Source organism: Chaetodon auriga, chromosome 10 (assembly GCF_051107435.1).
Source record: "Chaetodon auriga isolate fChaAug3 chromosome 10, fChaAug3.hap1, whole genome shotgun sequence".
Classification (NCBI taxonomy): domain Eukaryota; kingdom Metazoa; phylum Chordata; class Actinopteri; order Chaetodontiformes; family Chaetodontidae; genus Chaetodon; species Chaetodon auriga.
In genome coordinates, this window is record NC_135083.1 from 5132964 (window position 1) to 5261365 (window position 128402).

The following is a 128402-nucleotide window of genomic DNA, read 5'->3' on the forward strand; positions in this document are numbered from 1 at the left end:
CCCCCCACATTCCCACCAATTCTGCAACACAGAGTCTGACCCCCGCAAAACATGCAAGTGACCATGTGAGCGTGAGGTGACAGCGTCATCAGGATGAAGAGCAGAAAACAGCTGACACAGCGTTATTAGACAATATGCAATTTAAACACTTTGCTTTATTTCTCTCAGTTTCTTTTGTCCTCAGACTTCAATATTGTTTTGGAGATTAAGTCTGCATTCATGCTGGCAGATCTGTGAGACTGTACGGAAGCACAGCAGCCTTTTTCTAACGTCAGCAGCTAGCATGTTCACTGTGACAATGCTAACATGCATGATATTTAGCAACCTCATCTCCAAAAGAGTTGGGACGCTGTGTAAAACACTGAAATCCCATAGTTCATTGAAAATAGCATGAAGACATTTCAAATGTTGAATCTGAGAAATGCACCAAACATTTTCAATGGGTGACATGTGAGGACCGCAGACAGGCCAGTTTAGCAGTTTAGACTCTTTGACTGCAGGGCCGTGCTGTTGGAATATGCAGAATGTGGTTTCTCATTGTCTTTCTGAAATAAGCAACAACTTCCCTCAAACAGACGTTGTCTACTTGGCAGCATGTTGCTCCAACACCTGTATAAATGATTCAGCATTAATGGGCCTTCACAGATGTGTGTTCTTAAATTGTTGCACTGTTTGTCAGCTCAGTCTGTCACAGAGTGGTGAACCCCTCCCCATCTTTCCTTCAGACAGACTCAGCCTCTCTGGATCCTCTTTTTATACCCAGTCATGTTACTCACCTGTTGCCAGTTAACCTGATTAACTCTGAGATGTTCCACCAGCTGTTTTCTTTCAGTGTTTCACATCTTCTCCAGTCTTTTGTTGCCACTGACCAAACCTTTTTGTGTTGCTGGCATCAAACTCTAAATGAGGATATCATTTTCAAAAACAATGAAATTTCTCAGTTTCACTATTTGATGTGTTGTCTTTGTGCTATTTTCAGTTAAATATGTGGTTTCAATATTTTGCAAATCATATTTTGTTTCTGTTTCTGTTTTACACTGTGCCCCAATTTTTTTGAAAACAGGGTTAATTTCTTGCAAGTCTAACACAAAGTAGAGCTGAGGCAGATGGGAACGAAACTTTTTTAAGGTATCTGGTCAGGAACCAAATTATTGGACAACTGTTGACCTAGATGAGATGTCAGGGGATCAACAAAGTGATTACAAATCATCCTGAAGGTAATAGAAATGTCACGGTAATCCATCCAATAGTTGTTGAGATGTTTCTGTTAAAATCACAAATGCTTCCTGGTGATGCAAGAGGAATCACATAAGCTAATATGACACGTAGTGTGGGAGCCTTGAATGCACTAAATATCTTGGCAATCCAGTTTAAAGTTAATGAGACATTTCAGTCTGGACCAAAACAGCGGGCCAGCTGACTGACGGTGCCATCCCTGGAGCGCAGCGGTTTGGGGAGGGAGAGCACGAACTGCATTGTCATGTAATATTGCAACAATATTGTTTTAATGGCATAATATTACCACACCAGGGGGGATATCGTAATTCATGCATCAGTCCGTGAACCTTGTCACCTTTCGTCCTGTTAACGTCATCCGCTGTAACTCTTTAGCTGCCAGTTGAGTCTTTTAAAAAAGAAATCCTGAAGAAATCCTCAAGCAAGTAACGACAGAGAGCGACCAAAATTACTCACCTCTTTCACCAAATTAACGACAGCCAGTTTGTTAAGATTGTATATTTGTTTGCACAAATTAAAAGCATCCTCAAAGCTTCGAGGGTCAGGCAGGAGACGCAGTTGCCTCTTTGTCCAGATACCTCTGACATGAAGTCACATCTTTTCTCTCCACGGGTAACACAGAAAACATTCATGTGAGGTTACCCACTGGTTGTTGTTAAGAAGCTATGTAAGCATATAGATATTTAAACTTCCACCTTGAGGAAAGCCGGGCACACGGCCAGCTGCTTAGCTAATGGGATGGTTTTTATTACAGGACCGAAAGGAAGCAAGAACATGCAACATGTTAAAAACCCACAAGGAAACACGTGCATGGAGAGAAACTACATGCTACTTTGTCAGTAACTTCCAAGGTACTGTATATGGTGTGTTAGTGTTGTTGTTAGGGAAGTTGGATGTCGCGATGACGAACATGTCCCTGGGGACCAGCAGGCAGAGCGAGACACGCCATATTTCATGCAGCTGTGGACACACAGCTGTTTCTCTGGTTCTGCTGGAAGTCACTCGGCTGTGCTGCCATGCTTTGCTTTCATTCACTTTCTTTTTTTGCTTGTTCTGGCGGTGCCATCTTATACCCAGAGCTCGATGACATAATAGAAATCTTCTGGTTTTGGCTTCAGTGTGTTCTTGCACATTCAAACCTTTTTCAAACTGGACTGCTTTCAACGCTGCTGAGTCAACTGTCACAAATGGACCAAATGCAAGCATTTGTTCATACGCATATGGGGTCGCAAGACAAATACGAGGGGCCCTGAAATGATTATATGGATAAAAAAGAAGACAGAAGAATTTCTGTTGCACAAAATTCATTACTTTTCTCCAATTTTCCAGCTTTTTACTTGTGAAATACTGCATTCTTTCATCTCCCCAGGGCTAAAAATTACTCAAATGAAACAATAAGGAATAAAAATCACACACTAAGGCCATGATCTGTGGCAAGCAGATATTACCACATTTTATATTAGAGACCTAGCACCATAAGAGAGAATGGATTTTCTGCAGTGAAGCACTGAATACTGAATGTAGCCAACATCAGGGAAATGCTGAATTTTGCTATTTCACTGATGGGCCCAGAGAGAAGTTTGAGCAGCTACAGTTTAATGTTGACCTTTACTGCCCTCATTGTTTCTTTCTTCCTGCTTTCAGAAGGATATCTGGATCCTCTCTGCTGCGCACACAGAGTGAACTTTGTGTCGGAGGGTCTGGCTTTCCCTCCTCTGTTCGGCCAGCATGCGAGGAGCAGGGCAGACTAGTGAAAATACCATGAGCCAGTTTTATGAATAGTGCCATTTAAAAGGGATTGGTTTCGGTAAAGGGCTAATGATGCCATAGCGCTGGCGTCACAGAGAGAGAGAGGGAAAGGGGGAGCATTCTTTCCAGGCGCTGGAGCAGCACTTTCAGACTGGTAGACTGGAGTGAGGTGGTGTGGCAGCTTTCCATTTCACATACGTCACTCCTAATGCCCAGTTGCTCTCTGTGGCTCTGTCCAGTCACAACAGTAAAATGAAAGCCCAGATAAAGCTGGTGATTCTGCACATCTGTCAGCATGCTCTGAGATGACCGTGGGAGCCATTCTCTCCTCTGAGTATGATGTTTTCTTAATGTCTTCTTAAAATATTTCCACAGGCTCGTGATGAACTCCATCATCAGGCCTGAAACTATCAGGCCGGCTGAGCTCTTCCGGCCATTGGAGAGGTAAAAGAACACAAAGACAGAGGCCGGAAAGGTTAAACAGATGATGCATAGCTCTCAGAGCTGTGGACTGCTGCCACAATTGTTCCCGAGGTTGCAAAGGTAATTTGTTTCTGCATGTTTGTGGTGTTTGTTTATGTGTGTGGGCCCACTCTCAAACTGTTGGCCAACTGAATAATGGCACACATGCACACACAAACACACCGTGACTGGCACAGACGAGAAGGGGAATTTTAATCAGGTAACTTCAAGAGAAAAGAGAAACTTTTAAAGGGCTACACGACAGATTTTACATCGCACAAAACCGGCAAACTTGCACAACACACATAGTAAAACCTATGTGACTTACGGAGTGAGTCCAGCTCCAGAAACGCTGGATCCTACACTTCCCATGATGCAACTCAACAGCATTTTTCATTAGGCCCTCATAAAAGCCCACATCTTTAAAAGTCTATAGTCCCAGTTTGAAATGGAGCTTTCTTTTAGAAATTTGTCTTCAAGTCCAAACTTAGGAAAACATGTACAGGAGTGCCCTTTTATATAACAATATGGCCGCCATCTTAACGGAATTCTCATAATCACTGATGCGACTGTTATTTGTACCAAGGTTATCAGTATTTGGTTGGCAAAGCTAGCTGAAGGGAAGTAAATGTCAGAGCAGCGAGCCTGCATCCTGCATCCCCGAGCAGAGACCTCAGAGCTGTGTGGGCTGCACTGGCAAAAGGCCGCTCATAAGAAGCCACTTCTGGCTCAGGCCAGTGGGGAATAGAGGGGAGACATTGTGTCACTTTCCCCAGCCAGAGACTTCCTGCCATTGAGGGGAGAAGAGAGCAAATATTTTGGCTTTCACAATCAAAGTTATTGTACCCGGTGAAAAACCAGAGGTCCCCTGCAAGCTGTAAGATATGTTGAAAAGGATGTTACTTGCTGCTGCTGGTCATTCTGAGGAATCACAGCCAGGTCAGTGCAAGTGAAAGAGGCTGTCGTAAGTTCACTAAGCTTGCATCACATGTGCAACTCTAAAGGTGACTTATACTGCTGATATCTCCAGTGGTGCTATAACATCAGTAGTGTAAGATTTCAGCAACAACTGCAGTGAATGAATCCTATTTGTGACACAAATATCTGCATGTGGTGAGCTGTTCAGTTGAGGACTGCACTTGGTTTATGCTTCCATCTAGTGGTCAGAGATTGAACTGCATCCCACAGACAGTCATTGTCATGGCCCGAGAGTCTGAATGAGGACAAAGGCTTCACGATGTCTTCCATCAGAGACACATTATGTACAGATTTCACACATTCTTGGGTCAATCACATCAGTTTAAGCTAGTTATTAAATCCTTACTTTTTAATTAGAAATGATGAAATATATGGAACATAATTGCCTTGGAGCTAATTTCTCCTGCTATCAAGGAAAATATTGTAGATTCGTTGTTTCCTCTGTTATGACAAACATGGATCATCATCACAGGAGTTTTTATGAATAAATGGTAGACATCATGTTCACATCGAGCCAAATCAAGGTCATGGCAAAAGGTCATCAATGGCAGCATGACCTGTAATTTTTAATGCTGTCATCATGTGAAGCAAAGAAATCAACACACGAGACCTTCTCCTTTTTAAAATGTTTTATTGTTTTTATTTGTATAAAAAAAACCTTTTGTCCACTTTAGGCAACAGTTAGCATGAGAGCAGTTCTCACAGCTTTTAGATGAAGTCTAAACTTACCAGTCTTTTCAACAGTCACGCACCCCTTTCACACGGAGAAAACACACAATCACGTAGTGTAGTGGAGTTGATTTGATGCAGTGGTCCCAAACCAGAGTCTATTCGTAGAAAGCCGAGGACAAAAGCTCAACAATAGGCAGCTTGTAATCATCATCACTTCAAAGATGGCACTATGTCAAGGCAGGTCACGCGAACACAAAGGGCCACGATAAATCTACAGCCTCACAACGACGACATGAGACTGCTTTGTTAAAAACCGATGGATGAAAGCATCACTTAATTAGGTTTGAAACCACTGCTTTGGTGCAACTCTTAAGCAGATTTATATTAAGACATTAAAAAAAAAAAAAGGCAAAGAAAGACATCAGACGTCTCATACACAGCAGCACATCCCGTGTTACCAAAAGCAACAGCTGTAATTTCAGGCAACAGAACAAAGGACTGATTTTGTGTAAGAAGAGTCGGCACACTTACGCAGATCAGTATTAATCAGACACAGCTTAAAAAAGACATTTAAAGACCAGAAATGTTATACGATTGCATTTACATACTCGACGACAAAACACCTCATTCCAGAATCGCCTCCTTAATGATTTGCAGTGCGGTAGCTATTGCGTTCCTACAAGAGGCCCTCCAACACTTTAATTCTCACATCAGTCACCAAGAAACGGCTCCTCCAAATCATATTTCTCATGGCGGTGGGGAGAAAAGTCAGTGAATTGTAAATCTGTAACATCAGCACCTTTCAGGAATAAAATATGTATCCTCACTAATATACTCCCCCTCCCCCTCCTTTTCATAATACAGTACATACACGTGTGCATGCACACACAGATGCACACACAGCTCTCTCTCTCTCTCTCACACTCACTCTCACACACACACACACACACACACACACACACACACACACACACTGCACAGATTGAACATAAAATATACAAATTCAGGTTGTCAATCTGCTTCATAAGTTAGTAACATCACATCATTATTTTGTAGAACTACCTTCATCAGCACAGGCTGTTATTATTTTCTTTGACTCTTAAAATGCTCTTTTCTTCACATGAAATGACCCAGAATCGTCTCTTCCTGACAGAAAAACTCACTGAACCAGGAGATGTGTTCTGGGATTTCATCATCACACGACACGAGTGTCTACATGGCATGTAAGTGTCAGAGCATGAAAGAAATAACACTTTCTTTCACCCAAAAATAAAAAACAGACTGTGAGGACTTCAGAACAGCTAACCCACGAAAGACACATTACTCAGAGAAATAATAAGTAATATCAAATCGACTGCGTTTGCACGAGCAGCCCGAGGTGAGCCGCAGCTAAGGCCAGCGCTCGTCTGCCGCTCGCCGTCGGTTCACCTTCATCACAGCGGAGCCACAACACTCGCTGCCCTCAGTTCACAATGTGCATACAGGTCAAAAAAAAAAAAAAAAGCAGCAACCTCGGCTCTGTCTTGCACTTTGCAAATGCATATACAGTACACAAAAAACAAGTATTTCCAGGATTATTAGGTCTATTTTCAGCGGAGGAGACTATCAGAGGCCTTCGTTTGGCTTGGCTACAGCTCACGGTTGCTGGAATGGAAAGTGAGCCGCTCGGTATCGGAACACACCAGCTTCCTGCGCGCTGCTCAACAATTTGTGTTTAGTGTTGATAGCTTAATACATCACCAAACAAAAGGCTTACATCAGCATTCGCACGTTGTGTTGTCTGTTCGCTGCGTTTAACAAAGCTGTACTTTCTCATCGACAAACGACGCCTACGCACGAGTGTTTTCATGGTTTTCCACTAAGGCCGCGTTCACCACCCCCAACAGAACTACGTACAATGTTGCCTTGTAACTGCATCCATTTTTACTTCTGGGGAGCGATCTGTATGTGCTTTCATCACCCCCCCGCCCGTTCCTCATGTGTTGTACTACTCAGACTCCCTCTGCTCATAATTCGATGACAGCCACTACAAGATGTCGCAACTTGTAATCATTCTGGATGATAGCAGTAATAAATGTGAAATGTGTAATTTTATCATCTTAGATGAAGCTATTGTGCAAAATATCTGCAGAGAAGCTAGAGCTAAACTTCAGGAGGCAGTGGGTCTGCTCCTGCCTCCACGCAGGACCCCCGCTGGCACTGCTCCTCGGGGAGGCTCTGCGGGGGACTCGAGGGCCTCTCCTCCTCGCCTTCCACGCACTCCTCTGAGCACAGAATCACATTGGTCAAAGACTTGCCCAAACTCTGCCTGCAGCTGATCTCTTCAGGCTTATCACCCTTCGACTCCTCTCCTCCTTCTTGTTTCCTCTCCACACGCTCGCCTCCTCCTGCGGCGGGTTCCCTCACCGAGCGCTCCTCCTGCTCAGCCTCCTCTGCTCTGGGCAGGGTCTCGAAGGCTCCAGGCTCTATGGGACTGAGCTGATAGTACAGCAGAGACGTGGAGTCTTTGAGGAGGTCGGAGGGGCTCTCCTCCTGGTTGTCAGTGATGCAGAGGACCGTGGCCCCCGTGGGAAACGGCCCCTGCAGGAGGACCTGCTCCACACCTGGCACCTCAGCCTGCTCAGGGAGCTCCCCTCCTAAGGCAGCAGGCATGAGGCAGAGAGGCTGCTCTGTGAGACCCCCGGCGCCCAGCTCCTGCTGCACTGCCTCCCCTTCCGCCTCCTCCCTCTCCCTCCTCTCCTGCTCCTCCGCGCTCTGCAGATGCAACACAGCGGTCTCATTCTCCCGCTCCAGAATGTCCTGCTCCGCCAGGAGATCCTGAACCTCCACCACCGTCTGCACCTCGCTGTCCTCCGGCTCGGAGTCGAGGCCAGCCACTGAGGATGGGTCTGGAGAAGCGGGGCAAGTGGAGGAGGGGGAGGGCAGCGGGTCAGATTCAGCATACTGGTCCCCAGACCCTTGGATCAGCATCCTCCTCTTCTCCAGGTCCAGCTTCATGATGGTGTGCAGGTAGTGAGTTCTGACACGCAGGGGGTTGAACTCGATGCGGCCCGCGACGTTGCCGCAGCCGTCCCTCGAGCAGCCGCATGGGAAAGACATTCGATCCACCTGAGGACGAACAGAAGTCCTTTCAGTTTCAGTTTCAGGGCATTTCAACAGGAACAGGTGGAGGAATTTACTGACGCATTTACATTAGTGTCATATAAGTAATATAGGAGAGATGACACACGTGGCCAGGTGAGATCAAGGAAAAAACATGACAACCAGGCTGAGGTGGAGATGCACTTCCTTCTAACAAGATCAAGCACACCAAGAAAGAGAGAAATCATTCAATGTAAGACAAGAAAAATGACTTCATCGACTAATCGCAGCAGCTCCGAACAGACGCTCAGCCAGACGCCACCTTTGATGCCTTCTCTTTCTTTTTAAACAAACATTAAGTATATGTGTTTTAATACTTCAGTCTATTCAAACTTGAAACTCTACTTGGATTCTGATCCTTCACTGTCAGCACACAGACGTGCACAAATGAACCAGCCTGCTGCGACGATTCTGTCATTTCATAGATTGGAAATGAAGGAAATGAGGTGTACAAATAAAGGTGGTGTTGATTGATTCACTGCGTCGAGCTTTGATTTATGAATTCGGCTGATTTCACTGCATCAATCGATACAACAAAAATTGCATTTCAGTCTCAATGAATCGATCTGGCTGCAGTCCTGTATCACACAGAAAGGCTCTGAATATTCTATTCACAGTCCCTCAGAAGAAGAAGTCACAGTCTGTGACAGTCTGTCATATCAACTGTGCACATGCACAGAAGGTCCTTTAGGTGCACATATTGGAAAATACAAATGGAAGAGAGAGAAAGTGACCATTTTCAAGTGGCAGCAAGCAGAATAAATCAGCAGAAGTGCTTCAGGAATTTAATTCATCGATGCAGCCACTTCTTAAGGTGACAGACTCACTGGAATAACTGGACATGTTTATTTCATGGATGCACAGTCCAGGCTTAGAGGCTGAATGAAACTGGTTGACAGTATAATCAAATCACTCCACAGTCCATCAGATATCTGCTTAAAATGAAACCAATCGGCCTTTTTCACAGCAAACATTTTGCCTTGTCATAGCAGGAAAAGCACAGGCTTCGTTATATTCAAGTGTGTGAGGCAGCATTCCCATCCCCAGGACGCAGAAACTGAAGCAGCTAAATGGAACTGATCATTCATTTTCTACACCTGTGCTTTTCCCTCTGTGACGTGTCGGAAGACGTTCCCTGAGAACAGCCTGCAGCAGACCACATTCTGCATGACTTCATATTAAAAATAATTCAAATACGGCAAACAGAGCACACGTTTTATTCAGTGTGAACGCTGAGTACGCCACACAGCGGCTCTCTTCTTTCTGCAAGCGCACGCAGGCTAACCTCACCTGGCACTTAATCCCCGCCTGGCTGCAGCCGCAGTGGCGAGGGTCGCAGTACAGGCGGCAGTCGCAGCCGCACTCCTCCCGCGAGAGGCGGATGGTTCTGAGCTCGGCTTTCTCCCGCGCATCTATGCGGGCGATGCCGGAGGCTCGCAGGAGGGCTCGACGGCGCTTGGTGGGCAGCGGCTGAAGGAAGAAACAGTCGTCCACCTCCACCCCGTCCACATCCAGGTCCTCGTCTGATACGTCGTCCAGAGTCAGCAGGTCTGCCTGAGCGCACTCCACCGTGCCGTTCCTTGTCAGCTGTGGACGACAGTTGGTGTAAGACTGTGAGCTGAAGGCAACGACAGACTGATTCTTTACTCAAAGCTCAAGTGCATAATACAGCCATGATTCTTTAAAAAGTTGAGACGCTGTGCAAGATAAATAAAGTTTTGCGAAGTGTTCCTGAGCTCATGCAGTAATCTCCTTCATCCACTCATGTGCTCACAAAGTGGTGAACCTCGCTCCATCCTCGCTTGTGAACGACTGAGCCCTTCCAGGATGCCCCTTTCATACCCAATCGCACTGTACTGATCTATTATCACCGATGTTTATTACATTTTAATGCTGACTTTTCTCTTTATGCCTCAAAACAGTTACATATTTAAATGAAACCACTCAGAAGTCCATGAGGTAAATCTCTCCGATGGATCTGCGAACTGATCTGAAATGTGACACGGGGTCGAACTGCACTCTGTTTTTAATTTGTTTGCTTGTTGGTATGTTGGTTTTTTAAGGGTCTCAAGAAAAAGAACTGGATTATGTGCAATCTTAATCTGGAAAGCATCCAGTAACTTCAGATGTAACATATCTGTGGTGGAGTAAAAACTACAGTATTCCCCCTTTGGAACAGAGTGGAGTAGAAGCATAAAGTATCATAACAAGAACAAGTAAAGATAAAAATCAATCAAGGGTGCACAACATGTTGTGAGTCATCATATGCAAACTGTAAACTCAAACCCCCTTTGAAGGCTCCCTGGAACACAAGGAGGTCCACCTGAACTCAGTCCTGAGCTCTCAGGCGGGCAGTGAACCCTACCTTCATCTTGCGGGCATTGAGCTTCTCCTGCCGCAGGTGCTGGCGTAAAGTGTGCCGGTGGCTCGTCTCCTGCTCCCGGGCGAACTCGCCCAGCGTGTAGTGCCTGATGGAGGAGTGGTGGCGGGCCATGCCCAGGGAGCTGCCCCCTTGGCTGGGCACGCTGGTGAATCCCTGCCGCCGGGGGAAGTAATACACCGTCACCACATCGAAGCGTACCCGTTTCCCCCCCGGTGACGGCTTGTGCTGCCTGAGGATGGACGTGGCTGAGGTGGGGAAAAAGATTTGGGATGTTACACAAGAGCAATTAAAGGTTTTCGCTGATGAACTGTTTGAGTGGGTTTTACAGCGTATTGCCTTTAACGTGAGTCCCCTCTTGTTCCTTACGGGTGAATGCAGTGCTGGAGGGGGGGTTGAGGCTGTCACAGCTGTCGGCGCTGTCGCTGCTGGAGATGTCATCGTCGGAGTCCTTCGGCGTAGAGAATGGAGAGCTGTTGTCCACCTCTTCATATCTTCGTTTGAGGCTGAGGGACGAGCCTGCCTCCATGGAAACTCGGTGTCTGAGGGCACAGAGCAGCACGCGTCACGCCACGGACAAACCATGACATGCTTGGGGCTACAACGTTCATTAATTAGAGGCAGGGGGATAATTGCTGAACGCCATGACGGTAAAATGCTCCTGTTAGTCGAACTGAACTGGATCATCTGGATGAGGCCAGACGGAAACAAAAAGGTGACATCAGCTGTTTGCTCCGTCTCCTTTCATCTGTATTCCAGCTCCATCATTTCCTCCCTCCGCTCCCCCCCACCCGCCACCCATCTCCCATGAAATCCTACTTTGAAATCATCAAGTCTAGAAACGTCACCATGGCAACTAGGCAAGCACGGTTAATGCGAACGGCCTTGAAGCAAACGATCTCTATGGCTCTTTTTTCCTGCTTTAGTTCTGCTACAAACAGTGCAGAGGGGATCGATGGGAGCGGATCTGAACGCTGATCGATCACATCAGCAGGAGAGGTCAAACAAGGTGAGTGACAGCAGTGAGCGTGTGTCTTATGCTAGATTTCGTCATTCCCGACCGGCCTGTGGTCAAACTGCATCGCACAAAGTTTTAGATTTTTAAGACGCAAACCAAACGAATGAATACTGAGTGCATGTTCAAAACTGCACCTGAAGCTAGCATCCCTTTGAATATGGTACTTCCACAGGTGATTCATGTTTTACTACGCAACTCTACATCTGCATGAGGCAAATGTCTAACTAGGCCGGGGTTAACACGCCACACGCTACCGACAGCAACACTCTGCATCCTCCCTCCTCAATGGGACCGCTCCAAATGGAAGTCCTCCAGGGGGAAAATCCAGCTTTAAATAGGACCCGTGTGGAATATTTCTACATGTGCGGCTCGTCCATGAGCTAAACGGAGAGGTGGCCGCAGTGATGTCACGCAGAGGCAACTCCAGGAGCTGCCCCGTGGATCCTGAATAATGAAACAGCTGCTGCAGCCGGAGCGATTTCACTGCAAGACGAGGCCACTTTCTGGCCGGGTCGGAAATGAGGTGTAATATCTCAAACATGAACGATGAGCGGAGGGTGTGAGGCCAATCAGTTTGCGTCCTGATGCTGAGGGAGATGCTGCACACTGTGAGGCAGCACATCAGATTCAGTTTAATGTGGATTTTCCCTTTATGGAATGAGGTTTTAACCCAATGTGAGACAAGTGAAGGCTGTGATTCAGTGTGAGCTGGGTCTGAAATAGGGCACACAGAGCAGAGGCTGGGTTTGATATCTGGATCATTTGTCTTATGAATATCTGACTCCCTCCTGCTCCTTCGAGTTGCACAGTGGCAGCTTACGGTATGCTTACACACCACGGTGCCTTCATGGTGTATTTACCTTCAGGGACATGCAGTGTTGGGGGTGTATTTGTTTAACTGTGTGCCTGCAGCAAGACTGTGTTGGGGGAGGTTGGACATGACAGGCAAAGACTTAACCGCCCTCTCTCTCTCTCTCTCTCTCTCTCTCTCTCTCTCGTATGCCAGCTCTCCCCATTTTTTACACACACTCACACACACTCTCTCTTACACACACAAACACAAAAGGGCAAATGTAACACTAAACCCTCTTACCTGAGGCAGAAACAGGGACCCTTATTGCAACCAGCTCGCAGGTCGTTTCCCTTTTCCAGAATGAGCTGCACATCAATCTTTCAACGCCCCGTGAGATGCTTTTTCTGCGCCGACACCGAAAATCCCCGAACCTGGTCTCCAGACTGCAGCCGTGGACCCGAAGCGACCTGTGGCCGAAAAGCTGGCGTGGCTGTCGGTCTGCAGCACTCCGGTGTGACTGGATGAGGCTCACTTGTGCTCCGTGTTCATTGTTCTGCACACCGGGAGGATCGCGGGGAGAGCAGCGGCTGCCTGTTAGACCTGCGGCTGGGACTGAGACGGTGCATGCCTCGCTATTTAAAGGACACACGGCAGGAACGGGGGCGTCATATGTTCGGCCGCGATTTGTTTCCCGACATTTTCGGCGCAGTGTGAAGAATGTAAACAGCCGAATGTCTCCTCTTCCTGACGTGAGCCTCGAAACGCCTTGCGATGGACAAATCCGCTGACATATGTGTCGGTCTGTCCCTTCTCCTCACCGGGGCGGGTTCGGCCGGGCTGGGTTCACTCCGCTGTCTTCTCGCATGAACGCGGATTGTTTTATTTAATTTTTATTGTTATTTCAACCCCGTTGGTGTCTAAATGTTGCAAATGTCGGGACGAGAAGACGCCTTCCTCCCCCGTTCCGCCCCGGCCCCGTTTGTTACAATGTAACAATGGAGGAAGGAATTCTTCCCTGTAGTCGTATATATACTTATTGTGACATCACAGGCATGACCTGCACCGGGGCATGCTGGGAAATGAAGTGCTTTTTTTTTTTTTGCTCCTTTGTTCATATTGAGCAGAAGCAAACGTGTAAAATGTTACAGTTATCATGACACAGATGATATTTAGCATAAACCTGCATCTTGACTCAACGTGATTTACATTATATGACATCTTATTATTGTCTGGGACTGTGAACATCTGTAGTAAGCCTCCACATCTGGCCAGCAGATAGGGAAAGCTATGCGTTTAATAACATTAATAAAATGATTTGTCACCTTTCAGCATATTCTGAGGAGCTGGAGAACATTTAGGATACAGTTACAAGCACAATGCTTTCAGGCTGCAAGGAGACGGACGACAGATGGGGACCAGTACATGGGTAAGTATTTAATAATGCTGATGACATGGGGGCAAAGACGGATATCTAACAATGTCAAACTATCAATTTCATGTAAGCAGTACAATGGAGTCAACACAAACTAACCACATCTTTTCACATGCAGCTCTGGTGTGGCCGACAGCCCGTTACATGGATTAGTATCCGGAAGTGGTAACGTCCAAAAACAATGATGATGCAAGTATGTTAAAAAAAAAAAAAAAAAAAATCAGCAAAAGTAACACGATTACTTGTGAAAACATTTTAAAATTATGATCTATTTACAATTAATGACAATTAAATGACATAAAGAAATGCTGAAAAAAGGAAGAGGAGGCGGGTACGTGGACCGGAGACAGTTTGCTGGTGTTGCCACTGTGATCGCTAACGTAGACAGTGTTTCATCATCATTCAAGATTCATAAGTAACAACCACAAGTGCCGCTGTGCACTCTACACGAACCATAAAGACCAAAACAGTGTTTGGGAGTCTGGAAAAAGTTAGACGTAACAGTTCAAACCAGTGAAAGACTGACGTTAGCTTTCGAGGAATCACAGATGTTAGGGAGAACAGCTGGATTCCGCTTTCTCTTAATGTCCTGATTGCTTATTTTGATGCCTCTCGCGGTTCTTTAATGCGACTGTGATGGCGTTATCGATGCCACGTTTCCTGTAGGCTGGCTTAAGTGGATCCCGTAAGGCAACCCGGGATGAAGACAAGAAATCGCGCCACAATGCAGACTGAAACTCAAGTCGTATTTCTAACGAGTATCTCTTGTTTTTGTCGCATTGATTTTCTTTTTTTGAGTTCCTGTTTTTTCTTTTTTTTTTAAAGAGACGACAAACAAGCTTTGGCACACCAGATGCTCAGCTAACAAATAAACACTGATAGCAGCTGTAGTGCCACTAACCTCTTTCATGAGACATAAGCGACAGAGGAAAATGCAGCTGTTCATGGGAGACAATGGCAGGGCGAGAAGGAGACCGTTAGCTCGCAGCAGGAGCAGTCACTCCCTCAAAAGTAAGACAATAAGGTATAGTGAGGAGAGGGCCGGGTGCTTCAGTCACATATTCCTCCCAATGACCTCAAGAGGTTTCTTGGGGCATCTCCACATATTCCAGGAACAGTGAGGAGTATGACGCTCTAGAGGGGCTGACTGGATCGGGTCTAAAGAAGACAGCAAAGTCCTTCTCCTGCCCAGCGTTCACTTCAAGATGATGTGGTAGCCGTCGCTCGTGTCATCTGGAAAGAAAAGGAAAACATAGCAGGTGAGGGTGTTATAAATAAACCTCCAATGATAAAGGCTCTATGTTAAATATAGAAACGAACAGATCGTCATCGTTCATGCCACACTCCAATACCTTTCATTGTGTCCAATACAAAACACACTTCGTCCTGGAAGTTCTGAATCATCTGTTAAAAAAAGAGTAAATGTTGAATGCAGGCGGGAAACAAGCTCAAGCTTTTTACTTGCATCTGTAATGACGACTGCTCTGCATCTGTGACTGTGAAAGGCAGAGAGCGGTGGGCCTACAGGAGGGAAACACGGTCTTACCTCATCACTGACCAGTACATGGATGCCAGTGGGACCCTGTTTGAAGATCTGATTGATCTGTCTGGGTGAGATGTTGAAGAGCTGAGCAATCTTCTCCGTCAGCTCGGCAGCTGTGAGCTCCTCCAGGTAAATGGCGTGATACACTGCAGCCAAACAGCAGGTTTGAAGACACAAATAGAGACATTTAAAGTGAAAGGAACGGTCAGACATTTTGGGAAATATGTTAACTCGTTTCTTGCTGATAGTGAGATGAGAAGATCGATACCATTGTCGTGTCTGTGTGCTAAAAAGAAGCTACAGTCAGCAGCTTGTTAGCTTAGCTTAGCCTAAAGCCTGGAAACAGGGGAAATGGTTAATGTGGCTCTGTCCAAGGGTAACAAATCTACCAATCAGCACCTCTAACATTCACTAATTAACATATTACATCTTGTTTGTTTAATCTTCACAAAAACCAAAGTGTAAAAATATCAAGTTGTGGTTGGTGTTTCTGAGCCGGACGCTGTGACTTCCTGGCATCCTGTTCTGAATTCATTTTGCTTTGCATTTCACTATAACAAACACACACGAGCCACGACCGGGCACTGACCAAAGAAAGTGCTGGCAGCGGCATCTCCGTTTTCATGTTTCACTTGCTGTTCCCGCGTCTGCTGAGACTCCTGGCAAACGTAGATGGTCAGCCTCGGGCGAACCACCCTGCACACCGCACCCGCAGAGAGAAGATTTCAAATACGCATTAATGTGTGAAGCCTTTCTGTATACATGGGATAAATGACGCAGTGCTGGATGGGATTCAATTAAAGACAACCCACCGTCCCTTCAGTGCATTGAAGAGTCTTATGCCATCAGCTGGCCCACAGATCTGAATGACATCCTCCCTGGTCAGCTTCAACAGGTCTGCCCCTGGTACACACAAACGGCAGTTAGCTTAAGAGCAAAAAACCCGTCACACTACACAAGAACCTAAATTAAAAATGGTTTTGATTGACTGTCCTGACATCCAGACTGCTGATCTGTCAGATCTGTCAAGTTTGATGTATGTAACACAGTGTTTGATGGCATGTTAATCTGATTCTGGGTCAGATGGTGGTTAAGTGACAGCTATGTAAAGTGCACATACAAAGGACATTTAACTGAGGCTTGTGCCATGTTGACAGTGATACAGGCATGTTACAGCTGTCGTGACTTTAATGTAAAAGGTGCTTATTCACACATGAGACCCTCATGTGAAACTGCCTCATTTACATAATGAGGTGACTGTTTGAAAGGGCCTGGTTTCCGCTCACATTACTCGCTCTTCCCTCTCTATGTTAGAAATGGCCAGAGGCATGAACAGCAGCTTCTGTCAAGCTGTTCTGTGAAAGGCACAAGTTCCACGACACTAAAGTGAATGAGTGTTCTGTATTCAAGAGCCATTGTACCTGAGAAGTTGGTGAAGAGCCGACAGAAAGGCGAGAAGCGGTTTCTTAAAAGCCATTGTTGTGCATCTTGTGGTGTTGCTGTGGGTAACAAATTCTGAGAGGAAAAAAAAAAAGAGTCCAGTCTGAAACACTGCACTGCAAACACCTCAAAGACTATTTCAGAGTTTGCTTGTACACGTCGACTGAAAGAAATGGCTTTGTTTACGACATCCTGCACAACCCTGAACAGAATGTGATGACGTGCTCTTCCTTTCTGACTTATACTCAACTGAAAACAGCACAAAGACAATGTATTTAATGTTTGACCTCATCTGCTTCATTGATATGTGTAAATATCTGCTTATTCTGAATCCGATGTAGCAACATGTTTTCAAAGACTGGGAACCGCTCCTGGTCTGCCGCGGAGGAAGGACGACCAGGATGGGTTAAAGGCGGAAGTTAAATTTCACCAGTGCATGGGCGTGTGTGGGCATGATATGTATCTGTGTGACGAATAAAGGGGATTGTCCCTCTGATTAAAAAAAAAAAAGATGTGGAACGCTCCAAAAACACCTGTTTGGAACATCCCACAGGTAAACAGGTCCATTGGTATGAAAGGGGCATCCTGGAAAGGCTCAGTCGATCACAAGCGAGGATGGAGCGAGGTTCACCACTTTGTGAACACATGACTGGATAAAGGAGATTAACACATGGACTCAGGAAGACTTTGGAAAACTGTTGTCAGTTTGTTTGCAAATGACTGAATTCTGTTTTTATGTATGTGTTACACAGCATCCCAGCTTTTTGGGATCCTATACTTGAGAAAGCATTGAAAATCGACCAGTGACCAGTTAAGACACAGAGAAAATAGGCAGACTTTACTAAATGTAAGTGTTTTTTTTTTCAGAAGTCAATATACTGCAATTTGGCCAAAAAACAATTCCAAAAAGTCGTCTCTAAATCCAGAAATCAACACGATGGATTAGTCAGGATCAGCTTGTTAACTGGCTGCTTGCCACTCTTGGTGATACAGTAACTGGTTCTCTCAATGAGCCGGAATCTGTCTACTTAATCTCCTTAATGTTTACAGAGTAAATTTACAATGTGAGAAAAAAATAATGCAACAATTTAATTTGAGCAAAGGTTCATTAATCTTTAATAATTCTCTGGTAACGTCACCATTCCTTCACTTCTCAATGGGTTTAAGTAACTCAAGCATAACCTGTCAGCTGCCCAAACACGCAGCATGTGCACCGTGACATGCGTCACTGTTAAATGCTTTCATTCACACCTTGAGACAGATCAGGCTTATTATTGTTTATTTCATGAGAATCTACCGCGAGGCAGAGGTGTACCACCCAGATGTCACCTTTGCATTTGTGAATATTAATATGAAATGGTGCAGTGAGGCAGCCAGGCAGTAAATCCAAACAGTGGAAATGCACTTGTACTTACATCTGCTACCGGAGCGACGGGCTCAGGCTGGTGGTTTGGTGATCCGTTTCTAAAAAGGATGAAAAAGTGACCATGTAAGAACCCAGGAGGAACACAAAATCCACATTAAGAAGAATCTAAACACTAACTACCTGGATTTTATACTAAATGAAATTCAAGCATCATTATTCATGAAGGATGGGCAGAAATCACTAAAACCCTCGTACCCTTCTGCAACAGGGAAGCTGTTGTGCGTGCTGTTGAAGCCAGGTGACGGGGAGTTGTTGACATATGTGACCTCAGGCCAGGGGCAGCACTGCAAAAGAGAAGCACTGTTGTTATTGTGGCATCTAAATAAGGTCAGAAACACATTTCTGCTTTCACCCGTTCAAAGCTGCAGCTTTCCTCACATTTCATTTCTCCACATTGTTAAATAATTGGTTGGAATTTGAGCTGAGATGATAAATTCATGAGATGACAACAGACAGAAAATCTGTCAGCTGTTTTGATAATCCATTAGTTGTTTGTTGTTTCTCAAGCCAATATGGCAAATGTTCTCAAGTTGCAGCTTTTCAATGTGAGAACTTGCTGCTTTTCTCTGTCATCATCAAGTGAAAATCTTGTGATGAGCATTTTTCCTAAAATAAAATAAATCACAGATTAATCTTAGTTGCACATTTTGAGGTTGACCAAACGGCCATTACACAAGGCCATTGACCTTTTTGGTGAAATACGGTTGTTTCAATACAATGACCCCTCTCTTCATCTAATCATTCCTCCCTCTAAAATGTCAGCCATATGCTAACCTCTGTCAGGATGGTGGTCTCATAGGAGGGCTGGTACTTCTCCTTCTCCTGTGGTGCCCTCTTCTCCATCTTCTCCCTGTCCGTCTTCTGCTTTCTGTCCGCGCCTTTAGGCTGAATCAGAATCAGAATCAGCTTTAATGGCCAAATATGTGCACACATACAAGAAATGTGACTCCAGTTTCTCCATTGGTCTCAATGTAGCTACACAGGAACAGACACACAGCTAAGAACAAGGACAACAAACAATGAAGAAACAGAGGAAAAGAAAGGCAGAAAATAAAGAATGATCAGGACTGTAATACACTAGTTTGTGAAAAGGATCACCAATGACTGACAACATAAATAAAAGTCTATATACAAACAGGTCGTGTCAGTGTTTCTTCTCATTCCGTCACCTTGAAGACTTTGACCTGGCAGGAGGCAGAGTGGAGGTGTTCTGTGTACTCTTCGTTCTCGTTCTCTTTAAACGTGTCGATCTGGATGCGGAAAGGGACGCCCTTCTCTCCACCATGTTTTCTCATGGTGAATTCTGTGCTGATGCAGTGTACCTAAACAGCAAAGGAACATCAAACTGAAATCCGTAAGGGAATGATGATGACTTGACATAAAACTTAGGAGAATTTTAGTATTAGTAATTCTACAGAATGACTTTCAGTTTTCTTGCCACTTTGCCAAACACAACACATGAGAACACTAAATGTTAACGAGCTTATCTCCATGATGCCAAAGTGCTCAAAGATGCCTCAGACTGCTGCCAATGCTTTTAATGAATGAAAGTAATTCAGGAAAACAACAGTGTTGTCTGTCATGCTACCTGGATAAAAACTGAGGTTCTTTTTGATGGGTCCCAAAGGAACTCCACAGTGTTAAGCTGAGTAGGGTTAGCCCTGGGGTCGATTATGCCGACGGACATGGGGATATCTGCAATGGATCAATGTAAAACAGGCAGTTATCAAAAGAGTTCTTAATGCACACCATCTTCTCAAAAATCACCACTGTCGTCTAAACCTTGTTCTTATAGTACAGGCTGACAGTCAATATCCTGAAATTAATTCTTCCCAAACTACTGGACGGTTAATACAACACATACAAGGCTGCACTGCACGGCAACATTCTCTCCACACGCAAATCCAATCCAACACATAACAACCAGAACCTCCTGGAGCCACCAAAGCAGCCACTTTTCATTCAGAGCTCACCCAGGTCGAGGATGCGATCGCCGGGCCTGTTCCAGCGCCAGCCTTCCAGCTGCTGGTGCTCTGTGTACTGAAGTCTTCGGTCATGAAACACCACACGGATGATGCTCTGAAATTCAGAGAGATTCGTTTTTACAAATAACTCATGCAGCTGTTACTGCGATTAAAGCTAACGCTCACATAATGCACGCGTGAACCAGCATGTCAGAATCTTACCTTCACCATTTTACCAGTGATTTCCGGAAGTTCCCCAATTTTCCGATTGTCAAGCATTCTAATTTCATAGGACTGGCCTGAAATGACAAGTCCAGACAGTGAATGAAAGGATCTCAGTTCCTATAAGGCTGTCACAAAGCACCAAACATTCACAGCTGATACATAACCTCCATTTGTTTCTGTGGCAGAAGTCACAGAGTAACTCACAACACTATCATGAAGCCAGATCTGTAACACCACATAACCGTAATGACAATACATCACAACATCTGTGAGACGGACAAAGAAAGGTTACCCTTGAATATCTTTCACATCTGGAGCAGACGACAGGCTGAACTGAACATATCGCTGTATTGGTTGTATGGAAAACATACCCCCACAAACCATACTGCAATATTTCCATATTGATTTTTCCCACCACCCCTTTTTTCCAATATCATTAAATTGTTCTACAAAGATTTACAGTCATTCAGGTAATGAAATATCTAGAACCACTAGACCAAAGGCAAACGAACGCTCATTCAGTGGCTGTTGACTCAGACATAGATAAATCTACACAAAGCTCAAAAGCACGCTGTGGCTGGGATCCCAATGCTGACCTTGGTTGAGGTAGGTGAGTGTTTCATCATGCAGTTTAACGGCAGGCGAGGTAGCTGCACAGAGAACATATTGAAAGGGAAGGATCTTGTTGTCGTTGTCTGGAGGCAGATTGGACTCCTCCTGCTTGAAGATGGGGAGGGCGAGTACATCGCTGGAGAACAGAGACAAAAGAACAATGCCGTTGATCACTCATTATTTCCTTTTCATAGAAACACCTTGATAAAAAAATACCTTGATATCTAATTGTTAGAACTGATTACTTTCAACCTCAGGACAAAAATTAGGTGAAGTCAAATGGAGAGTGTAACACCACCTGTGATCACGAGACAACACTGAATGGTGGGCTACTGTGTCTGTCAGCTTTGCAGTTCATTAATTAAAATTGAAGCAGCGCTACTAAATACCAAGGTATCCCGTCAGGATCTCACAGCTCTTCTCAACAGAGGAATTTCAGAACAAGTGGGCACTTTGCAGCTCGTACAGTATCATTTAACAGCGCACTTAACCAGTCAGGACAGGGCACAAAAAGAAGGACCTCGCTCCAGCAAAGCAAAGTGCATGAGTCAGCAAAGGCTAAATGGATTTCACATAAATTTCCATCATGAAAACCTGAGCACAAACATCATAAACATCCATCTGGACTTTAAACTCCTCAATAAGACTTCACCGTATGAAAAAACGCAGAGCTGTGTGTGGATGTATTCACTCTAATGTATCAGGGATACGCTGCATATTGATAGGATAAGTCTAATGGCCGGATCAGATTTCATCAAAGAGTTTTTGTCATCTGATAGTCACTTCTCTGCAAGTCATCTGCATTTGGTGATTAATTTACCCTTCTGCTATCTCTCAGTGCAGTGACGTGGATACAAAGCCTCGCTGAGAGAAAATGTGAAAGTCTACCGAGCAAAACAGCTTCGATTACACAGAAAAGTTTGATGACTTATCTTAAAAAGACACTATCACCATGTAGAATCTCTAATCTACTCCACATGAAAGAGCTCATGCTCCAAAAACACGTTCTGCAAATTAATCTCAAAACAACTGTTAAAATATAAGTAACAAAACTGAAAACAAGTTCAAAGGCCATAAAATCACACTGTTTGAGTTCTAGATCAAGTGACAACACACACTGCTGACATTTTAACTTACTGCTAATACTGAGCAAGTTTGGCCTGTCACAAATCAGGTGATATGTTTTGGTCAATATCAATGTGCGTACAGTAAACTTAAAGCAGAGGGCTCAATCCGTCCATAACTCATACAGTACCTCATGCTATACGCCCCAGCGCCAAGCTCCTGCCCAATACCCGAGAGACTGGCATCAAAGTCCTGCACCAGTCCGGACTCGATCACTTCATCCGTGAGAGGCAACTTCAGAGCCCACGCCATGGTGACGGTGTGGAGACCTTACGGTGTGCAGTTCCGGTTAAAACTTCAGTTTTACCTGTTTGCCGCAACCTACCAATATTTAGCGGAGAAAGTGAGATAAAAAGTTTGTTATCATCATGTGTGGCTGCATCTTTGAGAGCGTGAATATAAGGCAACGTGCAGAGGTTTAATCGAGGGACATAACAAAAACAAGACAAAAGACATGTGCAGTTTGTGTAATTCAAGTTCAGTAACAGGTTATCATTCTGAACAACGCAGAGCCTCTGACGGGGACGTACACACGTTTTATACAACCATGCACTGATGCACTACGACGAAAGTTACTTTAGCTAAGGCATTATTTTTTGCGTATTTACTGACTATTTAGTTAGATGACAAAGTCAATTCAAAAACAAATTGCGTACCTTAATGTGAAAGCGTAGCTACTCGCAAGCACTGCGACAGTGTCATGCCATCATGTCGCGCTCCTTCGCTTCAGCACTAAAATAAACATGTCGAGCTAACCACCACAAGCTACATAGCCTGTCAGCTAACTTAGCAAGTACGATGTTAGTCCTTCTTAGCCTCAGCTGTAGCGTGTTCACGGGAATAAATAGCTCCTGATATACATATCTAGACACAGAAACACATCAAAATTGTTCCAGACTCCAACATTTACGTTGTATAATGTCTTGCTTTTGTTTGTTTATCTAGCTTCGTTAGGAAAAGGAGCCGACGTCATTTCCGTTTGTCTTCTTCTTCGTGTTATTTCGCTGTACGAGCACAGGACGTTGGAGCTCATTACCGCCATCCACCGATAAAACCGAAGGTTGACGAGGTTTACCGCCTAAAAAACGACATTTTGCTTTTCAATCTCTCGCAGTGGTCATTTTCAGCTACAGCCAATGCAACGGTTGTAAACATATCAACACATGACAACGAGTGATTAATAAAGACAGGATTTATTGATTTATCTGGCAGAAAGTGACAGAGAGCATCCAATGTTGGTTTTTCCCTCATCTTGCAAAGATCTGACCCTTTTATGTGCTTTGAAGAGTCAAATGACTAATAGCTGAATTGAGCTCTTCTTTTCTCTACTGAAAACTTAGTATATTAAACAATATTATATAGTGTCTTCCCATACTGAACAAACTGTAAAGGTAAAACACGAGTTAAAGCAAGATCTTTGCAATATTATTTACTTTTATGGTTAGGTATACTCTAAGTCCACTGCAATATAGGCCTACCGTTATTCAAAAGGCAAATATGAGGTGAACAATAAAATGCATCATAAAATTCACAAACTCAAAGAATGTGACTAATGCATATTAGAGTTTCTATTTAATCTGCAGTATTATACATTTCACCTGCATAAAAAGTACTTTACTCTTAATGATGTTGCTTGTCAAGTTGATGATTGCAATTTTGCCAGTACTGCTACATTTTGTAAAGCAAAGCCACTTGCTGTTCAAGAACATTAAAATGCAGAAATGAAATCTCTCACAAACATCACTGAAACCTTGCACTGTACATTAAGCATTCGTAACCCTTTTACTTTCCCCGCTGCCACTAAAGTGCAAAGAATTCTCGAAGAATTGGCAAAGATAAAGAAAACCATCTACAGAAAATAACTTCATACTGCACATGCAAACACTCGTCTAATTCATTCAGACTGAACGTCATAACACATTAACCACAAAACCCGTCCTTGGCTGAAAACTTAATTCGTTTTTTTCGATTCAATAAATCAATTTGATTGATATTAGGCTTAGTAAAAGTATGGGGGAAAAAAATCCGGCGCTAACGTTTCTTGGCAAAGTGAGAGCTTTTAAGTTGACTTCATAAAAGGCCAATTAAGATCCTCTATACAATATACTTTGTCTAACTTGAAATGAGAAATGCAGCAGAGGCACTGCCGTTGAGCCATCAGTCACAACAGTGAATAAGGAGGAAAAACAAAATACTCCCAGAGTATTAAAAGGACATTAAACAGAAAGTGTACAAACAGAATTCACACATGACTCAGACATTCAGTATGTGTTTTTGCACCATCAGTAACTCACAAATCATACTTTAAAAAAAAAAAAGTTTACAGTTATGGCATCATGGGCGGAAACTGAAGCTACAACTCCATTCTGATAAGAAGCTGTCGTCCACAGAACATCAGAAACGACCCTCTATGGACACCCAACAATGTGGCACAATTCACGCTGCACAATGAAAGTATTAAAACCATACAAGAGGAAATTATTCTAACCTTATCTTTGTGATTTGCAATAAGAAATATCAAAATGATTGTCCCAAAAGCTGTTGCAGTCAGGAGTCCATAGATAGCAAAGTAATTTTTGGTGTTCCTGTGACAACTAGCTCTGATGAAAAGAAGCTTACAGGCCAATGCCGTCCTCTCGTGTGTCATCTTGTATCTGTCAGTATCTTATCTATTGTTATAAAGCCGCTCACGCAGTACAATTACCACATGAATATAAAACAAATGAGCAGCTAGAGTTTGAATATTATCCATGATGGCAAAAGCATGTAGTTCAAATAGCAGAGTAATGTCAGCCATTGTGCCAAAGTGACAATCATGTGACTAAAATCAATGTGACTCAATGCACTGCCACTTAGTATAATTCAGAGGGATATCCTATAAAACCACTTGTATAAAAGTTCATCAAATGTTTTTAAATATTACGTTATTATCACTGTATTATTTTCAATGTATATGATAAAAGGACCATGCAGTTTGACTTAGTACCCACCACGCAGAAGTAGTGTACACATATACAGCCTTCAAATACAATTACTCATTTTCAGTACTCTTTCATAACACTTGCATTACATTTCCTTCATTTTCTCAAAAAGTTCATAATCTTTCAAACTTATTGGAGTTTAGCTTGTACTTACAGCACAATCTGAATCTGTGCTGCTGCGTTAAATGTCCAACTTGCCAAAATGACAAAAGATCGGCGGCGAGCCCTCCCGGGATGAGGTCGCTACTGAACCTGGAAGACGTTGATTTTGCTCGTGTTTTTCAACGTCTGTCGCCGGTTGCAGAACCAAACGCGCACAACCTCTCGGTCATAGTTTAGCTCTCTTGCAATTTCTGTAATCTCCTGGCCTGTGGGCAATGCGTTCTTCTCAAAGTAGGAGTTGAGAACTTCTATTGCCTGCGGTGTGAAACTAGTGCGTCGCTTGCGTTTTTTTGATGGTTCACCACCAACAAACTCCATCAGATTCTGCTGGCCTTTCTGGTTCCAGTGCTCGGCCTCAGCCAGCCACTTCTCCAACACTGGTTTCAGTTTCTGAGCACTCTTGGGGGTGATATCCAGCTTTTCAAACCTGCGGTACAAGAAAGTTCACTTTGAGCTGTTTTGCATATTCCATGACCTGCCTCACATTCATCCCTATGAATGCACATAGACCCGATTTGCAGGAAAGTAACTTCGATATTTTGGGTAGTAGCCACCAAGCTTAAACCAACCTGTTGACAAATGCCTCATTATTTTGCTTTATTTACTCACTTACTGTATATAATGATGACTCGCTATTCATATTGCTGCTCATATCAAAATGCCACTTGAAGATCATGAACCATATGGACAATATATCACTGATGCATTAATTAAAACGAATAGTCTTTGGGGAAATATACTAACTGGCTTTCTTGCTGAGAGTCAGCAGATTAGTCACCAATTAATCACCAAGGCTTTATGAAGAGAAATACATGTTATTTTTTTACACTACATTACTGAAGAAAGCTTCCACCTGCAGGAGTCACTCACCTGCAAATAGCAGACTGGCTGTAGGCCGGACCCTCCGTTGCAGTCAGGGCCTGCCCCACTTGTGTCTGAGTAAGCCCCAAGGACAGCCGTCGGATCTTGAAATTCTTGGCAAACTCCCGAATTTCCTCCAGATTAATGCCCTCCTCGCTGCTGACGACCTGCTGGGGTTCTACAAATGTGAAGAATCTGGTTAAAAATATCTACCTACTTTAAACGGATCTATGTTTAGATCGGAGAAGCAGGTGTACATACTGCTGACAAGCTGGCCCACTTTTGCTATGTCTCCACAGGTGAGGGGCACCGTGGAGGAGAGCGTGGTGGCGGTCTTCAGTACAGACGGCTGCGGTGCGATAACAACCGGTGACTGAGTGGCAGTTGTTACCAAAGCCTGGGGGGGGGGGGGACAGGTACACAACAGTCTTAGAGATATTTACTCCTCTCTGACCTGAAAACAAAATTCAGACAGATGTTTTTGTCTACCTGTGTGTTAGGTTTGGTAAGTGTTGGGGGAGCCGTGGCTTTGGGCAGAACTGCAGCAGATGTGGCCACAGCTGCAGGTCCGTTCCCTACTGTGGCGATGATCTGGCCCTGGGTGTTGAGAAGCAGCTGCGGGGTGACAGTCTGGACCTGGAGACCCTGGAGAGGGAGGGTGGGTGTCGCAGCGCCTCCAGCCAGAGAGGCTGGGTTAACCAACAGTGGGAGGGTTCCTATGACCTGTAAGTATGGTTTAAGAGAAATACATAGGAATAATTTAATCTAATCCTCTGTGATAGTTTTCATTAACCAAACACACTTAGAGAGCATTCAACAACCTGCCATGGCAGTGCGTTTGCTTCTGGGAAATAAATTTGTCCTATTAGCAGTTCACTCGGAATAAAATCATGTTTTTCAAGATTAAACACTACATTACTAACTCCAATGAGGTGCAATAATGGTGAGACTGAGCACTGGAACTGTGAGAGGACAAATCAGTCTTCACAGAAATTGTTTTATGCTCCACTGACTAGAAATAACAGTGCTGATTGATGTTATCTGCAGGCTGGGGCTTTTATTCCCCAAACAAAAACACAACACAAAAACATTCTGATTGTCCTCGGACAGAGTCTAATAATCAATAAATATGGATCAAGATCAATACTTATACAAAGTGTCAATGGGACTGTGCATGGTACATAAATCAGTCGTTTTTACACCTTCTTCATGTTGTCATGAAATCTTTTATGTCTTTGAAATCCTTATTTTTTTTGGCAAATGATACTATAAAGCCAAAGATGATATTTGTATTTTAATTCATCCTCATATTTAAGTCATCTTCCCTTAAGCTGGAAGTACAAAGCAGAGAAAGAGAAAGGCTAGATGCACAAGATGCTCAGTTTATGTCACAACATGACATAAACTGAGAAGCAGTTTTTGGCACCCACCTGTCCCTGGGCATTTGTGATGATCTGGCTGGTGATGCCAGCCATGTTGGACATGGCACTGGTGATGATGGGAGTGGAGGCGAGGGAACTGAGAAACTGGGGCTGAGCTCCTAAGGAAGCAGCACTGATCTGAGCAGAAAATCACAACAACCGTGAATAGCACAAGAAATCAATCGCATGACTGACATAATATTTATGGTACAGAAAGTATGAACAGGCAGAAACTCTTGAAGCAGCATTCTTACGATGGCAGGATTGATGGAGAGTCCTGCAGTCTGGAGAGCCGCTACGGATATGTTGGACTGAGAGACAGTAGTGGCGGCCGAGGTCGCCTGGGCTGCCGCCATCTGAGCGGCGGTGACCTGCGCGTTGGTCACCTGTGTTGGCTGAGACGTCACCTGCTGCACAGCAGCCTGCACTGGCTGTAGGGATGCTGCTTGAGGCTGGAACATGGTCTGTGCATTTGTGTGCAGCTGGGGCTGGACTGAGTTCAGGACTGTCGCAGCTGAGTGAAAACACAGAATCCAACCTGTTATTGTTCTGTGATGAAGTTACTCAGTCTAAAAACATTTGAACAGAGCAACACCAGCAGCTCTGTGAGGCTGCTTTGAGGCACATGGTGCTTTGAGCTAATGCTACAGTCAGCATGCTAACCAGCTCACAATGTCATCACTACTACGCTACATAAAGAGACAGTTTGTGTTTTACCTTGGAGTCCCGCAAAGGGCAGTTTGAGGAGGTTTCCGGCCGCGTTAGCTGCTGCAAACCCAGGGAGAGTGGCTACACTGGTGGTAGGCAAGGTGAGAACAGCCAGACCACCCTGGCCACCGATGGAGCCGGCCATACTGAGCGGGATGAGCACGGGCTGCCCGAGGGATCCTGTCTGGGCCATCATACCAGTCATCAGAGTGGCCAGACTTTCCTGGGTCAGCACCTGAAGCAGCATGAGGAAAGATTTGATTTCTACCAACACTCATGACTGGGATGAACAGAGTAATGTTTTTCCAGATCACATTTCCTCTAATTTATCTGTTCTTATGGGAGCGATTTCACTGAACGAAACAGTGATACTTTTGTATGCTCATTTTTTTTCTCCACTGTTTGTTTTTTTTCAATCATATTGGGCGTTTTATTTTTTCTTGTTGCAGTGGTGTGGTCTGAATTTTCTCCAAGTTGCTGGAAATGTTGCACCAACAGCCTCAGGCTCTGTTTTCAGGTGTTTGGGATCAATTTTGTTCCATTTTCACATTCGTAATGGATTAGAGACAATGGCCTCAGAGAGTTAAGTAAAACACCTACAGCAGTGATAATAATGACATTAATCCCTCTGACTCGTGAATATTGGACACATGTGAGCACAGTGAAATGCAAACAGGGTTCTTGTCAAATTCAGGATCTTTTTTGGAGCCCCTCATTTTAGTTTTCACTGACATTTCCTGCACTTTGAAGGCCAATGCACCCTACTACAACATTCTTTCTCTAATACCATCAGACGAATATAGAAAGTGTACTCAGGGTGTAAATTCAGTCATACCTGTGGACAGCCTTGTACAGCGATGGGCATGGTGGCCTGGGGCTGTGGCAGGGACACACTGACGGGAACAGCAGGAGTCAGCGTTTGGACAGCAGGGGCCGGAGCCTCTACAGACACCACCTGCTGCTCCCCCAGCACTGAAAGAGCACAGCCAGGGTTGATTCTTACTGACATTTGAAGTGTTTTGCTCAGTTGTTATTAACACTTTAGTGTAACTGTGTCATATATGTATCAGCTATAAGTCATCTGCTATCCATCATTACCTAGCATAACCATGATTTACCTACTCCCCCAGTGCTCTGGGGCAAAGTGAGGCCGTCCTGCGTGATGCCAACCTCAGGTTGCTCTGCAGGCTGAGCCACTCCCTCCTCAGCTTTGCCTTCACCCTTCCCATCAGGCACTGACGATGGCAGAGACGCATCGACCTCTACCTCTAGCACACGAATAGTCTCATGGCCAGACATCACAATGACCTGCACAGCAATTAGAAGCAGAAGCTAAGATAACTCAAAAACTAAATGAGCTGCCTACTCTATTCTGCTTCTTTTCTTCAAGGTTTTATTCTAATTTAATGGTAGATAAATTAGTCGCAATTGTATTAGTAGTTTATGAAGTGCTTTAGTAACTAAAGCATCTTAATATGGTAAAAGTCTCACTTGGACTAGCATCTGAGGGTCACAAAATATCCAAAAGCTAAATTTAGTACTTCTCAATTCCCATTTCAACTATATGTAGTGAATTTGATTTTGACTCAACTGATGATTCGTGGTAGGCAATAATGAAAGACCTAGAGGAGACGCAGCGAGACAACCTGGGCTGGAGGACAAGGTGCAGAGAGACAAGGCAGGAAGATAGAGGAGGATGCATACCTGGTTGTCTTTGGCAGGGAATTTCAAAGTGCAGGATTTAAATGGCTGAAAAAAGACTTCTGCAGTCAGACAGTGAATGGCTAAGGAGAACAGAGAAGCCGAGCACATGTTAGGGACACAATGACCCAAAACAAAACAACACCAAAAAGAAAGAGACACAAATGAAAAGAGCACGAGTACACCAAAACAATGATAAGAGCATCAGCCAACAAGCAGCTCAAGCAATGCTTTCCTCAAGCCGCCCCCCACCCCACCCCACCCCTGGCCTCGCCGTACATCCGTGAAGAGCATTGCTTTTGTTTGCTGACACTGAATGTTACTGGAGAGGGAAAAACCACAATTCGTTATTGAGCATGGGCTGTTTTAAGGACGGTAACCCTCACAAGCAAAGAGCAGCAGGTATTATTAGGTGACAAAACACAAAAGAGGGTCCTGGTCTCAATGAGCTTGCGTGGACGTTAATCATTCCGTTATGATGTGGTATGTTGGCACATGGAGGGTGACAGGAGCAAAGAACTTGAAGACAGTTATCGGGGTTCGGTTAAGCTCAGTGGGGCTGGCGTGGGAGGTGGAGGCTTCTCACGGTGCTTTAAGGGACAGGTGAGCGTTACCTGCTCGTTGACAGTGAGTGGGGCATCTTTAGCAGGGAGATCCTGGGAGTTCATGGCTCTCTGCTCCACCACAGTCACGGTCTTCCTGGCATTCTGAGTAAACAGACACTGATTACACAAACAGAAAGATCCATCCTCTTGATTTAGTGTCTAACTACTTAATCCACCCCTTCTAATCTGTTTTGCTGCCATTTCAGGAATAACAACAGATACCAAGTTTCATGATGGTGACCCCTGTTACTGCACAGTATCTGCACTTTGGGGGCAAAAGCTGGTTAAAACAGAGCCACATGCAGTGGACTGTTTTGTTATTCATGGCTATTTCTGTCATTGCAGGACCAGACTATTTGGAGGGGCCTATAAACAGGCCATACTGTGGGGCACTTCAGCTGCAGAAAACGGGATAAAACACGCTGATCGTGGACATGAAGTGGTTACAAATTCCTCCCAGATCAAAAAGAGATTCAAGATGGTGCATTTCCTGCTGCAATGCCCCGTTAGAAACGAGGATCTGTCAAAACTTCGGCGGGTGTTGATGGGCTCCCCACCCCCATCCTGCCCAATAAAAGTCTCGCCGCGTCGGCCACTTTTGAACCCCGGCACTAAGCACCAAGTACAGGCGACAGAAATCATCTCGACCCGTGCCTAGAGACCGAATATTATGTATTTCCCTCTCTTTATCATAAATATATAAATTATGCTAATTACGAACATTGCATATTAACCAAAACTCATTTCCTCTCGCCATTTCGCTGCTATGCGCGAAGAGCAGCTACAACACACTCCGGTTATTATATCCAACTTACCGCGTAAATGCAGCTTATTTTCTGTAATCCCTCGCTCTTATAAAGGTCCTTGTCACAGTTAGTTTCAGTCACACATAATTAAAAATTCATCTCAGCTCCCAGACAGGCGCTGTGACTGCACACAAAAGAGGTATTTGCATTGATAAGGAGGGTTGCAATGTTAGGATCTCCTCTCTCTTAATATTTAATGACGATGCCCTTTCTGCAACAGTTCAGATCATCAGAAATCCTTGACGTGCCTCACAAAATCCTGTTTGAGCTGCAAAGTCGGGCAAAATTGCCACAAAATTGGCCTTTTGCACTACGTCATGAACATAATTTATGCAAGGAAAAATCTTGCATTGAAAAATGTCTGCCTCGACTTGAGAGGTGCCATGGCTCTCTTAAAGGGGACGCGTCTCAAATACGAGCTGAGCTGCACGACGGGCTGACAGAGGGACCGTCGGGAAAACAGCTGCCTGATTACTGCTTTTTGACACACTGACAGTATTTTTAAATGACAACCAAGCTGTTTACCTCTATGAATTAGCACCAACATGTGCGCTCCAGAGAGCAAACTGCTTTTATTGCGTTTGGAGAGCTACAGTTTTGCTTCTTTTGCGGTGCAGCTGTTTTGTTTTTGTTCCTTGAAAGGTGAATAAAATAGCCCTGATCAATGATTCCTCTGGTCCTAACTTCCCTCCCTCTTAACTAACAATTTGACAAGTATGACTGTCTAACAGTGTCACACCTGCTGTGTTTATGAGTGTTTTGTTGAAGCAAGGACGTCAACAAAACGGTGGAAGAACCATTGTTATTGTTATTGTGGCCTGATTATATAAATACGTACATTTTCTCCGACTGGTTTTCTATTTTGAAAACTGTAAATATTTATAAGTTGAAAAGTATCTCGCCCTATTCATCTTTTAAAAATCCTTTATTATAAATCTGTGTATCACTACCATCTTACAGCTTCGGGTACACCTGCAGCAAGTATCTGACCATTTCAGCTGTCATTTACATAAACATGTACAAAGAAACACATGGTATACATCTCAAATTAAATAATAATGGTCAACTGTTGAGTTCAGTGATGGAGATTAATTACAGTCAGAGGCATATCGAGGATTTCTAGGTCCCTTTACTCCACAGGATTTTATGCTGTCACCACTTTTTACCATGCTGACACTGGTATACTTGGAAATGGAAAAGAGAAATGGGAAATGGGAGGAGAAGTGTCTCAAACGAACACACTTTATTAATGACTTTAGGAATAAGGCCTTTTTCATAGCACACATTTTGACTTGTCGTGGAAGGAAAAGCACAGGCGTTACTAATAACCTTATCAAGGGCTCTGCTACAGCAAGCAGAAGCCAGGGACTGAAGCACCTAAATGGAATTCAGCCATCTTTAATTTCATCATATACACGTGCAATGTTATTTTATCTGTCCCTTGTGTTCATGTAGCCTAAACCTGTTGCCCATGAATCATCCCCCTTGTACTGTACCTTTTTTCCCCTTTTCTCTCCCTTGACTTCAGTGAGTTCTTCATTCAAATTGAACAGTACATTTTGTTTACCATATGTATGTTTAAACTTAAAGCAGACTTGTGACAGCATAGAGTTGGTTTTTTGCCATCTGAATTGCTCTGCAGAATGTCACTGGTGTTGCTGGAAAGCACTGGTTTTATTGCTGTTTAATATTATCACTATAAAACAACACAAATCACTTCAAAGGTCACAGGAGAAACAAAACACAGGTGTAAATAATAAGATTAATTATAGCTGGATTTAATTAAGCTGCTTCAGTTTCTGGTATTGTGCATGCTGGCTCCCAGTACCTGTGCTTTACTGTGACGAGTCAGAATGTTTGCTGTGACAAAGGCCTGTTCACCACAGACAGCTCACAAGTCTTAAGCAGAAACAGGAGACTGACCTTTAATATCAGCATTAACATCTTCTATTCTACTACTAGACAATGTCCACCACTACACCTGCACTAACCACGTACAGAGTATACGTCTTTCTATGTATTTAGAGAGTAGTCTTAGTTTCTAGTTTTACTTCAGTTTTTCTATTGAAGTCATTTGTTTGTTTTTATTATTATCTTCATATCCACCTTTTTGGGTGCCCCTCTGTATTGGCTTGTTTTATCATCCATGTCAGCTGGTTGCTGCAATGCTGCAATTTTCCATTGGGATAAATAAAATATTCTATCTGTCTGTCTGTCTGTCTGTCCGTCTGTCTGTCCGTCTGTCTGGCTGTCGATCTATCTGTCTGTCTGTCTGTCTGTCTGTCTGTTTGTTTGTTTGTCTGTCTGGCTGTCTATCTATCTGTCTGTTGCATATGTTTGTGGATGTAGCTAGCTAGTAGCTAGCTAAATATCTAGCTATTTTTGAATATCAAAATAATTAGTAAAGTTCGTAATATGACAGTAAACACACCTTTGTCTCGTCCTCTGTATATGTAACTGTTAATTTCTTACAAACGTGTGCTTGACCTTAAAGCTAAATCAAATCTTTTTGTCTTTTCCAGAAGCCAACAGTTCACCTTGACTCACTCTTGAACTTCCCTCCGTGTCCTCCTGTAGGGGGCGCGCGCACGCAAACCACTGAGTGCGTCGACCACAGATAGAGAACGACTGACGTCACCACTTCCACAACAACAAGAAGCTGGAAAACAAGGAAGTGAATGATTGTGAAGCCGTAACCTGTTATAAGGCCGTGACAAGCTACGCAGAGCTCCGTTTAATCTGATATTCCTCAGTCTCCAGATCAGTCCAGAACAATGAACAACAAAGGTATTTCTCCTGACATTTTTAGGAAACAACTCAGCCGTTCGCCATGAAGACGCTGACGTTATTAGTAGAAATGAAGCGCTGCCGTTATGGCCATCCGAAGCGGACTTCACGTTTAGCTACGTACATGACAATAAACGGACGTTTTCTGGATAAGTGTAGCAAACACGTTGAGTTCGAGCATCTAGCTCATCGTGAAATTTTACAGGTGTTAATAATGGACGCCTTAAATAATTGTCACCTTATATCACCGTAACATTAGTGGCCAGGTCACATATTTTCGGTTAGCTAGCTTCAGTCAACACAGGCAGATTTTAAAGGCGAAGCTGACGATGTCACTGTTTTGGTTTACATGCACGGAAATCGAAAGCTATGTCAATCATTTTGATAATGGTCAGGGTTTAATGTTCATTTCTCACCTTTCCTATGCATTTAAGAATGTTTACATGCACATTATACTGTATGTGTTTTTACTGTTTTTACATAATTTGAACGTACTCAGATCTTTTGTTGTTAACATACATTTTACATGTACGTCTGCAACAAAGGGTTCCTCTCATGATCGATTACTGTTTGGTCAAACGAATGTCAGCAAATAGCTCAAATTGTTCATCACATTTCGGCGATGCCTTCACGTCCTGTTTTATTCGACAAGAGCACAAAGGAAACCAGGAAATATTCAGATTTGGAAAGCTCGAACCAGATAATTACGATCGATTATCGACATTTACTTATGAATTCTGTCAGTTGACTAATCCAATAACAGACTAATTGATTTGTTTTAATGCTTTTGTGTTTTTTGTGAGACGTTTTGTCAGTTTTTAAACTGTGATCCTGAGAAAACAATGTCAACTTTCTTTTTTTTTTAATAGTTCTAATGAGTAATTTGTGTACATTTTTTCATGTTATTACAGGATTTAAAGGGATCCTTCAAATAAAATTTCTCAGGGTCATTTTTATCTTAAAAATTGGTTTCATTTATGGGCTTTCTCCATCATGGGGCCACTGGAGTTGACACCAGCTTTCCCCCCTTAAGAAACGCTGTTTGTGCGAAATGTCTCCGTCATCCATATTTAAATATTTTCTGTTACTGCTAACAATGTGTTTTTCTTTGCCGTGTCCTGGCAGGCAACATCTCATGTTTGTCTTGCCCTCTGTCACAAATTTTTCGGTGTTTCTGAGAATCCGAGACCTCCAAGATTCGTTTTGTTTACTGCTGAAATGTTGACATCATTTCGCAACGCTGTGCCACAAAAGGACCTTAGATTTCTGCCAGTCACCGTTAAGACCGAAGGACGCCGTTTATTTAACGTGAATTGTTGTTTTGCAGGTTCATACCCACAGCAGGCTGTGTACCCTCAGCAGAGCACTGCACCTGTATACCCTCCTGCTATGCAAATGTCTCCTCAGGCACCTCCTTACACAGACACACCACCTGCATATTCTGAGGTAACTATTACATTCATATGCCGTATGAAAACACGATTAAGACCCAGGTCTAACCCGTCTTCTCACCTCTGTGTTTGCAGATATACCAGCCCAGATATGTGCTTCCACCTCAGGTGCCTGGTCAGTTGCCTCAGATGTCCTCTCCCTACCCTGGTGCTCAGGTGTTCATGCCCATGCAGCCACACATGTCTGTTGGGCCAGTGGGCCAGAATGTCCCCATGGCTTACTATCCTGTGGGAGCCATGTACCCCCCTGGTTCAACAGTGATGGTGGAAGGTGGCTTTGATGCTGGTGCTCGCTTCACAGCAGGCAGCAGTGTCTCCATCCCTGTGAGTGTCCACTGAGTCCAGTGATTTAAAGGAGACAGAATGATGGCCGTCAGGATGTTGTCTTACACCTGGACAACAGAATATTTTTTATCCAAAGCTGATCTGCTCTTCACTGGTGTTTGTGCTTTTTTCTCCCTTTCTGTAGCCCCCACCTCCTGGACATCCTCCCAATGCAGCTCAGCTGGCTGCCATGCAGGGCGCCAATGTTGTAATGACACAGCGCAAGAATAGCTTCTTCCTGGGTGGATCCAGTGGAGGGTATACCATCTGGTAACAGCAAGTCCTCAACTCCTCCTTCATGCCTAAACCCCGTCCCAAATGATGCCCCAGTTCTTCCCCGTCCCATTCGCCTCCCTCTTCAGGCTGCTTGGCCATGCCACAATACTGATATCACCTAACGGAATGTAATATTTTAGAGCCCTCGTGAAAGGTACAGTACTCCACTTCTGACCTAGAGATCAAACGATGAATGCCACTGCCTGGAGAGGACAAATGCAAATTTTTAATGTTGTAGAATTCATTCCATGATTCTTCATTGGGTCTAACCTTTGGTCATTCCAGATAGGACCTCTTTCAGGCATCTGTATTTGTTTAAGAGACTTGGTCTCCTTTGATCGAATGGATCACAAATTACACTGAGATGTTCTTGTATACCTGTAAAGCTACGTGAATGAACTGTTGAAATATCAGACCCGCATTATATAGTTTAGCTGCTTTATGGTGAAAGTGAAATGCAGTTACAAAGTTGCAGTGACAGCGCAAAAAAAATAAATCGCCACTTGTCTTTTTTGAAAACTTTTAGTGTAGTTAAATTAATAGATGTGTAATAGTTCCATGTAAATACCAGTATGACGGTCACGAGAAAGTACATCTCGACTATACAACAAAAAAAAAGAAGCAGCATCTTGGATGCTTTTAGCTAGAATTGTCTTGTACTTTGCACAGTATCCAAAATACCACGGCAAATTTGTTGCACAGTGAACTGTCAATCTGACAGATTATTATATTTAAATCACCTGTAAATGAAATCAATTCAACTAAAGCAAATAATTCAAGAAAAGATTTCATGCAATATCCAAAGTGGTTTACTGTACCTTGTTGGGCAACTTGTAGATGAACATAGTCAAGTGCCAAAGAGCACTGGGGATAGCCCTAATTTAAAGCAAATTAACTTCAGTAAACTTAAAGGAAAGAAATTTAAAGTAAATCCAAATAGTAAGTTGAATGGGCAGGGGTGGTTGGTGTAACATTTTAGCTTTGTTTGTCTCCTGTTTCTATTCCACAGTCGGATACCCAGAGTTTATACACTAAATGTTTCATTGTGCAGATTTCAAGAACTCCCTGCGTTGTTTCTCTGCGTCTTTCCACACAGTTTAATTTGGTGAAGTATTTATTCACCTGAGAGAAATGTCACCTTTGTGATAGCATTAGTTTTTAGGCAGCATTTTCAAAGGTTGAGGAGACTTTATTAAATATTTCTGTGTTCCTTTTTTTTTTCTTTTCCACATCTAAGTGAATTTCATGATTAGTTAGGCTAATAAATTTGTTTGTATAACCAATGAGCTGGTTGTACCAAAGATCTGGTCCACAATGCATTTATGTTTGGTTGTGACTTGAAATTTAAAGTGTCACAATTTAAAAGCAAACATATCATCCAGTAAGCAGTTATGAGATTGTTGGTACCTAGGCCTTCGGTCTGACATGTTAATGTGTTAATGTCACTTTATGTGGGTTAATTGCATCTTTAAGTCGTTGCATACTTTTGCACCTTTGCTATGTACAAATTTGATTAAATACTTTTTATCTGAGATGCACTGCTAAGCAAATCTGAGTGGTTGCAGACAAGGGGCTACTTTTTTTTAATTTTGTTTTCATGACTTTTTAAAGAAAGCTGTGAGATTTCTGAACATTATTAGATTGTAAAATTCATCGAGTCTAGTCCGTCTTGAAAGTAACGTCGAGATGTGTCGTTCTGTTCAGTAGCCTGAGAGTGTATGCAAACGTTTGAGGCTATCACTGTCAGCGTAACCGTTCTTTAAAGAGACATTTTTGTGCTGGTAATTAAACTACTTTAGAATCCTTACATGTTATCTTTCAAACTTAAAAACCGTATCTGACACTGAGGAAGTCAGCACAGATACCATACACATATATTTGTAGATATCCTCCATTTTGGTGTCTGGTAGCGTCAATGTGTTGCTGGGTATCCGACATACCATAGTCAAGTTTTAACAGCTGTGGCCACCAGAAAACAAATGCTGTTGCCGTCGACCAACATGAAGTGATTTCAGCGATATTTAAGGCAGAATGACCAGCTGTCTGGAAACGTGCTTCATTCACGTGATGAACCTCCTCTCAGCAGCTCATACACAAAGCTCCCATAGCAGACGTGGCCGACGTGTCACTTGTGTTATTAAAATGGCTCAGTATTCATTTATTGTCGCTCGCGCCGCCGTTTCACACAGCTTTGCTGGAGAAGAGGCCACAGCTATCAAAGCTTTTAAAATACGATTCAAACAAATGTCTTTCTTTTTAATCCATCTCTGCTCTGATTGTTTGTAAAGCAGCATAATGGTGGCTTTGTCCCAGCAATATGAAGTACTGTAAACTACAGCTGACCAGTAGATGCTATGCCAACCACAGCCAGCAAATGGATTACCCTTTGTTGAAGGATTATGGACATTTATAGTTCAGGGATTCTCTTTACAATATTTTGTAAAAAATAGATGTATGTACTAAAGTGATGTGATAGACTTTGGTACACATTCTATCTTTTAAGATTACTAAAGGAGATGAGTGTCAAAGATGGAATACTTTGAAAAAAAGAACTTAGGTGCACTTAACTTTTTTATACTAAACTTAAAATTTAAAATGTAAGTTTAGAATAAAGGTTATTTTGGAAATTTGAAATGCTGCATGTTTGTTTAATTTTATTCAAGTGTTAGAACAGCGCATGTATTTACAACCCTGATTCCAAAATTTGGGATGCTGTGTAAAACAAATAAAACAGAATGTGATCATTTGCTAATCCTCTCTGATATAAACTCAGTTACAATTACAATATGTACTCAACTGAAAACAGCACAAAGACAATATATTTAATGTTTGACCACATCAGTTCATAATTTTTGTAAATATCTGCTTTTTTTTAATCTGATGCAGCAACACGTTTCAAACACGTTGGGACAGGAGCAACAAAAGACTTGAGAAAGATGTGGAACGCTCCAAAAACACCTGTTTGGAACATTCCACGGGTAAACAGGCTCATTGGTAACGTGATAGTATCATGGTTGGGTATGAAAGGGGCATCCTGGAAAGGCTCAGTCGTTCACAGGTGAGGATGTAACTGCATGAGCTCAGGAACACTTCAGAAAACGTATCTGTAAAAAGTTCATAGATTTCATTCTGGTTTTATTTACCTTTCACACAGCGTCCTGACTTTTTTGGAATCAGGGTTGTATTTCATGATTGTGATCTGAGACAACACCTGGGATTCGGGTCAGTCATGTTGTGATTGTAGCTTAAGTGTCGTCTTTGACTGCATCACAGGTAACCGATAGCTTTATGAACTGATACCTCTGCTTGCCTCAACAAATTCAGTTTCTGCTGACTGCGTCCGAAAGGTTTTGATTCTCATCTGAGAATCATTTGAAGCTGTGGTTTGTTGTCTTGGATTGAAATGCATTATACAAAAACGTGTAATACTTTGTCAGATAATCGAATCTCCAACAGCATCAACAAAACCTGAACACAGTCTTCGTAATAGTGCGACTTAGAGCTGGACTGTTCTGTTAGATTATACTGGAAGTGGTTAGATGGATCTAAAAATGCAGTGTAATGTGCTCGAAAACATTTAATTCTTTGTGCACTGATAATCAATTCAAAGTCAGATTGTGGGCAGCGATGCTGATGACGCTGCCCGTTTCAAAATGCATTAAACATCAGTGTAAGCTGTCAGGCTCCATCATGGCACTCGTCCAAAAACAAGTTTAATTTTCTTCCGCATTTATCTCAAACAGGGAAGTAATCAGTAACCACGTTTGGCAAAGACTTACAAAACAAAACCACGTGCAACAAAATCCAACAAATAGTATTCAGCTGATCTGTATTCAAAAAGGATGAAACTGTTTTTGACCATCTTCTAAAAGAATTGCATAGAAAAGCCATCATTTTAAAAGCAAATCAGCATAAAAGTAACAGCCCCAAAACACGTCTTGTACAATTTGTTTTTGGGAAAAAAAAAACAAAAACAGTATGTCTGAATGAAATAACATATTACAAATACTAAAAGAGAAAAAACGGAAACATGGCTGATAAATAGTGAAGCAGAGCAGCTAATCTTTCATTTCCATTGTTACTGAGCGCTTACTGATCGCGCAGCTGTGGCGTTTCAGAATCCCACCACCTGTTTCACGCCTAGCTCTGCTAATCTGAACACACCTGTCGCCCTGTCACCTGCTCCTCATCCGTCAATATTCACTCTTAACAATCTTGTCTTTGGCATTTCTTGTGCTCCTCTGCGTTTTTCGTAACAAAATGAGGTTTCTCTGCCCCGTGTGCAGCAAGTCGCGGCCTTCCCCCAAAACACAGAAAAATACAGTCCCAAGTTCTTGTCAGTCTTCCACAGACCCTTTTCCTTTCCGCAGCCCCGCTCTCTCCCTGTAGGTCACCAGGTTCATATGAAGTATTCCTTCTTTTCACTCATAGCCTGGTTACTGTGCTCCTCATCGGGGTCCTCTCCTGGAGCCAGCTCCCCTGTCGTCCTGTAGTCTCCTTTGTTGTGGCAGAGATACCGGTAAAGCAGGAAGCCCAAAGCAGCTACCGTCAGCAGGATGAGAACAATAACCACTGGAGAAATAAGGCAAAATGTCTTTTTAAAATGCCATTTTGAGATAATACGACTTCACAATCTAGCACGAAAAAGGCCGGGATACAGTGCGAGCGGTTACCTGCAATAACCGCGGAGTCTGGACTTGTGGGGGCTGCCGTTGTTACCACTGCGGGGGGAGGAAAAATAAAACAAGTAGATTGGTTTTCAAACCACTGGTGTCAGGTAACAGACGATGGCAGAATGGTCATGAGAGCGTTCTGCTGTACAAGATCTGAGAGGAAGTAAACTGTGCCATGTCTTTCAACTGCGTGGGTCCAGGAGGAGACCGGCTTGTGTGCCAGTAATAGAAAAAAAAAAAAAAAAAGTGTAGGAGTTACCCTGAATCATGGTGGTGTCTGCTTGCGTGGGAGGTGATGTTAAAAGTCTCATATCTGATGCTGAACAAAACACAAGCATGACATGTGTTGATAAAACAGCACAAAAACAACTACGATGTTATGATATCAGGACACTCGACGGCTGCAACTCAACTTTAGAAACCGAGTGAACGCGTTCACATCGGATCTTTAAAAAAAAAAAAAAAAAAAAAAAAAAAAGCGTGCTCACCATGTGTCACAGATGTGTTTGTGTACGATGAGACTGTTGTCGGAGGCACCGTGTCTGAATCTGGAAGATAAAAAAGCATGTTAAAAATGTCACTGGGCTCTATCTTCAGCACGCAGTCTGCTAAAAGAGACTTGTGTAACTGCATAGCTGCTGGCTGAGGAAGGAATATGAAGTGTTGTGACACAGTAATCTGATTATTAGGGGCCGGGCCTAAACGAGCCCGTCAACCTCTTATTTATTCCTGAATCCTCTGTGATGCAATGACTTAATCAGAACATGCCAACGGGACAAGAAATACTGAGATCTTATACTGGAGTAAAAGCTGCAACACCACAGTACAAAAGTATGATCAGCCACAGAGCAGCAACGATTAACATCTGTTACTATTTTGAGTCTCAAATGGGAGAACTTCCTGCTTTTCTGGGTCACGTGTTACTGTAAACTGGATATTCTGCTTATATTATCTTATTCCGAGACATGTGATGACGTCACCTGTGGCTCTAAGATGTGACTGTCTCAGGTCTTATAGACTAAACAATCAAGAAAATAATCTGCAGATAAATCAATAATGAAAATGATCTTTAGCTGCAGCCCCAATCAGCAAAATGTCCTCAACGGTATCAAAGGTAAAAGTACTCATTCGGTGGCAGAATGCTGCCGAATGAGTCTTTATCTATGACAATACATCATATTTTACATGATAATCGACTGTTTTGTTTGTAAAATCTGAATCAGCTAAGTATTTATTGCACTCCAGGATTATTAAATGTTCAAAAATAGTAGTTTACTATAACGGACGACCTGGAAAAGCAGCAAATTCTCCCATTTCAGAACCTGGAATCATCAAATGTTTGTTGCTTTTGCTTGAAAAATGACAAATAAGTCATCCATTATCATAACAGCTGCCTATTATCTTTATTATTTTGATCAATTAATGATTGCAGTTCTAATGTAGTCGAGTGGAAGCAGTTAAAATGTATGTATGTGTTTACTACTTTACTGTACTTAACTCACTAAACCCTGATTTCTTATAACTGATAAAATACCTGCAAGTCATAGCAGTGCCAAAAAAAATAGGCAGAAATACATTTTCAATGCTAGAAAAGGCACTTTAAACTGATTAAAGGTGGACTTACTATTCATGGTTAGTGCTGGTTGACTCACTGGTTAATACCTGCAAGAAAGAAACACGAACACCGATGAAGAAGCACATACCACATATCGTTTCTGACCTGTTCAAGTGGGCCTGAATGTTGGACGTCATGTATTTAACCGTCCACACCTTTTCCACTATTGTTACCGACATACTTCATCAGTCAGCCCGCTGCCTTTGTCCTCTTAGTGAGGGGGTCAGGCTAACATTTTAAAGAAAACACAACTCCTCCACCACCATTAAGGCAGCTAGCTTCACACAAAAGTTAGCCCCAGAGGAAATCTTCGTGTGGGGCTACATTTCCAGGTAAAGTTTCCGTGATTCTCACACTTTAACAAACAGTCATTGTTCATCACAGCTGTTGCGCGAGCTTACCTGGACGCGGCGGAGCGTGTCACAAACCCAGCTGCGCTGACCGACTTTTCTCCGAGCTAACGGTGAAGAAAACGAGCGCACACGGCTAACTTTAAGTTTGAAACTGAAGCTGAGTGAGAGGCTGCTGAAGCGTCTGAAAGTGCGTCTGTGAAATACAGTAAGTGGATATACTTTTTCTCACAGCACTCGTGAGTCATGCGGCTCACGCTCTCGATTTCCGCCCCTCCTTTTCCTCCCCCCGTCTCCCTGTCAAAGTTTGTCTGTTAGCGAGATGGATCACTCCCGGTTAAAAAATGTGGGACGGGGATATTCCCGAGTACGGAAGCCGAGAATGGCCGAGCTTGATATTATTTTCCTAATGCAGCTATCTCCAGATCACGACTTAATTGTTTCGTTTTGTCGAAACAACGAACCTTGTTATCGCGAGATAAACACCCGGAAGCTTGGGTAGTGTCCCCTCCATTTCCCTGATGCTAACGAGAGTTGTTTTGGTTGCAGTAAGGCTGACTGTGGTTTACAGTAATTAGCCATAATGCTAGCATCCTACCAACAGATCAGCAGGGAAAGCACACATTCTTATAACAAATGGCAAAAGTTCATAAAAAGTCCATATGTTTTGCTTTGAAACTCCCAAACCTGCTTTCTCTTAAGGCAGATTTGTGAGTTTTTATATGTTTTGCATTTGATCATTTTCTTACTGTGAATATCCAATCTACATGAAAGATATGAATTTTTGGTCTGAAAAAAAAAAACTAGGATTAGATTAAATGTCTTCTCTGACCCACTGTCCAAAACCCCCAAAGCCTATATGTATATCAAAGGTAATATCATACCAGTATATAATCACAATTGAGCCAGTTTGTATCTGAGGTTAAAAAGGACTTAAAACAACGGAGCAACTATCATAGTGGTTGCACGTTAATTTCAGTAATCATTTTGGCTCAAATGGGCTTTGTTGGGGGAAGGAAATATCTTGATAAGCACATTTCCTTATATAAAACGTACATAAAGCTGAAGGACTGAACCTATATGTAGTCTGAATCTGTGCAGCCGAGGCAGAGATATACAGACTTTTAGTTCCTCATTTGGGTCAAGCATTCTTTGCTTTCATCTTTACTTTCCTGCGCCCCGTTTGGCTGCTTAAATGCAGTGCAGGCAGCATACAAAGCAGCACAGCTGATGTTGATAATCAAACTGCAGCTGGTAGTGGAGACATATGGTGAACTTTGATCTCGTATTTTCACAGCTACTAAGTATTAGCAGAGACAGTGCACTGCCTTTTCTATTTGGATCCAAGCCAGTGATTCAATTGTTGTGGAGGAAGTCTGCAGAAGCGCTCTTGGTTGTGATAATGTAGACAACAAACTTATGCACAACATCCATGAATTAAAACAATACCCCAGTAAGATGATGCATGGACATACCTTGATATTGCCCAGTCATAACACAAAGCAGCTCTGCTTCTTTTCCAGTTTTGCAAAAAACATTTTCAAGTCCACCTACTTTCTGTTACACAACTATGTTGTCCTTCAAGCTGGCAGTGCGACAGCTGCGGAGTTCATGTGAGAGGGGTATAATCAGCAGAGAGGCTTGACAGTTAAGAGAAAGAACTTGAAATAGTTCACACATTCGAATTTGGTTAACCCTGCCAAATTTGCTTGAATGCTGTCTTTAAAAATGTCTGTGTTTTCTCGTAGTCTTCGCCTTTGTCAGGCACATTGTGCCACAATCGAGTTCATATTCACAGAGAAGCAGGTACTTCACTGTCACCTATGAAACTGCAATACTACCCTAAGTAAAAACATCGTAGTTGAAATTCAAGAAGTGAGAGATATTGACGTCAGTCACAAACAAACAAATTTCCAGAAGCTCACATCTAATGCCTTCCTCTTCTAATGAATGATGCATAAGCAGAAACATACATTTTCTATCATTGAACTCATCCATTAAGACTGATGTCTCATAGTCAGACTGATGTTTTAGCTCTGGAAGTCAGCTGTGCTCCGTTTACTGAATAACTGGATCCAAATAAACTTTCTAAATGTTTTAAATTCTGTCACTCTTAAAGGAAAAGGCCTCATGTCTTAGCTTTTCCATTAATGCAAGTAATGCTGGGTTTATGATGAACTCGGCTGTGAAGTCCTGGGCTGAGCTCATTTTTGGCCTTGTCATTTTAAACCTCCGCTGGCAGAGAAGCAACCAAAGCTACTGACACAATATTTCATATTAAATGCATTTTTAAATACTCAACAGTCTCTACTGGACGCCGGTGGGGATGAAGAGGGCAGGACTGAGCCATTCAAGCCTCTGCTGGCAATGTTCAGCGGAACAAAGTGATATTGTCCTTATATGTTCTTAATTGTCTGAGCATGGCCACCCATTGGCAGAGAGTCATGGAAGTGAGACATTAGGTGGGAGGAAGGCACGGTGGCTAAAGTCTGGCTCTCACTGCAGCTAAGAGGGTCAGGTCAACTCAGATCAGGGAAACGAAGATAAGTCTGATATATACTGTAAATAATTTAAAATCAATCCTACAGTGCACCATGTCCGACAGGGAAAGGATTATGGGATGGGAGAAAATAGTTTCCTTTCAGATCAAATGCTCACTTTGCAATTTTTATATGGCCACGTGTGTGTATGTGTATATCTGGACAGTATATGGATGTATGTCATCATTATTATTAGTATGTTTTGGTGCTTTTTTCATTTATTTATTTGCCTTTTTTGTGAATAGCCATCTGTAAAATGCAGTTAAATCCATTTTAAATTATTTATTGTATACATCCATTCATCCATTAGACATACCCTCCAGGGTGTGCTTATTTATCAAATAATTCAAATCAAACAAATTAGTATAAATGTGATACAAAATACAACTAACCCACATAATTAACAGGTTCCAGTTTGTGAGTGAAAAAGATGAGATGTTCTTACATTTCATTCAAAATAAAATGAAAAATAAATTTCAAAAAATGAGTCCCTGCCAACAAAAGCGGTTAAAAAAGAACAGAAAAGAAAGGAAAGGAAAGTAAATCATTAAAACTTCTTTTTAGTTTCAGTCGTTTGGTTGATGGAGTTCCTTCAGAAACCACAGCACAGTACATCTGCATACGGTGAACACTTGGTAGACAGTTAAAAAAAAAACAAAAAAAAAACTCTCCAACGATGTAAACCTACACGTGTATTTATGTTTGCTGACATTAGACACAAAAGATAACCACTCTGATTCTAACCAGTTTGATGTGATAGAACTGAATCTGGGGGATAATGTTTGGTCCAAAAATGACAAAACCCCCCTGCAGTACACATGAATCTATACTTCTCAAAAGATAATTAAATCGCCATTTATTTTAAAAATATGTCTAAGCTTTACTCAGACTGCTTACTATATGTTCAGCTGATTTCAGTGAAAGATAAATTAGAAAACTAACACCAACAGGTCAATGCACAGTGCATCATTCATGACACCACAGTTGGACACTCCAGCGCGGCTGTCTCCACATTTCTTCTCTTGTGCAGCTGTTGACTTCACTCCCCTGTGTGTGTTTCTGTTTAAATCAACACATGGCAGACACGGATTTATGAAAAGCTCGGCCAGACGCAGAAACCAGATAGAAGGAAACAGGAAGCATGATGATATGTGACAGATTATGTGCATGAAAAACATACAAACCTTGTGTTAAAGTTGAAATACTTTAAACCGTTGTGCTTTTCGGGTCCACAGATGCCTGTTTTTCTACAGGAGCGTCCTAGAGGAGACACAAAGGACAGAGGAAAGAAATGTAAAACAGGAGAGTCGTGTCAGAAAACAATAGTTAATACACAGAGGAGGTCTGCATTCCTCAGCCGTGTGCTAATCAAATGGCAAACCTTGTGAGCAATGCTCGGGTCCGTCAACCCAGAAACTTCACCATTCTCCAGCCCATTTGGTTTAGGAGTGTTGAGGTCGACCTCGTCCTCTGTTTCTTCAATGTGCAGCGGGCCGTTGTCTGCTGCCGTCAGCTTGAGCTCCAAGCTCTCCGAATCACAGGAGTTATTCAGTTCAGAGCTGCTCTCACTTGGAGCTTTCTCACCATCTCCCTTATGATCAGACTCTGCAGGCAGCTGAGGCTCAGACTCCTCTTGCTTCACGTCCTTCTCCTCTTCCACCTGATTGCTGTCTTTGCCCGACTCGTTCACAGCCGTCCCCGCTGCAGTGTCTTCTTCTGCTGCTGAGCTGTGGATCTCACTGTGGCTCGATTCCGCATCCAGGTCCCTGGACTCAGAGGTGAGGCTCCCCCGAGCAGGTGATTGCGAGGAGACTCCAAGAATGCTGCTTTCTCTGGACAGAGTGCTCTGGCGAGATTTGTCTGGTGACCTGAAACTAAACCTCTGGCCAGATTTGGGATTATAGCTCCTGTGAAACTCAGAAAAGCTGGCTTTCCAGGCCTTAGGAGACATCAGAGTTCGTCTCCTCAGGGAGCCATATCTGAAATGAGGAAATAGAACAAATAATATAGTAAATATTGTAGCCATGGACCCACAGTGGAACTGTTTGGCCACAAAACCTGTGGAATATTGGCATTAAATGTCTATTGGAGCTGTAAAAAACCACCGTTACCATCAATACTTTAGAATTAGGCTGAGGCGGTGCTTATAATTCACAGTGTTTTGTGATCTGTGTGAGCTTCTGCTGTCATGAGAAGGTCATATCATTTTGTTGCAAACTGCTCCTTTGAAGTCATTAAAACAAAAAGAAAAACTTGCCGTTGCATTCCTTTCACAGCAAACACATTGTCCGGATGCTGAGCCTGCAGCTCCTTTAACACACTCTGCAGGTCAGCGTTGAGCTAAAAGAAGAGACGACCAGTGGAAAGACAGCAAAGTTTATAACAAATCAATTCTGTGTGCCAACAGACTTCAGATGCTCAGCCAACGCAGAGCGAAACATACCGTGCTCATTTCCTTATAGAAGATTTCTCGTAAATTTGCTACAGAGGAGAAGACTGTAATGTAGCATCCAATGCGGCTAAAACAGAAAAAAATCGGCTTAGTTAAAAGAATGTGCACGGCCTCACGTGTCAGATGATAATAGAAAATAGTCTGTCACCTTTCATAGAGCTCAGGCAGCTCTTCTTTTAACTCACTGTTGATGCCTTCATAGATACTTTTGGCTGCATTCATCTCCTCTTGTGCCTGCAGAGTGAAACATCGAGTTCATTTTAAAATGCATTCTGAAATACACAGTAAAAAAAAAAAAAAAAAAAAAGCACATATGTGTCATCATTAATCACCTTGTTTATCTTGACATCATCTCTCTTCTTAGCAGTCTGCAGTGCCTCCAGGTGGTGACGGGAAGAGTCGTAGTCGACCAGTTTTCTTCCCCTTTTGGCTATTTTCTCCTACAGATCGAAAAAGACAGCAGATCCAGGCTCATTATGTGTGTGTGCATATGTGAACCACTTGTGTGTCTTTGTTGGTTTTTGTGCGCTTGCTCTCAGGCCTTTTATCTGTCTGTGTATTCACTTCTGTTTACTTGCGTCCTCTTGTCTTACCCTGGCATCTGGGAACTGGCTCACATAGGACTCCATTGTGTGTATGGCCTGGTCTAACAGCTTCACCTCGTAGTCATTCCACAGGAGGTCCTCCCCCTTATTAAGGAGCACAGCATAAATATTGCATTAATTATGTATAACAAGAGGGAGGAAGAAGGGGTTTGGGTCCCTTGGCAATGTGTGAATCCTGCTGCTTTTACTTGTACAACAAAAATGTGCAGTGGTAGAGCTGTAGCTGCTCTTGGTTTATATTATCACTGATGCTCATACTGACCTCTACAATGGCTCCTAAATCTTCCTCTCCAGCCCAGTTAGATTCATAAGAATCAAACAGAGACTGGGCAAGGCGTCTCGAGGCCTCACGCATGTCTGTGAAAAGCAGAATCGACTGTGTGAGGCCTGCAGAGGAGACAAATCTATAGTTCTGCTACAAGCCAAAAGCGTTCTCACCTCTCACTGCATTAATGTAGTTCCTCAGGTCTTTGTATATGCGGTTCCCATCAGTCTATAAATAGACAAGAGGTTTGCATGGGTGTCACTTTTGAGATTTATTACCTTTCTGATGTTTGATTCACTGAGTATTGTCAATAAATCACCTGAGTGTTTACATGCGCAGTAAAACATGTTGAGACAGCTGTGGGAATTTATCTGTTTTGAACTCGATTCACTTGCTCCATTGTTTAAATCTGTATTAGAGTCTAAAATACGCACAAAAAGGTAACTTATTTTCTCATCAAGCAGGGGAGTGATTACCTGCTGGTCATTAAACTGTCGCAGAGAGTATTCAAATTGGTCATCTCTGCTCTCCACCGTCTTTCCCAGCCTTTGCAGCACCTGCAGAAAAAGCACATATCTCAAAGCAACAGCAGCTAAATATGATTAAGTTCTTTCTTTTGTTGTTTGGGAAACTTGCAGGCTCTTACCTTTTCTTTGCCTCTGCTCAGCTGTCTTTGGAGTTTTTTAGCAAAGTCACCAGAGCTGCCTTTTGGACTCGCGCTCTCGGCCATATTTTGTCTTGACTTTGTTTATTCCTGACAACAAACAGAGAAGAAAGAATACATTACAGCAATACCTAAAGACCTCCGAGTATTTGGCTTTAGCGTTGCACATTGAAACAGGTGATTTACAACAATGCAGCTGCACCTGGTCCAGATTATATATTACTTATTGTATTTACCATGGAGGTATTAGTAATGCATCTAATGCTACATTACTGCTACATTACTTTAGTATTATATGCTATATAATGGTGTTTTTTCCCATTAAAGCTATTTCATGGTATTTTACTATTATTGTGTTGTGTATGTGTATATTACTTATACTACACATATATTACATATACCACTATATACTTTAATATATTATATGTATAGATATACAGTATATTTTATGACTACTGGAATTCTAGATTTTCTAGACACAAATATATGAACAATTAGTCCCAGGCATTAGGTGTTATTTCGTTCAAATAGTTCTTAATCTGTTTTCTCACCTCTTGTCCTGCCTGTCTGTGCTGCTGCAACACGTGACTCATGGATTTTTCATAAGAGTATTTCAGCAGTATGTATATGTAATGATATTAGATGAGGGAGCAAAAATGGGGAAAGTGAAGCGTATCCGAATAACCTCTCTCTATTCACCTCAGTGAGCAAAGTAGTGGGAGAGGTCTTCATTTTTCTGGGCCTTTGGAAGCCTCTCAGCAGTCATTGAAAGAAGTATTCAGATCCTTTACTCATGAAAAAGTAATACCACTCAGTAGAAGTACTCCATTACAAGTAAAAGTCCTGCATTCAAAGCTTTAAAAGTTGGTCATATTATCAGAAAAGTGCACTTAAAGTATTAAAAGTACTCATTATGCAGCACAGAAGTTCCTTTCAGAGTCGTATTATGTTTTATCATTCTTTATTTTTAATCATTTATGCATAAATGTGTCAAAAGCATTTTATTGCTGTGGCTTGTGGAGGTGGAGGTGAAGCTACGTTTGACTGCCCTCCATACTGTTGGGTGGTTTAATCGAGAGGAGTATTTCCATTTTATGGTACTTCTACTCCACTGTACAAATCAGAGTGAAATATTATACTTTTGAGTACATGTCATAATGATAATCCAGGAATATTTTATTTAATAGTAGAACGCTGACGCTCTCTTTTTTGCACCTCAGTACTTTTATTTTTGAGTACATTTTGCTGATAATACTTACATATTTTATTTGAGTAACTCTTTCAGTGTAGGACTTTTATTTGTAATGGAGCGGCTTATTTTCACATTTTGTGTTAACACTTTTACTTTCGGAAAGGCTGTGAATACTTCCTTCATCAGTGACAAGACGTGTGAAGAAGCAAAATATTGAAAAACGCAAATAAAGTGCAAGTAACTATTCTGTCACGTAATGTACTACATTTTTCTATATTAATACAGACAAACACTAATACAATTACTTGATTATATTATATACTATTCTGGTGTACACTGTTGCAGTACATGTATCATATTACTCATACATGCTGTTACCCTCGAAGTTGTAGATTGATTGATTGATTGATTTATTTATTTATTTATTGTGCTCGAGCTGCTCAGTGGCCCATGGAAGCTTCCTGCAGGCAGATAACCGCCGAAGAAGAAGATGAAGAAGAAGAAGAAGAAGAAGAAGAAGAAGAAGCAGCAGCAGCAGCAGCAGCCTAAGTTTGTTAATAACTACAACACCCAGAGTTCCGTGCGGCAAAGCCACTCCCGCAGTACAATGGCAGTGGTGAACTTTAACCGTAGTATTTGTATTTATTCGGGTGTCGGAGGAGTGGCCCCATGACAGACTTCCAGGTCCTTGCGCTGCTCGCCTCCCTGCAGGACATCGTCATGGGGAGCACTCTGGTCAAATGTGCCGCCACCGACCTCGGCATCCAGTGGGCCGGCTGGGCTCTGGCTGCCGCCTTCAAAACCGAGAAGTTTTATGATTTGGCAGGTAACGTGAAAAACTAGCTGACATTTCCCTTCGTGACTGTTGATCTAGCGGCCATGTGCTGACTGGTTTTGCAGCCTGACTTGTGATTCTTGACAGTAAACTGGTGTAAAGTCGACAGAAAAGCGATTCACATTGAAGCGAGGAAGCAGCCTGCAGGGAGGCGAACTCGCTCGTTTAAAGGCTGAATCAGTCGTGCAGCTGTCGTTTAATCAGACAGATGTTTCCCTGCACTCACGTGTGTGACTGTCATCGTTATAAAAGCGGTGTTACCTAAAAGCAGCTTTGTTGTGAAACTAGCAGAGAGCTCCTCCTTCAGCTTAAGACGCGCCGCACAGATCCAATCAGCTTAACTTCATGTCCCGTCCGCAGGGGCGCGCGCATGAATCCTGGGACCCTCTCTTTGAACCAGAAACGGGTCTTTTGTGGGCCCCGATCACAGCCTGTCTGCATACTAGTGACTGCTGCCACCTGGCCTCACCTTGCATTAATGAAAACCAGCTCAAGCTGATTTGCAACAACAGTACGAGTTAGAAATGAATGAAAGAAGAATTAATGTCTTTTCTCACTCTATCCTTATTTTATTCATCTCCTCTAGAGCTGAACCAATTAATTAATTGATCGAATTAATTAATCGAATTCCCAGTTTCCATCGCCTTCATTGTGTAAATGTTCTGCGTTCTTTCATCTTGTGAGACAGTGGACTGAATATCTGCACAGATGGGAGGCGTCACTCCGGGCTCGCAGTCAACTCTTTTCACCGTTCGTTCAGCAGATTTGCAGATAAACCGATAATGAAAATAATCATTAGGACAACATTTAGCTGCAGCCCTCGTGTCCTCACTTTGTATGAAGCATAAAAAGTGAAGTATTCGACCAATGACGAAGTCAGAGCGTGAATTCAACCTGTCAGCTGCCTGTAAGGTTAAAAACAGACAATCATCAAATCATTTGTCGTGTGTAGAACGGTGCAGCTTACCTGTCGACACCTGTGTCTGACTTCTTTATAATTTTCCTCGCGAGTCCCTTTTCCTCGTCTTCTTCTGGTTCTTCCCTGTGCGCCGAGCTCCTGGATTTTTTTACCCTTGAACTTTGGAACCAATCGTCTGCAGTATCCGGGGTAAAAGATTTATTGAACACGCCTTACTCTGGAAGGAGTGCAGCTATCCGCCGTGCCCATGTCCCAACCACCTACAGCTTCTCTCTTCTCTTTTTTTTTTTTGACCAGGATCTGGCACATTTATACTACTTGCCCACCTGAGTAGGTTCTGGGGCGGAGCCAGTCACGTCCGTCAGAAGGTGCAGACTGGGTTGGTGACAGCATGGGGACTCAGGTAAGCGTTGACCCCCGTTGTTAAACACCTGGTGCACAGTTGAATAGAACAGAGGAATGAAGATTATCTCCTCTTGCATTAAGAGTTTTGTGGGAGTTATGGCGGGTCCTTGGCGAGGTCACAGGAGGAACTAATGAATGTGCAGCCCTAACATCAGGTTAATGAATAATGCCTTGGTTAATGTGACTGGTATGTGTTAACCATGTTCTCCCGGCAGGCTGGGGACATTCCTCTTCATGCGGATCTTGAAGGACGGTCATGATCGCAGGTTCAACAATGTCAGAGACAGTCCAGGCACTTTCTTTGTATACTGGACTATTCAAGGTACTTGGAAGAGATGCAAATGTCCTCCTCTTATTGCCAAAGTCCTTGACAAACTCTGAACTGAAGGGAGGGCTGCCTCGTATAAATCATTGTCTGCTCTCTCGCTCTTTATGTATGCATTTATGCTGCGTGTAGGAGCTCTTGGTTACAGTGAGTTAGATACATTTAGTTCGTGGAAGTATTAAGATGAGCCTGGTTGAAGATGATTCATCTTTTCTCTCAGCCGTGTGGGTATTCATGACCCTCCTGCCCACCCTCATGCTCAACACCGAGAAGCGAGATGTTCCTCTGGGAACGAGGGACTACATTGGCTGGACCTTGTGGGGCCTTGGCTTCGCCTCTGAGGCTGTCGCTGACCAGCAGAAATGGCTTTTCAAGCGTGACCCAGCTAACGCTGTGAGTTAACAGACCTCATGTTGTGCAACCCTAAACTGCATTAATGCCTCACTCACTGACTGTAATAACTGTATGGTCCAATCTGCTTCTGTGCCTCCAGGGGAAGTTCATCCAGAGCGGGCTCTGGGCCTACAGCAGACACCCAAACTATTTTGGAGAGATCCTGCAGTGGTCGGGTCTCTGGCTCTCTGCCTCATCAGTGATGCAGGGTCATCAGTACCTGAGCGTGGCGTCGCCTCTCTTCGTCTGGTTCCTGCTACGTTACGTCAGCGGCATCCCCATCCTGGAGAAGCAGGCCATGAGGAAGTGGGGCTCCGACCCCGCCTTCCAGGACTACATCAAGAACACTCCTCTTCTCTGGCCGTGGCCCAAATTTTGACATATTTATTGTGATGCTTGAACATTTACTAAACTGTTGTACTCATAATTGCCTCCACACAATGAACATATACACATCTCAAGTCATTACGTGTTCTGAGGAGGAGACTGCAGTCTTTTTCTGTCACTTTGTACCAATTGTGTAAAATAAATTCCCAGTCTTTACACAGAGCAGCCTCTTGTGTTTGATCTCTTTGTGGTGTGACGTGATCTCGAGATAAATAAGTGCATTGTTGTCAAAACTATAGTTACCATTAACTTTCACCTTTTAGTCTCTAAACTTACATGTCTACAACAAAGATTCACTATTTCTTCCACTTTTCATGTATGCAACTGGAATTTTCATCCCACCTTAAAAAACTGAACTGTGCTGAACAGCTAATGGCTAACTTTTGCTTCCCACTGTGGCCAGGCAACATCACACAAACCAGTTTTTTGTTTTTTTTAGCTTAATATGATCCTGCTGTCCTAACAGCCCTTTTCACATCTTCACTCACGTCAAATCTCAACAGCTGGGTGCACTGACGACCAACATGTGGCCTCAGCTACACTCAAGGTGTGACCTAACCTGCAAAGGCTCAAGGCCCAAGAGTCCATATCAGTTAGAAATGGATCAGAGGTGAAATGTCTTCAAGAATCACAGTTTCAACACAGTTGCCTTTGACTTGACATTTCTGGAGATTTTTTGAGGTTATATTTAGTAAATGGTTGCTGTGCAGAGGTCAAAGCAGAGCCTACCACAACAGGACATTTAAGTATGTGCTACTGCGCCTCAGTATTCAGATTCATGCATAGGAAACAACAATAAACACGTAACAAAATGCACACAAGACATTTTTGGAAAGGTCAGAAATGTATTTTATAAGTTAAATGAATTTGAGAGCGTGTATTTGTATACAAAACGTGTGCTAAAAGTTAATCTATAATGCCACGGCAACTGAACTGGCCAATCACACAAAGTAATTGCTTTTTGCACTGGCTTGCTCACAAGTGACCTCCCACAGTTCAAACATGACACAGAGCAATAAACACTGGAGCAAAATGATCAAAGATTAGGGCCTGTCACATAAACCAGTGAACAGCACTCCTGGTGGTCACTGGCGGTGCAGGATATACTGGAAAACACAACGGCAGTGAAGATTTTAAAAACTTTGTCCCCCCTCTTCAAGAGAATAATGCCAATCACCAAAAACATCACACCCAGTCAAGTTCGTGGATGATGACCGAGAAGATGAGACGGGTCTGCCTTGAGGTCTTAGAGCCACCGTCTGTGGTTACAGCAGGGAAAAGACGGGACATGCGACACTGTAAACACCGACCGGGGGACGAAGATCAAACTTAATAAAAATGAAATACCAACATCAAAACTAAAAGCAGTTACAGTCACACATTCAATCACGACCTAGAATGAAATGCCTACGAATCGGTTCTTCAACTTCTGAGTGACACATGAGCTGAAAAACGGTCAAACGAAATGATTCAGTTTAGAAGCGGGTCACAATTAAAGCTGCACATCACAGTACACATTATTAGCTGTCAAAAAGAGCACGAAGCAGTACATTCTCACGTGTTATGAGGTGAAATGAGAAAGCCTTGTTAAACATTTAGTAAAAGCATCAGCCTGACAGACACACAAGTGTGCATAGATGGAGAAAAACCTATTTGGTTAAAAAAATAATTCTTTTACAAACACATAAAATCATCAAAATACAACCGTTACTACTGTGAAACATTAAAATGATTAGAAGTAGGAAGACGTGGATGGAGGCGTTGGCAGCCATCCTCAAAGCAGTACCATGTTATGTTTTTGCATAAATGCACAAATGTATTGGCTGTTACTGCAGCATCAGTAAAAGGTTAAGTGTAGCTGCTCTGCATTATTTGAGGAGTGGAGATGCAAAGAATTTTCCTTGGCGAGAAAATCCGACAGCCGATTTGCTCTTGCTCCCAAATCTGCAACAAAGAGCGCACATAATGACATTTAATGGAATTAGGAGTCAAAGTCAATAAAGCAGGGTCCATGAAGGATAATGAGATATTGTACAGTAGATTAACTTCTATGAAAGATGTTCAAAGGAGTCAGCTTTTCTCTAAATCAGAAAAAAAGAGTGCTTTATAGCTCCTGAACATTTGAATCAGCAGTGCACAGCAGTCATTCAAGAGGCCATTAATCAGGAGCTCATTGATTGTAAAGAGTGTTGAAGCTGTGCAGGAGGGGACTGTGTGTGTGTGTGTGTGTGTGTGTGTGTTTACCTGGGTGTCAGAGTGGACTTCATGCGCTGAGACAAGGAGCTGGAGGAGGGGGTTTTATTGAGCTGGTGCTCTGGAGTGGTCAGAGGTCCCAGCATGCTCACTGCAACAGCACAAACATTACAATGAAACATCAACCTGCACACGGCCGTGCTCAGACTCACACGGGCGCCGGCGAACAACACGCAAAGCTTAGCGAGCTCGTACTTCTCTCGGGGGTGGCGTAGCAGTTTGCGTTCTCGATGATCAGGTGATCCAAGTTCGGGTGCTCGCTCTCCGCCGTCACAAACTGGCTCCAGTAATCCACCGGCAGAGCCAACAGACGCTCCACAACCTGAGCGCAGAGGGATCAGATGAAGTGCAACAGACGGGGGTTATTTCAGCGTCTTGCCTCATCCTTTTACCAGCAGTGCTGAGGTGGTTATCTCAATGCCTTGGGCAAGTCAGGGGGGAATTACTTAAAAAAAAACCCCTCTATGGTATTTTGATGATTTTCTGAAGTGTATTATTATATCATGCAGAACTTTTCTTGTGGTCTCTATGCAGAATGTGGCCCGTCTGTTATAATTAGATGGATTATACAATTAAGAAGAGGTTTTTGTTTGGCTAAATAGTTTGATAATGAGTCGTTAGTTTTAATTTGTGCATTATTAACTTTTTAATACTGAGATCTCATCTAGACTTTGTCACATGATAAACATTTTGTAAGCTAAAGTCGGAATCGTTGAGCTTTTCATGAAATCAACCCACATTTTGATCGTCGGTCGACCTTCTCAGCCGCAGTCGTTCCAGACATTTACATTCTGTAATTACCTCATTTCTAGTTTTCTTTGTTAGTGACTATTCATGCACCGGATACAAACTGCTCACCAGGAATTCACAGGAAAGGATGCATGTATGTCCTGCAGCGTTAGAGCATTTAATCCTATCTGATTACCATCTGCCTCTGTTTACATTAGATCATTCACTAATTCATTAAAAAGCATTCAACTGGCACAACACAGGGTGGCTTTAATTGCGAAGCAGTCAGGAAACACAATCTATTTGTCACCAAGGTTAACGCTGACAGCAACCAAAAATGAGCCTGAGAGAAAACGGCATGGTAATTTTTAGCCCTTTTTGTTGGCAGCGGCTCAGTTTGAAATACTGCACAGTGAAATGGAACAAGGGGAAGCAGCCGCAGTGAGCTGTCAGACGAAGAGCTGCAGGCGACACGCTGCACCTTAAACTTCTCGGCAAGGTGACCGACTCCTTCGCCGTGCCCAGCGTGACATCAGATAGCGGCTGTTCATGGCATGATGTAAAGGCCAGTTATTTACTGGCGTCTTTATCAAAACAGTGTTCGTTTCTCTTCTGTTGTATTTCTGACAAAGCAGCTGCTCAACAAGAGTTCGCTGTCCTAAGAAATGTGGGACTTGTAGTATTGAACCTCACGTGCTGTTACTGGAAGTGCTGGAACGAATGAATGGTTCAGGCCTACCTTGGGCTGCCGTTTGGTGTCCTGCAGGATTGTCATCGGGTCAGGGTTTGGAACGGCGTGACCCACAATAGTTGGACCAAACACTCGAGCCAAGTTACTGATGTCCATCCGAGTGTCCAAGCTGTCAGCAACTCTGAAAGATTTTATGAGATCCAATTAAGTCTCTTTGATGTATGTGAAACACAATATGTATACAAAATATATATCAAAAAGTACTTTAAGATAAATAAGCTGAATTTCTTGCCTGTCTAAAATCAGTAAATGGGAATCACTTGAGTTGTTTATTAAATTCTTAGCACATTTTTGCCTAAAGCAATCTAACCCAATTAAAATTAGAGGCTACAGCCAAATAATAATAAAGAAGGTCTAGAGAGACGAGAGACTTCTGTAAATACCAGCAACTCCCCAAACTGAATTTACAGCAGGAATATGCAAGGCATCAAAGCAGAGCGAAGGCTTTTTAATCAGCTGCACTGGGATACGCATGGCTCAAACAGGTATATTGGAAATATATTTAGAGAAGAAGAGAAGGACTGCTAACCTCTGAAGGTGAAGGACTATGAAAGCCAGCGTGTCTCTGTTGGCCTGTGGCAGGTCGCTGATGGTTTGGTACATCAAAGCGATGCTGTTGTCGTCGTCGGAAACCTCTGAGAGGGAACAAAGAAAACTATTTTGTCAGCGGAGAACAAGAAATGGCAGGTTGTGTGGATTTATTAACAAAGTGAAAGAAAATGTATCCAGCCCCAGTGACAAATACTAAAAAGGCAAACAAACTGAAAGATCAATCTTCTTTGTTCCAGGCAACTTCCCGCCTGAGGTTTCCATTACGGCTCAGAACAAATTGGAAAACAACACAGAAAGCCACATTTAATGGGTCTGTTCGGTTTGTGTCTGCTGTCCATTAAGAAGTTAGACAAACTTTCGGTTATTTCCACGTCTACTGTGAATTGTTTATATTTTCTGTCATTACTTTTTTTCTGTGGAGCTCTCCACATTAGAAGCAGCTACCAACAACACAGGCATCTCTTTTAAACACCAGTCACAAGCGTACCGGCTGCATCCATGAAAGGGCGGTTCAGGCGGAAGGTGAGAAGAGGCTCCTTCAGGTTCCTCAGGAAGTCCTTGAGGAGGCCAGTGATGGCGTGGATGTCATCCACCTTGCTGAGCACGGGAACAGTTTTGCCGCGGAGAAACTTCTCCTTCAGTTCCTTCACTGTACGGTCAGCACCGGACAGACGGTACAGTCCAGCCTGAGAGGGAAGAAACGAGTTCAGCGAGCTGCAGACTTCCTGTAAAACTACAGCTTCATGTTTATATACTTTCATCTGCGTGCAAATTAAATAAGATATGTGTTAATTAATGAGGTGTAGTGGTCCTGGTAGGAGCAATTTTGGACAGAACTGGACTGGCTGGTTGCCCCTGCTTCCAGTCTTTATGCTAAGCTAAGCTAATTGTCTCCTGGCTGTGAACTTAGCACACAGAGATAAGAGTGGTACCAATCTTTTTGTCCAAGAGCAAAACATAAAACAGGTAAGAGATGCACAGTCGCACAGAAAGCAGCAGATTTGGAGCTTTCCACAGTCCAAATAAGAGTTTAATTTCCCAAGAACAGATTGCAATTTTTTAATGACAGCGGTCTGTCTCCTCTTAAGGGACAGACATTAAAGATAACTACTGGGATGTGAGGCTTTGCCGTCTTTCATATTTCTGCATATCATCAGGACAGGAAAAACACCACTCACTTCATGCAGGCCCCTTTGCTCAATCTCACTGACGCAGTGGACTACAAGAGGAGGAATCATGGGAGATGTGTCCGGGACGTAGTCTGCCAGCACACCCTGGAAACACATAACACATAGATGAGGTAAACTGTTAGTGCTGCGATTAGTGGAGATAAACATGTGTGCAGCTGCACATCAAGAGAGAAATCAGTTATAAAAATGTTCTCACACACCTCTCCGATTTTCACCGGGGTACCAACCAGGTTGGGGATGCACGGCAGAGGGCAACGCTCGCGACACTCGGGGTGCGAGACGACCCTGCAGTCGCGGCACTTCAGTGAAATCTTGCCAAACTTGATCCTCTTTCCACAGGGTACACATGATTCAGGCTTTATAACCTATAAAAGATAGTCGACTTTAGGATTTAGAAGGCGAGCAAAGATTGCAGGTCAACAGCTACGTACATGTTCGGCTAAACCAAGATGTTACACTTTGTTTAGGCAACGAAACTCAAATAAATACAATGCATGAATGAGGAGAAGCAGTTTGACATTCTTCAATACAGCTGCCGTTAAGTTTCTATACAGACATGAAAATAAAAGATTGTGATTGAATTCTGAGAGCAGATGGTAAATAAGTAAACTTTAGTGCCGAGTTTGATTAACTTAATGGTGTAATGGATGAAATAGTAAAGAAAAAATATCCAAGTTGAAGTGCTTTCTAGTCAGATGAATTCACTCTACAGTCCATACAAACGGCTTTCTTACAGTTTTGGAGACAAACTCATGAAGACGGACACCCCCATGGCTCTGCGGTGTGCTGGGCTGCACATTTATCTGCTCCTCTGGGTTGCTCGGCTGCTTGAAGACATCCTCAGACTTGACCGATTCAGATTCCCAGTCCATGGCAACTAAATGGGAGACAGAAAATAAATACCAGTGTGTTACACACCACGGCCATTTTCCAGTTATGAGAAAAGGAATCGAGTCACTGCTGCCGCATATTCAGACTCAAGACATCCATACAAATAATGAGAACATCTTTGTAAAAAAAACAAGCAGCATCCTCAAAAGTGTTTTGATTTTATTTTGGCTGGATCAGAACTGCTCAAGGTTACTGCATCAGAAGAAAGATCTTACCAGTCTTTCTCCTGCTGCGAGTCCAGTAAGGAACAGTCTCAATGGTAGAAACTGCAGCAATAGGTCCTCCATTCACAGGTACAGTCACTGTGGTCTTTGTCACAAGGGTCTCATTTCCCTGTCACAAATAAATACAAAGCAGTGTCAATGTTATGTTTTAAGAGCTGGTTTTGGTTATTTTGGTTGTTTATATCTGGAATGATCATGTTCACGTGTAATAACTCCACGTGTTTCAGTAATCAAAAAGTGATGAATGACATCCAGAGCGGAGCTAAGACCCGACCATCTCTGAAGTTCTGCCTGTTGATCGGGACCGTTTGGAGGAAAGTGGAGGACCGTCGACGTGATTTCTCGAGGAGCGCTGAAATCAAGACAGCAGACACGACATGTATACTTCCAGTGAGCACGGAGCCATTCTTCCACAAAATACATGTTTAAAGAGAAGAGGTGCACGTGTACTTCACATACCCTCTTTTCTCGTTTCTTCAGTCGCACTGTCCTCACAGTGGAGGAGTCCCAATCCTGATTTCAAAGGGAAAGGAGATTATTTTACATTTAACATTCATTTAACTCTACATGACACTGAAAAGGGAAGTACTTACAAGAGAGTCATCAGTTTTGTCGTAACTGATATCTGACAAGATGGAGGCGGACTCATCAATCGTTGTCAGTCTGTAAGGAGCAACAGGAAACATGTGGTTGAGCCACTCAGCCATATTCCCACATACAGAGTCGATTTACATTTAGCTCTACCCAATGCAGTTTTGTCATTGTATCCTTTCTAAAAACCTAAATGGAAAACATTTGAAAGAGCAGATTGAAAGTGCATCAGAACGGTGCAGTCGTGTGATAAACAGACGGTGAGGGGAATGGACAGGGAAAATGACTTTCTTGTTTAAAGTTAGCTTGTGAATAGAATTCTGCATTGCATTAAGTGTCAGATGTTCTTGCATGCAAATGGAAATCCCACAGCAAGGCAAACCACCAGGAACACTGTACTCTGCTGTACGATAAGGCTCCAACCACAGCTAATGTAGCCGATGCAGCACTGATAAGGCAAGTTCCAAAAAGATTTTACATGGCCAGAGACCAGAACTATATACAGAACATAAAAATCTGTGCATGAGTTTATTACCTTTTGCTGGTGTTCATGCTGGCTGCTGGCTGGCAGTTTGTGCTCAGGAAGGCCAGAGCTGAGCGCTGCTCTGCACTCAGCTGGATACTGTTGGAGGATCCCTCACTGGTCAGGAGATCCCGGATCAGTTGAATCTGACGGTCCTGTATTATGGATGCGTCAGCAGAGCACAAATGAGAAACTCCTTAAAATAACAGCGTGGACAAAATCAACATATATCAACAAGGTTCAGCATTTGATCCCACACACCAACTTCTCGCAGTCAGCCTCAGCCTTTTGTCTGCGGCGGATCTCCACGTCCACTTGGTTGCGGGCATGTTTCAGTTTGACCTCCAAGGCTCCCCTCTCAGTCTCTGTTTTGGTCAGCGCCTCTTTGCAAGACCCCAGTTCTTGCTCAGTCCTCAGCCATTTGCGACGGCAGTCATCAAAGTTTTGTGCCATCTGGATGAAGTCTGGGGAAACAGGATGCAAGTACAGTAGTAATGTGGCAGACATCTGTATAGGAAACTATGGCAACTGTCCCAGAGACAGTAAAGATAAAACCAAGAACCATTAACTACTCACTGGGTTCAATGTTCTCATTGAGAAGGTCAACTTGCGTCCTGAGCTTATCATACAAGCTCTGGAGGTTCAGCACAGCCTCCATGATGTTCTTATTCTGGAAGTCCCTTAAAAAGACAAACATTAAGTAGTTCCATTTAATTCATATGATAACAATGGTTGTAATTCTATATAGTTAGATTGGGTTGGTGTATGGCTGTTTTTCAATTTAAGTTGGCAAAATAAAAACATCTGGGAAACGTTAAGAGGAATTCCTCATCTCATCAGACTTAACGGCAACGAAAACAATGCATCAAAATATACATTAGCCCCGTTCTAGCAACAAGCACGCTTAGATATCTAAAGCTAACGTTATTCCTCATTTGCCACCACGTTTGATTCATCTGCTTCTTTTGTTTCAGCTTTGGATGGGTAGTTATACTCAAGGGAAATTAGTTAAACACAACTACTTCACTACTTTACCCGACTGAAAAATAACGTGTCGGTTACGATAGGTTAGGTCTGACTTTAGCTGCTAACGTTAACTTTTGTTTTTACTCCCACGCTAGCGAGTTTTAGCTAGCAACAGTTACGTACCGTTTCGGTGGAGAAATGTTAGAGAGCACAAGTCTTTCGCTGATGTTTATCGCTCTGCTTTTCCTTTTCTTTTTTAGCGACCAGCTTGTTGTACCGTTGACCACATCCTTCCGTAGCCACAGCTGCAATGAGCGCGTTGTATTTCAAATTTCGCCGCTAGCCAATCAGTGAAGAGTCCTGTGCCGGTGTCACGACACTATGAAGAAAAGACTTCCGAGTAGTTATTTTCAAAATAAAACTACCTTAACAGTCGCTGGTCACGTCATTCAGTAGTAGCACAAAGGTACAAATAGACAGAAACGAGTTTAAAAACGATAAATGTCCGTTAAAAAACATAATGTTATTAGTGCTAACAATCAAAGGATGGAAGATGTAAGAAATACAAAAGTAGGAACCAAGCAGAAGAAAAACGTTAAACTTCCGGTCGCTACTTTCAAAATAGATTTCGCATAAAGGAAGAAAATGTTTTTTTTTAGGAGTATGTAAGTGGAAAAATAACGACTTCAGGAGGCCTAGAGAGTACTATGTGAAGTTTAACTGACAGTTTCAGAGCCCAGCAGCCATTGCACTGAGGGAAACCCATTTAATTATTTTTTGATAGGTGTATTTGTGGAGAACGTTAAAGGTCTCTAGCATGTCTGAGAGGGTTCTTTAGATATTAAGGCACTGCAACACTACTCCTGTAATATATACGTTTGTGTGTGTGTGTGTGTGTGTGTGTGTGTGTGTGTGTGTGTGTGTGTGTAATTGTATTATCAGTTTATATATTATGTACTATTTTATATCAGTATTCAATCATCGCACCAAAACATAAAAACGTATGAATAATATTAACTAAATATTTTATTCATCACTATTCCATTTTGAGCGTCTGTATGACAAGTCGCACAGCCAGCTGCCCAACCTCCTGTCATGATTAATATCTGAGCCAATCAATAACCTAACACGATTGGAAATAGGCGAATGAGAGAGAGAGAGAGAGAGAGAGAGAGAGAGAGAGAGAGAGAGAGAGAGAGAGAGAGGGACCACCAGCAGCCCGGTGTGGACAAACTTGTGAGAAGCAGAGCATGCACTAAAAGCTCTGCAAGACAACAGTGCAGCTGCTCGGCGGGTTTTCAAGCTACGGAGGCAGCAGAGCTTGTTGGGGATTACAATGATTGCCACAACTCAACAAAACATGACCACGGAGCTGGTATGTGTGTATTTTTATTGCTTTATCTCTACTTAGTTTTCTCCAGGTTCAGGTGCGTGCATGTGCGTGCGTGTGAGTGCGGTGGGGAATTCCTCATGCATGACCACAATACGATGACTATCGATCAGTGTTTTGGCCATTTCGCCCATTCAGACTTTTCCGTCAATATTCATCTCCTGGAGAGGCTTGACTCTGTGCATTGCGGTGCAGGCTGATGTGGCAACACGACGTCCAGCGCCTCTCACTCTTTTATCTTTCTGTCCCATGCAGACTTTTATAGCATAATATCTGCAGTCTAATGGCAGATATGAGAATCTGTCCCAGCAGACTGTCCCCTCCAGCCTGGACCTGCAGAGTGATAAAGGGGCTTAGACCTACAGCCTGCACAGTAGGCTGTGATTGATTGTGCCCCTGTAGGTGTTTTGTCAATGAACAAAGACTATCAACCAGCATCCTCTGCTTTATCCTCACACTCTTGACACATGGCACATGGTGCATTTAGTGGAATATCCCTAATGCTCTGAAAGTCTGTTTATATGTCACAAGTAACTTATGAGCAAACAATCAATAATTCAAATAGATCACGCAGGGATTACATGTATTATACACAAGGTTGATTTTCTTCATGCATCTTAAAGTATATTGAATTCTGGTCCAGTTATCAGTGCTTTAATGTAATATAATGGGAATAAATGCTTGCATCAGATTAATGTTGGTTTATATTTTGATTTCAACAGGATGTACACGACTATCTGCGCATAACTAATTTGCACTGTTTCCTCCTTTGAATAAAACTTTCCCATGCTTCGTCAGTCTTCGGACATGAATTTCACTCTTCTGTTTGAATCTGTCTGATTCTGTTTCTCTACAGTACGGTGCCACAATTTAAACCCTCGCCAAGTCAAGTAATTAACAGGTCTCATCAAACTGTCACCCTTCTTGGAAAAGAGCTTCAATCATGAGATCATTAGTACACAGAGAGTGTTTGAGAAACAAGATGAGCAGCTAAATGATTAATTATCAAATTTGTGTGTAGAATGAACAAAGTGGCACACCAACCTTCAGTTCTTCTGATGTGATCGCGCCTGATAATGTGATCAAACCTGCCTGAAGCGTCTGTGTGATAATCCTGCAGCATTTTTGTCTCCTTGAGAGGGCCACGCAAAAGCTGCGGGGCTAAAAGACAATCCATTACCTGCAAATATCGCAATATTTCACGCCACGGTCTCCAATCAATGTGCTTCACGCGGTAAAGCAATTAATGAGGCAAACCAGGGTCAAAGATCGTCATGTTCGGCTCTGTTGGTGAGAAGATGCAGTGTTTTATGGGATAATGTGGGGTGCTGCTTGTGTCATCTGTTTGTGTGTCATGATATTGGACATACCAGGACACAGCAGCAGCAGCAAAAAGAAGTAAATGACTTGTGATGCTGCTCTTTGTTCTATTCAAATAAGAAAGCAATATCTCATGCAAGTTCATGCCAGAAAAGCATAATGCTTTGGTTGAGGTTCAGTTAATCCCTGGCATTGAGGAGGAAAATAGCAGTGATTTAATTAGTTTCTTCAGAGGCAGCATTGTTTAGCATTCATCCTCAACACTGATAATGTGACAGTATGACACAGTGGATTCTTATAGTGTATACCGCGAGCCTATTATATACAAATTATTGCTGATAGAGAATTTCTCTCTCAGCCTAGTGAGAAATAACATATTCTTTCTCATATTTTACCCTAACTATCCTACTATAATACCAGCTGCAGCTCTCCTGCATGTGTTCTACTCATGCTGCTTGTTTCCTAAGGCACGAACTCGGTCACTGTGAGTGGCTGGACATGCCGAGGAAAAGCTCCCTCATACAGGACCCTTTTGTACAGTCATTTCCTTATGCGTGATGGGGAGCATGAAAAGAATAAGACAGTAGGGCCGCCTTGCAGCAGTAGAGGCTAAAGCGGCGGGTCTTTCATTTCACAAAGGCTTGTGCTGCATTGTCTTGCAATAGCCTCGAGGGCAAGAAAACTGCCCAGTTAGTCCCATATGGTGTCTATACCACCTACTGCTTTTTTTCAAGATTAGACACACAAAGGGGGAAATGGTGGCGCAGTGAGTAGGAGCACAAAATTCCTCTGGATGTGATGAAAGCCTAGCCTAGATATGAATCAATATTGAGCTGTACTATCTCATTACTTCAGCAGATTGGTTACTATTTATTCCAGTCACACTGAAGTTAAAGCCTGCTCTAATGATGACCTTCGTTTTAAATGAGGCAGTGAGAGATATTGACAAGGTAATGCATACATGGGTTACTTGCTAATCTACAGCTTCCCCTTGTGAGCAATTACAGTGAATCATTAAAATCAGGCGCATATAGGATATATTGAATGCTGTATGCACCTGCCAATAGACCCCCCCACCCACCCAGGATTTTATGGTGGTGGTTATTTCGTTGATTCCTCTGCCAATGTCATGTGCATCATAAACATCATTGCCTGATGTTAAAGGGGGCTTTAGAGGTATGCAAATCCAGAAGCAGAGTCCCAAAAGACCCTACGTTGGTTCCCTCATTCCTCTGCATGTAATTTATTGTTGGATTCTCCATGCCTCAAAGAAACAGAACATGGAGTTAAGGAGGTCTCCTGAGCCTAATTTATGAATTCTTAGCAACGCCTGGATTCTGTGCAACCTAGTTGTGTTGCATGCTGTGCAGTGTGAGTAATTGTGTTTAGTGAGGCTTGCTTTTTTAGTGTACAAACTCAATCGATACGATTGGAATTGTTTGATTTTGTGTACAGTGCTCTGAGAAGAGAGAGCCAGTTAGCTGGAATCTCTTTGTCTGCAGTTTATTAAACAGTTCCAGTCCAGGAAGTATGATTTTTAAGTTGAAATGGTGGAAAGGTCGAAATAGGTCTTGTTTTTCCACATTGAGGTGTCATACTCTGTAAGAAACAGGGCTCAACAGAGGGCGTCTATCTAAAAGACTCCTTTATGGCTGTATTCCCACTATTAATTGTTTCCCTCTGGACCTTGTACAACTGTACACCTTATCGATTCTCTCATTTGGTTGAGTGAAAATCCCCAAGCTCTGCTGGCAAACATAAGAGCTCTCTCTTCCCTAATGCAGTTCTGCAGGGTTTGCCAAAAAAAACTCGAGAGGGTTTCTTCGGGAGCGCTATCCATAAACATTAAGACCTTTGATTTACATTATTGCACCCTTTGCTGTTTGACTGACACCTCATCTGGCTTCTCGTCCAACTCCTGTGGGATCACACGGCCTGAATGAAATAGATGGCCGGCTTAAGAAGGCGTATGTGTGGTTCATATTTTATCTGGCTCAGCAGGATGCCTGCTCTGAGATATGTTTGCTTGTCCATCAGGGTGCTGGCTGAAATAAGCCCTGTCCATCATACAGCACAGCACCTCATCGGTTCACCTGTGCCAGCAGCTTGTGCTGCATTAGATTCCCTCATGCATTGTGACCAGCAGCCAGTCGGCACCAGCAGCTTCGCCAGTGTTCACTCTGGGGATTATGCTCAGCGCATCTGTACCTCATTTACAAGTGTGACAAAACTCCTCATTCCCCAAATGTGGGGTTCTGCCGGTCTGTCTTAAGAATGATACGACCTTAATTGGAAGTACGGTCGTATGTCTGGGCTCAGGGGAATGATAGGAGCTGTGCATCCCATTAGGAGGATGTTTCAGCTCTCACGTTGCACACAGTAATTAGAGGAAGGACTTGGAAATGAAAACACTGTGATGGAATCAGTCAAGTGAAGGAATTGAATTTGAAATGTTCATTTCTGCTGTGGGATTTTATGATATATAACCTTGATACTTAACCACTGCTATTCATAGATGATATATATATATATATATATATATATATATATATATATATATATATATATATGCTCTACACGCAGATGCTCTGTTTGTTATGGAGATTCAGCTCTCAGTTGTTCAAATTTATAACAGTTCAGTCAAACAGAAAGTGCAGAAAGATGCAGTATTATTCAGTATTAACTGCATAGTCCCAAAGCCTTCATAGAGCTCTATAGGTCTCTTTATCTGATGGAAGGATAATGGTGGTTCACTGAGATATTGTGTGCCAAGAGGGCAGGAGAATGAGATAAAACAGAGAGTGAGAAAGGCCGGTAGATTCAGAGCCTTGGACATCAGTCACCCAGCTCTGGCCTGCACTGGGAGTTCAAACATCACTTAAAAGTTGTCTCTGCAGGTACGGCCGGTGCTGGTTTTAATCTGAACATGTTATGGTACTGCAGCCAAGGAGATCTATTAAAGATGAGACCTTGGCAGGAGTTCTGCTCTGGCATCCGCTCGAGATCGAGCAGACCAATGTCTTTCATTCATCTTGGGCATAAAGTAAACCTGATCGACAGTAAGAGGTGCAAACTTCTTACAAGATGTGTATTGACGATTTTTCTCTCAATGACAAACCCCACAGTTCTGGTTCAATTGCATTGGCCTTTAATCTTCAGTTCCTGCAGAATTCACCATGTTTCACTTCTCTGAAATGGGTTTTTAAGACATTTTGACTCCAGTTATGTAAGTACATTGTCAGTTTACAGCACTTCAATATACTACGTGCCAGGGGCTTAAAGTCAGTTGGTCAAGGGAGGTAAAGAAGTGTTTGTTTATGGAGAGGTGGTGCTGGGTGGGTGTATGCAGGCTTGTGTGGCTGATAGCACAGACTGAGGGCCAGCTGGTGTCTCCCAGGGAGCAGCAATCTGTTGACCAGTGAACCACGCAGATGCCCTCCTTCCGCTGCCCGCCCTCCTAAGGCCTGGAGGAAGGTGATCGGGACAGGCCAGGCTGTGAGGGTAAAGCCACAGGGGTGGCCGGCCATAATGAAGGCTGAATTTTATAGCCGTTCTGTGATTGAACTCTCACACTCCAGCAGCCATGTGGCTCCAGCAGTGCCAGCCACTCATTATGAGGGAGTGGAGCACAGCTTGGGCACGGCACGCAATTGTGTTTAATTGTGACTGATACTGATGCCGGCTCATTCCATCAGTTCCCCCTGATTGCATACACAGTGTATACAAGAACTTGAGCCTAAACCTGAAGTTTTGCTCTCTTGGTAACTGAAGTTTTGTCTGTGATTCATTGTATTGTCACACAGAGTCATCGACTCCTTATTTTTATTGCCTTGTTAACAAGCTGTTGAGTAAATCCGGATCCACCAAAGCAGACGAAGTTGGTAACATTGCTCTAAGAAAGCACACCGTAATTTCAGGCACCACACATATCACATTAACTTCGCCCATCCCCCTCTGGTTTAGCAAACCACATGGCCCATCATTCATGTAACAAGTGAAATGAGGCGATGGTAAAGAAAAACGATGGTGCGGCCAGAACTACTGCAGTTAAAGTCTCATCTCACATATGCAACAATTTTATTCAGCTCTCATATGGAAAATTAGTGTAATTCAGCAAAGTCTCTGTGATGCTGGAGACAGGTCTCAATTCCCCTGCGGCTCTCTGTGCTAATATGCCTGTCGGGGAGAAATTGCTGTGAGACTATGGAAATGAAGCAGCACTAATGTCCTCCTCCTCGCCTCCTTCAGCGCTGTGTTTGTGTATGTTTGTTCTTTTCACATCAGGACCTGGGGAGTTCAGATGGTCCCCCGCGGAACTGGAAGGGCATAGGCATTGCCATGGTGGTGATCCTGGCTGTTATGTCTCTGGTCATCCTTTCTGTCATCCTCCTCACGCCTGGTAAGAAGAGCTGTTTTGGAAGAGGGCTGTAAAAGCAGCAAAGTAAAGAGAGGCGTTGTAATGTGGGAAATTAAGTAAATTAAAAAAGTAATGCTTTCATATTTTGGGAAATGGGTGAGCTGAGAAGATCGATACCACGCTGAATTCTGTCGGGTACATCTGGAGCTCCAGCCAGCAGCTGGTTAGCTTAGCTTAGCACAAAGACTGGAAACAGGGAAGCAGTGAGACAAAGGTAACAAAATACTTCTGCCAGCACCCCAAAGCTCTGTAATTACTAATTTTCATCTTCAGTTTTACAATTTAAAAACGACAATTCACCATTTCGTGGAGGATTCGGATCTCTCATACTATTCTTGGCTCTGAGCAGTTTCCAGGCAACTACGAGAGAATCCAGGAAGTTGCTGCTCCCAGCCATCATTACGACCTCCTGTAAAACGGTCAATTGTTATTCTTGCAGTTTGGTGCAGATTAAACTGATGAGAGACTTCTAACAGCTTAATAGCTTTAGAGGTGCTTCAGCCACGCTAGCTCTTTCCCTCTGCTTCCAGGCTTTATGCTAAGCTAAGCTAACTGGCTGCTGGTTGTAGCATCAGATATACGCTATAGAATTTAGCAGAATTTGGTATTAGAGTGATGCTCAGCGGTATCATCTTCACCAGAAAAAGAATAAGCCTATTTTCCAAGAAGTCCAACGCTGGCTTTTAGGGGAGAATAATAATAAAGGCAAGTATTTTACAAATGTTCCAAATGTGTCAGACGTATTAACAATGACATTTAAAATGCAAATAATGAACCCGAGAGCAAAGCAGAAATATAGGCCAGGCTCAATTATGCCCAGACTTTGCTTTTCTGTAAACAGGACATAGATTTTGATGAACTAATTAACTCTGTCCCTCTGCCTCTGAAGACGAGTCTCACTTGTTACTCCGCTCCCATCTGACTATGGAGGATCTGGAGAGCGAAGAGTTCAAAGTTCACGACCCCTGCGTGGCATGGCTGAACGGTAAGGATCCCCGTTCTGACTCACAAATTACCCCCGACTGACAAAGTGCTCATGACAGATTAAAACCACTTTAATGATCCTACCACAAGCTGAGGTTTGCAGACCTCGTAAAGGTCTCTGCCTCTGGGGATTTAAGTCGTCAGTGCAATAACACGGTCCCTCTTCTCTGAACTGTGTTAACCTATCAGAAAACGAGGTGGCTCTCCGCACCAGGGAAGGACACGTCCTGTTGTTCAGCCTCAATAGCAACCTCACCACGACTCTCCTGGACAACAGCTCCCTGGTGAGTTCCAGCAACACAGCTTATGAGGACAGATGACAGATTTCAGTATTGATTGGCTCATAACTACAGACAGCTGGGCTACTTGACCAGCCAGCAGAGAGCGGATGCTTCCAGATTGAAAGGGAGAAGCGGTAGAGTCCCACTGTTCCACATCCCACAGCCGAGACAAAAAAAGATTTGGCGGAGTGACAGTATCAGCTCATTTCCCCCCAATCTGGCTGCTCTGTGAGCCCTCAACATGTGCCTTCAAAGAGAATTTTCCAAGCAAGGGTATCATTTTGAACACCGCCTCTGCGCGACACTGACAGACTTATATGGGTCATCACCGAGGAGCTTAGAGCAGGGTTGTGTTGTCAGGTTGAGATGAAGTCTTTCCTCGGTGTGATATGGTTTGTTATCTCCGCTCTTGTTGCTAATTCCAGAAAAAAAAAAAGTTTTCTTCTCTGAATATCAAGATGCACACGAGGTTTCCTTGAACGTATGAAATGCTGAGATGGTTTCAGCCTGATAAAATGTAAAACTTTGGGGCTGAAATTCACAGTTTGTAAATAAGATTTTTTTTTTTTTTGATAAAGCAGGGTTACCGAGTGCTTCCACTCTGTAGAAGTGTTTAAATGCAAACCAAGCAAAAAGCGTTAAAGAATAAGAATGCCTTGGAGAGTAAACAGTGTTTGAGATGAGATTTAAGTGTTTTAGCTCTTTTTCACCACAGGATTGTAACGTGGTGCTAATGTTGTGACATATATTGATCCGACACCCAGAGGGAGGCATCAAAAGCCACCAGTCTTGAACTTTGAGTGGAGAGCAACCCGGAGCTCTTCCTCCGATGACCTGGCAGTCCTAGTGGACCTAAATTGGATGACTTCTTGCTGATGGATGGTGGAGCCATTGTGTAACGCCTTATAAATAATTAGAATGATTCAATCCTGAATTCGAGACGACTCCAGTGTTGTGAAACCAGCATCGATGTGGTGATGCTGTGGATTTTACTTTAAAGATATGAAGCAGAATTTTGAAGTAACTGCAGTCATACTCGAGCTTCTCCACGCAAATCTAATACACATAACAGCGGTGGACTGGTGAAAGAAGGGACATAGTTTGTCTTTCAACTGACAATAACAGGACTGTAGAAGTGACCTGAGAGCTGTTTCCAGCAGCAGCAGGCTGCTGTTTTCTGCTGCAAAGCTCTAAAAACTGTACACTACCTGCTCAGCACCGAACAGCAGACAGACACAGCTGGTGAACGTAACAGAGTATTTATCAGCTAATGAGCCGTTTTTCCCTCAGGAGCTGGTAGAGACCAAAAACAGAGGTAAAAAAAAAAAAAAGTAAAAGAGAGCGAGTATTGGACTTACACTCATCAGGTGGCCGGAAACACGACTCAAAGTGACGCTGCCCTGCATCTGCTGGATGTGTAAACAAGCAACCGTTTGTGAATAAGTTCACCATGTAGGTGATTACACCTGCATATTGTGTTCACACCATGTTTCTGTTCTGTTTTTAATGCTAATGCTGTCACCAATGTTGGGTGTTTCATTATGCGAAGTGACTTACTCGCCTCAGTCGTGAAATGTTTTAATCATGTTTCAAGCATGTAAAGCACGGTGTAACTTTGCTTTGAAAAGTGCAGTATGAATAACATGTATTATTTATTATTGTTATTAATTATGTAGATAGATTAGATCTGAAAATTCCCCGTGGTTTCATTACATAAAGCTGAAGATGCAGTGATACGAGACACAGCCATCGGTAATGTGCCCTAAAGGGAGAGTGAGCCAGGTCCCCAGATTGGAGGAGGTCCACATGTCAGATCTCACAGTTTTTCAGCAATGGAGAATAAGTTCTGAAGAAAAACACTCAAGTTTTATACTCCGACCCACTTCATCAAATGGAAGCTGCTGATGATATGTTGTCTAATTGATCTTTTTCATCTCTACAGGATTTGACCACCACTAAATTCCAAGTGTCTGCAGACAAGAGGTTTGTCCTGCTGGCGTACAACATTCGACCGGTAAGTTCTCTGTGAATGCCAAGTTGACTTTGATTGATTTCAGAGAAAACCGTCAAGCTTTTTACCCCCAGAGAACATCCAGGGCCATAAATTATCCATGAATATCAAAGACAAGCTGTTGCTGTTCACACACCTCCACATGTCTGACAGGCCACTAGTGGCTGCGAAACAACGGTGACACGCATCCTAATCAGAGCCCCAAAGAAACAACGGAGAAGAGGTTGAGGAGAATGTGTGTGTGTGTGTGTGTGTGTGTTTGTGTGTGTGTGTGTGTGAGTGTGTGTGTGCTGATTCTGCTACTGCAGTAGTCTGTAGCTCTGTAACACCGCCCGCCAAATAACTGTGATAACATATGGGGAGTTGAATATTTAAAGTGGCTGATGGTGGAAGGTGCAGGGGGTTGAGGAAAGCTTAGAGTGAGTGATCAGTGGGAAGTGGATAGCGGGGGGAAGGGGACATCAAGGAGATGAAGAGGTAAAGTTGGAGCCGCGGTAATGAAATCGGCCTGCTAGTTCGGTGGGGAATTTTAATGAGAAGCTGACGAGAATCACAATCGCAGGTGGTTTCAGATAAGCGTCGGGGTAGACACGAAACACAGATCTTTTGCTCCCTGTACTTTAACGCCACATAGCTCGGTCCCCCACCCCCTCCAGCCGTCGCACTCTGTAAATACCCACACCATTAATAAATAGTTGAGTCGTTCCTCAAAGGGCAAGCAAGTTGTGTAATGTGCAAGTAATCGGCGAGGGAGGAAAACAGAATTAGGAGGAAATGAAAGCCCTCAGCACATTTTCGCCTCATTTTTATTAAAAATCTGAAGGCAGATTTTGCTGCTCCTTCACACTCTCAACTCCTCTATCTCTCTGGGTTTCCATCAGAGATCTGCCTTTGCTCTGATCACTGCGTATCGTATTTTTGTTGGGTGTTCGTGTGGCCGGGGGGGGTCGAATGAGCCTGTTGCTGTATTACAGCATTGGCCACAAACACAGTGCATCCATTGTAACTGAATTATTGAGTGGTTAACACACGTCCAATCAGTTCTCAGATAACTCCGTAGAGAAAGGGCTCAGATCTTTGCCCAGTGTGTGGGTTGCTTTGGTTGATTCATGCCATGTCATTAGCATACTTCCTTTGATGTCAGCAGGAATTGTCTACTCTCATCTGTATGCTCAGTGTGTGTTCACACTCGAAGAAATCAGAAACAGTGGGCACGCCACCTGGAATCATTCCTATATTTAGAAATGGATGTGTGTGTGAAGATTGTTGGCATTGCGTGTGCATGGATGGGGGCTATTCCTCCATTCTCTCCTCCTTCCTAGCTCCCTCCTTCTCTCTCCCGCTTCATCTTCCTCACTCTCACTCACTTTTTTCCGTCTATCTCTGGGGGGATTTGTGCTGACTGAAGCAGTTTGCGCCAGGCACAAGCTTTGCTGTTTGGAAGAGGAGCGGCACGCTGCTGAGAGCGGCAGGGAACGAGAGAGAAAAACAGAGAGAGCGTTGGGGAAAGCCACTTGCAATGGAGGGGTGGGGAAGAAAAATGTCTTATGCACCATTTGGCCTTAGTCACTGCCCAGTTGAAATCAATCAGAATGGTTATCAAAGAAGGACAAAAGAAGGCTAAAATGAGAAAGCTGCAGTAGAGAGAAATGGATGAACACGCTGTGGGTAAAGTTAAAAGGCTTCTTTGGCTTTTGTATTAGCTCTGGAGGCTTTAGGGAGGGTTTTGTGCCTGGTGGGTGAAAATAAATGGATTTTGATAAGAGGGTATACATAGAAGTGAGTTAGGGATTTGGCCACATAGGGACAAGAGAAAGCAGATTTCCTACAGGAAAACGTCTTTCCTCAAAGCCTGTTTGAATTAAACAGGTTTGTGTGCAAGAGGAGACCAACATATTTTCAAAAGAGTGACGGCAATGTAGTTTAGAGGAGATGGAGGTTTCTGGGATTGATGAGCAGAGGCGAGCCGACCGGCACCTGCCAAGGCAGAGCAGTTTAGGGACAAATAACATGCCAAGGGAGTCGTGTCTGCACTCTGCAGCAAACGCTGATGGGTGCCGGTATCAAAGGCAGCGCATTGTGGGGCTGCTGAGAAATGCTTGTGAGGCAGGAACAGTGTTGAGATGGAAGGATGCTCTTATCTGTGTGGTGTGAGTCTTGCAGGGTACAACAGGGGGCTGTTGTAAGTGGACTTTCAACATTTAAAGAGAGACTCTCAGCTCGTGAACCGTTTTAAAAGATAAGATTCGTGTTATTCTCTGTTTCATATTGTCACATTATCCCACGGCTTCTTCTGAGTGTTTAATCTGTGCATTGTGCCCCCACCCCCCGTTTTGGCGACATGGATTGGGGAGGGGGGCGGGCAGTAACAGGAGCGGAGTGATCTGGAGGATTTATGATATGTTACTGGCAGCCACATTAGAATTCACTCTGCCTCTCGAAGACAGATGCTCGTACTCTCTCTGTCTGTTTATCACACAGACACACAATAACGTACAGCCTCCGCCACCAGCTTCATAATGTTAAATCATGAGCAGCATCTCTTGGTTCCTTAACAAATCATAAACAGCTGATTGAACATGGTGCTCGTGGCAATGCTGCCCCCTTTGGTCTTGAAGTGTGATACTCCCTCTAACTCAAAATCGGTCCATGTTGTGAGCTGAGGACCTGTCAGCCGCTTCCTCCCCCCTCTCTGCATCCTTTCCTCCCTTCCTGCCTTTGTCTCTTTCTCTCTATCTCCCTCCCACACTTTTTCCTTCGGTGTTCGAACAATCCATTCCTTCCTCTTCCTGTTCTTGCAGCTATTTTCTGTTGTAACACACATCTTTTCCTGTACACCCTGTTGCCCCTCGTGCTCAGACTTTACACCGCAATCAGATTTCAATTTCATTTAGATAGACTTAGAATTTATTTCCCCTCCGTTATCCCTGCAGCTTTACTCCTGCCTCACTCCATCCATGAATTTTCGAACAACAGACGAACAACACTGAGGAGAAATCCAATTTCACTGCTAAGTGTTCTGTATAGAGGATGTGACATTTAATTTCTTTAGGGATTGTGTTTTTCCAGGAGACTCCAGCTTTCAGAGGCCAGAGGGCAAATAGCCCACTTCCAACCCTTTGCTTGAGAAAAGAAAAAAAAAAAAAAAGAATTGTACAAATCAATAAATTGCCTAGAATTCATCAGGTAATGCCGTGATCAGTTGTGGTCAACACACACACACACACATGCACACAGCCATTGATTCTGGTGTCTTAGTCTTCCTCAGCATGTTAATTTAATTAATCGGCGAGCTGCTGACGCTTGTGTCAGGGTTTGGAAAGGGTTGCCAGCCACAATAGAGCTCCGTGGGAAGGATATTAGCTGTAATGATGCTAGTTAATAAGAATGTCTGTCTCTGTTTCTGTACTTTCACATTCATGTCTTTCACATTGTCTCTTTTACTCAGTCTTAAAGGCCCCCATGGTTCAAATTCCTGTCATTCAGATATAATCACAGTAATGATGTAATATGGATGAAATGGCTGCAATTGGCTTAATGGCTTCAATAAATTACGTGTATACTAATACTAGCAGCAAAAGCAATATTAGAATCTATTGACCACATGTGAAAATGACCACACGCACAGATGCTTACAGTGTACATGAAATCGTAATAAACTGTTCAGGATTAAAAAATTCTTGGTTCGTTGAACATTTCTCTTTCTAATTTTATAGCATAACGGTGTGTTGCTGGCCTTTTATGTAAGCAATGAGCCACTTGATGCAGTGCTTTGCAGTGATTTCAGAAGAAATTAGAGAATGCAAACACAGCTTCCTGTTGCTTATTGCTTAATTGTAAGGTAGGCCTCAGCAGTGTCCTTCATAACCTTTGTTTCATTTGCATTGAACCTTCTTTATACACGTGTATGAGCATGTGTGAGCACTGAAATATGTGTGTCTTGTCATCTAAGTGCGGCACACCTGTGTGCATGATATCCTCTACCTCTTTCAGGTGTTCTCTCAGTCCTTCACAGCCTCCTATGCTATCTACAATGTGGCTAATGGGTAGGTGTAATCATGAATGCTAATGCATGGGCTGCACCGGGCATGAGCGTCACCAATGCAAGCAGACCTGCGGATTGATAGACTTCCCTCAGAGTGTGTCTCATCGAATCAGAACCTCATGTTTCTGTCAGACATGCATTCATTCATCGGTGTTCTCTCCAGGTTCCATATCCCAATTCCCAATATCTCATATCTCGTAAGGTTTGTACTGTACTTCAGATTTCACTGCCTGAGATTCATATTCAGCATTGTATCAGTCGAAAAAACTCCCTGGAACTTCTGAGGAATTGTTCTGCAAAGGATTTCGGGAGGACCTGCGGTATTGATCATTGCCTGAGTATGCCTTGGAAGGAAAAAATTTGCCTGTCCTGGGGAAGAAAATAAGTGCAGCTAGAAATACGGAAAAAGAAATGTTGCACTCTTGCATGAACCAACCCGTTCTCTGTTTTTCTGTTTTCCTTCTCTGCATCTTGCTCTTTTGTCTTTACAGTACAGTATCAAGCAAAGCTCAAGGCCAGGGCATGGATGGACCTCAGAGGGCTTTAAGCAGGACACTCATCCCTAATGGGGGGCTTATGTCTGAGTTTTTGTGTGTGTTCCAGGGACCTGCTGGAGCTAAACCCTCCAGAGAGGGAGAAGGCAGTGCTGCAATATGCTTGCTGGGGACCTCAGGGGAACCAGCTGGTAAGGCGGGCACTTACTCATTTACTTGATCGATGTGTTGTCTTTGTCATCTGCATCAACTATACCTGTCAGTAAGACAGGAAGGTATAATAATACAGCCAGTGTATGAATGGAGCCTCCATTTGACATTATTTTCATAATGATAACATCAGTGGGATCGCGTCTTTGTCATTATGAGATGAACACCAGCGTAGAGGTTATTGCAGTGACTATGTTGCTATAATGGGGTTGTTTTACACTCATAATTCATCTGCCTGCCCTGTAATGTAATTGGCTTTTTGCTGCTGTGTCGGTGCTCATCTGCAGCATATTAACAGGCGAGTAAAGATGTATTGGCTCTCACTTGTGTGTGCGTGCTGTCCAGTGATTCATTCACTCTTGGATGGCGTCCGACACTCGATTCAGGCAGCCAGAGATGAAGCCTGCAACCATACTGTCTCTGATAATGGATTGGCACTGTCTGTCTCCGCTGCTCATGCCAGGCCTACATGTTTGATGGAGATATCTACTACAAGCCGAGTGTGACCAGCAAACCCTTGCGTCTCACAGCCACTGATCAGGAGCAGAATGTGGTGAACGGGCTCTCTGACTGGACTTACGAAGGTAGGACGTATTCCAGCCTCATCAGGGATGGTTCACACTTCAAGTATAGAGTGAAAAGTCTGCAAACCCAGTAATTATGACTAACAGGTGTATGCTTTGAGTTTGACAGTAACAACTTACCTGACCTTTTTAAAAACAGAGGAAGTGCTCTTGACATACGTTGCCCACTGGTGGTCTATGGACGGGGCCCGGCTGGCGTACCTCACCATCAACAACTCTGCCACACCTGTGATGGAAATACCTCACTTCTTAGGTGGTCTCTACCCATCCAATTTTTTCTTCCCCTACCCCAAGGTAAAAATGGATTCACACAGGAGTGAAGTCGACAGCCGCACTCACTTGGTGCTTTGAGCTGAATACTAACGTCAGCAAGCTAGCATGTTAGCATGTTAACATGTACTTAGTAAGAAACTAAACATAAAGTGCAGCTGAGGCTGATGGAGTTTTGGTATTTGGTCTTAAAGTATTGAACATTAAATTAAAATTAAAACGATAGAACAAGATGAAAAGTTACAGCAAATGACCAAAATTATTATAATTCAACCCAGAGGAACATGAATGTACTTAAATGTAATGACTGTGCAGCCAATTCTTGAGAGATTTAAGTTAAACCAACAAGTGAGCCACACGGTGCTGCTAGAGGAGGTTCACCATGAACATCGGTACAAAATCTTGTGCCATTACATCCAGTAAATATTGAGTTTTTTTCAGCTTATATGTAAAAACTTTGACTTGCTAGTGGAGCTAACGGTAAAACACCAAAGTCATTCAGATTCATTCTCTGGGTACCATGAATATGTGCACCAAATGTCATGTTAATCTATTGTTGGTGAGATGTTAGAGTCTGGACCAAAGTGGCAGACCGGCTGACCGCCATTGCTGCTAGCATGGCGAAAAAGATTGGCCAAAATTTGGACTTATTTGAGTTTATGTGGTATTTTTTCATTTTTTGTGCTTGCAGGCTGGCTCAAGTATCCCCTCAGTCAGCCTGTTTGTGGTGAATCTGTATGGTCCAGCTCACACTCTGGAGATGATGCCTCCTGACTCCCTCAGGGCCAGGTAGTACATCTTTATGAATGTAAAAACAGAAAAACCCCAAAGACTTTAGACACCACCTGTCAGAAATGATAACGTGTCCAAGTCCCTCTCTCCTTCACTGCTTCTTTATTTCTCCATCCCTTTGCACCATTTTCCAATCTTTTCCCCGTGTATCATTTTCTGCATCACCTCTTTAGAGACAGCTACATCTCCATGGTGACTTGGATCAGCAGCACCCGCCTCGCGGTTCGCTGGCTGAATCGTGCCCAGAACCAATCAGTGCTCTGCGTGTGCGAGGCCACCACAGGGGCATGCTCAGAGGTGAGTGGCCATCAGTCGTTCTGCATTCGTAATCCAAATGGTCTCCGCCGCAATATACAGCTTTAATAGAATTTTTGCTTCTTTCGCTCTGTGTTGGGAGTCAGGATTGATTTCCTTAAGCTCTCAAATGTCGACTGGCTGGATTAATATTTAAGGTCATTTGCTGCATGAGAAGAATTTTCAGTGATGTACTGCGGTACTTTATTGCTTGTTTCCTTTCTGTAAATCCTCCCAGATTCTAGTTACCCATTGCCAATATTTTATTATTGATATATTTAATTATTAAACACATAATAAGCTTATTTTACACAAAGCTACTTCAGTCAGATTTTGGATGCTGATTTAAGCACACTGTAATGGCGTAATAAACTAATAGGCTTTTCTATATTATGTGATTTTAAATCAATAGAAACACAAAATGGCCATGGACATAATGCAAAATCAGCGGCAGGTATGTGTTTCTCATGTTTCATAAAGCCAGTTTATACCTGCTCGTCGCCAGCGTCCCTCCTTTGACTCGATGCTTCTCTTCAACAGGACGTGCCGTTGTTTTCAGCAGACGGCTCTGTGTTTTATACGATCCTGCCAGCGAAACAGGGCGCTCGTGGAGAATTTCACCACATCGCCGGTCTTTCAGCCCAGGTGTGGTCACTTTCACTCCCTCGTGTTAAAGACCACAAAACTGGTCATTAACACTTCAACAGTGTGATTACACAGCACAGGCCTTAAAGTCTTGTTTGCTTATGATGACCTCGTCCTCTCTTATTATCGAAGCACTTAGTTTGCATTTGTTTTCTCCCTAATTGATGAAACGCCGCTTTTATCTCAGGAGTCATTTCACTCATTAATGCTTTAATGGTGGTTTGCCCTTTACATTATTGAAGGAATTCATTTCGCTTCATTTCAATCTAACGAGTTATTCATCTTCAGCGAGGCAATTAAGAAATGTTTAATGAGGCTTTTTTTTAGAAACATATTCTACACAGAGGAGAGAGATGCTGTGTTTCTTTTTTTTCTTAATTCTTGTTGAAGAATTAATTGAATTTGACATTTAAAAGGCCATGTGTTTTATCATTTTTGGGCTCATGCAGAGTATCAGTGGCTGGAGTATTTTCTCCCAAGTCTTCAGTCAACATGTCAAAATGAAACCAGAATTAAAACGTACTCTTTCTGAACTCCCTCTGTAGCCACCAGCACCTTCATTTGGTTTAACTTTATGAACCTATCCTGGTTTTTTTCCCATCCCTCTGACGCACACTTGCTGTATCGCTGCACCTATTTTTATTCTGTATATCTGCCTGCTTCTGCATTCCTCTTCATCTCTGTTTCTCTGTGTAACGCAGCCTGCCATCCCCTCTGTCCCTCCTCGCTTCTTGACATCAGGGAGCTGGGATGTCACCCTGCTCTGCGCCCTCGATGAGAAGGCTGGAAAAATGTATGTGAGAGCCACATTGTGTGGGGCCCGGTTGAATCACCCTTCAGTGCCTTTAACAGCTCATGGCTCCTTACTATTAATGTACAAGTGACACTGGGGTAGAGTAGAATAGTGGCCATCGTTAAAATCATCATTTCTTGCTGTAAGCTGTGAGCAAATTCTAGATGTGTCAGCTGCTGGGGAAGAAATTAATTTGCGAGGTCAGACTCTGGGCGAATGGCACACATAAGACTGTCTATTCAGGAATAACCAAAAGGGCCATTTTAACATGTAGCATTGATCTCGTTTAAAAGGCCAAAGGAAAAGGCTTTGACCCTGAAAATGTCTGTGGCAATGCTTTGTCTGTGAAGACGAGAAGGATTACTTAAGAGTTAACCAGAGCAGATCATTGCTTAAATGTGTCTTTATCCTGCTGGGGGCAGACACCCCTCATGAACCGACTGACTGAGGTGTGAGCATCACAGAGAATGAAGGGAAAATCAATTGTAGATCTACTCACCTGTGCGTTGTCCCAAAGCCCACGGGCTGCTGCTGCTCTTTGTCTCCAAACAAGTCTTACTGTCTCACATTAATCCTCCATCCAAAGAGAAGTGGGCAACGTACTTTGACACCCACGGTGCAAATGTGTCAAATATGCATCATTAATGGTGCATTATGAATGTGTGAAAAGTGATGCTGATGCTATTTATGTGGGAGCATGTTAATAAATGTAGACTGATTCTTGTCATGAATAATTTACATGCTGAGTAATAACGATCAAGTGAAGATGCCTAAAGGTGATCTGCAGGTCTGAGGCAGTATTGACTAACCTGCTCTGTCTTTGGTTAATTTGTCTCCTCATTAGCTATTTCTTGAGCACAGAAGAATCCAGACAGAGCAGACACCTTTACAGGTAAGCAGTGAAATATGGCCTAACCTTGACCAAATACTATATACTGTATAATACTCTATAATGTGCTGCCAACAGATACAATTTTGAGATTATCACCAACAGACAATGCTCTGTGGACTGGTCACTTGTGGAGTTTTTGGGTTTCTTATTTGCTGCTTTTTCATTAACTATGAATTTAATGCAAAGATTTACAGTGTCAGTATAATTGCTAGCACGCAGCTATGCTAGCATGTCATTATTATGTTGTTATTGAAACATCCAAGTAACAAGTAAAAGGCAATTTGCAACCAGAAATGCAGCAGTTCAATGCATGTGTGACTTGAACAGCTTTCGGGAAGTGTAACAATGTGCAGAACTACACTTTATGGAAAGTAGGTGACTTTGGAGCCGTTAGTGGACGGGATAATGTGTTGATATAAATCTATGGCGGCGGACCAGACAACTGTCGAATCATGGCCACAGAGAAACTAGATGAGCACACCAGGGGTCTATGTTGAGAGTCCGACCATCAACCACATTGTGACAAACAAATTAAAATTTGGTGCCAGACAAAACATCAGAGGATAACAAAATTACTTCAGTTCATCCTGAGGGGAACATGAGAGCTTGTACCAAATTTCATGGCAATCCGTTCAGTAGCTTTACTCCAAAACACAAATGTGAACCTCAAGGTGGTGCGACCAAAGTCATGAATTCACTGCAGTCCGTTTGAAGTGGTGCACCAGCCAACACGGCCATCCTCAGAACAAAAGCATTCAGAGAAGTAACTGCACACTAATGTGTTTATATGAATCTTTATTGTTCTGTGCTAGATGCTCGAGGCCATGAGCTGAAGTGACACATTAATAGCAGAAAAAAACCCACTCAATGGCCGAGGAGCCTCTGTTATGCTGGCCCCTGTGATAAACACACACGTCTGTCCCCTCATCAACCTCTGAGGTTTCATATCTTTTTATTAGCTTACATAGCTTAGGGCTTAAGGAGATAGCACAATATTGGATGATGGCTTGTTTAAACGTGGTCTGTGATTAATCCTGTATGAAATTTGTAAGCAGTGGAGTGCAGAGAGACATTCAGAGACTCGCCACCGCCTAACAGAGCAATCTGTATAATGGCTTTTATGTCAAGCCTTATTGAACCCCGTATGTTTCAGAAAAGTCAACCGCCTGAATAGTATTCGTCTCAAGACACTGACACTTTTCCTTAATATCTTATAACCCAATCGCTCCTCTCCTGGAAATCAAACCGCTCTAGACCGTCCTGTTGTTCTTCAGCGTGGACAATCACCCCTCTCTCTTATTTCCAAGTGTGGACCTGGATGGAGTGTTTCAGCGTCAGTGCATCTCCTGTAACCTCATTGACGGATGTCGCTTCTTTAAAGCTGAAATCAGCCCCAATCAAACCCATTTCACCCTCTACTGCTTGGGTAAGACACACTCAAAAAGTAAATCAGAAAGCTTCACAGTGCTCAGACAGGTGGTTTTATAATGTTGTCTTTTGAAAAATTCCTGCAGGCCCAGGAATCCCTAAAGTGACGGTTCACAGTACAAAGGACCCCTCCAGTGAGTGTTACATCTGCTTGCCTGACTAATAGTATAATCACACACACACACACTCAGCCTGCAGAGGGCGGTGCATTCAAGCGCACCAGGATGTAGGTTCATTCATTTCGTGCTTGTGAACGCTGCCCTCTGTCTGTGGCTCTCCGTTACAGCTGATGATCAGGATTTGGCCTGAAACCTGATGGGTTACTGTGTCCGTCCTGATGTTCAGGATTAAAAATCTGTCACGCTGGTGTTTTATCTCCCGCAGGATATGTGGTCTTGGAGGATAACAGCCCTCTGTCTAAAGCTCTGGAAGACAAGAGGCTCCCTGAGACCCTGTTCAGGACACTCCCAGCAGACAACTATGGTACAACAAAGAAACCATTGGCTACATTTTCTAGTTTGACCTTAAGGATGTTTGCCACACAAATACAGTCACAAGGCACTCACCTTCAGCGCTTTTCTCAAGCAGTCAGACTATATTTAGCAGTCAGCATAGAGCACTGCCTGCAAGTACCTTAGCCTGGAAGGGACAAATATAGTTAGGTACCAGCCAAAACAGTAATTTCTTCTATTTGGTGATTAGATGTGAGCCATGCATGCCTTCGAGAACCAGCATGAAGTAGTCTTTGAGTGTGTGGTTGTGCCTGTTTGTTCAGTTTTTGTTCCAGTTAAGGATTCACTCTTTTTTTTAGATTCGGCTTCAGACGCAGAGGCTCTAAATGTAGTCCTTGCATGTTTGTGGACAGTTGACCTTGTTCAACCCCCGTTTGCTTTTTTTTTTAGATCTACACCTGAAACTATCTCTGCCTCAGGGTTACGAGGCCAACCTGCTCCCTCTCCTCATCATTGTGTAAGCGCAACCGAACGAGCATGCTAAATGACAGCTAAGTGCTATTTAATGCCGTCTGTTTTGCAACCCACCATCCTGAAGCTTTTTCTTCACTCGTCCACACCTGACAGCTGCCACGGTTCTAGCTGATCCTGTTTGTCTTGTTGCTCAGGGATGGCGTTCCCGGCAGTCAGTCTGTTACAGAGGAATTTGCCCTCGACTGGCCTCAGGTCCTCTCCGGCACACACAATGTGGCCTTGGCCTGGGTGGACGGCAGGAGTGGGGTTGGCCGTGGACAGAAGACCACCGCTGTGGATCCACGCAGGCTTGGCTCACTTAGAGTCAAAGATTATCTGGGAGTTGTCGAGTCAGTACAGTTATGCAACAACATAAGGCTATGTAATGATCGCATGAGAATAATGCCTGTGAATTGGTAAAATAACATTGTTTTATGGTCTTTCACAGGTTGTTGATGCAACTGCCTTACATTGATGATCGCCGCATGGTCCTCTATGGCAAGGTTACAGCATTGTTTGAATTTAAATCTCCTGTTGAAGCCATCAAAGCTATCACACGCTTTGTTTTAGCACTGCTCTGTTTCTCCCAACAGGCATTTGGTGGTTATTTAACTCTCAAGATGTTGGCTACAACAGACAAGCTCTTTCAATGCACGGCAGCTGTGGCGCCCATAACTGACTTCAGGCTTTATAGTGAGTTGAGATCACATCATTAATTATTCAAGCACTGAGGCCCTGGAAATGGTGATGAAACAGAGACACAGTTCATGTATTAGAGTAACAGTCATTCCACTTTTTTCAGGTGCTGCATTCTCGGAGAGGTATCTTGGCCTTCCAGCAAAGGAGGAGCACGCTTACTCGGTGAGGCTCTAAAGCTCTGAACTCAACTATTCGGGTGTTGATGGTTTTTCAACTTAACAGCTCTAATGTTTTTGCAGTCCACTGAGGTACAAGTTTACTAACCCCACACTAATGAAGTCCTATAAAAGGTTTATGATGGTCATTTCGTGTTGAAACTGTTTTAGAGACATGCGACTTTATGGTCAATTTGGTGGTTTTAGTTTGTGTTGTGTTGATTTGTTTTGTGTTATACATAGAGGTGTTTCTAATATTTTGTCCACCCCAATTATATGAGGGTAGACAGAATAATAGAAACATCTCCCTGTATAATGCAATGGAACTCAGCTGCACCACAATCTACGGCCTCCATAGACGACCATAAAGTTTAATCAACATCTCTCTGAAACAGTTTCAGCGGAAACTTGAGCAATTAAACTTTTATGATGGTGGAATTTATTGCAGGGCTGTTGTCTTAGACTGCTTTATTTTCAGCTTGGTAAGTATACCTAATAAAGCACTCATATTGTGATGGCATATCTTTTCAGACTGCCTCTTTGCTGGAGGAGGTTAACAAGCTGAAAGATGAAAACTTCCTTATTCTACATGGAACTGCAGACGGTGAGGTTTTGCTCAGTTTTGAATTTGAGAGTTCAATCTTGTGTTAATTTTTTTCAAAGTTAATTTCCCTGTTTGTGTGTGTTTTGCCGAAGCGACGGTACACTTCCAGCACAGCGCTGAGCTCCTGAGCCGACTGGTGAAGGTGGAAGCCAACTACTCGCTGCAGCTGTACCCAGACGAGGGCCACATCCTGAGAGAGCCGCGCAGCATCCAGCACTTCCAGCGGACAGTGGTGAACTACCTCCAAACCTGCTTGAAGCACAGCGTCTTCCTAGATCCCATAGAGGATGAAGAGGAGGAAGATGACTGAGCCCAGAGCCCCTTTCCCTTCTTCTGGAAGGACTCTCTTAGACCTGTATGCCATCTTATGCATTACCTTGGGTCGGATTACCAGGCACAAGAGCACAGGAGTGGGGACCAAGCACATCAGATCACCTCTTTCGACTTCTGGAAAAATTGATGTACTGTATACCTTGTTGCACACAATTATTTCTGCTGTTATACTGTATGTTTGAGGCCCTATTTGTTTACAAAATTCACTTGAGATGATGTGTACTACAAGGCTACTGATTCTGCCAGTTTACAAAGATTTTAAAACATGCATGTCGTAACGGCTGCGTGATGTGGATTAGTTTACATTGCCTCATCTGTGTTTTGCAGGTCTAAATTTCACCCATCAGGGTTAAAAGTGCAAAATCTGCCAAAAGCCGGGAACACGCTAGAAGACTTAAAAAATCTTTATTGATGCTTCGAGAAAATTTATACACTTACTTACTGCTTAACATACCTGAGGTTTTCCATACAGAGTTCTGAATGTACCTACTCAGACAAGGGCATGACCTTCAGATGAATGCAAATTCCAGTCATGCAGATTGAATTGAGACAGCTTTGAAACTAGAGGTTTGAATCCTACACTGTAAGATAAGATAACATGCAAACTACTACTGGCCTGGGCAGACTCTCTATGATCTTTAAGATGTCATTGTAAAATCAAGGTCACTTTAGGTCTTTTGTACAGTGTGTTCCCAGCTTACGTAAAGTTAAATGAAGCATATGGACCATTCTAAATGTGCCAAATACATTTTGTGGACTTTATCCACCGGTTTTATTAGCATTACTTGCATTATGTGATTAAGAATGAGTATGCAACTATTTACACCACACGCTCTGATTCAAGAATGATTGCAAGAACGTATAAGTAGGTCCGTCTATGTACTGTATTTGGAAGTACAGTATGTTTCTGTTTTGATACATCTTGGCATTTTAATCATTTCTTGTGTATTGCAGAATTAAATGATTTCTTTGGACAAACTGTTCAGCCATTATATTGCAGTGCACAAAGGCAGTGGACATCAAACTTTCAACCAAACCATACTGGTAAACTGCATGCAGTTCCTTTGAAAATGAATGCCCTTCACTCTCAACAACCAGACACTCTTTTTTCCAACGATCCTTGACAATAAAGTCTGAACTTCTTATTTTACAGCAAACTTTGGTTCCTTCACTGCTCACCTGTAGTCTAACAGAGCCATTTGGAGGAATAATTATAATTATGAAAGAAAGATTAGCTAACTCTTGGTAAACACTGACTTTGATTTCTCACAGCCATTATTATCTGCTTTTATGGTTACAAACACAACGGCCATTGATAGTATCTGCCAACCCTGATTGATTGTGAGTAACATGCTGGTACTGATACCATATTTTGATATCGTGGAGACTTTTCAGGAATAAAATTCAGAGTCCGTTTTATTGGAGCAACATGCAAGATGCCCTTTAACTGCACCAGTGCAGAAAACCCGTGTTCGTAAACCTGATAAATAAAGATTAGTGCAGAAGACAATCCTTGTTAGATTATTCAGACAAGGGTATTTGGAGCGGGCTGTCAGATGTATCGCAGCAGTTCAACTGAATCGAAGAAAGGAGATCATTTAGCAAGATTGTTCTTGAACAGACCCTTATCGTCACTTGCCGTCATAGACAGAGGGTGGGCCTCTGTCCAATCAGCGTACACCAAATGGCCCTCTAACCAATCCAATCCAGATACGCTATTGAACCGACCCAGCCTATCGTCCAATCAACAATGCTGCTGCTTGCGGGCCAGAATCCCTCTTCAACCTTCTGCTTTCTGGAGGGGCACCTTCAACCAACTCCGCGGTGCACTGGCAGCGGCTTCTTTAGTTGTAAAGAACAAGAGGAAATAAGACTTTTACACAGACACAATGTCCTTCCTGACGGTCAGCAGGTTAGCACCCAAACTGCTCAATTCAAAGGTAAGAGAACTAGGAACGGCCTCGATGCCACTTTGTCAAAACTGTGCACGGTACCTTGGGAGCTAACGATAGATTAGCCGGCTAACGACGTAATGGCAAACTAGTCAATGCTAGCTAGCATAGCATAGCTAACCGCATTGTGAAATGCTGTTGAGTAAGAGCGTGGCAGGTAATTGCTAAAACAATGTGAATGTTTTAGAGAATAGCCCGCATTTCTCATTGTTTTTTATAGGGACGTTGAAACGTTTGAGTTGAATTGTTTGTGAATTTGTGTCTTGCTAGCTAACGTTAGCATAGGAACCGTTGCCATTTGTTGGCCTGGTATGTCAACGCCTGACATGTTTCTTGAACCAGTGGTGACTAGACCTCGTTAACGTGGTGATACGGCTTCTCTTGTCCAGTTTCTTTGTTATTAACAAAGATAATAATTCATTCTGATCCGTTACAGATACGATGTGATTGCTTTTAGACCTAGCTTCAACTTTGTGTTTCCTCACCACCGTCGTTGACCTTCACGTTAAGATTTCAGCCAATTATCTAATGACACCTCACTTGATGAAGTCCAGAAATATTTTGTATGATCTCCAAAATGTAAAAGATAAATAGTACTATGGAAACGAGCGTTTACTGTATTCTGACATCTAACACCGGCTAAAACGTGTAATCTCCGTTGGCAGATTTTAGCATTTTAGCATGTGATTAGAACACGGGAATTACTTTAATAGTAATGTCATAATTATAACACCTGGCTTCGTATATGCTTTGGCCAGGCCACCTGCCAGTAATTAAGTAAACTGCCCTCCATGCTGACCCAACCTACTGTCTTACTCCACTGACCTCCCAGCCCAGTCTATGTACACTTAATGACCCTCATATCAATTTCTGTCATACATCACTGAAGAACTTTCAACAACCTACCCCCTACCCCAACTCCCAAGCAAGCAATCAATGCCTAAATGGCGTCCTGTACAGACTTGAGGGGGGTTATGTCCCTGTTGTTAGTCTAGTAAGTAGAAATATGTTGAAATAACCTGTATGACTCAAAATTTCCTACTTATCATTTGTAATCTTTGTGGAAATGGTGATTCAGCTAATGCGTAATATTATATTTTGTTTGAGGTTTTAAAGATTAATATAGAAAAAATGCAGTATTTCTTAAGTGTAACTATTAACGTGTCCTTAACAGACTCAAGGTGTGTGTGTGTTTGCTACAACCATGTTTCCCCTTCAAGCCAGGTTTTATGTTTATTTTTGTTTACTTAACCAAATAAGTCAATAATGAATTCATTATTTAGTGTAATCAGATCTTTCTGGGTTGACTCCAATACCCTTTGGTCCAGTGTAGTTACATTAACCTTTCTCCCAGGCAGGAAGCTGACGATGACTGAGTGAAACTGGCGCTCTATATTTAAGACCCTGAGCTGTTACGTAATCCCTCAGCTGTGTAGTGTGTTTGTAGTGACGTAAGATCCTACCTTTTGTTTCGGAGAGCCCTGTCAGTCCTTTATCCACTCTCACCAGTTGTGGTTGTGGGAAGGGGATCCCGTTTGGGAACAGAGCCAGCTGTCCCTTGTCCCCCAGACTCCTCCCTCTCCCATTGATGATTTTAATAAGATGACAGAGGAGTCCTGTTTCAGTGGTGAGCACCAGCCGGCTCAACTTCTCACTACTGTCACTGAGCTTCCAACAAGATTACTAGCCGCCAAACACTTTCATAATAAGAGCCAGTAGTTTTTTAATCTCTCCTACATCCCCCCTTGTCTTGTCCCAGTTCCAACAACAGTCTGAGGCTGGTTTGTTTGGTTTGTTGGTGTAATAAGTTATATATTTTTTTCCCCTTTAACTTCACATAGCTTATAGCACATAGCTTATCTGTGCAATTTTTTTTTTTTACAATTATGGGAAACTCAAAAGCATGTGACCTCATCAATCAATCGTACATTCTTATATTGTAGATTGGTGATGGTGTGTTAGGTTTTTTTCCTGTTCAATGGAAGCGGAACAATATGTGCTTGAGTGAACGTCTTCATTGTCAATCAATGACGAGACTTCATTTTGTTAAAAGATTGACAGGCATAGTCTTCACGTCTGTAGTTATTCAATGCAGCTTATTGTAGTGATCTGCCCAGTCACCTTATGCACAGGGAAGAATGAAGTCAGTACAGGGAAGGATTAACAGAGATCCTTGATGATTTTCTAGCATTAACCCCAATCATGCCCTGGAGGGTAAATGCTCACAGTCGTAGCTCTGTGTAAAATGATCACATAGAAACTGTATTTACAGTGTGAGGAATTGGTCTGTAGATGCTGCTGACTACTCAAAAATGAGTATTCATGGATGATTGATTTAAAGTCTGCCTTGGCTTACTCAGTCCATAGATGTTAACTGGAGGACCATCAATAAAAGCACTGCAGTTCTCCATGTATGATGTGGTCCAAAGATAATAGGGAGTCAGTTGTCCAGAATATTTTGAGCTGCTGCAAAGTTGTCTCAGTTCAGCAGATATTTAGCAGGCTTGAAGTGCTGCTCTGCCTTTACATTTTTTATTAGGGTTTGTGGTTGTGCCACTAATAATCCAAATCTTATTATTTTTTTGTCTATTCTACAGAATGCCACCTACTTCCTTGTGGCTGCCAGAAATGCCAGCGCATCAACAACAGTAAGTACACTCTGTTCGTATTCAGTGTTGTCAGCCTGCTTCACTTTCTGCGGTTGAAGTGGTAATCTTTGTGCAGCATTTGGAAAAGGCACTGGTTTTAGCTGTGCTGTCGTGGGTATTAATAGAACATGCTGACCGTTGTGAAGCTACAGATCAATGTCTTTCTTGAAATGTTTACATAGAGCCTGTTTAATAAACTCTAGTTCACGCGAGAGGAATGTGTTGCATTTTGACATTAGATGTCTCACTTAAATGTTGTGTTTTCACAGAATCTGAAGGATGTTCTGTCAGACCTTATCCCTAAAGAGCAGACCAGGATCAAGAACTTTAAGCAACAGTATGGCAAAACCAACATAGGACAGGTTACTGTTGACATGGTGAGTAACTCTTGACATGCTGGACAAAATAAACTGGATGTTATATGTGCCAAGGGATCAGAATAGAACGAGAACCATAAATCAGTGAGAAACAAAGCTGCTATATTAATGTAGGAAGGAGATTGTCGGTCTTCAACCATGATTAGATTAGATGAGGAACATTGCCCTCACCCAATCTTGGCCTGCCCAGCCTGATTTACTGTGTCAGGTATCACTGTTCGGTCATCTCCCTCAGAGGTCACAACATGAAGCTGGACTGTTTCCTGCCAGCAGAGACTTTTTAGCTGACTCACTCAAAGCTCTACTGTCCTGCCAACTCGCACTGCTCCCATTTATGCGTGCACACACATACACACCAGTGTAACAACTGCATCATCCTGTTTATCACCTCTGACCTGTGGCTTGTAGCCATGGAGATTATTGGAGTTCTCTAAGATCCTGATGTGGGTCTGTTTCACTTTCTACAACAAGTAAGCAGTCAGATTTGGCCGGTCTAAGTGCATTTTCGTATATCAAAGCATGGTAGTACATACTGATCATTATGTAGGATTCAGGTTATTTCTTCCCGTCTTTGGAAAAGATTGGCAGCCATTGATAACCAAAATTGTGGAGCTTTAGTCAGTCAGAGTAGTCAGTAGATCATGGCTGTGAAGGTCCAGTGTTACATAATTGTTGTTACTGCAAACACGCAGCTGTTTTCAAAAGGTCATGTCTCTGTGTGCTTTTGTTGTCATCCACAGGTCTACGGAGGTATGAGAGGGATGAAGGGTCTGGTGTATGAAACCTCCGTGTTGGATCCCGACGAGGTCGGTATGCCTCAAAAGTGAAAAGTATTGTGATTATTAGAGCGGTAGAGCATTTGAACAGCCCTGATTAGCCTGCCTCACAGGCACTTCCCGTGATTGCTTTCTTACTGAAGCTGAGATCTTTCAGTGCCAGGGTGGGATTACTCTCTTATATCCTGTCAGCAGGCCACCACAGGGAACGAGATATTGAATTATCCAAATTCATTGGTAGTGCGAGAGCTCATGTTGGCAGCTTGTGGACACTCACTTGACGGGACATTTTAGGATAATTTGAATATTTATCTTCACTCTCCCTCTCTCCTTTGATACACAGGGCATCCGCTTCCGGGGCTACAGCATTCCAGAGTGCCAGAAGTTGCTGCCTAAAGCTCCAGGAGGTCAGGAGCCGCTGCCTGAGGGCCTCTTCTGGTTGCTGGTCACAGGACAGGTGCCCACTGAGGAGCAGGTGAGTGGGACAGGAGCACTGGAGCAGCAGAGATTAGTGGACACTAGAGTTATGACGAGGGAGGGCTGTGCAGCTGTTCATTCTCTCCATCCATCTGTCAGTGCCCGTGCTCAGATGCCGCTTGTCTGATTTTGACAGAATCTCTCCACACTGGTTCAGCATTTTCAAAACTGCTTCTTCCCGCAGAATAATAAATGCAGACGAAGGTGACTTATCAGTTTAAAGAGGAACATAATAATGCGTGAGGGGCAACATGATTACTGTTACCTCGTTATAATAATGCAAAGATTAATCACAAAATGTTTGGCAGCAGAATTATGCGATGTTACTTCTTTATGTGACTTAAGAACGGCGGCTTATATAAGTGGAAGCAGAGACAGTCTGTACCTTGAATAGGCATTATATTGCTGCCAGCTATCACCTCGAACAGTGATATGAGGATTGTGTGACTGATAAGCCTCCTCCTTTTAGCTGATCTCAACATTTCAGTGAAGGAATAGCTTTCACCTCTTTACCCTTTGTTCTTTGATATAATTAGCTTAACCCGTATGCTATTGATTCAAAGAAGTCAGCTCAGGAGGATAAGTTAGATCGAAGTTTTTCCTCCTTGACCAAAAGTTTTCATCGTTAGTGGGAAAGTAAAGTTGAAACTAAACCTGTGTACGTGTGTCTGTAGCATGCATGGTCAGCAACTTGTAAAACCTGATGCATAGTTTGCGTTAGACTGTCTCTTTGTCATTTTGACAGACAGGGTCGTCAAAACTGTCAATCTATTGTTACCTGACATTTGAATTGTAATTTTTTGGAAAAAGTTTAGTCACTGATGGAAAATATTTGGTTAACGTGACCCCAGACCTGCTATAGAAAGAGCAGAAAAGGGAATATTTCAGGTCACTTGTATTGTTTCTTGCTTCTGCTCCAGGTGAACTGGGTGTCCAAAGAGTGGGCGAAGAGAGCAGCGCTTCCCTCTCATGTCGTCACCATGCTGGATAACTTCCCCACAAACCTCCACCCCATGTCCCAGTTCAGCGCTTCCATCACAGCCCTGAACAGCGAGAGCAGCTTTGCACGGGCCTACTCTGAGGGTGTCCACAAGTCCAAGTACTGGGAGGTGAGTTTACATCTGCACACACACAGAACCATCATCTTCACAGGCTGGTGGCTAAATGTCCATATTGAAATATGTTGACTGTTAGATGGATTGCCAGTGAGTGCTGTACAGACATTCATGGCCCTAAGATGATCAATCAATTTTACCTCAATCCAACAATGTTGTTTTCTGTTGCGTGAAGAGCGTTACAACCTCACAGGGCTGCTAGCAAAGCTGTAGGATTTTGGCCTGGTTTCATGTATTCTCTCCAAATCCTTTTACCTTTGTTCTCATAGTTTGTCTATGAAGACTCCATGGACTTGATTGCCAAGCTGCCCTGCATTGCTGCCAAGATCTACCGCAACCTGTATCGCGAAGGCAGCAGTATCGGAGCCATCGACTCCAACCTGGACTGGTCCCACAACTTCACCAACATGCTGGGCTACAGCGATGTCCAGTTCACTGAGCTAATGAGGCTCTACCTCACCATCCACAGGTGCAGCTTGAAACGTGCCTATCAGATTATGAACTATCTTTGGTTTTTGAAACGGGATTCTCAGCATTTTTCACAGGATCTGCTTCAGTTTCTAGTCACACTTTGCAGATTTAATGTAAGTTAAACATCAAGCTTGAAGCAGAATTCAGATGAAGCGTTTGAAGAATCCACTTCGAACAGTGGATCTTTTTCTGCCTCCAAGGACTAAGATGATGTTAAGCTTATTTATGGATTTTTACAGAAAAAAGAATCAAAGGGATAACATGTTGACACTTACTTCACTAACCTCGATTCCAAAAAAGTTGGGATGCTGTGTAAACGTGAACAGATAATTTGCTAATCCTCTTTGACAAATGCTCAGATGATAACAGTACAAAGTCAACCTCAACTTCATTGATTTTTGTAAATATCTGCTTATTCTGAATCTGATGCAGCAACACATTTCAAACACGTTTGGACAGGAGCAACTAAAGACTGGGAAAGATGTGGAACGCTCCAAAAACACCTGTTTGGAACATTCCACAGATAAACAGGCTCATTGGTAACAGGTGATAGTATCATGATTGGATGTGAAAGGGACATCCTGGAAAGACTCAGTCGTTCACGAGTGAGGTTCACCGCTTTGTGAACACGTGATTGGTTGAAGCATATTACTACATGGACTCAGGGACACTTTGTGAAACAGCTGTTGTTAAACACAGTTTGTTTGCAAGTGACTGAATTGTGGTTTTATTTCCATTTTACAAAATGTCCCAGCTGCTTTGGAATCAGGGTTTTGTATCAGAAAATAACATTGATAAAGGCATGTAATGTCTGGAATTTCACAAGGAAAAATGAACATTTATCTAACCAGTTTGACTGAAACCTAACACTTGAGTCTAAAATAATGAGCGTGGTGTGACTGGAGGAATCCCGCCTTTAAACCCTGTAGCCTTAGATTCTGTTTCTAAAGCCCCAAAGATGAGCTCAGTGTAAAAATCATTTGGATTTAGACCTTTAAACATTTAGTGTGAGATTGTTCATTAACTCAGAGCACCTTGCTTGAGGGTGCATTGGTCTTGGTTGTTTAGTCATGTCATGTACATGTATGGGCATGTCAGCCAAAGTTCACAGGAGGATCTTCACTAATACAGTCATCTGTGTGCTGCTACTGCTGCTGCTGTTCTACACTGACAACACCTCTGCTGCCCTGAATTGACTGCATACCACACGAGTTCAAATAGGTTCATTTAATAAATACTGGATGTTATTTTACACATCCTGTAAGTTGTTTAGGCATCAAACCTGATCACCAAGCAGAACACGTGCAGTCAAAGTGACACGCTGTCAGAGTAAAGGCATTGTAAGAGCGCTGTAAGTTCTCTCTGGTGAATATTTCACATTCAGACTGCACACGGAGCAGCTCAGGTACTGTTCAGACATGCAGAGGAGGTAAACACTCACTCTTCACACGTTAGTCAGTGATTGGACAGCAGTGTCCAACAAACAGTGTTGTAGTTTAGTCCATGTCGCCATGTCTTGATTTGTAATTATTATTTTTTTGTAATCTTACAGTGACCATGAAGGAGGCAATGTCAGCGCCCACACCAGCCACCTGGTGGGCAGCGCCCTGTCTGACCCATACCTGTCCTTCGCCGCTGCCATGAATGGTCTGGCTGGTCCTCTGCATGGCCTGGCTAACCAGGTTTGTACCAAGCAAACCTTTTTTTTTTTTTCCACCACATTGTCCCATATGGAAGAGATGCAGGTTTGCTGGTTTGAAGGGTTTGTGGAAGGCAGAGTTCACTGGGATCCCTCCAGTGGTCTCCCAATAGGCCTTTTTCACAGAAGACATTTTGACATGTCTCTGCAGGAGAAACACAGGTGTAATAAATCTGATGATGGATGAGTTCCATTTAGCTGCTTCAGTTTTCAGTGCTGGTATTGTGCACACTGGCTAACTGGGACACGAACAGAATGGAGCCATTGTTAATGTTATTAGTACCACCTGTGCTCTTCTTACTATGACAAGGCAAAGTGTCTGTGGTAAAAAGGCCTGTTGAAACAATTTAATGCCAGCTCTTTTCACACAATGTGACATTTCAGGTTTGGTTTTTGTATTTTTTTTATCCTCATTACTGTGACACATGTGAACACAGCAGCTAAACAGCACAGAGGATGAACTGTAAAACTGAACTCAGAGTTGAATGACTGTTCAGTGACGCTCACCCCTGCAGCTCAGGTGTCAAAGCTCCCTGTTCCACCTTCGATTTCACCGTCTGTTTTATTACTAACTAATTGGTTGTATTAGTATTTGTAACTGTATTACTGGTTGTATGATTTGGCTGTATTTTAGAGTCTCGACAGCGTGTCCAAACCACTCCCACCAATGAGTTTTCAGATGAGTGTTTTGGCCCTCATTTAATTCCTAGTTTGCTCACATACTGATGATTTTGACATATTGGCAGAGTTTTATCGTGAAATGACTTCGGGCTTCTTTCAAATGTGATGCCAGTATTCAAAATTCCCAAAACACAAACAGAAGAGAGAGCGTGTGTCAGCCTGTTCACCTGTTTCTGCCACACTCCCCTGCTGTGGTATTTTTTTTTGTTTACACTGTACACTGTTTTGAAGTTCAGTTTCAGCTCATCAACGTGTGCTTTTCTTCTGCGTCTCACAGGAGGTGCTGGTGTGGCTCACTGCCTTGCAGAAGGAAATGGGCGGAGAAGTGTCTGATGAGAGGATGAGAGATTACATCTGGAACACGCTCAAGTCTGGAAGGGTAAAGACACGCCGCTTCAACCAGTTCCAGGCATCATTATGAACTCGTTCTTTGAAGTTTTAATTTCTGGATAAACCTGGTGGGGATGTCAGGACTCGATCCTGCCACACTGCCATTGATTTTTTTTGTTTTGAAGGATGGATTGGCTCCTGGAGCTTTTCAGTCCGTTTTAGTATACGTGAACACAGGAGTCACGCTCAGGGGCACGTTGGCACAGCGATCCCATCAGAGCCCATCTCTCATGGCAGACTGTTGAGGCAGCACATTTCCTGAAACACTTGTATCAGATTACTTCCTGAATGAGAACAAAACAAATTAACTTGAACATAAAATTCAAGTTTAGTGAATTCTTTCTGTTCTTCCTTGCTTGACACAGATTATGTCTTTTTTATTTTTTGACAAACAACTGTTCAAAAAATGTTACACAAAGATGACAAGTGGTTTTAGTTGCAATATCTCAGCACAGTTCAGAAGTTGAGGGACATTTGTCCTCTCTCTCCACAGGTGGTGCCAGGCTATGGCCATGCTGTCCTGAGGAAGACTGACCCACGTTACACCTGCCAGCGTGAGTTTGCCCAGAAGCACCTGCCCAACGACCCCATGTTCAAGTTGGTTTCCCAGCTTTATAAGATTGTGCCCAACGTGCTGCTGGAGCAGGGTAAGGCCAAGAACCCCTGGCCCAATGTTGACGCCCACAGTGGAGTGCTGCTGCAGGTGAGACGCACATGGTGGCTTTTGATCACATATTTGCCATCTTATGTTTGCAAATACAGACCCTGACATGCCTGTCTGTTTCCCCCCCGTCTGTGCAGTACTATGGAATGACTGAGATGAATTACTACACCGTGCTGTTCGGCGTGTCCCGAGCCCTTGGCGTGCTTGCCCAGCAGGTGTGGAGTAGAGCCCTGGGCTTCCCCCTGGAGCGCCCCAAGTCCATGAGCACAGATGGACTGATGACTCTGGTGGGAGCCAAGTCGGGCTGAAAAACCACCTGAAAGGAGCCGGGGGTTAGTGTGAAGGGTGGGAGGAGGTGGAAATATCAAAACGCAGACATAAAGTTGACCCCCTGTCATTTCCAACCCCAGGGATTCAATGGGATTCAAAGAGACAGTACGCTTTTAATGTCATTTCACAAAAGAAGGGCCTTTTTAAATCGTCACACGCTTAGTGTTTACGTGTGTTCAGTCGACCACTCGCACCTTTTCCCCTCATGGCTCCATGCTTGGAACACGAGAGGTGAAAACATGAGACACACATACATGTAACCCATCGTAGGCTCAAACTATGTTCCATTAGAAGTCTGCTAGCATCGCTAAGATTTTCCCCAGTGCAGCGCCTGCGTGTTTGTCATTGGGCACGGCGTCTAAGCTATGAATAGGCAGTGGCATTCAAAGGGAATTGTGGGAGTGAATTATACCTCCTTTGTTTAATGATCTAAAGTTCAACACCTGACTCAACCTTTGCTGCTTTTGGCTCATGCAGTGATTTGTTATATAGGATATCTCCAAGCAAAAGACCTTTCCCCCCAGTTTAGACTCTCAGCTTAGTTTCTTCTATGGAGTTTTCCCAGACATCATCCCACCCAGCCTGTCCCTGCGTTTCACTCCCATTTATGAACACTCCAGTTACAACAAAAAAAAAAAAAAAAAAAAGGTCCTCACAATTAAAATTCACAAGCTGTTCAGGATATACATTCAGAAACACGAAACTCAGTTAAAAGATACTGCCCCTTTAAATCTTTGGTGTCCTCTTCTCCTCCAACATGTAGTTTTTTTTTCTTTTTAATCATGACCTGTATTCCCTCTATGATCAAAATAACTGTTTTGTCCTTAGGGAAATTATTTTCTTCCGCTCCTTTCCGTTTACTGGCTTTACTATTTCTAATGGGTCTCTCTGCTCAAATGGTCTTCAGGTTGATAGAGAATCAAGAATAATGTACAGTGACGGCGATAATTAAGATGTGAGCAAAGGGTGTTGTAATTGGCAGCCTGTAGTAAATCCTTAAGAGCAAGCTTGAATAAAACATGGGATGGGGGTCCGGGGGAGGGGGGGCTTTATGATTGTCAAAGTCCTTTCTCTTATTTGAGTGTATGTTTGTTACTTTATCCCCACAGGAGAGCGCTTTAAACATCCACTACTCCAAAATGAGCACTTGCTTGATTGGATTTCCTAATTCGTAGCGGTAGAACCCTCCCAGATTGATTGTGTCCCTTTTACAGTTTTTTTTGGTGTTGAATATGTATAAAACTATAATCTTTGGGTTCTCATTATGTGGTTTTATTTATACTTTGTGTACATAGGTATATATATGTATAGCTTGAATGTATGAGCTCTGTGCGATCACTTGCTTGTAATAACCACAATGATTACCGTAGTTTACCACCAGCGTCGTGGTGTCCAGTCCCACCGTCGTGTTCAGTCCCGCTGGTCACTGTGAGATTTTTGACAACGAACAAAAAGAAAAGCCGCAGCTATCTTGTACATACACGATTTCTCGCCTATCTCCGTGGGCTTAGCAGGTGCTGTTTTTCAGGTGTTTTCAATGTTTCAAGCTTGCTCTTAAGCGCCGGGTTTGTCAACACTCCATTTTTGTGTAGTTAAAGCTCTTCTGCATCTTCTTTTTTTTTTCTTTCTTTCTTTCAAACCGCTCTCGCTGTGTTAGTCAGTAGTTCACTCAGCTGCTTGAAGCTCTGCTACCACCTTCCTTCTGGCTTCATCGGCCACGTTTGTGTTGCGTGTTGTGTTCTTTCCGTGCGTTGGCTCGAGAGACGTGGTTATTTTGATCGTAGAGGAGCATGAAGGTCGTACATGATAACTGGGAGAATTCATTGCAGATGGATTCATCAGAGAAACTCTTGGGGGATGGGGCTGGATGGGTCAAATGGGCAAGAAAAGCTTTGAAGAGCAAATATTGGAAAACCTAACAAAAAGAGAAAAATAATAAAGGTTTTTATTAACACTTTCTTGGTCTGGTTTTGTTCATAGTGTAGAAAATCACCTGTAGAAGAAAGCAAACCACCTGCTTTGTAATTATCAGGTACTTCTAAAAAATGAAATCTAGAGCTGAACACAAAAACCCCTGAAGAGCGAGGTCAGCGTCCGCTCAGCTGATGGATGATTCTTCTTCTCTGGATTTTATGAGAATTCCTGTCATGTCTGTAATGTGAGGATGACAGCCGAGGACAACCCTTCTGTTCAAGAGTCACAAGTCCCTTTTGTTGAGGACACAGCTGACTCAGACAAAATCAGTATTTCGAGCAATACCTTTACCTCTCGAGGCTCCTGTTGTTGGGCGGCAATGTGAATGTGTCTTTATTTTGTTCTGCATCTTCATCTGTGATGAGACGTGTTTGGTGAGGCCTGAGTTTTATGTAATAAAGACAGTTGACATCAAGAAAGATGTCCAGGTTCCCACCTCTACTATGTGCTGTTATTAATAGCTGCCCCACATACCATCACCCCACTCCGGTTTCTTGCCCGGTCAGCTGCATCCACCCTCTGTCACCGTACCCACGCTGTCTTTCCTCTGCCTGCGTGTGTGTGACGAAGTGAGGCACTAATAAGAAACCTTGATTTCATGCCACAATCACTGAGTCTCATCTAAATTAGTTTGACTGCAGCCTTGAAAGAAATGCTTTGCAGTCGAATCAGTGAAGACGCAGAGAAAGGAATCAGGCTCCTCTGAGCTGCAAATGACTTCAAAACCGCACACACAGACATGAATTCCACCTGCTTTTTTATTTAAATAACAAAGCTCTGAAATACACCCACAGTATTTACAAAGATACATTTTAGCTTGAATGGGAGAAGTGATTGGACTGCAAACCTTAGGAAATGTACTCTTCAGTCAGTGAGAGCAGTGTGTCTCCATTGTTAAAGGCTGCCACAAGTAGACCAAAGGTCGTTCCTGCACCTGCAGTTTGACAATCTGGAAATAAACTGTGTGGATGGAGGGCTGAGGTGATCATATAATACCCTTTAAATATTAAAATACTACTAGTGTTGGCACCCACAATAATGAATCTTGGCATTAAATTAAATCTGTATGCAGCATACTGAAAATAAAACCTTGGTGTTAAATATGCACTCTAACATATGAACGACATGCCAGAGCAGAATTCCTGAAAAATAGACTCAATCTGCTCAGTTTCTTAAGGATATAACACTCAGAAAAGGCATCTAACAATCTTTTAATTAGTTTTTTTTTTTTTTTTTTTTTCACATTTTGATTGAATAAACATTCTTCATGCATTGATGATTCGTTTCTGATCACCTCACCAACAGAGAACAAGGACCAAATCAACTCTGAAGCCAAAATCCAGCTTTAAAAATCTGCAGTTTTATTGGACCGTGAGACTTGGACCACATGGACATAACGAACTGCCTGTTATGAGGAAGGTCGCACACCGCTGACTTCTTCCATTGACCTGTGGCAACTCGAGCGTATCAGTCACCTCTGGGACGCTTAATATGAAATATGAATCCCAACTGGACGCAGTCATGCCCAAACAATGTAACACAAACACTGGAAAATGTTGTCGACTATATTTGTCTTTGCCAATTACATTCATGCATCAGAATGTATAACTAAATATAGCTAAAAACATCCAAAAAATAAACATGAAACCCATTAACAATGATAAATGATTGATAATGATTGCTTCTACAGCCCAGCAGTATATTTTATACTCAGCGTACACGGCAGAGAAGTAACATCCCACTGATGACCTTTACAAGATGGACCATAAAATACAAAAGGAAAACATCTTGTTATCGCTTCAGTAATCAGTTGGATTGAGATAAATATGGATTATTACACTATTTAAATATTTTCCAGGAAATCTCCTGGATATTTCAATATTTTAAAAAAAGGCTGGTTGGCGCCGTTTTGATGAATTTACTAAAAGTTTGTGCAAGTATCTCAACAAATGGGAGGAGATTTACCCGTACTAAAAGAAGAGCAACGTTGGTCAAAGTCCTGCTTTTCGTGAGAAATGCATTTTAATGTATTACACAAAGGAAAAAAGTAACAAATCTGCCAAGCAGAGGCGCAGAAACATGCTCCACCAATGACTGCATTTATACTTTCTCTCTCCCCTCCGTAATAATCACCCTCTTCTACCAACCGTCTCACTTGCCAGCAGCCTCTTTAAAAACCACAGCCGAAGCATCGTGTGGAAGTGATGTGCGCATGTCACAGTTTCTGATTCTGACCTAACTGGAGTCGAACTTCTTCACTCCTTGTTGCTGATATTTTAAAGCGAGTGGTTGCCTGGTGGTGATTTTAGGATTCACTGTGCGTGGTAAGGTATATGTTTGTGATAGGTGAATTTTTTGCTGTAATCCCATTTACAGCATTTCATAGCTCTCTCCAGTCTGTCCATGGATTCACCCACCCACCTCTGTCAATCTTGTGATGGTTATCTGTGCTGGGCTACAACATAAGGCATGATTATAACTAGCAGGCCAAGTCTCAATGTCCAAACAAAACACAATTCTCACAGCACAACAGCCAACTTAAAGCAAAAAAAAAAAAAAAAAAAGCCAATTGAGGGCAGAGCTAACTAAACATCTGTGATATTGTCTGAACACACATGACAACACCCTCTCAACGTCCCAGACATGGCACACTTAATTTGAACCCTAATAAAACAGTACAAATGCGCATATGACCACTGATGATGAATTAAAAAGGACAAAATGAATTATCCTTTTCCACCGAGTTTACTGCTGTACATCAAACAATATATTAAAACTTCAAGTTGAATTAAAAGTAAAGGCAAACAATAAGCTAATAATCAGCTGATCCAAGTGCTGAAGTGAATGGAAAACTGGTCACACTTTTACCTCGATAACATGTCAGTGAAGTAACCTTCAGGTCACGGTGAACAATAAGACTTGATCCCACTGAAGAGCAAAAGTCTGTGCCTTTTATAGAAAAATAAATGGATGTTTTGTTCAGTGTCAATACGCTGCTCATTTAAAATAATAGTCGACTCTCTACCATTGGTGACATGATGTTGCAATGATTTACTGTTTTGGTTACATAAATACAGCTTGTAACTGCCATGGAGCAAGAGCAATGGACCCCCTGCTAGACAAAGATCCCTTAAACGGAGGTAGACAGAAAGTGAACAGACTTAACACAAGGACAGAAGCAAGAATCATGTGAGGCAGGACTTCCAGCGCAATGCTTACAGGAGCTGGACGTCTGACGTCTCCAGGAGCCATGTCTGCAGCGGCGGAGACTTGAAGTGATGGGGGAGGCGAAGCAGCGTCATGCAGGTTGGTGTGGATAAAGGTGGGTACGGTTAAGGCCAGATGAGGATGCACAGGTGCCAAGATCACGTCTGGTGCACCTCGTGAAACATCAGCTCTCGTGGGATACGAGTCTCTGGGCCGTAGAGCTTACAGGCTCGCCGCTCGAACGCGATCACATTCTGCTTTACAACCTCGTCGAAGAACATGGTGGCTAACTGGGAGTGCAGCAAAGAGCGGAACTCAAAGGATATCTGTTGAAGATACAAAAACAAGAATCTATAATCAACTATTTCGTATACTCCAGAGAGAATAGATGAGTCTTTAAACATGGCATGAAAAAGGTTTGTAAAAGTGTGCACATCCAAATAAGTGCTGGACAGAAGTTCATGTGAGACACAGAAAAATAGTGTCCACACACATAATGCTGCCATTAAAATCTATTAGTCTACCACCATGTGGCATTTCAGGCTTAAGCCCTTCTTTAGACATAAACTCTATGGTCGTTATAAAAAATGGCAACAATAGAGGATGGACACAATCGTTTGAATGGGAATAGACACTTGTTACAGGTTAGATGAGAAGGAGATCACTCATGTCTGTACCATCACCATAAGGCTGCAACTCAACTAGCAGACATTTAGCTTAGCATAAAGAGTGGAAACAGCTAGTCTGGCTCTGTCTGGGACTATTACTTGGCTTGGCACAGTGACTTACTGACGTGTTGTCATCATAAAGAGAGACTCCAGAAAGTCACTGCTCCCACCAAAAAATAGTCAATGCAAATTATCACAACTTGTTTTAGGCTAGCTGCCAGGCTAGACATTTTCCCAGCTTCCAGTATTTGTACAAAAGCTAAACTAACTATGTGCTGGCTGTAGACTTTTATTTACCGTACAGATTAAACAGCTGTATTGACCTTCTCGTTTAACTCTCAAGGAGAAAGCTAAGAAGCTCTTTCCCCCGTTCAGGACTGTCTCATTCACCGCGTAGGAAAAGGTCTCTGACGGTTCCAGACAAAAGCTCAGGAAAAAGTGTACGAACAGCTCATTAACGAATGTGGAGTGATTAACCAGACTGTCAAACCAACCCGTTCGTCATCATCCTTGGGGTCTTTTTTCTTGTAAAACTGAAAAATACTATTTGAAAACACTTCAGCTAACTGCTCCATCTCTGTTAAAGATCAGTACAAAGCCGCTTCCCTGAGCTTTTCTATGGGATCATCTGCGTCTCATCTCCCAGAATGTTGAGCCATTCCTTTAATCAAAGTAATTACAAAAAAAATGCATCAAGAGGGGCAGAGGGTCTGATACGCAGTCCATAAATCACAACAGGAAGCAAGCCGCAGGCTACTTACAGAAAAGTCTACCGTGCAGGTACGAGGGTAACCGGGAATGCCAGGACTGAAGCGCCATATCGTCTCCAGGTGGTTGAAGAGCTTTCCATCTGTGCACACTGCCTAAAATCACCGAAAGTGGGAATTTTCAGCAACTAGTGCTTGTTCATCATCAACATTATTAATTTCAACTACATTTTGCACTGGTGTCTCAGATACAGCTGCCATCAACAGAGGTTACATTAAACAGGTCAGATGCGTCTTTATTGACAGACTCAGTGAAGCTAACAGCACTTACTTTAACTAGATGAGGCCGGACACTAGTGATCATAGATGTGTATCTCTCCACCACTGGAGGGAATCCCACTTCAAGCTGGGCTTTGGAGTGGCCTGCTCTTTTCATGATGGTCTGGGACTTCTTACACCAGGGCACAAAGTGCTTGTACTCATCAACATTGGCCACCACATCGTACATTTCCTGCATAGAAAACCTATGACAGACAGCATTGCACGGTTAAGAACTTTAAAAAACAAACACTTAAAAAGATAAAGTTATTACTAGCTCATGCAGGAAAAATTACCCAAGTATCCTACGCTCGGAGTACTCCTTCCTTTTGTTGGTGAGACTGATGAAGTTTCTGCTTTGGGGAACAGTTGTCATTGTGTCCCAGTCTTGAAGGCAAAGCACTCTGGGAGTTCTTGTCATCAAAATGCCACATGATGACAAGTGTCTAAAAGGTAAGAGGAAATGTCCTGTAAGCCACATTCTGGAAAGAGTGCAACCTGCCACAGGCACAGTCCACAACAAAAAAAAGGTCCACTACATTCCAGTTTCCAGCGAATGAAATCTGTGAGTAGACAAAGTGCACTAGACCAGTAAGCAATGGAAGGGCTCTGTGTTGTGAGTCTGCTGGTATTTTCTGAGTTGAGCCAACACACGGAGCAAAAAGGTGTCATGTCACAACCACTCAGGCTTGTTGCAACATTGCAGTGTCTTTTCCTGTAGGTAACCTGGGCTAATGTGTTATAACTAGCAGCTAACTCGTGATTAGAAAAATGTATCATTATTTAGTGGGGATAGGGGAGGCCAAAGTGGCCTTAAAATCGCATCATATTTCAGAATATTTTTGCTACAACAATATTTAAATGAGCTTTTACTGCCTTTTTGGGGTCTCCCAGCTATGACTGCTGCTGCTGTGTGCGTTCGCTATCATATATAAACCTCCACCAATATGATCATGAATGACAGGAGAACACACTAAGAGATTAATTTCACTGTCAATCTGTTGATTATTGTCTTGAGTAATCAATCATTCGCTTGGTCTATAAAAAGTCAGAAAATTGTGAAAAACATCAATCAGTTCTTCCCAAAGCCCAAGATGAAGTCCTCAAATGTCTTGTTTTGTCCACAACACAAAGATATTCGGTTTGCTGTCATACAGGAGTGAACAAACTAGAAAATATTCACATTAAGGAAGGTGGAATCTGGGAATTTGACATTTTTTCTTGAACAATTACTCAAAACTGCTATCAAAACAGCAGCAGATTAATTTGTTAATCAGCATCTAATCAATTAATCGTTTCAGCTCTAAAGAACTCCCCCAACTGTAGACGAACTCAGTACATAAATATACTGTCTACACCAGCTGATATAAGCTTAAACAAGCAATACAGTGTTGGTCTAACATTAGTTATTCCTCATGGCTCATGACATTTTAGGCTTTCAGTAGGATCATGAGTAATACATCTGTCAAATTATATATATAAAAACTGTTATGGTCTTTTTATTCAGGAAAAACTATAAATCAAATTGTAGCCGTGGCCGAAAAGCATCTATGCTTGGAATCTTACAAATGCATAATCAATATCAGCCATGGGCCATTGATGGCTCAGTACTGAATATTGGTTACTGGCCCTTGTAACATGCATGTACTGGTTTGCTGGATGGGTACGCTAGCAAAGTCACAAGCTCTTGCCTTAGTGGAGAACGGTCACACTTATGAGATAAGGCCACCATAAATATGACGACCCTGATAAAGTTAGCATGTAACCTTCCCACTCTTCACCCTTTGATTCGAATGAGCCACCGTGTCGGTCGCTCTGTTTTGAAGGACCAGCTGTCATTACAGTAATGGACTCCGGTGTCTCCATGACAGGCTCACCTGATGTTCTGTCTCAGGCATCCTCTTGAAGCCGGTGTACGACACGCGCGGGGGGAGCCCACGGCGGCGACCTGGAGAAAGTCACTGAATGTCCGCACACCCATGGGTAACCGCCGGGCACCGGCCGTGGCTGCCATCTAACCAGCCACACGGTTTGAGGAAGGGAGATCCTGGGTCTGAGAAGCTGAGCCCGGTGTCCGTCCAAGACCGGGCAGCGGGATTCAAGGGTCCAGTTCTAACACCCTGCGTCGGTGTTGGTATGGTTATTAACTGACACGTAACGTTAGCTAATCCTTACTTGTCAAAATAACTAGCATTCGCTTGCTAGTTGGCTGCCTTCACCTCAACCGCGTCTCCTGTCGCTTTTAGTGCTGTCAGCGTAGCTAACGTTGGTTAACCTACGTTAGTCTTCTGCTAACGTTAGCTAGCGTAGTTAGCAAGGTTTCAGAACGAACCCGACTAAACGCGACGTACTGCCACGTTCCTCTATTTTCAGCAAAACTCACATCCCTCCGCGTCTCGTGCCGTAAACTCGCTATAAAGTCCAATTAATTAGGCTACTTCAGGTTTCCAGTGCTGTCAAATAAATACCGCAAAGCTGCGGACGACCTTCTGGTGCTAAATAAAACGCCGGTGGGACAAACTGTTCCTTTCTTCTGCCCTCGGTTTGGTCAAACTGCTCAGTCAAGTGCTGCCCCCTACTGTGTTGGAGGTGAACGGCTGTAAAATTAAGATTTTGATTTTTTTCTATTTTATTCTTGGTTAATTTTGAAACATATAAGCTACAAAACCACAATACAATTTATTGCAAAAAAAAAAAAATGTAGCAACGTATTTTCTATTTTTAATGAAGGAAATAAATGTAATCATGATCTGGAAAATAATGTCCTAATGTGTGTGGTTGACAAGGCGAAGTCACAAATTCATACACACACCCCAGTCATTAATGGCTACTGTACATTTTTGTAGTGTACAATTTGTGATGAAAACGGTTGCGGTTGGAAGTCCGGTATAGTAAAAAGTAGATCTTAAATCATGATTATTTTCTTGAGCTACAACGGCCATGTATAATTAAAAACATCGAATTAATTCATAGGAAAAATGTTTTCACTTTCTTGCCTGGTGGCCAATGATGACTCATCCCAGTCCTTAGTCCCGTTCATGTCGTCACCTGCAGTCACTGTAACTCCAGAACGCTTTACACTTTTCTTCCACACGATGGCGCCATTTCACCCGAGGAGGCGAAAACAGACCGCCACGCCTGTAGGCGGACCAGCACAGTCGTAGCCCGTATCGTCAGACCAGACATAGGATACAGACAACAACAGTGACAGATCAAGACCGCATTTCTGTTTGCAACCAGCTATGGGTGTAGTCTGAAAAGTGGATACAGTAGCGCACCGCAATATACCTCGAAGTTTTATCCTCATGAAGGAGCTCCGTCCTGGCTGAGTTTGGGAGATGGGAGTACTCAACATTGCAGACCAGGTAGGCTGAAAGAGAGCGGTCCGTGTTTACGCTGTGGCGCAGTGTATTTGCTGGGCAAGACCTGCTCTTGTGCGCAGCATCTTACGTCGTACTCGCCTAACGAAATGTGTTTCTTTTTATCTTAACGGTGGCGCATGTTTATTTAAGTGGATGTCTGAATCGCAATGATGGACTCTCCTGTGATCGGGGGTGCTCGACATTCATACGCTAACACATACGTTGTTGCAGCTCTCGCGAAGGCCCTCCTCTGGGTCGCGGCCAGCTCTGTAGCCGAATTAGCCGTTTGGCTAGCTGACGTACGTAGCGAGACAAGGGCCTGTAGGCCTCAGCCAGGGCTCAGTGTATTTGCTGGAGTGAAACCAGAATCGCATTAACGCTACAGTAAAGACACTAAATGCAATATTCAACACAATTATATCGTAATTAATCAATTGACTGAATCGGTCATTGCTATAACCAAAGTGCGAGCTGCTCATAGTGTGATGGACATATCTGAATCGCTCCTCCGGACCAGCGTTCATTGTATGCAACGGTATCATCGCAGCAACTTAGCAGGTTATTTTCTGTATTGCAGCCTCCTCTGGTCCAGGCCATCTTCAATCGTAATGCTGAAGAAGTTCAACTATTATTGCACAAAAAGGAGGATGTCAATGCACTGGTATGTATGATGCAAAGCGGGTTCATATCGTGAACACACATGAAAATCAAACGGCACACTCTCCTTGATTTATCACATATGTATCCCGCAGGACCAAGAGCGCCGTACGCCACTTCATGCTGCTGCCTGTGTGGGTGACGTCCATATAATGGACCTCCTCATTGAATCAGGTGAGTGAGCTGTGTGCATTTCTGATACCTGGCTATGTGTTGAGAATTTGGACCCCTCTGTGTGGGTGAAATGTGGTGCATACTCAGCTCACTGTGCAGCTGCATTGCCCTTTTCACATCTTTATGACCCTTAAACCTTTTTTCCTTTGTCTGCCAGGTGCCACTGTAAATGCTAAAGACCATGTATGGTTGACCCCGTTGCACAGAGCGGCTGCTTCCAGGAATGAAGTAAGCAATAAACTTGTTTCCTTTTGCCATTTCAGACGGTCTAACGATCTCTCGGTGAGGTCACTTCATCCTTTAATTCTGTTATGAATTCACCCGCTGCGTGCGTGGAGCTGCACCAAAATGTTGTGCAGACTGAAGGAAATGCAGCAAACCACAGATATGGCGTGCGCCTTAAGCTCTTGTGATTGCTTCCCTCTCCCCAGAGGGCAGTGGGTCTGCTGCTGAGGCGCGGAGCAGAGGCAAATGCACGAGACAAGTTCTGGCAGACACCGCTGCATGTGGCTGCTGCCAACCGAGCCACACGCTGCGCAGAGGCCCTGCTGACCCAGCTGAGCAACCTGAACATGGCAGATCGCACCGGCAGAACTGCCCTGCACCATGCAGCTCAGAGTGGGTTCCAGGAGGTGAGTCTTCAGATATAACCCTCTTTTCCTGAGGTTTTCATTATACAGTGAGAACATAAAGTCTGGTTCTCCTACAATTTCATTTATTTGTCTAACAGATGGTGAAGCTGCTGCTGAACAAAGGGGCCAACCTGAGTGCCATCGATAAGAAGGAGAGACAGCCCATCCATTGTGCTGCTTACTTGGGTAAGCAAGTTTCATTTTCTTGCCAGTGCTGCACAACGCACATTTTCATTGTCAAATAGCAGTAAAAGCTCCCATTGTTCGTGGCAAGTTTTACTCAAACGAGGAGCGAAAACGCGGCCAAGTCCTTGCGTCACAATCGGGGTCAAAGACACGACAGTCTCCGGATGAACAAATGGTTGTGTCTCTGCTTAAATCTCTCTATTTGTGGTCATTAGTGCTTTCAGCCTGTCAGCATGAATAGAATTCATGGCCGAGGTAATGCTGAACCCTTTTATTCCGTGTTTGTGGTCTTCATAGGGCATGTGGAGGTTGTGAAGTTGCTGGTGTCCCGCAGTGCAGACAAGAGCTGCAAGGATAAGCAGGGCTACACGCCTCTCCATGCTGCTGCTGCAAGTGGTCACATCGAAATTGTAAAGTACCTACTGAGGATGGGGGCAGAGGTGAGTGATTTCACATCGATTCCTTTCTCTTTTTTTTTTAATATTGAGCGTTAAACTAGCCAAATTAAGCTGCCTTATTGTCTGTTTTATTAAACGTCACCGTGAATAACCAAGTTTTTTATCATCGATAGCTTATTATAAGATTTCCTGGAATCCGCCCTTTCAGGCTCAAGGCACAGTCTGATCTTGTGTCACATTTGTGTTTCACTGTCAGATTGATGAGCCCAACGGCTTCGGAAACACTCCGCTCCACGTGGCTTGCTACATGGGGCAGGAGGCAGTGGCTACCGAGCTGGTGAACCACGGAGCTAATGTTAACCAGCCCAACAAGTGCGGCTACACCCCTCTGCACCTGGCTGCCGTCTCCACCAACGGTGCCCTCTGTCTGGAGTTGCTGGTCAACAATGGGGCAGATGTCAACCAGCAGGTGGGAAATTTGATGGTGATGCGTAGATTTTCATTTTCCACCTTGAAGTACAGATGTTGTAGGGCCGTATATTTTGTTTTGGTTTGGGTTTGGGTTTTTGTTCCACTAGATTTCCTATTAGAGGCGTGTGTGTGGGATTGTATTCCTGCTTATAGACACTGTCTCACAGAGGCATTTAGCTGTCAGGAATGATAACATTGCCATTGCCATGCATGGAAACGGGAGTGCATGAGGAAAAAATGCCATAATCATAAATGTCGCTGATCATTCCTCTAATTATAGCTCACAAGACCTTTAAAAAGTATGTTGCTGTCCAATTTCAGCGACGTTGCCACAGGAAAGAATTGGGAGGCGATGTCGTTTAGTGGAAACTGAGACCTTTCACTTCAAATGTAGATTAATTTGAATTAATAGCAGACGGAGTGGAAACTGCTCAGCTCCTGCCACCTTCAGAAACAGGGCTGCACCGTGACACAGGAGCCGTCGAACCGGCCTCGTTCACGGTGGTTGTTGGAGCTTTCTGAAGCTTGTTTAAAAAGTCTAATCAGTGGATTGTGATGCTATTGTAATGATAATAAACTATTCTTACCCCCTCACCCTCCACAGAGCAAAGAAGGGAAGAGCCCCCTGCACATGGCAGCCATTCACGGACGCTTCACACGCTCTCAGATCCTCATCCAAAACGGTAACGAGGACTCTGCTGACCGGCCAATCTGTGAGAAAATGTCGGTGCAGACTTTTCTCGACCTTTTAACGCGTCTTTGATTCCCTCCCTCTTCCCTGCTTTCCTTCAGGTGGGGAAATTGATTGTGTGGACAAGTATGGCAATACTCCTCTCCACGTTGCTGCTAAGTACGGCCATGAACTGCTGATCAGCACTCTGATGACCAACGGAGCAGACACGGCCAGGTATCGGAAAAGCCCCAAAAGATATTATAGATGAGTGTGATTGTGCCACGAGGTTGTTAAGCAGAGTGTTTAAAACAGAAAAGCATTATCGTGCGTGTCTCCTGCCGTACCACAGCGGGGTACGTTCTGTTGTTTGGTTTCTGACCCTGTTTTTTTGTCTCTTTGGCGTCTCCAGACGTGGGATTCATGGAATGTTCCCCTTGCACTTAGCTGTGCTGTACGGGTTTTCAGACTGTTGTCGCAAGTTACTCTCCTCAGGTCTGTCGTAGTTCTCTAAATGTTTGGACTCTCAACTTTTCTCTCTGTTTGGACACGACTCTCACCGCCGTCTGTTTCCTCATCACCCTGCAGGTCAGCTGTATAGTATAGTTTCATCCATGAGTAAGGAGCACGTACTATCGGCTGGGTTTGACATAAACACCCCTGACAACTTTGGGAGGACCTGTCTACACGCTGCTGCCTCTGGAGGGTAAGCTGCAGCATCACTGGAATAGTAAAACAATTCCAAATGTGCAGGTACTCCACGTTGTCTGTAACTCCAGCCTAACTTCACTCCTGTGATCGTCTCTCCTTACAGAAATGTTGAATGTCTGAACTTGCTCTTAAGTAGCGGTACCGACTTGAATAAGAGGGACATAATGGGAAGGTGAGTTTCCCGTCATCCTTGTTAGATGTTGCTGTAACAGTGATTGTCATTATTCTGAGTGGCTCTATTCTCTCCCCCGCGCCCCCCCCCGTAGGACACCGTTGCACTATGCGGCTGCTAATGGGAGGTACCAGTGCACTGTGACCCTGGTGAGCGCTGGCGCTGAGGTCAACGAGCCTGACCAGACAGGCTGTACTCCCCTGCACTACTCTGCCGCCTCCCAAGCCTTCAGCAGGTTGGAAAACTCATCTCTCTCATCTTCTGTTCTCGACTCAAGCCACCGAATTCTGTTCAAGGCTGGCAGAGACGCAACTGTTGTCCTGACGGAGTGGTAGAGCTGTCAAATTGGCAGGTGGATCATGAAATTCACAAACAGTTGGTGAACAAAAAAAACAGTTTACTGGCTGTATCTGCCTCAGCTTTTTCTGTTACCTCTCACGACTCAGACTTATTCAGTTCAAGCAGTTGGCCCTTTATTTGTATGGAAATCACTCGAATATTTGGGTTTATAGTCAAGTCACGTTAGTTTCTTCGCATCAACAAGCTTTCTTAGGTAGCTTTTAAACTATCTACACAAAGCCCAGAGGAATGTGCAGTTTTGCAGTCATGAATCTGTTCTCTTGACCTCGAGAACGTTTATTGAATGAAAGCATTTCTTGGTCTTTTCAGAGTTGATCGTCATTTTTCTGGGAACCATCAGAACGACGAGGATGAGGCGAAGGAGTCGTACTTGTGAGTTCTTGTCTTTCCTTTCCTGCATCTGAACTGACTAATGTGATCAAGGCTTTGCATTCAATAAACTGACATTAAGTCTGTTTGTGGGAAACATTTGTCTTTATGCCCTCTCTCTGCGTTCTGTGTCGTCTATGAACACCAGCTGCTTGGAGCATCTTTTGGACAATGGTGCTGATCCATCGATGGTCAACTCAAAGGGTTACAGTGCTGTTCACTATGCAGCTTACCATGGCAACAAACAGAACCTGGAGTTGGTGAGTTTTCCTGTTTCTAATCTGAAATCAACTCAGAAGGTGCATTCATCAGTCACATGCCACATGTTCCACACACAGATGCACATGTTGAGTGATGTGTGGTCAAAGTGATCAGATGATCGGGTTGTTTGCAGGCTGTGCATGATGAAAGACATTCAGGTGTAGATTTTCACCTGCGTTGTGTGTAGCGTGTTGTGTTTTACTTGTTTCCTCTGTAAATAAAATCCGTTCATTTATCTTTTTAGCTCCTGGAGATGTCGTTTAATGCACTAGGAGACATAGAGAGCAGTATTCCAGTCAGTCCACTGCACCTCGCTGTAAGTGTGTCACGTTCAACCAGCTCTCTGGGTCAGTCAGCCTCTAAATGTTGACTAAATCCAAAGTTGTGACTGCCTTCCTCTGCTCCCTCAGGCTGACAAGGGCCACTGGCAGGCGCTGCGTGTGCTGACGGAGACTGCAGCCTATGTGGACATGCAGGACGCTGCAGGCCGTTCTGTGCTCTACTTGGCTGCCCAGAAAGGCTACGCCCGCTGCGTGGAGGTACTGTTGGCTCAGGGGGCCTCCTGTCTCCTCAATGACAACCGCCTCATGTGGACTCCAATTCATGTTGCAGGTATGCTGCTGGAAGATTTCATGTCATAGCTTTGTCTGATTGTCACCTCCCTGAATTGAGTCAGTTTTAGTTATGGAGAGTATTCATATATTTTTTTTGTCTCATTCTCTCTCTTGGTCTTTGTTTCATACCAGCTGCCAATGGTCATTCAGACTGCCTGCGCATGATGATTGATTATGGGGAGGAGGGGGATCTCGCCAACGTTGCAGACAAATTTGGCCAGTGAGTTCTTTTCTTTGGAGCGTGTGGCTTGTCTTTGTGCTTTCAGAAACGGTTTAATGGCTAAAGCCAAGCTGAACAGTGAGCATACAGTAAAAAAAGAAAAAACACGTCTGTGTCGTCACCTCTGCCCCCTTCAGGACCCCTCTGATGCTCGCCGTTCTGGGAGGTCACACCGACTGTGTCCACTTCCTGTTGGAGAAGGGTGCCTTGCCAGATGCCAAGGACAAGAGGGGCAGCACAGCTTTGCACAGAGGGGTAGGTCAGAAACCCTGCACACTGTGGCAGAGCATCACCAGCACCACACACAGGTGCAACCACACAGGTGTTTCACCTGAATTCTCACTACCAAATACTGCAGTTTAGAAAATGTAGTTAAACTGGGGACTTGCCTGATGAAGTTAAACTACATCCAGCAGAGTTCGCACATTCCCCACGTCGTCAAAAGAGTAAAATATCAAATGAAAGGAAAGACAAAGGCTATTTTTGGAAAGTCCTGTTGGCACCATCTGTCAAGGGTCAAAGAAACAGAGCCAAGGCAAAGCAGGTGGCCAGGTGTTCAGCTCAGTCGTGGATTAAAAGAGCTTTTTAAGTGAAGTACCTGTTGGCTTACAGTCTTAATCAGAATGGGAAAGCCCTGTCAGGAAGTAGCTTAATTAATGCTGCTGTGATCCTGGAGTAGAATGCGTAACAGAGGAAATAAGTTCTATCTTTACAGTAAATAAGTTGTAGTTGTTGCTGTTCTCATCACCCCCTGCTGGTCTCTGCTCAGGCGGTGTTGGGTCATGATGACTGTGTGACAGCCCTGCTGGAGCACAAAGCTTCTGCACTGTGTCGGGACGCCCAGGGTAGTACACCGCTGCACTACGCTGCATCCAGAGGCCACACGGAGATCCTGGCCAGTCTGGTGCAGGCCGCCATGGCTACAGACCCACAAGATAAACTGCTGGACAACAAACAATACACCCCATTACACTGGGCTGCTTACAAAGGTTTGCTCAGTTTGATGGACTGGAAATGGCTTATCTCCAAACCCGCCATCAGTCACTGTCACGTGTGTCGTCTGTAACGCTGAGTGTGTTTGTTCTCAGGGCATGAAGACTGTTTGGAGGTTTTACTTGAATTCAAAACATTTATCCATGAAGAGGGAAACCCTTTCACCCCCCTGCACTGTGCTCTGTGAGTATTAACTCACCGTGTCAAAAGAAATTACTTTTACTGCGAGAGAAAAAAAAACGTAGGTTTGATGAAATCATCATTTTTTAAATTCTGCCGTCTTGTAGGATGAATGGCCACAGCGGTGCTGCAGAGAGGCTGCTGGAATCTGCTGGGGTCCACATGATCAACACCAGAGATGCCAAAGGAAGGTGAGGCTGCAGAACAAGACTTAGCAGGTTTATGTGAGAACAGCAGGGATTATTTGATACCTTATTAAATAATCAGTCATGAAGGCTCAGAGCTTTGTGCTTAAAGGCCGCCACAGCCCCTGATGCTGAAACACCAGTCATACGCTAATTGCTTGGAGCGTCTGTGTCTGTGCCTGCAGGACCCCACTGCATGCTGCTGCGTTTGCCGAGGATGTCGCGGGACTTCAGCTGGTGCTTCGCCACGGGGCAGAGATCAATACAGTGGACAAAAGTGGACGCTCTGCTCTGATGGTAGCTGCTGACAAGGGACACAGCGGCACCGTGGGTAAGTCTGTGACCCGTTAATCTGGTGGGATTCTCACAGCTCGTTTTCTCATCGCTGTTAGTCACACTTTAGGCTTAAGTAGGTGCATCTCCTCTGAGAGTAATTATCAGATCAGGATGTCAGCAGTTGCAGAAAATGAATGTCTTTTGTTGTCCAGCCATCCTCCTTCACCGGGCCAAGGCCGACCTGACACTGCTGGATGAGAACAGGAACACTGCCCTGCACCTGGCCTGCAGCAAGGTACACATCAGTTATTCACAAGGTCCTGAAGTCGAGGCTCCTCTGAGCTGTGCTCAGCGTAAACGCCATGCAGTCTTTCTTTAATAAGCAGTAGTTTTACACTTGGCTGTAACGAGGTACGCTGTCTTTGAACGCACATTTTTTTCACTGTTTTTTGTTTTTGTCCCTCAGGCTCATGAGATGTGTGCCCTGCTGATTCTGGGGGAGATCCACAGTCCCACACTCATAAACGCCACCAACAGTGCTCTGCAAATGTGAGACGCTACTAACAAAACACATAGTTTATTGGGATTTAATGTAAATAACTGTGTAGCCTACCATTCTACAAAAAGCATGTATGTTGTCCTGGTGTCATTTTCGCCCTGCCAGCCGTCTCTCACAGTCTCCTCGTTCTCCTCCAGGCCCCTCCATCTTGCAGCACGTAATGGCCTGGCTACGGTGGTGCAGGCACTGCTGAGTAGAGGAGCCACTGTGCTGGCTGTGGATGAGGAAGGTGAGGCCTTTCATGCTCTGTCAGCCAAGGTGCTGTGTGAAACTAGTGGTTTAGAGTTTGGAGTTTTTGAAAGGATAGCACAACTTTTAAAACACTTTAGCTTATTTTCTATACATCACACGTTCTGCAGGTGCACCAAACCTGAGGGAAATGTCTTTTTAGCTGCTAAATGTTCACCAGCTGCATTGAGAGTGAACCAAAAAAAAAAAAAAAAATTTGTGTGAAAGATGCTAAAACTGATGAAGCTGCAGAGTCGGGTGATGATTCTGTGGGTTCATCCCTCGGAGCACCGTTCACTCACTCCGCTGTGAATATAAAAACATCAGCTGGAGCAGCTTTAAAAAAAGATTCCCTGATATAAACTGCGTCTTGTTCAGTTGCTCGTGTGCACTCATGTGAGTGTGCTGTCTGTCCCTCTGTCCGTCTGTCCATCTGTCCATCAGGCCACACCCCAGCCCTGGCCTGTGCTCCCAACAAGGACGTGGCTGACTGCCTGGCTCTGATCCTCTCTACCATGAAGCCTTTCCCCCAGCGGGACCCTTCCTCCTGCTCCTGCTCCTCTCCCACCGTCTCCCCCTCCCCGGGTCTCAACTTGCTGAAGCACTGCGGCATCACCGCCACCTGCGCCCCCCTGCCCAGTAACGGCCTCCACAACGGCTACGTCAAAGACCGTCACGGCGCGCCAGTCGGCCTGGACGGGTGTCTGTCTGAGTGAGGTCGCGCGCCCCCCTCAGTCAGCTGCTATCACCATCATCACCACCAGGGGGGGACTCCCTTTAACATGGCCCCGAGGACCAGGAGAGCACCCGCCCACATGTCTGTTCTGTGTATGTATGTGTTTGTGTGTCTGTGTGTGCGTGAGTGTTTGGTCTTCTCTTGAGGTGCAGTCAAACCTAATATGCAATTAGATCCCATTCCTCCATCTCCTGGTAGTGCTTAATAAGTAGAGGCGGATTGCTCTACAAGGTCACTCAGATGAAGTGTGGGATCCAAAACAAACACTAGCAATCCGGCCATCTCGAAATCATTTAACCCTTTAAATCCATGTTGACATAATTATATAACCGACATCTAAGAAGAGCATGGAAATCGGTGTCTTCATATCATTCAGTAGAGAAGTCATATCATGTTTAATCAGTTGTGGTGACCTTGTAGAGGAACAAACAGCCTTCCCAAAAGAATGATCAAAGAGTTTCTTTGTTTCTTTGATTAGTTTTTTTCTTTCTTTTCTTTTTTGTTTTTAATTGTCCGTTAGCCTAGATTTTTATGAAGGAACCACACAAGGGAAAAATCTAAATTTTTGCTTATGAGTGCAATGCTTGTGTACTACAGTACAATCCGAAAATCTGGAAAAGGGTCACAAAGATGTTAATTCCATAGTGTACTTTAAATGTACGGCCTAGAATTGTTTGGCATTTTAAGATAATTTGGTAATGCTGCTGAATACATTAGCACGTCTCCTTCCAAAGGAGGGCCGTGTTCGGGTCAGCGCGGTAACATCGACTTGTTCTTAATGCTGACTTCACGTTTTAAAGATGCTAAATAAGTGTTTGTTAAGCTAGAATGTTTCTAAGCATATAACTTATGACCAAAGTTGATCAACACTATTATGGCTATAAATTATTTATTTGAGATGAACTGTACTGTATAGAGAAAGACAATAGATCTTGATATACCTCGTCAACTCGTTTAGCAGCTGCTTCATCTTCACCCAGGGTCCGTAGGCCTAATGTTCTCTTTTTGTAGGACTAGAGAACTACTGTAGGATAGTGACTGACTGAGGCCTTGTTTATTTCTAGATGAAGGCTTTACTAGTAATATCTGCCAACAACACCTCATCAAAGCATCATATATCTGAGCACATAAATGAACAAGCCATTTCAATTTATTTCCCATCTCTTTAACAGTGTTTTTTGGAAAAGATTTCAGAATTTGAAGGGCCTAACTATCGAAAGAGAGCAATCTGTTTTGGTTCTTGGGCGCTCGTGACGTATTTTTCTTTCGTGTTCTCGGAGTTGAACTGGCCATCAGCATCGTGGTTTCAACGAGCTCTCGGTACAGGAGTGTTGAACTAGTCTTAAACATCTAATAGCTCATATCTCGACTTCTCGGTGGTCAGCTCTGATCGGTTTGAACAGATAAGAGTATTGTCTGCTACTTTTATTGGGCAGTTGTCAAGCAATATTTTCTTTTGGCCTTTTTGTTTGACGTTATTGAATAGACAATCACTGTCACAAGGGCTTTTGTTTCCCTGGAATGTGTTTGATTTTTTTCCTTATTTTTTTTATTTTTTTCTTCCGTTTCTATTATTTCATGAAAAATTACCTAAAGACTAAACGAATGGCTCTGTGTGTGCCGGGCATTTTACTGTCAGTGTTAACACAAATGCACTGGATTGCCTTTATGGCATCTCATGAAATGCCTTTTGACCCATGCCTTCCGTAACACATCATTTCAGTTGGATTGCGTAATGGCAGAGTGTGATGAGCCCTGAGACTGATTAACTTTCCACCCATTTGATAGCAGCGGCATTGAACCACGGTTGCACCATCGCGTCTAGTGGAAGACAAATTGCCCGGCGTATCTTGATATGCCCCGGCGTTATCAATGACCAGGGAGTTGATATCCCTTTTAGAAGCAAATAGGGCTAAGAGGAAAGGGAGAGGGATCTTTGCTTAGGCCAATACCTGTTGTTTAGATTTCAGGAATAGCAGAAATCCAAATATGTGCTTTTTTTCGGTGTTCATTTTGTTGTCTCCTCATCCCATTTCTGGTACTAAGCATACTAAAGATGATTGTATCGGACCACTAGAGCTGTTTGTGACTTTTAGATGTTATATCTATGCTATTTTGTCCTTTTTTTAGACCATCTGCTGGTGGTTAAATTACACTGAGTCGGATTGTTTTCATTGGTGTGATAACTTCATATCCACTGGTAATGAAGTGGCACAATTGCACACATTAGTTGACTGGATGAGAGATGAGGACCTAGACTAGGCTACGTCGTTAAATACCCCCCGGCAAAAGTCTTTAGCGTATTTCACGTGACTCAAACTGACAAAGTCCATTTCAGAGCAGTAACTCCTCAGAGTTTGTGTCGTAGAGTCGTAGTTGGCATTTCAATTGACCTCCGTAACTGATTGAAATGAAATGGAACTAAATCGATGACCCCCAGCCTTTGTTCTCTTGATCAATTTCTAATTTCCAGGAGAACGGTTATTATCATCATTATTAATATTAATATTAGGGATAGGTACATAATTTTTGTAATCTCAGGATCTGTGCTGAAGCAGCAGGCAGAATTTATTAATCCAATCAGATCTCAGCCGGATTATTATTATTATGTCTACATTTTGTTTAATTTTATTTTTGATGGGATTTTCCATAATTTAAGTCCTTTTTAACCCTAATCCCACAGCACTTAATTAGATAGTCAAGCACGCACTTTAGTACATTCAGGTTCTAAGTGTGCAAAATAGAGCAGATGTAATGTATGTACTTATGTTTACATGCATGTGTGTTGCTGCTGAATACAGGAAGGAAGGGTTGCAAGAGACGAGCAAAGGTTGCAACAAAATTGTATGCTAACAATGCATTATTTAAAAAGGAAAAAAAAAAAAAAAAGTACTTCGGGACAGTGTCCACTGCCCACTGACTTTTTGTGTTATCTACTTCTGGGCAACCGGCCCAAAACAAAGTGACAAGGTTACGTTACCCAGCCTACTGTTGATAATACAGACTCTGGCCTCGGTCACTTAAAGTCAGTCCAGTGATTCAACAGACACCTCAGGCAGGCTCCTCAAAATACTCTACATACTCTCTCTGCCATCTGTAGGTGCTGTCTGTCTGGGCAGGGATTTTTATTTCTCTCGTGATGTCCTTATCTGACCAGTCAATGGAGCCGTTGCCCCTGCAACTGTACAAGTTGCAACTGAATCCTTTTGTTGTATCACAGTATTCTTATACATGCTTTTTTTTTTTTCTTTTTCTTTCTTTTTTTTTTTTTGTTTGTTGTTTGTGTGTACCAGTGATAACCGAGTGATTGCGCTTGGGAGCGTGGAGCTAGATCACGTTTTGATATAGTGACGGTTGAACAAGTGGAGCATATACAATATATCTGGTGTCAGAAATGGAAAGCAATGAAAGGTCCAATTGTAGCAATAGAGAGTGTGTGTAATCGTGTGCAGCACAAATATTGCACTGCCATCCATTCAGGCCAATTCAGTAAATCATAGCATAAATGCCAATGGAAGATTGAAATGCGGGTTAGATGTTATAATCTTTGGTCACAAATAAGGCCTGTTTGCCAAAATGTGTTGAGAGGGGAAAGCCTCTTAGTAAAGCAGCAATGGATTTATGCATATGTTCAAGCAGTTTACAGTCTGACCATCAAATCTGAGCCATGAATTTTCTGACTGAAATGAATGTAGGGTCAGTTTAGAGCAGGACAATTTGCTTTCTCCCGACTTTAAACTGTTGCTCTTCATTTGTCTTGCATAGATATGATTATACAGGTAGCATGTAATAACCTAATTCTCTACATATTATACAGTATGTGTAGTAGTCTTCCTGCATTGAGGGTCTGGATAGGTTTTTTTTTTTCTTTCTTTCTTTCTTTCTTGGCATTATTATTGGAGTATAGGCCTGCTGTTGTGTAGTATCGCTCTTCTTTCTCTATACATGTGTGTATTTGTGTGGAGTGTAGCCTATAAGGTAAACAGAGGACAAGAGTTCAGATGAATTTAACATTCACGTTCATCCATTCCATTGAGATTGCCTTACAGTACAGTAAAACAAGAGGGACAAAAAGGTCTACAGTAGACATGATCACACATACTCGTAAATAGCCTATATTTGACAGAAATGCACCTAAGCTACACCCATTTAGTGCCATAGAAACCTTTATTTGCCTTTAGACATAAATCATACTTACCTGGTCAGTAACGTATTCAGAAATAGGCAGGATTAGTACCGTTTTTCGTTTGGAGCTGCATGTCTTTTCACCAATTATACTAGTCAAAGGAAAACTATATAAATATTTGCATGGGATATTAGTACTTAAATGCAAGTATTCTGTTCAAATTTAATGTCGGTAGAAGTCTGTTGTATAATTGGACATTTTTGGAGAATAGAGTTAGTCCCTTTGGTATTGGCAAAGCAATCCCTAGGTTGTGTGTTTATTTAACAAGATGGTTTATAATGTGTGTTACCAGGATTAAAAAAAAAAAAACAACGTTTTTGATGTCCAAAAAAAAAAAAAGAAGCATGGTATATACAGTATAGAATTGATTTGCCTCAACGGATGTCTCGGTTCTTACTTGAAGTAAATGGCAAATTTCAATTCAACTCTCTGATCCACTGTTGAGCCTTTTTGCCTTAAAAGCTGAAAAAGGAAAAGATACCTGACAGTACCTGATAAGTTGCATCACCTGTAGAGTTATGCTACTTGGTCGGATTGCTAAAAAAAAAACAAAAAAAAAAACTAATTCTTGGCTAATTTTGGTCTCACAGACATCTTTGGGTGTCGAGAAGCACACAGATCAATTGAGGTAGCACATAGCTCAAGGTTGCCATGGTGCAGAGATTGTTCTGAGAGGTTAGGATTTCGCCATATTTGCCACTGTGAATGAATGAATTCAGAATTCACTCGCAAACAATCAACTTTGGCTTCTCTGTCATCCAGAGACAAAGGACACTGGGGATAAAAGTGGTGTACCTCAAGAAATACAGATGGAAAGGAAGGAAATGCTTGTACAGCTATGCTAACAAAGAGTTCAAATCTTGTGATCCATCTTGTCGTGGGTAGTGTAATTCTGCTTAAACCAGCCTAAATCAGAGATGTATCTATGCGGAAGTGTTAGATTAGTGTCGGCAGATGTCTCATGTTTCCTACCTTACAAAGGGGCAGCCAACTGCACCTTGTACTTTTTATTGGACCTGCAGTTTTACCTCATCGGTGATATTTCGTGTGACGACACTGACATCTACCCTCTGTGATTTTTTTTTTCTTTTGTCCTCGTTTTCCTGATGCCAGTCATGTAGATTTCTCTCTTGTTGTGTGTGCGTGTGTGTGTGTGACTTTTCAATATATGCATGTCGAACCTAAACATGCACAAGTCCCTTTTTTTAGAACAGAATAGCAAAGTAGACCACGTTTCAACATGTTTCTCTTCATTACAACCAACAGATGAGTCTGTTATCTGGTGCAGGTCATATAGGGTGAAGGGTACAGTCTAATTTATGGTGGGAAATGAAGGTAGCTATAAAACTTTACCTCTGTAAGTCAAAACAATACAATTTCACTGCATGACTAATGCTAGTTTGACCGCCTTCCCTGCCTGAGCACTTGGTTATTAATTCCCCCCACCAATAGGACCTGTGTAATATCGAGCACAGTGGTGGCATGGTGCCTTTTATTTGTTACTACCGAAAGGTACGGTCTTCCATTTGTATTTCCCAGAAGCCTTATAATGGGAAAAAGAAATTACACTGAACGTACACGACTACAGTAGAGAGGCTCATATTCCCTCTGAGCATGATTATTTCAACCCTCTGTGATCTGAGTTCTATGAAAATACGCCTGAAAAGCTCCTTCTGTTTTAGTCTGGACTTCTCGATGCATTTCCAGCGACTGAGCGCTCCCCTTGGGTGGCAGAATAAATTGCACATTACCGATGCGATTTAGGGCACATGAAACATTGAACGGACGGGATCAGTAGTACGAAAGCACAAATCCAAAGAAGGCATCTCGGGGCTCAGTTGGCTCCCCCGACACCAAGGAGTGAAGGAGCCTATCGACCAAATTTAGGCAAAGACGAGAGAAAACAAAACCACCCGACTTCCTCTGAGGGCAGAAAACGTGAGGTTTGATTGTCAGTAACACATTAACTGTAGAACGACCGTTTTCTGGAATTTCAGAGCTTCTTCTGATTGTTCTTCTCCGCTCTTTGGTATTCATCGACGATCAGTAACTTCACACGCAAACCAAGTTGTGAGACGAAGCGGTACCTGCGTTCAAGATCAAGTTTAGGCGAACTGTTTGTTGTGACTGTGTTGCAAATTGATTGTAGAGATTTGTGTTATTTTAGGGTAGACTGACTACAAGTAGGGTTGCAGTAGTAGCTGTGTGCAGTGTTAATAACGGTGTGATCATACTATAGAAGTGACGTAACATTTGTTGTCTTACCACGACATTGAGGCATGAATCATCTTCTCTCAAGCTGACCTCGTTTGAAATAGACAAAAGATAAAAGTGCAATAACCTTTTGTTTATCATTGCTTCCTCAGTTGAAAAAAAAAAATGTTATTTAATATGCCCTTTTTCTTTTTTTGTTAACACCAAAAGTCACTCATCTGTAGCAAATGAAGGATTTGAAGTGGTCCTCTTGTTTGTGTTCAGAGAGGTGGCATTTGATAGTGGAGTGTTTGATATTCCATTCTTAAAACTGTGATCAATGTCCAACTTTAAACGCTGCCTGCTCAGAGAAAGGACTGTGCACAAGCTGACTGATAGATTTGAGTAGGTGCTTTTTTTTCTCCTCCTCCTCTCCTCCTCCTCCTCCTTCTTCTTCTTCTTCTTATGGATGGACTTTGATGGTATTGTAGTTTGGACTTCTGGTTTATAGCCGGTAGACATGTTCATTTGCATGTGTAGATGTGTATATGCATCCTCTTCCTCCTTGAATGAAATGTTTTCTCCCAAATATTTAGACCTGCTGTCAGTGATGTATGCGGATAAAAGGAAATATGAAATGCCTTATATTTGTTTTCAATGTTAAGCATTAAGGGTTCTTACGTGTCCCTCCCTTTTCAGCGTGTAGCCTAAAGCTTGTACAGTTAAGAAACTCATGAGATTTATATCTACTGTATAGCCTATGTGTTTTCAGAATTTGTTACTTGGAGGTCCTGTGATTGTGGTTTTAGAGAAACATTCCCCTTGAAAGTGCCGTTTGTTTTCACCAGCAGAGGATGTGTCTTCGGGGGAGGGGGGGAAATGTATTTACACGAAGGAAAACAAATGTTTCAAACACTTTCCAGTGTTTACTGGTGAACCTGTTGAACTGAATGACACAAAGTTATTTGTGCAGGTGAAATAAGGCAGCAATCTTGTGAAGGAGCACCTTATCGACTCGCTCCTTCTGTGAGCCCACGATGGAAGTAGTCTCACAGCAAGCTAGATTACTCTAAAGCAGAGCCATATCAGAGAATTTGCCCATTAGGAGGCCCCTTGAATGTGCTATTAGGAATAGCCTACTGTAGGAAAGGATGTATACTGCATGTTCTGTGACATTTTTAGTAGTGGTCGTCCCTTTCATGTTGTTATTTTTAGTCCGCTTCACTGTAGATGTTGCCACCTCATTGCAACTCACAAGCTATTAAACAATCCTCTCACAACTGGACTTAAAGCAGGCGTCGATCTGCTGCTGAGGCAGCCTTAATTCATCGCAAATTTAAAAAAAAAAAAAAAAAAAAGGATAATAGGATGCCTGTTTTACTTTGAGTGGCTTATCTGGGGAAGTACAAAGGAGCCCTTATCACGAGGGGAGGGACTCTGAATCAGGGCATGTGATGAGTTACAATCAAATAGTTTCACAGTGCACCTTCACTAAAAAACAAAAATGATTTAAAAAAAAAAAAAAAAAGTTGGCTCGTCCGCCCAACATTCCAAAGTTGATTTCATTTTCCGCAGTCCTGTCCCGCTGATTGAGGAAATCTTTTTTGCTTTGCTGGTGAATGAAGCGGGCATGTGTGTTAATGACAGGGTTCCCTATTTAGCCTAACGCTGATTACCTCATTTACAAATCTGCAAATATACTATTCTACTGTGTGTAAAGGAGTCAGTGCCATCACCAGCAGCGCGGTCTCGAGACCTGTGATGACAACAGGACCAATGAAGTTATTCTGTTGAAATTAGCCAATTTAGAATATGACCAGTCTGGAAATATAGGGTTAAGACACTATTCAGATTTTTTCTAAGGCACAGTGGACCTCTAAGATTTCTTCAGTTAGTAAATCACCGCAGCTGCTACACCAGTCTGCATCTGGAGCTATCAGGAAAGCAGCAGATACAATTTAGAGATTTTTTTTTTTTTTTTCATGGGGTGTTTTTAATTTGGTGGTCAAGTCGATATTGCACATGACTTTTCAAAATAAAGGTGAAAATCTTAGCGATTCAGTTGTTATGCACAGCTCCTTAAATGCTAACTGGAATAGCAACTGTTGGCACTAGCGTGGTTCAAGAAGTCGAGCGGGAGCCTGGTGTATCTCACTATTATTTAAGTGAACGATCATGTTAGCATCACTTTGCTGTTTTTCAGTAGCATTTCTCCTACCTCCTTGTTTTGCAGCCTTGAGTATTGTTTGTCTCTCCACCTGTTCTGACTTAAACAAAAAAAAAAGAAGAAAAAACAAACAAAAAAAAGTCTATTCACAGTACGGGAATACAGATTTATCATAAGCAATGGTAGTTATACATAAAAAGTGTGCTTGGTTGTGCTGTATGTGTATATGTCTATTTGACGTTGAAAAAAAATATTTATGAGAAGCATTTATACGACAAAATACCACTGGAATGTGAAGCCAGACAATGTTATGATGCAGATTATGATGATAGTCTATCCCCTTTAACATTCAGTGGCGAATGGTCAGAGGATTCATCTTCTTGAAAATAAATACCCGCGCGTTGGCTTTTTTTTTTTTTTTTTTTTTTTTAAAAACACCATCCATTTCTTGGGTTTCCTCTTGTGCGTATACTTCCCTGTCTAGCCCTATAGTATGCATTATTTCAACGTTTACAGCTTCATTCTGGGTCAGCCATCAATTGCCCTGCAGTTGTCACGATACCACAGGTTGTCACGAGGAAGATAGTGAGGTGGATTTGTAATTCTGTACGAGGGCGAGTTTGAGCCCCTCGAGCCGTATGCCTTCGAATCCATCTGTCCACTCCCAACCAAATTCTGCTAGATAGGCATCTGTCTCCACACTGCCCCGACATTTTACATTCAGTTTGACTACAAGGGGTACAGGACAAGGTGAAAGGTTTGAGGTTTTCTGACCAGGGCCCCCCACCCATCCACCCCCCATCCCCACCCATGCCTAATCCAGGACAGGACCAGCCCCACTCCCCGTCACCCACCCACTGTCTCACCTAAACCTCAAGCCATTCATTTTTCTGTTTTGTTTTTTCGACAATGCAATCCTGAAAGCACTTTGCCTTGTTATTCCTTTGTGTGAACATGTGAATGATAATTTGTTACAAAAATGTTAAATATGTAAAAGATCATTCACTGTTTTGGAAAAACCTGCATCTGTCTTTCTGACGTTAAAAGAAAAAAAAAAAAACAATTTAGTGACATTAAACCTGAATCTATTTTATAAAATGTTTGCTGCAGCCAATTGGTCTTGTCATTCAGTATTGTGGCTTAGGGTTGTTTGTGTTCAATAAAGTGCTATTGCTAAATATTTCTTGAGTCTGGGCTTATTTCTTGGTAATATTTCAGGTCACACATCTCTCACAAGAATGTTTTATCCTGAATTAGTTTGTTGATTTCACTGGGATATAAGAGCTGTGTGAAGTTGCAGAAGAGCGTCTACATCTTTATCTAAAGTTTGAATTGAACCTGGGTGGGCGGATGTGGCTCAGGAGGTAGAGCGGTCATCCACCTATCAGGAGGTCGGTGGTTCGATCCCTGGCCTCAGCAGTCCGCATGCCGAAGTATCCTTGGGCAAGATACTGTTAGCCCCGATTCTTTAGTTGGAAGCCCAAGAACAGACCAGAGAAGTCTTCAATTCACAGCAGAAGTATTTGTTGAGGTCACAGGTGAAGTACAGCAGCACCGGGCTCAAAATGACAGAGTTCTCGCAGGACCTCCATCAGAATGAGCACAAATCTCTGCTAAAAGCTCACATTATCGAATGTAATTGGACAGTGACCAAGACGTGAACAGCCCAACTACTGTCCACATCTTGCCCTTGGAATGTGATAAGCAACCTGTGTGTGAGTGTTGTTTATGCTTGGATCTAATGCAACAGACGTCACTGACCGAAAAGAGAGAAAAGTGTCATCTGCCTCCTGTTATCCAAACTTTCATAACTGCTTTCATGTTATCTTACAATGCTGAACGGTACAAGGACATTCATTAGGTTACATGAGTGCAGTAAGAAAGTACAGAATAAGAACACATAAAATCAGTAGACAGAGCCAAACTGTTACAATACTGAACCCTAAAATCGCCCCGATGCTGTGCCATCGCTGTGTGAATTCGTATGTACGTGGCTTTGGATAAAAATGTCTGCCAAATGACTAACTAATCTTCATTTCAGTGTGAGAATGTCAACAGAAACAGGTTCTTGTTCTAATGTCTGAGCTGTTTATCTTGGCTCGGTGAAGCAAAGAAAAGTCGATTGGATTTACCAACGTGAAGTGTTCTTTGCAGCACTATTAAACCTCATTAAGCAGGTCTGCACGGTGTGTTTCAGAGAACAACACGCTTTAATCAGCAGGGCGATAACTTCTGAGTATTTACTATCAACACAAAACTTTGAACTTGAAGTCCACACCTTTGTTTCCAGTTGCAGACTGTTGTGTTAAACGATACACAGAGATGAAAATAAAATACTGAAATATACTCATAGACAATGCTGAGCAGTATAACCAAAAATATATATCATGGTATTTTTCAAAATTATAACGCTTTCACGGTATATGACGGTATTTTTTTATCTGGAAGATGAAATCCCCGCCTAAAAAAACATTATTCAGAGGGTAAACTACATTTAAATCATGGGATAGTAGCCAAATTCATCTAGGAATTAGAAAAGTAATATCTGATGAGTAACTGTGCAAATTCCACGCTAAAAAAAAAAAGAAAGAAAAAAAGAAAAAAAATGAACCTGAGCAGTTTTACAGGTGTTTTAACGCAGGTATGTCCAGGCGCTCATCTGGGCGTATCTCGCCCTGCTCGCTATTGTTCTTAGCTCTCATAAAAGGACGAAATGCAAATAAAACAGTAAAATAACACGTCGGGCTGCTCGGCAGAGTCCTCTGTGAGCGCTCTGCCCGTTCATGTGGAAATGAGAGGGGGCGTTCAGGCTA

The 128402-nt window shown here is 43.1% G+C and overlaps 12 protein-coding genes and 1 long non-coding RNA gene across 16 annotated transcripts; 6 read left to right on the forward strand and 7 right to left on the reverse strand.

The window, feature by feature from the left end:
• Nucleotides 1–5070: 5070 nt before the first annotated feature.
• On the reverse strand, nt 5071–13431 carry csrnp2 (cysteine-serine-rich nuclear protein 2). 2 transcript variants are annotated; one of them, XM_076740529.1, is made up of 5 exons: nt 12730–13431; nt 10988–11160; nt 10604–10866; nt 9529–9825; nt 5071–8205 (listed from the first exon to the last, which is right to left on the reverse strand). In XM_076740529.1, the coding sequence occupies exons 2-5, from the start codon at nt 11145–11147 to the stop codon at nt 7240–7242; spliced, it is 1686 nt and encodes a 561-aa protein (XP_076596644.1). In that variant the 5' UTR covers nt 11148–11160; nt 12730–13431; the 3' UTR covers nt 5071–7239. The 2 variants fall into 2 exon arrangements, with proteins under 2 accessions (XP_076596644.1, XP_076596643.1); XM_076740528.1 differs by having other exon boundaries at nt 10958–11160; nt 12730–13426.
• A 407-nt stretch (nt 13432–13838) lies between these two features.
• On the reverse strand, nt 13839–23189 carry tfcp2 (transcription factor CP2). Its single transcript, XM_076740530.1, has 16 exons — nt 22853–23189; nt 22327–22517; nt 21056–21207; nt 20457–20533; nt 20244–20349; nt 19859–19965; nt 19440–19592; nt 19045–19155; nt 18466–18554; nt 18260–18308; nt 16826–16919; nt 16217–16307; nt 15994–16100; nt 15408–15550; nt 15214–15265; nt 13839–15094 (listed from the first exon to the last, which is right to left on the reverse strand). Exons 2-16 carry the CDS (start codon nt 22446–22448, stop codon nt 15057–15059), a joined length of 1491 nt encoding a protein of 496 aa, XP_076596645.1. The 5' UTR covers nt 22449–22517; nt 22853–23189; the 3' UTR covers nt 13839–15056.
• Nucleotides 14982–15551, forward strand: LOC143326717 (uncharacterized). The gene is made up of 2 exons (XR_013077701.1): nt 14982–15120; nt 15367–15551. It is a non-coding gene; the product is annotated as an uncharacterized LOC143326717 (long non-coding RNA).
• Nucleotides 23190–23370: 181 nt separating the features above from the next.
• On the reverse strand, nt 23371–31760 carry pou6f1 (POU class 6 homeobox 1). Of its 2 annotated transcripts, XM_076741961.1 has the most exons (11): nt 31451–31760; nt 30645–30737; nt 29448–29637; nt 29165–29301; nt 28339–28564; nt 27876–28135; nt 27631–27759; nt 26690–26923; nt 26462–26597; nt 26210–26378; nt 23371–25766 (listed from the first exon to the last, which is right to left on the reverse strand). In XM_076741961.1, exons 2-11 carry the CDS (start codon nt 30696–30698, stop codon nt 25421–25423), a joined length of 1881 nt encoding a protein of 626 aa, XP_076598076.1. In that variant the 5' UTR covers nt 30699–30737; nt 31451–31760; the 3' UTR covers nt 23371–25420. The 2 variants fall into 2 exon arrangements, with proteins under 2 accessions (XP_076598076.1, XP_076598075.1); XM_076741960.1 differs by lacking the exons at nt 30645–30737; nt 31451–31760 and adding an exon at nt 30034–30261.
• A 2314-nt stretch (nt 31761–34074) lies between these two features.
• Nucleotides 34075–38086, forward strand: dazap2 (DAZ associated protein 2). Its single transcript, XM_076740656.1, has 4 exons — nt 34075–34228; nt 35556–35674; nt 35755–36003; nt 36149–38086. Exons 1-4 carry the CDS (start codon nt 34216–34218, stop codon nt 36275–36277), a joined length of 510 nt encoding a protein of 169 aa, XP_076596771.1. The 5' UTR covers nt 34075–34215; the 3' UTR covers nt 36278–38086.
• An 828-nt stretch (nt 38087–38914) lies between these two features.
• Nucleotides 38915–43256, reverse strand: LOC143326779 (uncharacterized). 2 transcript variants are annotated; one of them, XM_076740657.1, is made up of 6 exons: nt 42969–43224; nt 42577–42614; nt 41441–41500; nt 41212–41271; nt 40953–41000; nt 38915–40851 (listed from the first exon to the last, which is right to left on the reverse strand). In XM_076740657.1, the coding sequence occupies exons 2-6, from the start codon at nt 42581–42583 to the stop codon at nt 40679–40681; spliced, it is 348 nt and encodes a 115-aa protein (XP_076596772.1). In that variant the 5' UTR covers nt 42584–42614; nt 42969–43224; the 3' UTR covers nt 38915–40678. The 2 variants fall into 2 exon arrangements, with proteins under 2 accessions (XP_076596772.1, XP_076596773.1); XM_076740658.1 differs by lacking the exon at nt 41212–41271 and having other exon boundaries at nt 39963–40851; nt 42969–43256.
• Nucleotides 43257–46443: 3187 nt separating this feature from the next.
• Nucleotides 46444–49509, reverse strand: bin2a (bridging integrator 2a). The gene is made up of 12 exons (XM_076742029.1): nt 49426–49509; nt 49256–49336; nt 48953–49007; nt 48777–48871; nt 48503–48598; nt 48242–48349; nt 48058–48143; nt 47901–47976; nt 47715–47797; nt 46839–47436; nt 46642–46717; nt 46444–46516 (listed from the first exon to the last, which is right to left on the reverse strand). The coding sequence occupies exons 1-11, from the start codon at nt 49507–49509 to the stop codon at nt 46664–46666; spliced, it is 1416 nt and encodes a 471-aa protein (XP_076598144.1). The 3' UTR covers nt 46444–46516; nt 46642–46663.
• Nucleotides 49510–51194: 1685 nt separating this feature from the next.
• Nucleotides 51195–54060, forward strand: LOC143327286 (uncharacterized). The gene is made up of 5 exons (XM_076741552.1): nt 51195–51461; nt 52687–52792; nt 53010–53116; nt 53340–53512; nt 53613–54060. Exons 1-5 carry the CDS (start codon nt 51305–51307, stop codon nt 53889–53891), a joined length of 822 nt encoding a protein of 273 aa, XP_076597667.1. The 5' UTR covers nt 51195–51304; the 3' UTR covers nt 53892–54060.
• Nucleotides 54061–54729: 669 nt separating this feature from the next.
• racgap1 (Rac GTPase activating protein 1) lies at nt 54730–62904 on the reverse strand. Its single transcript, XM_076741388.1, has 17 exons — nt 62753–62904; nt 62180–62283; nt 61865–62067; nt 61616–61758; nt 61083–61152; nt 60949–61002; nt 60764–60841; nt 60481–60598; nt 60109–60251; nt 59575–59739; nt 59363–59458; nt 58672–58870; nt 58162–58267; nt 57621–57753; nt 56348–56474; nt 56144–56243; nt 54730–55843 (listed from the first exon to the last, which is right to left on the reverse strand). Exons 2-17 carry the CDS (start codon nt 62259–62261, stop codon nt 55768–55770), a joined length of 1893 nt encoding a protein of 630 aa, XP_076597503.1. The 5' UTR covers nt 62262–62283; nt 62753–62904; the 3' UTR covers nt 54730–55767.
• Nucleotides 62905–63717: 813 nt separating this feature from the next.
• Nucleotides 63718–87320, forward strand: LOC143326697 (inactive dipeptidyl peptidase 10). The gene is made up of 25 exons (XM_076740504.1): nt 63718–63944; nt 69564–69678; nt 70586–70681; nt 70870–70964; nt 72904–72975; nt 76966–77018; nt 77621–77702; nt 78185–78305; nt 78445–78599; nt 79267–79364; nt 79541–79664; nt 80074–80115; nt 80202–80306; nt 81008–81099; nt 81944–81991; nt 83299–83417; nt 83506–83553; nt 83804–83902; nt 84322–84388; nt 84540–84734; nt 84833–84887; nt 84978–85077; nt 85187–85245; nt 85770–85842; nt 85935–87320. The coding sequence occupies exons 1-25, from the start codon at nt 63906–63908 to the stop codon at nt 86150–86152; spliced, it is 2370 nt and encodes a 789-aa protein (XP_076596619.1). The 5' UTR covers nt 63718–63905; the 3' UTR covers nt 86153–87320.
• Nucleotides 87321–87937: 617 nt separating this feature from the next.
• Nucleotides 87938–99709, forward strand: cs (citrate synthase). Its single transcript, XM_076740270.1, has 11 exons — nt 87938–88115; nt 90725–90775; nt 91045–91152; nt 91893–91958; nt 92272–92403; nt 93326–93514; nt 93790–93989; nt 95544–95673; nt 96649–96750; nt 97255–97464; nt 97563–99709. The coding sequence occupies exons 1-11, from the start codon at nt 88065–88067 to the stop codon at nt 97731–97733; spliced, it is 1410 nt and encodes a 469-aa protein (XP_076596385.1). The 5' UTR covers nt 87938–88064; the 3' UTR covers nt 97734–99709.
• Nucleotides 99710–100969: 1260 nt separating this feature from the next.
• On the reverse strand, nt 100970–107164 carry coq10a (coenzyme Q10A). Its single transcript, XM_076740271.1, has 5 exons — nt 106507–107164; nt 104926–105075; nt 104643–104835; nt 104366–104467; nt 100970–103262 (listed from the first exon to the last, which is right to left on the reverse strand). The coding sequence occupies exons 1-5, from the start codon at nt 106641–106643 to the stop codon at nt 103095–103097; spliced, it is 750 nt and encodes a 249-aa protein (XP_076596386.1). The 5' UTR covers nt 106644–107164; the 3' UTR covers nt 100970–103094.
• Nucleotides 107165–107783: 619 nt separating this feature from the next.
• On the forward strand, nt 107784–119909 carry ankrd52a (ankyrin repeat domain 52a). The gene is made up of 28 exons (XM_076741889.1): nt 107784–107994; nt 108569–108652; nt 108744–108822; nt 108980–109050; nt 109254–109454; nt 109553–109640; nt 109938–110080; nt 110295–110507; nt 111114–111192; nt 111302–111416; nt 111592–111674; nt 111768–111885; nt 111994–112062; nt 112157–112297; nt 112732–112794; nt 112940–113051; nt 113297–113368; nt 113463–113664; nt 113799–113886; nt 114024–114141; nt 114656–114875; nt 114975–115062; nt 115167–115250; nt 115430–115575; nt 115733–115815; nt 115987–116069; nt 116217–116308; nt 116752–119909. Exons 1-28 carry the CDS (start codon nt 107968–107970, stop codon nt 117021–117023), a joined length of 3234 nt encoding a protein of 1077 aa, XP_076598004.1. The 5' UTR covers nt 107784–107967; the 3' UTR covers nt 117024–119909.
• The last annotated feature ends 8493 nt before the right edge of the window (nt 119910–128402 follow it).

Excerpts from the sequence above, each read along its gene's own strand:
- LOC143326779 (XM_076740657.1), bottom strand. Across the intron at positions 41,001-41,211 it reads AGACACCACCATGATTCAGG|TGGTAACAACGGCAGCCCCC; the intron begins GTAACTCCTACA and ends CTCCCCCCGCAG. Across the intron at positions 40,852-40,952 it reads AGACTCCGCGGTTATTGCAG|TGGTTATTGTTCTCATCCTG; the intron begins GTAACCGCTCGC and ends TTATTTCTCCAG.
- csrnp2 (XM_076740528.1), bottom strand. The coding sequence starts at position 11,147 with ATGGAGGCAGGCTCGTCCCTCAGCCTCAAACGAAGATATGAAGAGGTG. Across the intron at positions 10,867-10,957 it reads AGAGGGGACTCACGTTAAAG|CCACGTCCATCCTCAGGCAG; the intron begins GCAATACGCTGT and ends TCCCCACCTCAG. Across the intron at positions 9,826-10,603 it reads TCAATGCCCGCAAGATGAAG|CTGACAAGGAACGGCACGGT; the intron begins GTAGGGTTCACT and ends TGTCGTCCACAG.
- racgap1 (XM_076741388.1), bottom strand. The coding sequence starts at position 62,261 with ATGGAGGCTGTGCTGAACCTCCAGAGCTTGTATGATAAGCTCAGGACG. Across the intron at positions 59,740-60,108 it reads ATGAGTTTGTCTCCAAAACT|GTTATAAAGCCTGAATCATG; the intron begins GTAAGAAAGCCG and ends TATCTTTTATAG. Across the intron at positions 56,244-56,347 it reads CTACGCCACCCCCGAGAGAA|TGAGCATGCTGGGACCTCTG; the intron begins GTACGAGCTCGC and ends GTGCTGTTGCAG.
- pou6f1 (XM_076741960.1), bottom strand. The coding sequence starts at position 30,141 with ATGTGCTCGGCTTCTCTGTTCTCCTTAGCCATTCACTGTCTGACTGCA. Across the intron at positions 29,638-30,033 it reads TCCCTGCCAAAGACAACCAG|GTCATTGTGATGTCTGGCCA; the intron begins GTATGCATCCTC and ends ATTGCTGTGCAG. Across the intron at positions 26,924-27,630 it reads TCACAAATGCCCAGGGACAG|GTCATAGGAACCCTCCCACT; the intron begins GTGGGTGCCAAA and ends CCATACTTACAG.
- bin2a (XM_076742029.1), bottom strand. The coding sequence starts at position 49,509 with ATGGCCGAGAGCGCGAGTCCAAAAGGCAGCTCTGGTGACTTTGCTAAA. Across the intron at positions 48,872-48,952 it reads CTACATTAATGCAGTGAGAG|ACATGCGTGAGGCCTCGAGA; the intron begins GTGAGAACGCTT and ends TGCTTTTCACAG. Across the intron at positions 48,599-48,776 it reads ATTTAGGAGCCATTGTAGAG|GGGGAGGACCTCCTGTGGAA; the intron begins GTCAGTATGAGC and ends CTCCTTAATAAG.
- ankrd52a (XM_076741889.1), top strand. The coding sequence starts at position 107,968 with ATGGGAGTACTCAACATTGCAGACCAG. Across the intron at positions 115,063-115,166 it reads ACCCCCCTGCACTGTGCTCT|GATGAATGGCCACAGCGGTG; the intron begins GTGAGTATTAAC and ends GCCGTCTTGTAG. Across the intron at positions 115,251-115,429 it reads ACCAGAGATGCCAAAGGAAG|GACCCCACTGCATGCTGCTG; the intron begins GTGAGGCTGCAG and ends CTGTGCCTGCAG.
- LOC143327286 (XM_076741552.1), top strand. The coding sequence starts at position 51,305 with ATGACAGACTTCCAGGTCCTTGCGCTGCTCGCCTCCCTGCAGGACATC. Across the intron at positions 51,462-52,686 it reads GAAGTTTTATGATTTGGCAG|GATCTGGCACATTTATACTA; the intron begins GTAACGTGAAAA and ends TTTTTTGACCAG. Across the intron at positions 53,117-53,339 it reads TGTATACTGGACTATTCAAG|CCGTGTGGGTATTCATGACC; the intron begins GTACTTGGAAGA and ends CTTTTCTCTCAG.
- dazap2 (XM_076740656.1), top strand. Across the intron at positions 35,675-35,754 it reads CACCACCTGCATATTCTGAG|ATATACCAGCCCAGATATGT; the intron begins GTAACTATTACA and ends CTGTGTTTGCAG. Across the intron at positions 36,004-36,148 it reads GCAGCAGTGTCTCCATCCCT|CCCCCACCTCCTGGACATCC; the intron begins GTGAGTGTCCAC and ends CCCTTTCTGTAG.
- tfcp2 (XM_076740530.1), bottom strand. The coding sequence starts at position 22,448 with ATGGCGTGGGCTCTGAAGTTGCCTCTCACGGATGAAGTGATCGAGTCC. Across the intron at positions 20,534-21,055 it reads ACTCACCTACCTCAACCAAG|GCCAGTCCTATGAAATTAGA; the intron begins GTCAGCATTGGG and ends TTGTCATTTCAG. Across the intron at positions 16,920-18,259 it reads CCGTCGCTCCGGTAGCAGAT|AATTTGTTACCCACAGCAAC; the intron begins GTAAGTACAAGT and ends TTTTCCTCTCAG.
- LOC143326697 (XM_076740504.1), top strand. The coding sequence starts at position 63,906 with ATGATTGCCACAACTCAACAAAACATGACCACGGAGCTG. Across the intron at positions 80,307-81,007 it reads TCGCCGGTCTTTCAGCCCAG|CCTGCCATCCCCTCTGTCCC; the intron begins GTGTGGTCACTT and ends TGTGTAACGCAG. Across the intron at positions 84,389-84,539 it reads CTCCCTCTCCTCATCATTGT|GGATGGCGTTCCCGGCAGTC; the intron begins GTAAGCGCAACC and ends CTTGTTGCTCAG.
- cs (XM_076740270.1), top strand. The coding sequence starts at position 88,065 with ATGTCCTTCCTGACGGTCAGCAGGTTAGCACCCAAACTGCTCAATTCA. Across the intron at positions 91,959-92,271 it reads CCGTGTTGGATCCCGACGAG|GGCATCCGCTTCCGGGGCTA; the intron begins GTCGGTATGCCT and ends TTTGATACACAG. Across the intron at positions 97,465-97,562 it reads ACAGTGGAGTGCTGCTGCAG|TACTATGGAATGACTGAGAT; the intron begins GTGAGACGCACA and ends CCGTCTGTGCAG.
- coq10a (XM_076740271.1), bottom strand. The coding sequence starts at position 106,643 with ATGGCAGCCACGGCCGGTGCCCGGCGGTTACCCATGGGTGTGCGGACA. Across the intron at positions 105,076-106,506 it reads TGCCTGAGACAGAACATCAG|ACACTTGTCATCATGTGGCA; the intron begins GTGAGCCTGTCA and ends CTTACCTTTTAG. Across the intron at positions 104,836-104,925 it reads TCCGAGCGTAGGATACTTGG|GTTTTCTATGCAGGAAATGT; the intron begins GTAATTTTTCCT and ends TGTCTGTCATAG.